At 43.1% G+C, this 128,594-nt stretch overlaps 3 protein-coding genes and 1 pseudogene across 6 annotated transcripts in view; 2 read left to right on the top strand and 2 right to left on the bottom strand.

Moving 5' to 3' along the window:
* Positions 1 to 15,148: 15,148 nt before the first annotated feature.
* On the bottom strand, positions 15,149 to 34,325 carry LOC139392028 (mediator complex subunit 10). The gene is made up of 4 exons (XM_071139673.1): positions 34,047 to 34,325; positions 32,878 to 32,961; positions 16,378 to 16,480; positions 15,149 to 15,894 (listed from the first exon to the last, which is right to left on the bottom strand). The coding sequence occupies exons 1-4, from the start codon at positions 34,166 to 34,168 to the stop codon at positions 15,799 to 15,801; spliced, it is 405 nt and encodes a 134-aa protein (XP_070995774.1). The 5' UTR covers positions 34,169 to 34,325; the 3' UTR covers positions 15,149 to 15,798.
* A 3,584-nt stretch (positions 34,326 to 37,909) lies between these two features.
* Positions 37,910 to 53,704, top strand: LOC139392308 (ubiquitin-conjugating enzyme E2Q-like protein 1). Its single transcript, XM_071140206.1, has 3 exons — positions 37,910 to 38,261; positions 38,575 to 39,495; positions 50,760 to 53,704. The coding sequence occupies exons 2-3, from the start codon at positions 38,761 to 38,763 to the stop codon at positions 50,889 to 50,891; spliced, it is 867 nt and encodes a 288-aa protein (XP_070996307.1). The 5' UTR covers positions 37,910 to 38,261; positions 38,575 to 38,760; the 3' UTR covers positions 50,892 to 53,704.
* A 28,672-nt stretch (positions 53,705 to 82,376) lies between these two features.
* On the bottom strand, positions 82,377 to 95,451 carry LOC139391914 (RNA cytosine C(5)-methyltransferase NSUN2-like; annotated as a pseudogene).
* A 29,614-nt stretch (positions 95,452 to 125,065) lies between these two features.
* The window catches only part of LOC139392084 (terminal nucleotidyltransferase 4A-like), a 16,186-nt gene continuing 12,657 nt past the window's right edge, over positions 125,066 to 128,594 (top strand). For all 4 annotated transcript variants that reach the window (XR_011629640.1, XR_011629639.1, XM_071139803.1 and 1 more), the window contains exons 1-5: positions 125,066 to 126,103; positions 127,622 to 127,745; positions 127,858 to 127,904; positions 128,027 to 128,147; positions 128,387 to 128,494. Coding sequence is in view for 2 of the 4 variants with exons in the window: in XM_071139803.1 (XP_070995904.1) it covers positions 125,298 to 126,103; positions 127,622 to 127,745; positions 127,858 to 127,904; positions 128,027 to 128,147; positions 128,387 to 128,494 (1,206 nt within the window). In the remaining 2 variants the exon portion in view is untranslated. The remainder of the gene's footprint in view (positions 126,104 to 127,621; positions 127,746 to 127,857; positions 127,905 to 128,026; positions 128,148 to 128,386; positions 128,495 to 128,594) is intronic.

The following is a 128,594-nucleotide window of genomic DNA, read 5'->3' as shown; positions in this document are numbered from 1 at the left end:
TATGTTCCCCAACGGCAAATCACTTCTCAACTGTATTTCCATCCTATGTTCCCCAACGGCAAATCACTTCTCAACTGTATTTCCATCCTATGTTCCCCAACGGCAAATCACTTCTCAACTGTATTTCCATCCTATGTTCCCCAACGGCAAATCACTTCTCAACTGTATTTCCATCCTATGTTCCCCAACGGCAAATCACTTCTCAACTGTATTTCCATCCTATGTTCCCCAACGGCAAATCACTTCTCAACTGTATTTCCATCCTATGTTCCCCAACGGCAAATCACTTCTCAACTGTATTTCCATCCTATGTTCCCCAACGGCAAATCACTTCTCAACTGTATTTCCATCCTATGTTCCCCAACGGCAAATCACTTCTCAACTGTATTTCCATCCTATGTTCCCCAACGGCAAATCACTTCTCAACTGTATTTCCATCCTATGTTCCCCAACGGCAAATCACTTCTCAACTGTATTTCCATCCTATGTTCCCCAACGGCAAATCACTTCTCAACTGTATTTCCATCCTATGTTCCCCAACGGCAAATCACTTCTCAACTGTATTTCCATCCTATGTTCCCCAACGGCAAATCACTTCTCAACTGTATTTCCATCCTATGTTCCCCAACGGCAAATCACTTCTCAACTGTATTTCCATCCTATGTTCCCCAACGGCAAATCACTTCAACTGTATTTCCATCCTATGTTCCCCAACGGCAAATCACTTCAACTGTATTTCCATCCTATGTTCCCCAACGGCAAATCACTTCTCAACTGTATTTCCATCCTATGTTCCCCAACGGCAAATCACTTCTCAACTGTATTTCCATCCTATGTTCCCCAACGGCAAATCACTTCTCAACTGTATTTCCATCCTATGTTCCCCAACGGCAAATCACTTCAACTGTATTTCCATCCTATGTTCCCCAACGGCAAATCACTTCAACTGTATTTCCATCCTATGTTCCCCAACGGCAAATCACTTCTCAACTGTATTTCCATCCTATGTTCCCCAACGGCAAATCACTTCTCAACTGTATTTCCATCCTATGTTCCCCAACGGCAAATCACTTCAACTGTATTTCCATCCTATGTTCCCCAACGGCAAATCACTTCAACTGTATTTCCATCCTATGTTCCCCAACGGCAAATCACTTCTCAACTGTATTTCCATCCTATGTTCCCCAACGGCAAATCACTTCAACTGTATTTCCATCCTATGTTCCCCAACGGCAAATCACTTCTCAACTGTATTTCCATCCTATGTTCCCCAACGGCAAATCACTTCTCAACTGTATTTCCATCCTATGTTCCCCAACGGCAAATCACTTCTCAACTGTATTTCCATCCTATGTTCCCCAACGGCAAATCACTTCTCAACTGTATTTCCATCCTATGTTCCCCAACGGCAAATCACTTCTCAACTGTATTTCCATCCTATGTTCCCCAACGGCAAATCACTTCTCAACTGTATTTCCATCCTATGTTCCCCAACGGCAAATCACTTCTCAACTGTATTTCCATCCTATGTTCCCCAACGGCAAATCACTTCTCAACTGTATTTCCATCCTATGTTCCCCAACGGCAAATCACTTCTCAACTGTATTTCCATCCTATGTTCCCCAACGGCAAATCACTTCTCAACTGTATTTCCATCCTATGTTCCCCAACGGCAAATCACTTCTCAACTGTATTTCCATCCTATGTTCCCCAACGGCAAATCACTTCTCAACTGTATTTCCATCCTATGTTCCCCAACGGCAAATCACTTCTCAACTGTATTTCCATCCTATGTTCCCCAACGGCAAATCACTTCTCAACTGTATTTCCATCCTATGTTCCCCAACGGCAAATCACTTCAACTGTATTTCCATCCTATGTTCCCCAACGGCAAATCACTTCAACTGTATTTCCATCCTATGTTCCCCAACGGCAAATCACTTCTCAACTGTATTTCCATCCTATGTTCCCCAACGGCAAATCACTTCTCAACTGTATTTCCATCCTATGTTCCCCAACGGCAAATCACTTCAACTGTATTTCCATCCTATGTTCCCCAACGGCAAATCACTTCAACTGTATTTCCATCCTATGTTCCCCAACGGCAAATCACTTCTCAACTGTATTTCCATCCTATGTTCCCCAACGGCAAATCACTTCAACTGTATTTCCATCCTATGTTCCCCAACGGCAAATCACTTCTCAACTGTATTTCCATCCTATGTTCCCCAACGGCAAATCACTTCTCAACTGTATTTCCATCCTATGTTCTACCACGAGAAGAAAACTAAACAAATCCTGCTCCCAAAAGGCAAATCATTTCTCAACTTTTTTCCTCATGTGTTTTGACATTTTCTGAGCACCAGTGCACAATTGTTGATGTGCGTTTTGCCTTTTGTCAAGTGTCCCCATGTCTGCCACACATGTAGGCCTTTATGAAGGCTTGGTGGTGTAAACTAGCACAGATACGTGTGCTATTAGTGCCTGAAGGCGTGGCGGTGACCCCTGCTTAGTGAATGGCTACTGCAGAGATAATGACTGGGGGAGGAGGTGGGAGAGGAGGAGAGAGGAGGAGAGCCTCAGACTAGAAATGATCCTCCTGTGCCTTTTATGAGTGTGTGTGTGCGTGTCTTTAATAAGGGTGGGCTCACAACGGCCCCATAGCTATGATTTAAATTAGACTGCTGTTCCCTGTTACACCCCTTCAGTCCCTAGGGGCACAGGGACAGATCTCTCTCACACACACACACTGCAATAACCAAAACCTGCTTACAAAGATACAACTGGAACCACACATGGACACCCACAGATAACCACACACAGTAGACAGTGATTAATGATGTTGTGTGTACCACCACATCTGCTGCCAGGGCCAGAGCACAGCATGAGCCCGAAACAATATGGCCATCACAGCCCCATTACACCAGGGGGTAAACCGCCCCTCACACACACACACCCCACATGGCCCAACCCCCACCATCCCTGGTCTCTAACAGCCGATGGCGAGGTGTGTGACATCCCTGAACACTTGCATGACCCTCGACCTACCTCGCACTCTTAGTGGCCTACATCCAACCCCAACCTTACTGCTAGCACACACCCCAGACAGCAGTGGGCTCTCTCAATTTGTCTCTCTCTCTCTCTCTCTGTCCTGTCTGCCGTTCTCCTGGCCTGGGGAAAAGTTTGGCTCTCGGCGAAATGTGCATGCATGTGCCTATGTGTTTCCGTCTCCCTTGTGTGTGTGTGATGTCCCTACCAAGGGCCACATATGAGCACAGCAGCAGGGGCCACATGGCCAGACAAAGCCTGGGCGTGGTGGGCAGTTTTGTGAGGTGGCGCGCTGTGTGTATGTGTGTCTGTGTGTTTATGTTTTCTCTGAGGACAATAGTAGACGGGGCTAACAGCTGACTATAGAGGAATTACTACTGAGACAATGTAACATTTTATTCAACCATTTGGGACGCCCCTCTATTCACCCCTTCTGTTCATGGGGAGGTCACCTACAGAGCAAAGCAGAGGCCTTTTTTCCCAAAAGGACCCACACATAGGCATCAGTGGAGGCTGATGAGGGAAGGACAGCTCATAATAAGAGATGAATGGAGTCAATCGAATGGTATCAAACAACTCAATGATGGGGTTTTCCATGTGGTTGATACCATTCCCTTGACTCCATTCCAGCCATTATTATGAGCCGTCATCCCCTCAGCAGCTTCCACCGCTAGGCATAAAGTCATAAGAATCTCAAATCAAATGTTATTTGTCACATGCACCGAATACAAACGGTGTAGACCTTGCAGTGAAATGCTTACTTACAAGCCCTTAACCAACAACGCAGTTTTAAGAAAATATATTTTTTTAAGTAAGAGATAAGAATAACAAATAATTAAAGAGCAGCAGCAAATAACAATAGCGGGGCTATATACAGGGGGTACCGAAACAGAGTCAATGTGCAGGGGCACTGGTGTCGAGGTAATTGAGGGAATATGTAAATGTAGGTAGGGTTGTTAAAGTGTCTATGCATAGATAGTAACAGAGTAGCAGCAGCGTGGGGAGGGGGGTTGGCAATGCAAATGGTCTGGGTAGCCATGTAATTAGCTGTTCAGGAGTCTTATGACTTGGGGGTAGAAGCTGTTTAGAAGCCTCTAGGACCTAGACTTGGCACACTTGGCACTTTGACAATTTGAATCTTCCTCTGACACCCCCTGGTACAGAGGTCCTGGATGGCAGGAAGCTTGGCCCCAGTGATGTACTGGGCTGTACTACCCTCTGTGGTGCCTTGCGATCGGAGGCCGAGAAGTTGCTGTACCAGGCAGTAATGCAACCCGTCAGGATGCTCTCGATGGTGCAGCTGTAAAACCTTTTGAGGATCTGAGGACCCATGCCAAATCTTTTCAATCTCCTGGGGGGAATACGTTTTGTTGTGCCCTCTTCACAACTGTCTTGGTGTGCTTGGACCATGTTAGTTTGTTGGTGATGTGGACGCCAAGGAACCTGAAGCTCCCAACCTGCTCCACTGCAGCCCTGTTGATGAGAATGGGGGCGGGGCGTGCTCGGTCCTCCTTTTCCTGTAGTCCACAATCATCTCCTTTGTCTTGATCACGTTTAGGGAGAGGTTGTTGTCCTGGTACCACACGGTCAGATCTCTGACCTCCTCCCTATAGGCTGTCTTGTCATTGTCGGTGATCAGGCCACCGCTGCTGTGTCATCAGCAAACTTAACGATGGTGTTGGAGTCGTGCCTGGCCGTGCAGTCATGAGTGAACAGGGAGTACAGGAGTGGACTGAGCACGCACCCCTGAGGGGTCCCCATGTTGAGGATCAGCGTGGCGCATGTGTTGTTACCTACCCTTACCACCTGGGGGCGGCCCGTCAGGAAGTCCAGGTTCTAGTTGCAGAGGGAGGTGTTTAGTCCCAGGGTCCTTAGCTTAGTGATAAGCTTTGATGGCACTATGGTGCTGAACGCTGAGCTGTAGTCAATGAACAGCATTCTCACATAGGTGTTAATTTTGTCCAGGTGTGGAAGGGCAGTGTGGAGTGCAATTGAGACTGCATCATCTGTGGATCTGTTGGTGCGGTATGCAAATTGGAGTGGGTCTAGGGTTTCTGGGATAATGATGTTGATGTGAGCCATGACCAGCCTTTCAAAGCATTTCATGGCTACAGGCGTGATGTGGTTTTGTGGAATGGAAGGAGTATGGTGCCCATCTGACAACCAATGTTCCTTTATTTGGTGCACTGAGCAAATTGTAGGTCTTGTGTGTGGAAACTTGAACATTGTGAGAATTTTGTGCAAATTTTTGTGAGAATTTTGTGAACACTGAGGCTGTATCCTTACAGTTTTAGACAGTAGCCAATAGGCTATTGTGGCTATTTGAGCATAATGTAGGTCTACCAACAAAACCATTGGAGCAAATCCCATAACATTTTCACTTGGAAATAGCTTTTGATTTCTATGATATAGCCTACAGTAACCTATATGTGGTGTTCAATGCAAGCCTACTTTGCATGAGACTTTAAAAACGTTTTTACATTATGAAAGTCTTGACATTAACTATGTTTTACTTGGTCTGTAACACCATGGGAAAATAGGTGACAATAAATTGCCTTGTTTTGTGTTGTATGATGCAAGAAACCACTACAAAATCAAATGTATTATTATTTCTAAGACAATATAGCCTACCCCTCTGCCTATTAGCTTATACTCAAGCCTGTCTCAAAATACAACTCTGCCCCGTTAATTGAGCTTTTTGACTGGCTTTTCAAAGACAACTTGAAATGTAGGCTACACGTTTTCTGCTCTTGTATGAAGTAGTAACTCCTTCCCCATTGCTGACATATACTCAGAACATGGTCTAGTAACTCCCTGACTCACAAATAATATCAACAAATGTGCACACGCGCGGCTCTACCCTCTGATCTGAAAACCGCGCGTGGGCTACCCTGCCAATATAATTGTACTCCGTTGCGGTCTGGTTCTGCCTACAACAAAATCACTGACTCAATTTTGCAAATTAAGATTGGTGTATTAAGATTGGTGTTGGTTCTTTGCATTGAAAAGGAACTGATACAATGTTGATTCGATAACAGATAAAACGTTGATCTATGTCGTGCAAACTAATGGGACGAACTCAGTGAAGTTCAATATCTTGCGTCTCTGCGCAATCTGGCATTTCTTCTGCGCTGGAAGGAACATTTCTGTCAATTTACTTCGATGTATATAGCGGTCATAAAAAGGACACCATAAAAGTAGAGAGGCTACAGTACTTATTTGATTAACATCACGCAAAACACATGTTCAAACAAAGAGTATTCCACACACACACACACACACACACACACAGGCAAAAACAGCCTGAGCCAGAAAGTCAGAGACAAAATAACAAGTAGAATTTGAGAATCATTGTTGGTATCATTCACAGCCATTGTTTAAGTTCATGGAACCAACCTAGAGTTGTTTTATGCATACCTACCACGTTTCCCCAGACATTATTACAGATAGATGATTACATATACATCATCAAAATGATGGTAATAGCATATTCTGGAGCAGCATGAAAGTGATCTATCCTCTCCATTCATCCAGTAGTGTGTGTATGGTGGGATTGCAATGATAGGTTCTGTAAACGCAGACCATTCAGTATTATTAACTCACACTTAATGCTAAGACGGGGAGCAGCGCTCTAACACCACACCCACAAACAAACACGCTTACACACACACACACACTTAATAGGGAGAGAGCAGAGCTGTCTACAAAAGTAGATAATTAAACCAGAGGGAAATTAAAGGATTCTTTTATACATTCTCTTTCTCTCTCCCCCGCATCTCTCTCCCATCATACAACCTCTCCCTCTGTGTCCGTCTGTCTGTCTGTCTGTGTGTCACTCCCCTCCTCCCTCTCTCCTCTGGTTCACCCTGCACCAACTGCTCCTCAGCAAATCTGTCTGATTGTAGATTAAACGGGGACCCTTGGGCAGGGTGGAGAGAGGGAGGCGTGAGGGATGGGGATGAGAGAGAGGAGAAGAGTGGAGGAGAGAAAAATACAATTGTTAGAAATAATGAAAGCAGGCACAATCCTGAAATAAAAATCTAATTATTCCATGTATTAATCCCATTTATAACAGTAAAGGTGCAGTCAGTCACTTTCTCCTACACAGTATTGCTTAGTTTGAAAGTAATGTGGGTTATCAGTGGAGTCTGGGTGTGCAAACGACAGCTAACTGGTAATTTACAGGTTTAATTTAGCATTTAGTGACCCATCCTCCTCACTGGACAATGCTACACCCCTGGGTATAGTAGCTCTCTCCCCCTTTCTCTCTGTCTCTCTCTCTCAATCCCCCTCGCTTTCCCTCTTCCATCTCCCCCTCTCTTAAACCCCCTCTCTTTCCCTCTTCCATATCCCCCTCTCTTAAACCCACTCTCTTTCCTTCCAATCTCCTTTCTCTCTCAACCCCCCTCTCTTTCCCATCTCTCTCATCTCCTTTCTCTCAATCCCCCCCCGGGTAGTAATGTCCTTTTCCTTGGTGATTAATGTTAACAACCTGTGTGTAAATGGACCTACAGAGGCAATAGGTAACTGTCATCCTATCTGTCTCTAATACAGTTTACTGAACAGGTAAAGAGATCCTAGAGATCCTCACTGCCTCTCAGGTGACCTGACAAAGTTCTGTTTTAAGGCTGGGGGAATTAGTAGCAGTGTGTGTGTTTGTCGGTCTCATCCAAGCTGATTATATTGGCTGCCTCCATTGTCCTCTAGGGCTCTAATATGAATAACAAGTACACACCACAGCTGGGCAACAGACACCTACTGCCTTCTCCCTGAATATGCATTAACACACACACACAGCACGGGCTATTGTCTCTCCATCTAGCCAAGGAACGGAGAGGGGGAGGGGTGTTACCATAGTAACAGGAGTGACAGAAGGAAGAGGTGGCCTGGCTTGTGACTGCCTTCTGGCCCTTATTGAGGAGGTGATGGCTGTCACTTGTGTGTGTGTGTGTGAGGGGAGGGGGCATTGTATTAACACACACACAGTATACTAATAACAACAAGATAACTAATGTAAAACATACTGTGTCCGTAAAACGTATAGAGGGTAAAACGTAGAGGGTAAAACGTATAGAGGGTAAAACGTATAGAGGGTAAAACGTATAGAGGGTAAAACGTATAGAGGGTAAAACGTATAGAGGGTAAATTGTAGAGGGTAAAACGTATAGAGGGTAAAACGTATAGAGGGTAAAACGTATAGAGGGTAAAACGTATAGAGGGTAAAACGTAGAGGGTAAAACGTAGAGGGTAAAACGTATAGAGGGTAAAACGTAGAGGGTAAAACGTATAGAGGGTAAAACGTATAGAGGGTAAAACGTATAGAGGGTAAAACGTATAGAGGGTAAAACGTATAGAGGGTAAAACGTATAGAGGGTAAAACGTATAGAGGGTAAAACGTAGAGGGTAAAACGTAGAGGGTAAAACGTATAGAGGGTAAAACGTATAGAGGGTAAAACGTGTAGAGGGTAAAACGTATAGAGGGTAAAACGTATAGAGGGTAAAACGTATAGAGGGTAAAACGTAGAGGGTAAAACGTAGAGGGTAAAACGTATAGAGGGTAAAACGTATAGAGGGTAAAACGTATAGAGGGTAAAACGTAGAGGGTAAAACGTATAGAGGGTAAAACGTATAGAGGGTAAAACGTATAGAGGGTCAAACGTATAGAGGGTCAAACGTATAGAGGGTAAAACGTATAGAGGGTAAAACGTATAGAGGGTAAAACGTATAGAGGGTAAAACGTAGAGGGTAAAACGTAGAGGGTAAAACGTATAGAGGGTAAAACGTATAGAGGGTAAAACGTATAGAGGGTAAAACGTATAGAGGGTAAAACGTAGAGGGTAAAACGTATAGAGGGTAAAACGTATAGAGGGTAAAACGTATAGAGGTTCAGAACTTTTGTGAAAGAGCACAGTTTGAAAGATATGGCAAATAGAAATCAAACCAAATGGATATCAGAAATAGATGGGAGAGGTTGAGGGTAGAGGAAGGACAGGAGTGAAAACAAGCTAAATAAAATTATTGTAAAATAGACTGTGTCCATAAAATGTATATAGTATGTATAAGCTGGAAATGCAGGCCTAAGTGTTGTTGTTCACTAGTTTGCTCCAATTGGGGAGGGGTGGTAGGGTTGGAGGGAAATAAAGGAAATATATATATATATAAAATATGTATAAATATGCATGTATGTGTGTATGTATATTGTGTATATATATGCCCCAAAATATATGGGCGATTGCAAGTGATGCAAACAATTACCTTGATGGAAGCTACAATCTATCTGCACTATTAAGGCTGATCTACCCACTAAAATAAAAAAATAAAAATGGTAATTCTCTCAACCAGCTGGAATGCATTTCACTTAACAGGTGTGCCTTCTTAAATGTTAATTTGTGGAATTTCTTTCCTTCGGGATTCGTTTGAGCCAATCAGTTGTGTCCAGGTTGGAGTGATATACAGAAGATAGCCTTATTTGGTAAAAGACCAAGTCCATATTATGGCAAGAACAGCTCAAATAAGAAAAGAGAAATTAGAGTCCATCAGTACTTTCAGACATGAAGGTCAGTCAATCCGGAAAATGGCAAGAACTTTGAATGTTTCTTCAAGTGCAGTCACAAAACCATCAAGCACTATGATGAAACTGGCTCTCATGAGGACCGACACAAGAAAGGAAGACTCTTCTGCTGAAGAGGATAAGTTCATTAGAGTAACCAGAAATTGCAGCCCAAATAAATGCTTCACCGAGTTCAAGTAACAGACACATCTCAAACTGTTCAGAGGAGACTGTGTAAATCAGGCCATCATGGTCCAATTGCTGCAAAGAAACCACTACTAAAGGACACCAATAAGAAGAAGAGACTTGCATGGACAAAGAAACATGAGCAATGGACATTAGACCGGTGGAAATCTGTCCTTTGGTCTGATGAGTCCAAATTTGAGATTGTTGGTTACAACCACCATGTCTTTGTGAGACGCAGAGTAGGTGAACGGATGATCTCTGCATGTGTGGTTCCCACCCTGAAGCATGGAGGAGGTGTCATGGTGTGGGGGTGCTTTGCTGGTGACACTGTATGATTTATTTAGAATTCAAGGCACACTTAACCAGCATGGCTACCACAGCATTCTGCAGCGTACACCATACTATCTGGTTTGCGCTTAGCTGGACTATCATTTGTTTTTCAACAGGGCAATGACCCAACACACTTCCAGGCTGTGTAAGGGCTATTTGACCAAGAAGTAGAATGATAGAGTGCTGCATCAGATCACCCGACCTCAACACAATTGAGATGGTTTAGGATGAGTTGGACCGCAAACTCAAAGAAAAGCAGCCAACAAGTGCTCAGCATATGTGGGAATTCCTTCAAGACTGTTGGAAAGTATTCCAGGTGAAGCTGGTTGAGAGAATGCCAAGAATGTGCAAAGCTGTCACCAGGGTGGCAGGGTAGCCTAGTGGTTAGAGTTGGACTAGTAACCAAAAGGTTGCAAGTTCAAATCCCTGAGCTGACAAGGTACAAATCTGTCGTTCTGCTTCTGAACAGGCAGTTAACCTACTGTTCCTAGGCCATCATTGAAAATAAGAACTTGTTTTTAACTGACTTGCCTAGTTAAATAAAGATAAAATAAAAAAAGACAAAGGGTGGCTACTTTGAAGAACCTAAAATACATTTTTGATTTGTTTAACACTTTTTGGGTACATGATTCCATATGTCCATTATGTTGATGTCTTCACTATTATTCTACAATGTAGAAAATAATAAAAAATAAACAAAAACCCTTGAATGTGTCCAAACTTCTGACTGGTACTGTACACACACACACATATATATATATATATATATAAATACATTTTAAAAAACTCTGCATCCCAGCCTGGCAAGAACAGCCAAGCGCAGAGAGGATATTCTTCGCTGCTTGCCTCTCCAGGCACCATGGCATATGCCTGAAGCCACAGACTTTGGCCAAACTGATGTTTCTGAAAATGAATTCAAAGCTACTGTAGACTGAGTCTAAGGCAATTTGTATTTAATTCTAAGTAAGTCACATCCTATATGTGCAGTTGATAGAATATAATGATTTAATACAATGAAATGTTGTTTCAATGCTGGGCGCTTAATGTCCCTGACTCCCTACCATCCTAGTGTGCCGCACTAGCAAATGCGTCACAATGTATTTCTTTGTAGGATTTAGCCTTGAAATAATTGAAATAATATAGCCTAAATAATTCATTTCCGTTCCTTCTTAGGCTCCCTGTCTGGCTCCTGACCTATTTAGAGTGTTTAGATGCTGTTTAATATGACATGTAGCCTATTTGAAATTGTGAGTGGTTCTTACATTCACCTTTTCATGTTTTTTCAAATACTTGTCATTCAAATCATATGGTTTGGTTTCAATACTTCAAAACCAAATAGTAGGTCCAGGTAGTCACAACCATAGATGGGTTTTGGTTCAATTGTGAATGGAGTGAATTTGGAGCAGCAGTTTTTTCCCCTGTGAGTGCAGAGCGGTTAGAAAGGACATGGAGCACCAAATACACAGCTCCATGAGTAATGAGCTGGATTTCCTACAGCTCAACTCCACTCACATACTCTGCACAGCTGTAATCGCTGCCAAAGGTGCTTCTACTAAATATTGACTCAGGGATGTACTTATGTAATACTTATGTAAATGTGTGTATTTCATTAGCAAGATTTTCTAAAAACATATTTTTACTTTCATTATGTGGTATTATGTGTACATGGGTGAGAACAAAAAACTATTCAACCCATTTTGAGTTCAGGCTGTAACAAAAACAGAAAGAGGAGAGAAGATTTTGAATTAGGTTGCTTTAATTACTTAACACTACTTCCTACATTTGCCATCTATAGTTTACAATAGGAACAGTTTATACTTTATCTAATAAATGGAACTGTTAGGAACAACCATTATTATTTCCAGTACTCTCATTGAACTAGATAGCATTCAGTGTTATAAAAGCTACTCAAGGCCAGGAACAGCAAATAACAAAGAGCAAGGGGATCCACCTCTAGCAGAAAGACTATTTCAATCAAGAAACCTCACATTCCCGCTCTCTTTCTGTCTCACTCCTAGGGGAATGCTGAAGACAGAGAGAAAAAGAAAAATGAATGTGGCCATCATAAAAGAGAGGAGGTAGGTAACCTAGGTAACGGTCGAGAATGTGTGATTCGGGGGTGACTAGCCTGCGTGCACACGAGGAGTGAAACAGAGGAAGAAAAACTGTTACCTCAAACAAGTAATTCACACACGCACAAAGCCAGCACCAACCACCCAGTACATCACTGGGGCCAAGTTCCTGCCATCCAGGACCTCTATACCAGGCGGTGTCAGCACAAGGCCCTAAAAATTGTCAAAGACTCCAGCCACCCTAGTCATAGACTCTTCTCTCTGCTACCACACGGCAAGCAGTACCGGAAGGCCAAGTCTAGGTCCAAGAGGCTCCTAAACAGCTTCTACCCCCAAGCCAAAAGACTCCTGAACTTCTAATCAAATGGCTACCCAGACTATTTGCTTTGCCCCCCCATCCCCCTTTTACACTGCTGCTCCTCTGTTATCATCTATGCATAGTCCCTTTAACAACTCTACCTACATGTACATATTACCTCGACTAACCGGTGCCCCCGCACACTGACTCTGTACTTGTACCCCTTGTATATAGTCTCAATATTGTTATTTTACTGCTGCTCTTTAATTATTATACTTTGATTTCTTATTCTTTGTAGGTATTTTTTTTCTTTTCAAACTGCATTGTTGGTTAATAAGGGCTTGTAAGTAAGCATTTCACTGTAAGGTACCTGTTGTATTCGGCGCATGTGACAAATAACATTTGATTTGATTTTATTCAGCAATGTCACGGCAATTTTCAACTATGTACTCAAATGGAATAAGAAGTGAACATGAATAAACTGAAGAAAAACATACAAGGACATTTAGATTAAAATCCCTCCGCTCTGCCTTGCCCTGTGCTGCTGGGGACTGAAAAGTGTACGCTTGACCTATGATGTGTCATTGCAGGTGATTAAAAAAAAACACAGAAATGCTGACGGCATATAACAAGTATAGGACAAAGCGAGGTAGGGGAGGAAGATAAGGAGAAAGATAAGAGGAAGATAATGAAACAAAGATGCCCCCGCACATATGACACCACCTGTTCCCCTAAGGACAGATTGCATTGTCATGTCTGTGCGTCGCTGAAGAGAGCACTGAGGTCTCTGTCACTAACGTGCCAATTACTAAGCAACCAGGCATCTACACTGAACAAAAATAAAAATGCAACATGTAAAGTGTTGGGCCCGTGTGTATGTCATGAGCTGAAATACAAGATCCCAGTCACTTTCCATACACCCAAAAGTGTCTCAAATTTTGTCCACAAATGTGTTTATATCCTTGTTAGTGAGCATTTATCTTTTGCCAAGATAATCCATCCGTTGATTAAATAGCATGAGGGGGACAATAAAAGGCAACTCTAAAATGTGTAGTTCTGTCACACAACAATGCCACAGATGTCTCAAGTTGAGGGAGCATGCAATTGGCATTCTGACTGCAGGAATGTCCGACAGAGCTGTTGCCAGAGAATTCAATGCTAATTTCTCTACCATAAGCCACTTCGGTTTAAGAGAATTTGGCAGTGTCTCCAACCGACCTCACAACCACAGACCATGTGTAAAGCATTGTGTGGGCAAGCGGTTTGCTGATGGTGGCAGTGGGGTTATGGTATGGGTGGGCATAAGCTACAGATAAGGAACACAATTCCATTTTATTGAAGGCAATTTGAATGCACAAAGATACCGTGGCGAGATCCTGAGGCCCATTGTTGTGCAATTCATCCCCCGCCACCACCTCATGTTTCAGCATGATAATGCTGTCGCAAGGCACACAATTGTTGGCAGTGCACAATTCCTAGAAGCTGAAAACATCCGTTTTTTCCATGGCCTGCATACTCACCAGACATGTCAACCATTGAGCATGTTTGGGATGCTCTGGATCGACATGTGAGATAGCGTGTTCCAGTTCCTGCCAATAATCAGCAACTTTGCACAGCCATTGAAGAGGAGTGGGACAACTCTTTGTGAAGGAGATGTGTCGTGTTACTTGAGGCAAATGGTGGACACACCAGACACTGACTGGTTTTCTGATCCACGCCCCTACCATTTTTTTCAAGGTACTGTATCTGTGAGCAACAGATGCATATCTGTATTCTCAGTCATGCTTTATCCATAGATTAGGGCCTAATGAAAGTATTTCAATTGACTGATTTCCTTATATTTACTGTAACTCAGTCAAATCTGACATTGTTGCATTTATATTTTTGCTCAGTGTCCAACTGGGGTAAGGTGTTTAAGGTCAAACATATTACGTCCTTTTTTGGTGCAAAGTATTTCAAAATAATGTATGCTTTGCTTTGTTTAATCGGATGCAAACATCTTGAAGCTACAGCATGCATGTTCAATCTTTCCTATTGTTTGCAGTGTTTTGTCTTAAGGTCTTGTAGTCAACAATAAAGTCTCCATTCTATCCCGTTGTCTTCTTATTTATAATCTCGTGACCAGGCTGCTTCACTGTACATAATAATAGGGAACATCCTGCTCCCCCCCACCCCAGGTAGTTGGTCTTCAGGCTCAGGGGGAGTGTCCCTGTCTCTCTTCCCCAGCAGGAGGCGGCATGCTGGGCCACGACCTACTCGGATGACGGCTCCCTGGTCCTGAAGGCTCCACGCTTCTGGAGCATTTGTCTCAGAACAACCCCACAGAAAGTATGCGCTCGCGTGCTCCCTTCACCATGGTGATGGCCTGATCTGGCCACATACTGTAGGGAGAGAATGTTTCCAAATGGAAAAGAGAAATTGAAAAGCATTTCCATTTGACAAATTCTGTTGGTTAAAAATAAAAAAATATCCCTTTTCCTTCTCTAATGCCCACTGAACACAACCTCTGACAATGTAATGTCCTTGGTGATTTGACCCTTGGATGAAAGAATATAATGTGACATTGAGGCCTTTACTTCCTATACATTGAACTTGAATTGTAAGTCTCTGTTCGTGAATTGTGATCTACAAGGCGCTAGCATGGCAGTAAATACCAGACTAATCTTTCAATCACAAGCCCATTTATTTGCAAAACAAACAAAAACAAAAACTAACAAGATAAAACCAAAACAAATTGAAGGGTTGCAAACCTCTGGGCTAGTTTCTTGCCCATGAATAAGACCCCTTTTGATACTGGAGCTTGATACAAAACGGAGTCACAGTCCAGGTCTGCAGTGTTGTACAATGATGTTTAAGTCTTTACAAAAAAGGTTCTGTATGAGTATAAACATGATGTACATCTTGTAGGTGGGATCTCAACACAGCATGAGGAAACAGTTTGCCAGATATCAGATTGAGAAAATGTCATATTTCCAATACAACTAAAAGAAACTCGAAAAAGGCTATATGTTCCTGGCTGACAGTTCTTCCTATCAAATCCTGAGCTCTAGCTCCTTTTATGATTTTTTTGAACCCATTCATAAAAGCATCCTTGCCACATTACTCTTCCCACATCAGAAACAAAGAATTGCTCCTCCAACTACCTCTACCACGCTCTCAATCTATTTCTCAAAGTCAACAACCCACTTTTTTCATGAATATTCCCTGAATATTAATACATGTCATCAGGTTGACTCATTGATCCTGCTGGGTGAGACCCCACTGTGGCTTTAAGCAGGGGGTTAAGGGTCAGGGGGATTAAAGGTCAAGGGTCACTATGAGGGGGGGTCATCTCCGTGGATAGCCTTGTACTTGGTCATCTCCTCTGGAAACACCTTCCCCAGCTCAGAGATCAGCAGGCTCTTGAATTTCTGCAACCAAAGACAGAACAGAGGGGTCAGAGATTGAAGCTGTAGATGATTTACTGTTATTTAATCTGGATCTTTATGGTTCTGATGGTAATAAGACAGTATAATGGGGTTATACTGTATATGCTTAGGACATATCTTAGAATGCATTATTTAAAAAATATGTTTTATTTTATTTAACTAGACAAGCCAGTTAAGAACAAATTGGTATTTACAATGACGGCCTACCGGGGAACAGTGGGTTAACTGCCATGTTCAGGGGCAGAACAACAGATTTTTACCTTGTCAGCTATTTATTCCAGCAACCTTTTGGTTACTGGCCAAACACTCTAACCACTAGGCTACCTTACAATCACACCCTAATGCATTGTACCAGAAGGCTTTGACTAAAAGTGTAACCAAGACTATTTGTCATCAAGTAATTTCCTCAAAGTACTGATCTTCAATTTCTAGGCCGTTATTAGGCTTGAATCTACTGCCACTTACCGTCATGGTGTCAATCTTTCCTTTGACCTGCTCGTTCTTGGCCAGGGCCCTTTCCAGACACTCCTTAGTGTACAGCTGGGGGTTACGCCCCTGGTCTATGTATCTGACAACACAAGACAAAACATTACATCAGTTGAGTTAGACTGAGGGTCTGTGACCAAGTGGAGATCTGAGGGAGAGAAAGTGCTGGTACATGGGTGACTGTCCTTCCGTTATGCTCACCATAGTCTAGCATGGCCATCCTCCGAAAACTAATCTTGTTGACTTGACTATTAGAAGTCTGTAGAACTTAACTATTGGATTTTGCATTTGAATGAGAGCTAGAGAAGGGCATTTGAAATGGACTTCACTATTAAAATAATATATTTTTTGGACTATCCGGATAGTCAAAATGCATGCCTTTCCCTAATGTCAATAAGCCTGGTCTATTGCTGTTTTGGTTAGTAATTGTTGTCTTATTTCACTGTAGAGCCTCCAGCCCTGCTCAATATGCTTTAGCTAGCCCTGTTGTTCCACCCCTCACACTAGAGGCTACCGATTAAATCGGCAAGGCCAATTAATTAGGTCCAATTTCAAGTTCTCATAATCTGTATTTTTGGACGCCGATTATGGCCGATTACATTGCAATCCAAGAGGAGACTGCGTGGCAGGCTGACCACCTGTTACGCGAGTGCAGCAAGGAGCCAAGGTAAGTTGCTAGCTAGCATTCAACTTATCTTGTAAAAATTATCAAATCTTAACATTTTCACTAGTTAACTGCACATGGTTGATGATATAGTTAATAGTTTAACTAGCTTGTCCTGCGTTGCACATAATCAATGTGGTGCCTGTGAATTTATCATCGAATCACAGAATACATAGCCAAACGGGTGATGATTTAACAAAAGCGCATTTGCAAAAAAAACACATTCGTAGCATCAATGTCACAAGTTCTAACCATAACTTGGTTATAACTGCCTTTCTTAAAATCAATACACAAGTATATATTTTTTTAAACCTGCATAATTAGTTTTAAAAAAGTAATGTTAACAGGCAATATTAACTAGGGAATTTGTGTCACTTTGCTTGCGTTCATGGTAAGCAGAGTCAGGGTATATGCAGCATTTTGGGCCGACTGGCTCAATGCGAACTGTGTGAACCATTTCTTCCTAACAAAGGCCGTAATTAATTTGCCAGAATTGTACATAATTATGACATAACATTGAAGGTTGTGCAATGTCAGAGCAATATTTAGACTTAGGGATGCCACCCGTTCAATAAAATACGGAATGGTTCCGTATGACTGAAAGAATAAAGGTTCTGTTATTCAAAATGATAGTTTCCGGATTTTACCATATGAATGACCTAAGGCTCGTATTTCTAAGGGTTCATTATATTAGAATGAAGTCTATGATTTGATATTTGATAGAGAAGAGTGGTGGTAGGCAGCAGCAAGCTCGTAAGAGTAGCGTGGTTCGTTCTGCGTTGTGTACTTTTAATTAGGACGCTGCCGCAACTGGAGGTCTGTTGGTTGAATTATTTTTATTTGCTCTTGGCGCGGTCCTAGCTCTCAGGCACCTTGCTAGCCAAAAGGTCAGGCAAAAGAGAGCTTCAAAAGGAAATAACAGGTGCTGGGTGCACACATTGTGCACAACAGCACACTACACAAGTAAAATGATATAGAACATAATTTGGACAAAATAAAAGACATACCTACACGAGAAAGAAACAACACAGAATATTTTAGCCCAGCTCTCAGGCACCTGCACAAGCACATGGACACTCACTCAAACACGGTCCCAAGTACTAACAAGGTACCCTAGCTATCGAGCTCTGTGAAACTTGTTACCACAAATCTTTATATTGTCCACATTGTAACAAACTTATGGTTGCATAACAGCACATTGTGTAACATTACAACGGTTTTATATTGAACAATTTCAGAGCCAAAGACAACATACCAAAGGTCAGGCAAAAAAATAACAATAAGGGGGTACGGAAATACAGATAACCCGCAATGGGCCAAACCAAAATATAGAAAACTTTTACAATCACGTGTATGTACAATATTGATATGAAAAAGTGTTTGTACACCAAAATATAACATTAGCTATGCAGCTGTAATTACATTAAAAAAAAACACACTGAATTATCATCATCCCCTCTTGACCTGGCCTATTTGAATTGGTCCTTGTGTGCAACTTGGTGCATAATCTAGAGGAACAAAATCACAGTGCTACATAAGCATTCATTCAAACAGCACTTTCCTGCATTTGCCAGAAGCTCTTCGCAATGCTTGAAGCACAGCTCTGTTTATCTTCAAGCCTATCAACTCCCGAGATTAGGCTGGCAATACTATAGTGCCTATAAGAACATCCAACAGTCAAAGGTACATGAAATAGAAATGGTTTAGAGAGAAATAGTCCTATAATAACTACAACCTAAAACTTCTTAACTGGGAATATTGAAGAGTCATGTTAAAAGGAACCACCAGCTTTCATATGTTCTCATGTTCTGAGCAAGGAATTTAACCTTTTTTACATGGCACATATTGCACTTTTACTTTCTTCTCCAACACTGTTTTGCATTATTTAAACCAAATTGAACATGTTTCATTGTTTATTTGAGACTAAATATCGGTTATTTTTGTCCCTCCAATAATCTGTATCGGTGTTTTAAAAAAAATCATAATCGGTCGACCTCTACCCCACCTGGCCTAAAATGGTGCCTCTAGAGACAAAACCCCTCTCATCACTCAATGCCTAAGATTACTTACTCACATCCTACCATTCCCTTGTCTGTACATTATGCCTTGAATCTATTCTACTGCGCCCAGAAAGCTGCTCCTTTAACTCTGTTCCGAACTAACTAGACAACCAGTTATTTTAGGCTTTAGCCGTACGTACCCTTATCCTACTCCTCCTCTGTTCCTCTGGTGATGTAGAGGTGAACCCAGGCCCTGCAGCCCCCAACAGCACTCCCATTCCCCAGGCACTCTCATTTGTTGACTTCTGTAACCGTAAAAGCATTGGTTTCATGCATGTTAACATTAGAAGCCTCCTCCCTAAGTTTGTTTTATTCACCACTTTAGCACACTCCGCCAACCTAGATGTCCTAGCCGTGTTTGAATCCTGGCTTAGAAAGGCCTTCAAAAATCCTGAAATCTCCATCCCTAACTATAACATTTTCCGACAAGATAGAACTGCCAAAGGGGGCGGAGTTGCAATCTACTGCAGAGATCGTCTGCAGAATTCTGTCATACTATCCAGGTGTGTGCCCAAACAAATCGAGCTTAAACTTTTAAAAATCCACCTTTCTGGAAACAAGTCTCTCACCAATTCCGCTTGTTATAGACCCCCTTCATCCCCGAGCTGTGCACAGGGCACCATATGTGAATTCATCGCCCTGCATCTATCTTCAGAGTTCGTACTGCTAGGTGACCTAAACTGGGACATGCTTAACACCCTGGCCATACTACAATCTAAGCTAGATGCCCTCAATCTCACACAAAGTATCAAGGTACCTACCAGGTACAACCCCAAATCCGTAACCATGGGCCCACTCTTAGATATCATCCTGACCAACTTTCCCTCTAAATACACATCCGCTGTCTTCAACCAGGATCTCAGCGATCACTGCCTCGTTGCCTGCGTAAGTAATGGATCCGCGGTCAAACGACCACCCCTCATCACTGTCAAACGCTCCATAAAACACTTCGGCGAGCAGGCCTTTCTAATTGACCTGGCCTGGGTATCCTGGAAGGATATTGACCTCATCCCGTCAGTAGAGGATGCCTGGTTGCTCTACAAAAGTGCTTTCCTCGCCATCTTAAATAAGCATGCCCCGTTCAAATAATTTAGAACGAAGAACAGATATAGCCCTTGGTTCACCCCAGACTTGACTGCACTTGACCATCACAAAAACATCCTGAGGCTTTCTGCATTAACATCGAAAAGCCCCCGCGATATGCAACTTTTCAGGGGAAGTCAGGAACCAATATACTCAGTCAGTTAGGAAAGCTAAGGCTAGATTTTTCAAACAGAAATTTGCTTACTGTAGCACTAATTCCAAAATGTTTTGGGACACTGTAAAGTCCATGGAGAATAAGAGCACCTCCTCCCAGGTGCCCACTGCACTGAGGATAGGAAACATTGTCACCACCGATAAATCTACGATAATTTCAATAAGCATTTTACCAAGGCTGGCCATGTTTTCCATCTGGCTGCCCCTACCCCAGCCATCCTGCCCTGCCTTGCTAAAATCTTCGAAAGCCAAGTAAATAAACCGATCACAGACCACCGTACCTTCTCCACTATGCAATCTGGTTTCCGAGCTGGTCATGGGTGCACCTCAGCCACGCTCAAGGTCCTAAACGATATAACGGCCATCGATAAAAGACATACTGTGCAGCAGTCTTCATCGACCTGGCCAAGGCTCTCGACTCTGTCAATCACCGCATTCTTATCGGCAGACTCAATAGCCTTGGCTTCTCAAATGACTGCCTCGCCTGGTTCATCAACTACTTCTCAGAGTGAGTTCAGTGTGTCAAATCGGAGGGCCTGTTGTCCGGACTTCTGGCAGTCTCTATGGGGGTGCCACAGGGTTCAATTCTCGGGCCGACTCTTTTCTCTGTATATATCAATGATGTCGCTCTTGCGGCTGGTGATTCTCTGATCCAATTCTACGCAGACGACACCATTCTGTATACATCTGGCCCTTTTTTGGACTGTGCTAACAAACCTCCAAACGAGCTTCAACGCCATACAACACTCCTTCCATGGCCTCCAACTGCTTCTAAATGCTAGTAAAACTAAGTGCATGCTCTTCAACCGATTGCTGCCCGCACCCTCCCGCCCAACTAGCATCACTACTCTGGACGGTTCTGACCTAGAATATGTGGACAACTACAAATACCTAGGTGTCTGGTTAGACTGTAAACTCTCCTTCCAGACTCACATTATGCATCTCCAACCCAAAATTAAATCTAGAATCGGCTTCCTATTTCACAACAATGCCTCCTTCACTCATGCTGCCAAACATACCCTCGTAAAACTGACTATCCTACCGAACCTGGACTTCGGCAATGTCATTTTACAAAAGACTCTACTCAGCAAACTGGATGCAGTCTATCACAGTGCCATCCATTTTATCACCAAAGCTCCATATTCAACCCACCACTGCGACCTGTATGTTCTCGTTGGCTGGCTCTCACTACATATCCGTCGCCAAAAGCACTGGCTCCAGGTCATCTATAAGTCCTTGCTAGGTAAAGCCCCACCTTATCTCAGCTCACTGGTCACCATAGCAACACCACCCTGTAGCACGCGCTCCAGCAGGTATATTGCACTGGTCATCCCCAAAGCCAACACTTCCTTTGGTCACCTTTCCTTACAGTTCTCTGCTGCCAATGACTGGAACGAAATGCAAAAATCTCTGAAACTGGAGTCCTATATCTCCCTCCCTAACTTTAATAATCAGCTGTCAGAGCAGCTTACCGATCACTGTACCTGTACACAGCCCATCTGTAAATAGCGCACCCGACTACCTCATCCCCATATATTTACTTGCCCTCTTGCGCTTTTGCACCCCAGTATCTCTACTTGCACATCATCATCTGCACATCTATCACTGTTAATGCTAAATTGTAATTATTTTCATCTCTATGGCCTATTTATTGCCCTACCTCTCTACATTTGTACACACTGTACATTTATTTTTCTATTGTGTTATTGACTGTACGTTTGTTTATGTGTAACTCTGTTGTTGTTTTTGTCACACTTCTTTGCGTTATCTTGGCCAGGTTGCAGTTGTAAATGAGAACTTGTTCTCAACTGACCTACCTGGTTAAAACTTCAATGGAGATTTGCTTCCGACGCTCTGCTTGTTTCAGCTGGAAGGTGGGGGAGGGACAACGCATGTCAAAAATGAAATTAAAATGCAAATCAATTTATAACATTTTTGATATGCGTTTTTTTGTGTTTTTTGTTGTTGTTATTCTGTCTCGCACTGTTCAAATAAACCTACCATTAAAATTATAGACTGATCATTTCTTTGTCAGTGGGCAAACGTACAAAATCCACTGGGGATCAAATACATTTTTCCCTCACTGTATATTAGCTTAACTTTTAAAAACGAATATTATACAGTGCCTTAGGAAAGTATTCAGACCCCTCTTCCCACATTGTTACTTTATAGCCTTGTTCTAACATAAGAGTTACATTTTTTTAATATATCTACACACCATACTCATTTAATAGCACCCGCAAAACACCAATCTCAATGTCAACAGTGAAGAGGTGACTCCGGGATGCTGGCCTTCTAAGCGAAACTAATGCGCGATAATGAGAAGGACAGATGTCGTGTGGGAAAACTGCTATTTTTCACTCGATCTGTCCAACTTATTGCCTCTAAAATGCTAAAGTGATCTTAGTAGTAAACAGCGGCTTTGAGAATGATGATCCCATGCAGTGATGACGCAAAAAATGATTAACCCCGTCACTGTCCATTTCTTGTTTTTAAAGGACGAGAGAAGTGCTACATCTGGTGGAGAGAGATTGTAAGACAGAAAAAATTGCTCTATGTGTGCTGTACGTTACACTACATGATGTAACGGAGGGTCAGTTTTTTCTTCTCCAATACTATAGAGCCATTACCATGTCGATCAACGCTTGAATAGAAACGTAGTTCACACCCCAGATTATGAAGTCAACACAGTCGCTACAGTCCCATTAGTTTTCTTTGCTGCCTCGTTTGAATGTCACGTTGCGCACATTTGTACGGAATGGGGTGAGTTTACGTTACACACAATAGCCCATAATGACAAAGCAAAAACAGATAAAAAAAATAAATAAAAAAAACACACAGAAATACCTAATTTACTTAATTAAGTATTCAGCCCCTTTGCTATGACTTGGAATTAAGCTCAGGTTCATCCTGGTTCAATTGAAAATCTTTGAGATGTTTCTACAACTGGATTGGAGTCCACCTGTGGAAAATTAAATTGATTGGACATGCTTTGGAAAAGCCCATAACTGTCTACACAGCCAAAAGTTTAAGAACACCTACTCATTTAAGTTTTTTTTTTCTTTTTACTATTTTCTACATTGTAGAATAATAGTGAAGGCACCAAAACTATGAAATAACACATATGGGATCATGTAGTAACCAAAAAAGGTGTTAAACAAATCTAAATATATTTGAGATTCTTCAAATATCCACCCTTTGCCTTGATGACAGCTTTGCACACTCTTGGAATTCTCTCAACCAGCTTCACCTGGAATGCCTTTCCAACAGTCTTGGAGTTCCCACATATGCTGAGCACTTGTTGGCTGCTTTTCCTTCAGTCTGCAGTCCGACTCAACCCAAACCATCTTAATTTGGTTGAGGTCGGGGGATTGTGGAGGCTAGGCCATCTGATGCAGCACTCCATCACTCTCCTTCTTGGTCAAATAGCCCTTACACAGCCTGGAGGGGTGTTGGGTCATTGTCCTGTTGAAAAACAAATGATAGTCCCACTAAGCCCAAACCAGCTGTGATGGCGTATCGCTGCGGTAGTTATGCTGGTTAAGTGTGCCTTGAACTCTAAAAAAAATCCCAGACAGTGTCATCAGTAAAGCACCCGACACCATCACACCTCCTCTTCCATGCTTCACGGTGGGAACTACACATGAGGAGATCATCCGTTCACCCACACTACATCTCACAAAGGTGGTTGGAACCCGAAAATCTAAAATTTAGACTCCAGACCATGTCCATTGCTCATGTTTCTTGGCCAAAGCAAGTATCTTCTTCTTTTTGGTGTCCTTTAGTAGTGGTTTCAATTGGATAATTGGACCATGAAGGTCTGATTTATGCAGTCTCCTCTGAACAGTTGATGTTGAGATGTGTCTGTTACTTGAACTCAGTGAAGAATTTATTTGGGCTGCAATTTCTGAGGCTGGTAAACTCTAATGAACGTATCCTCTGCAGCAGAGGTAACTCTGGGTCTTCCATTCCTCCTCGTGAGAGCCAGTTTCATCATAGCGCTTGATGGTTTTTGCGACTGCACTTGAAGAAACTTTCAAAGTTCTTGACATTTTCTGTGTTGACATTCTCTGTATGTCTTAAAGTAATGATGGACTGTTGTTTCTCTTTGCTTATTTGAGCTTTTCTTTACAAAATATGGACTTGGTATTTTACAAAATAGGCTACCTTGTCACAACACAACTGATTGGCTCAAACACCTGATGAAGGAAAGAAATTCCACAAATTAACTTGTTTAACACTTGTTTAACTACATGATTCCATATGTATTATTTCATAGTTTAGATGTCTTCACTATTATTCTACAATGTAGAAAATAGTACAAATAAAAACAGTTGACAGTGCATGTCAGAGCAAAAACCAAGCCATGAGGTTCGAAGGAATTGTCTGTAAAGCTCCGAGACAAGACTGTGTCGAGGCACAGATCTGGGGAAGGGTACCAAAACATTTCTGCGTACCAAAACATTTCTGAAGATCCCCAAGAACACAGTGACCTCAATCATTCTTAAATCAAAGAAGTTTGGAACCTCCAAGACTCATCCTAGAGCTGGCCTCCAGGCCAAACTGAACAATCACGTGACAAGGGCTTTGGTAAGGGAGGTGACCAAGAACCTGATGGTCACTATGACAGAGCTCTAGAGTTCCACTGTGGAGATGGAAGAAACATTTAGAAGGACAACCTTCTCTGCAGCACTGCACCAATCAGGCCTTTATGGTAGTGCGGCCAGAAGGTAGCCACTTCTCAGTAAAAGGCACATGGCAGCCCGCTTGGAGTTTACCTAAAGACTCTCAGATCATGAGAAACAAGATCATCTGGGCTGATGAAAACCAGATTTCAGCCCAAAGACTTAAGGCCAAGCGCCATGTCTGGAGGAAACCTGGCAACGTCCCTACGGTGAAGCATGGTGGTGGCAGCATCATGCTATAGGGATGTTTTTCAGCAGCAGGGCCTGGGAGACTAGTCAGGTTCTAGGGAAAGATGAATGGAACAAAGTACAGATCATTGATGAAAACCTGCTCCAGAGAGCTCAGCACCTCAGACTGGGGCGAAGGTTCACCTTCCATCAGGACAACGACCCTAAGCACACAGCCAAGACAACGCAGGAGTGGCTTCGGGACAAGTCTCTAAATTTCCTTGAGTGGCCCAGCCAGAGCCCAGACTTGAACCCCATCAAACTTCTCTGAAGAGAACTGAAAATAGCTGTGCAGCAACACTCCCCATCCAGCCAAGCTTGAAGCATCATACCCAAGAAGACTTGATGCTGCTTCAACAAAGTACTGGGTCTGAATTAGAGGTTGACCGATTATGATTTTTCAACGCCGATACCGATTATTGGAGGACCATAAAAGCCGATACCGATTAAATCAGACGATTTTTTTAAATTGATTTATTTGTAATAATGACAATTACAACAATACTGAATGAACACTTATTTTAACTTAATATATTACATCAATAAAATCATTTAGCCTCAAATAAATAATGAAACATGTTAAATTTGGTTTAAATAATGCAAAAACAAAATGTTGGAGAAGAAAGTAAAAGTGCAATATGTTCCATGTAAAATATGTGCCATGTAAGAAAGCTAACGTTCCTTGCTCAGAACATGAGAACATATGAAAGCTGGTGGTTCCTTTTAACATGAGTCTTCAATATTCCCAGGTAAGAAGTTTTAGATTGTAGTTATTGTAGAAATTATATGACTATTTCCCTCTATACCATTTGTATTTCATTAACCTTAGACTATTGGATGTTCTTATAGGCACTTTAGTATTGCCAGTGTAACAGTATAGCTTCCGTCCCTCTCCTCGCTCCTCCCTGGGCTCAAACCAGGAACACATCGACAATTAGCGCGCGCTAACTAGCTAGCCATTTCACTGCGGTTACACGAGCCTCATCTCGGGAGTTGATAGGCTTGAAGTCATAAACAGCGCAATGCTTGACGCACAACAAAGAGCTGCTGGCAAAACGCACAAAAGTGCTGTTTGAATGAATGTTTATGCGCCTGCTTCTGCCTACCACCACTCAGTCAGATACTTGTATGCTCAGTCAGATTATATGCAATTTAGGACACGCTAGATAATATCTAGTAATATCATCAACCATGTGTAGTTAACTAGTGATTATGATTGATTGTTTTTTATAAGATAAGTTTAATGTTAGCTAGCAACTTACCTTGGCTTACTGCATTCGCATAACAGGCAGCCTCCTTGTGGAGTGCAACGAGAAAGAGGCAGGTCGTTATTGCGTTGGACTAGTTAAGGTTGCAAGATTGGATCCCCCGAGCTGACAAGGTGAAAATCTGTCGTTCTGCCCCTAAACAAGGCAGTTAACCCACTGTTCCTAAGCCTTCATTGAAAATAAGAATGTGTTCTTAACTGACTTGCCTAGTTAAATAAAGATTAAATAAAAGGCGTAAAAAAATAAATTTAAAAAATAATAATAAATAAAAATATGAAGTCGGCAAATCGGCGCCCCAAAATACCGTTCCGATTAATCGGTCGACCTCTAGTCTGAATACCTGGGTAAATGTAATTGCATTTGAGATATAGCTATATTAGCAAAACAAATCTAAAAAAACAGTTTTTGCTTCGTCATTATGGGGTAGTGTGTGTACATGTATGAGGGAAAAAATGATTTAATCAATTTTAGAATGAGGCTGTAATGTAACAAAATTCAAGAGGTCTGAATACTTAAAAGGCAATGCAGGATACGCTAAAAATATTCTGTCAAACCTTGAAAGACTTTTGTTTTTACAAATGTAGGTTATTTTCATACTTATTTTGTTTAGGCTATTTAACAGCTTTCAGAAAGTATTCATACCCCTTGACTTTTTCCACATTCAAAATTGATTACAATTGAGATTTTGTGTCACTGGCCTACACACAATACCCCATAATGTCAAAGTGGAATTGTGTTTTTGGAAACGTTTACAAACTAATAACAAATCAAAAGCTGAAATGTATTGAGTCAAGTATTCAACCCCTTTGTTATGGCAAGCCTAATGAGTTCAGGAGTAAACATTTGCTTAACAAGCCACATAATAAATTGCATGGACTCACTCTGTGTGCAATAATAGTGTTTAACAGGGTTTTTTGAATGACTTCCTCATCTCTGTACCCCTCACTTACAATGATGTGTAAGGCATCTCAATTGAGCACTGAATTTCAAACACTGATCCAACCACAAAGACCAGGGAGGTTTTCCAATGACTCGCAAAGGGCACCTATTGATAGATAGATAAGCATCTTAAAAAGCAGATATTGAATATATCTGAGCATGGTGAAGTTACTAGATGACAATTTTAATGGTCTATAAATACACTCAGTTACTACAAAGATACAGGCGTCCTTCCTAACTTAGTTGTGTCATGAAGTTGGCCTGAGTGGGGGAGGTTTATGACCCCCCCATAAATACCTTTCCCCTTTTTCCTCTCTCTACTCTACCGATGTGACTATTGAAAATCCCTTGGTTAACATTGAGAGAGTCTGGTGACATCAAAAGATGGGAATGGAACCATATTTCGGTAATCCAACCAGCTGAAAATATGCGTTGGTACTAATGAATTTGATGCCTGATCAGTTGGCGTCTGAAACATTATTACTGATGATAGGACGACAAACTGTATCTTGGAAAATCTACACATTCGAGTTGTCAGATTCACATGGAATTGTTGTGCAATTTAAATGTTTAAATATGAAACTATTTGTGAAAAGATTAAATAAAACATTTTTGTTGTTGTTTTTTTCCCCTTTATTTAACCAGGTAGGCTAGTTGAGAACAAGTTCTCATTTACAACTGCGACCTGGCCAAGATAAAGCATAGCAGTGTGAACAGACAACACAGAGTTACACATGGAGTAAACAATTAACAAGTCAATAACACAGTAGGAAAAAGGCATGAGGAGGTAGGCGAATAATTACAATTTTGCAGATTAACATTGGAGTGATAAATGATCAGATGGTCATGTACAGGTAGAGATACTGGTGTGCAAAAGAGCAGAAAAGTAAATAAATATAAACCGTATGGGGATGAGGTAGGTAAATTGGGTGGGCTATTTACCGATAGACTATGTACAGCTGCAGCGATCGGTTAGCTGCTCAGATAGCAGATGTTTGAAGTTTGTTTGGTGAGGGAGATAAAAGTCTCCAACTTCAGCGATTTTTGCAATTCGTTCCAGTCACAGGCAGCAGAGAACTGCAACAAAAGGCAGCCAAATGAGGTGTTGGCTTTAGGGATGATCAGTGAGATACACCTGCTGGAGCGCGTGCTACGGGTGGGTGTTGCCATCGTGACCAGTGAACTGAGATAAGGCGGAGCTTTACCTAGCATGGACTTGTAGATGACCTGGAGCCAGTGGGTCTGGCGACGAATATGTAGCGAGTTCATGAGTGAACTATGTATGCTCAACTCAGTGGCCCTGCCCATGTGAACAGACATTGGTTATAAACTATGAAACACGCCCTTCTCTCCCCTCCTATATATAAAGCCCTTGACGAAAATGTAACTTTCTGTTGCGAGGACGTTAGGGCGACAGTCCTACGTTAAAAGGGCTCAGATAATAAGATGTTCCAAGGACGTGTGGACTTGAGGTCCCCACGTTGAAAGGACAAAGACCACCTACAGAACTAAGCCAACCTTTCGAAATTAGCATTGAATTTCAATGTGAAGGTGACGACCTACATACCGGAAGGATGAATTTCGACTATACCAGCCAGAATATAGCATGAGCATATAGAATGGCAACTTGGTATGAACTTTGAACTCTTATTCATAATTAAACCAAATGTTGTATAGTTGATTCAATTTGTTAGCCAGGGTTTTTGAACCAAGAATTTACAACTTTCAGATGAGACTAAATAAGGTGAGGATTAAATATTGACTGCTACTGGCGTAAAAGATGACTAGGTCTTTAAGAGTTTATTCGGTAGATAACAGCTCTATAAACATTATTTAGTGGTGCCCCGACTTTCTAGTTAATTGTCTACCTGATTAGCTTAATCAGGTAATATTAATTACAGAGAAATTATTTTATAGAATAGCATGTCATATCACTTAATCCGGCATAGCCAAAGATACGACAGTTGCCAGAGAGGAAGGAAACCGCTTAAGGATTTCACCGTGAGGCCAATGGTGACTTTATAAAAGTTAAAAATATTATGGGTGTGATAGGAGAATCCTCAGTTTCCTAAGTTTCCTCAGTTAACTGTAGTTAGTCCACAATACTAAGAATGACAAGGAAGCCTGTACATAATACAATTATTCAAAACATGCATCCCGTTAAAGTAAAACTGCAAAAAATGTGGCAAAGAAATTAACTTTATGTCCTGAATACAAAGCGTTATGTTTGGGGGCAAATCCAACTCATCACTGAGTATCACGTGCATTTTCAAGCATGATCGTCGGCTACGTCATGTTATGGATATGCTTGTCATCGGCAAGAACTAGGGAGTTTAAGATAAAAAGAAACTGAATAGATCTAAGCAAAGGGAAAACCCTAGAGGAAAACCTGGTTCAGTCGATTTTCCAACACACTGTGAGAAATTCATCTTTCAGCAGGACAATAACCTAAAACACAAGGCCAAATATACACTGGAGTTGCTTACCAAGACGACATTGAATGTTCCTGAGTGGCCTAGTTACAGTTTTGACTTACAATTGGCTTGAAACTATAAGGCAAGACGTGAAAATCGCTGTCTAACAACGATCAACTTGACAGAGCTTGAAATATTGTTTAATGAAAATGTGCAAATATAGCACAATGCAGGTGTGCAAAGCTCTTAGAGACTTAGAGACCCAGAAAGACTCAATGAAGTAGATTCTAACATGTACTGACACAGGGGTGTGAATACTTATGTAAATTAGATATTTAATTTTCAATACATTAAAAAATAAATCATCTAAAAACATGTTCACTGTCATTATGGGGTATTGTGTGTAGATGAAAAAAAGGTGTATATTTAGGATTTGTACAGTTTGATAGGGAAAAAGGTATAGCCTAAAGATAATAGGCTTACTCATTTTTAGCCTAAGCCAATGTTCATTCAAGTGCTAGAAAGAAAACCAGCCATGTTGCGGACACTGACGTCTTGCTTCCGGACAAGCTAAACACCTTTTTCGCCCGCTTTGAGGATAACACAATGCCACCGACGCGGCCAGCTACCAAGGCCTGTGGGCTCTCCTTCTCCGTGACCGACGTGAGTAAGACATTTAACACGATGCAATCGCCATCGCACTGCCCTATCCCATCTGGACAAGAGGAATACCAATGTAAGAATGCTGCTCCTTGACTACAGCTCTGCATTCAACACCATAGTACCCTTCAATCTCATTAAACTCAAGGCCCTGAGTCCTGGACTTGAAAATTACCCTCAGGTGGTGAGGGTAGGAAACAACACCTCCACTTCGCTGATCCTCAACACTGGGCCCCACAAGGGTGCATGCTCAGCCCCCTTCTGTATTCCCTGTTCACCCATGACTGTGGCAACGAACGCCTCTAACTCGATCATCAAGTTTGCAGATGACACAACAGTAGTAGGTTTGATTACCAACAATGACGAAACAGCCTACAGGGAAGAGGTGAGGGCTCAGAGTGTGGTGCCAGGGAAATAACCTCTCACTCAACATCAACAAAACAATGGAGATGATTGTAGACTTCAGGAAACAGCTGAGGGAGCAACCCCCTAATCCAAATTGACGGGACCGCAGTGGAGAAGGTGGAAAGCTCCAAGCTCCTCTGCGTACACATCACTGGCAAACTGAAATTGTCCATCCACACAGACAGTGTGGTGAGAAGGTGCAACAGCGCCTCTTCAACCTCAGGAGGCTAAAGAAATTTGTCTTGGCACCTAAAACCCCTTACAAACTTTTACAAATGCATAATTGAGAGCATCCTGCCGGGCTGTATCATCGCCTGGTACAGCAACTGCACCGCTCACAACCGCAGGGCTCTCTAGAGGGTGGTGAGGTCTGCCCAACGCATCCCTGGGGGCAAACTACCCACCCTCCAGGACATCTAAAGCAACAGGAAGGGGAAAAAAATCATCAAGGACATTAACCACCCGAGCCACTGCCCGTTCACCCCACTATCATCCAGAAGGCGGGGGTCAGTACAGGTGCATCAAAACTGGGACTGGAAGACTGAAAAACTGCTTCCCTCTCAAGGCCATCAGACTGTTAAATAGCCAACAGTAACACATTAGAGGCTGCTGCCTATATACATAGACTTGAAATCACTGGCCACTTTAATAAATAGAACACTTGTCACTTTAATAATGTTGACATATTTTACATTACTCATCTCATACTGTTTTCTATTCTAATGTATCTTAGTCTATGCCGCTCTGACATTGCTCGACCATATATTTATAGATTCTTAATTCCATTCCTTTACTTAGATGTGTGTATTGTTGTGAAATTGTTAGATATTACTGCACTGTTGGAGCTAAAGACACAAGCACTTCGCTACACCCGCAATAACATCTGCTAAACATGTGTGTGACTAATAAAATGTGATTTTGTGCTAAATAATCATTTATTTATCTTTTACATGAAGGCACAATTCAAATGTTATTGAAAATAATGTTTGAGACAACTCAGACACCGACTCATCATTAATTCATTTTTTGGTTGCGCTTTTTGACAGTGCTGCTGCGGGAGCATATGACCGATTATTGCCTGTTGTGCGGGACATTAATAAACACTGACAATATTACAAATATTAGTTCAGCATTTTAACTTGTCAAAGTAACATTTACTGCAACTTATTGACAGTAGCCTGTGTGTTGGCATATATTATTGGCTGTTTGGTTTGCAAGAAGGGATTTTCTGAAGGAAATATTTACTTTGCCAACACTTTTGTCAAGTAACGCAGAAGCGTACCATGTGTGTTTATACTTCCTATTCGATTAGTCTATCTTGCAATTATTTGTTCTCTCTCTCATAACTATACTATGTTTTTATTTAGGCTATTTTCAAACAACTGTCTGAGTTGGAACTCTGTTAGGCCTATAGATTAATTTGATGGTTGATCATGAAAGAGTAGGTTATGCCTAGGCCAACAAGTCATATTCAAATCGAATGGGGATTGGGGAGAAAAAGGGAAATTTCGATTTTAAAACAATAAGCCAGACGACTGGGTGTCCACTGTAAAAGGCCCATGATCATCAGACATTGGAGAGGGGAAAAACCACAGTAGGCACGGTCTGACAATTTGCACTGCTTTGGATCTCTCCTCTCTTTGTACAATCTACATTGTCCTCTTGCCTTATGCTACTATTCTAACTACCTTATATGTATTGAACATTTAGGCTATGGGGAAAAGGGAATAGGCCAATTGGCATGTCGCCCTGCTGTGTGCTCGGTGGTAAAATCATCCAACCCTAGTGGCAATGTGTCACTAGTTTCCATCATCTTCCTGAGAACTTCCCCAGGCTTTCAAAAGTAAACTAGAGATCTAGACATGGAAAGTGTATGTTTAAGTTGGAACATCTACTCACTCAAAAGCCTCGAGAGGAACGTTAATCTCATGTAGCTGCTGGCGACATTTCTCAATGTCCTGCAGTCCCGTGATCATGTAGTTTCTGAAATGCACAGGAGTAGAGACGTTTCAACAACTAGCAGGCAAAAATCAAACGCAACTACCATACAACTAACTTACTACCTCAACATGACTGTCAGCGTTTAACCTGGTCTGTAAACTGGTCATCTCTGTATGCAAGGAGATACCTACTGCAGCCCTCATCCTCCACCTGTTCTGACAGCCACATTCTGTTAAAGGTCCCCAAAGCACACACATATCTCTGGGTCGCTCCGCTTTTCAGTTGACTGCAGCTAGTGACTGGAACCTGCTGCAACAAACACTCAAACTGGACAGTTTTCGCTCTTCATTCAAAGACTCGATCATGGACACTCTTACTGACAGTTGTGGCTGCTTTGCGTTATGTATTGTTGTTTCTACCTTCTTGCCCTTTGTGCTGTTGTCTGTGACCGATAATGTTTGTACCATGTTTTCTGCTGCTGTCATGTTATGTTGCTGCTACTATGTTGTCGTCATGTGTTGCTATCACGCTGTTGTCTTAGGTCTCTCTTTATGTAGTGTTGTGGTGTCTCTCGTGATGAGTTTTTAATCCCAGTCCCTGTCCCTACAGGAGACCTTTTGCCTTTTGGTAGGCAGTCATTGTAAATAATAATTTGTTCTTAACTGACTTGTCTAGTTAAATAAACGTAAAAGAAAAGAATATGTGCAGTCTTTTATACCCTTTTGTGTGTCTATGACCGCGATGTGCAACTTTAGTCCTCGGGGGCCTGTTGTCACTTTTTCCCCAGTCCCAACTAACACGCCTGACTCCATTTAAATCAACTAATTATGATCTTCCGCTTTTTTATAAAGTGTGACACCACTCCGGCCCCCGAGGACTGGAGTTGCCCATCCCTGGTCTATGACATTGACTGTACTAACTAGCTATCAACGTAGCTAACTAACTTAACTATGTGGAGGCTAGTTAGCATTGGTTAACCATAATTTTACTTTTGTAAACAACTCGTGTATTGATAACTTGGGGAGTTAATAGTAACATATTTAAGTGGCTAGCTATGATGGCTAGTAATACTAGAAACACCTAGCTAGCTAACTGGCATCACTTACAGTTTGTTTGGCATCACTTACAGTTTTTGGTTGAGTCCTGTTTGACTGCTAGGTTGAAAGTCGCTAACGATAATTCCCATCTGTCGAATATTTTCAACGAACTTCTCGAGATGCTCCTCGAGGTTATCAAATTTCTCAGCCATGTCACCAACAAAACGTTATGTGTTCATTTCTCATAAACATAAAATATTTGTGAAAATATAAAACCTCAGACAAAGCCTTTTGTCAATTCATCACAATGCTAATCACTTCCCAGACCCCCATGGGGTCGTCACTAGTTACCACAGCCACAAGGGGATCATTAAGGCTAAACCCCGCCTATTTCTAAAATGTATCTTCTTAAAATCTGATTTTAAAACAAACCTTAACCCCAACATTACCCACACTGATAACCTCACGTCTAACCTTAAATTAATAGCAAAAAGCACATTTTTGTTTTCATACATTTTTACGATAACAACCATTTTTACTTTGTGGCTGTGGTAACTAGTGACAAACACTCCCATGGCATACTGCTTTCCGGAAGGGTGAGAGCCAATCATTGGCGAATGTGTAGTTGCCGTAGCGACAGACTGCCGTCTGCAGCTCAAGATTACCGCAAAGCGTCGTGTTCTGAAATGTCGAAACATTGTTGCAAATAACATTGATTTTAAAATGTATCATCCTCACCATGCATGTGTAATGCAGTGAATTTGCCTGCATATATGTATAGTTTAATGGACAATGTTATGTACATGTTTTCAATTAATAAAAGCAGTGCAGTGAAACATTAAAATATACAAAATATAAAATAGAGTAAAATACTTTGTAGGCTACTTAAGACAGCCTGTTTGAAGCCACTTTGTAATATAATAGCCTTAACATTAGGTTATAGGCTACACTAAATATATCCCCACCTCTCTTGTCCTGTTAGGATAGAACATAAACATGAATAAGCTACAAAATAATTTAGAGGACCAGTTATTTCAGTTTTGGAATTGGAATTTGGTTTAGGGTGAAGTATGCATGAGTGGGACACTTTTTGGTAGATAGCTATGAAGACAATCAAAATCAGTTTACCCCTACTCTAGTGATGCTAATTTCAATTAAGGTCTTATCTAAATGTTTATGATCAAACAACTTGAAAATGTATTATTCAGTGGATGCTACAACCACTAAAAGAACATCAGACCTATACGTTTGCTAAAGCATGGCTTTCAGTTAGTGGGACACTTTAGTAAATGAACTGGGACACTATTTTTCTCATTGGAAATACATTAGTGTTCCACTGGACCTCACACTTGTCATGAACTCATCAATAAGACTTTGTAGAAGCTTGTAGATAACACACTCTGTTTTTACAATTTTGTGACAATAACCGTTTAAAACAAACCTCTCCATGCCATTAGAAAATGTATTTGAAGACATTCCAAGATCTTGGTGAAAATCTAACTAAGGGAGTCTGTACAGCTTTTACTTGATCCTGAAACACCTCTACTATTTACTATATAGCATCTAAAATCGATTCAGAGATGTTATGAACAACTAAAACAACATATTTCAGTGTTTTTATAGAATATCTAATGAAGGGAAATACATTTACATTTATTAAAGGTTTGTTTTGTAGCTGAAAAGGTCCCACTATTCACACACAATTCAGGGGAAGTGGAACAGCACTAAAAATCTAATTTCATGAAATCTAATAACTTTTTACATGAATGGTTATTATATACTGAGCAAAAATATAAACACAACATGCAACAATTTCAACAATTTTACTAAGTTACAGTTCATAAGGAAATTCGGCCCTAATCTATGGATTTCACATGACTGGGCATAGGTCCACCCACTTGGGAACCAAGGCCTAGCCACTGGGGAGCCAGGCCCAAACAATCGGAAAAAGTTTTTTTTATTATTCATCCCTCTTGGTGTTTTTCCAATTTTGCATTACAACCTGTAATTTAAATTGATTTTATGTAATGGACATACACAAAATAGTCCAAAATGGTGGAGTAAAGTGAAAAAAATAACATGTTTTAAAAAATAATAAAAAATAAAAAAAGTGGTGCGTGCATATGTATTCACCCCATTTGCTATGAAGCCCTTAAATAAGTTCTGGTGCAACCAATTACCTTCAGAAGTCGCATAATTAGTTAAATAAAGTCCACCTGTGTGCTATCTAAGCGTCACATGATCTGTCACATGAGTTCAGTATATATACTCCTGTTCTGAAAGGCCCCAGAGTCTGCAACACCACTAAGCAAGCGGCACCACCAAGCAAGCGGCACCATGAAGACCAAGAAGCTATCCAAACAGGTCAGGGACAAAGTTGTGGAGTAGTACAGGGTTGGGTTAAAAAGATAAATATCAGAAACATCGAACATCCCACGGAGCACCATTAAATCCATTATAATTTTTTTTTAAAGAATATGGCACCACAACAAACCTGCCATGAGAGGGCAGCCCACCAAAACTCATGGACCAGGCAAGGAGGGCATTAATCAGAGAAGCAACAAGGAGACCAAAGATAACCCTGAAGGAGCTGCAAAGCTCCAAAGCGGAGATTGGAGTATCTGTCCATAGGACCACTTCAAGCCATACACACCACAGAGCTGGGCTTTATGGAAGAGTGGCCAGAAAAAAAGCCATTGCTTAAAGAAAAAAATAAGCAAACACGTTTGGTTTTCGCCAAAGGGCATGTGGGAGACATGTACTCTGGTCACATGAGACTAAAATGTAGCTTTTTGGCCATCAAAGAAAACACTATGTCTGGAGCAAACCCAACACCTCTCATCATCACCCCGAGAACACCATCCCAGCATGGTGGTGGCAGTATCATGCTGTGGGGATGTTTTTCATCTGCAGGGACTGGGAAACTGGTCACAGTTGAAGGAATGATGGAGGGCGCAAATACAGGGAAATTCTTGAGGGAAAGTCTTCCAGAGATTTGAGACTAGGGCGGAGGTTCACCTTCCAGCAGGACAATGACCCTAAGCATACTGCTAAAGCAACCCTTAAGTGGTTTAAGGGGAAACATTTAAATGTCTTGCAATGGCCTAGTCAAAGCCCAGACCTCAATCCAATTGAGAATATGTGGTATAACTTAAAGATTGCTGTACACCAGCAGGACCCATCCAACTTGAAGGAGCTGGAGCAGTTTTGCCTTGAAGAATGGGCAAAAATCCCAGTGGCTAGACGTGCCAAGTTTACAGAGACATACCCCAAGAAACTTGCAGCTGAAATTGCTGCAAAAGGTGGCTCTACAAAGTATTGACTTTGGGGGAGTGAATAGTTATGCACGCTCAAGTTTTTGTTTTTTTGGTCTTATTTCTTGTTTGTTTCACAATAAAAAAAATATTGTGCATCTTCAAAGTGATAGGCATGTTGTGTAAATCAAATGATACAACCCCCCCCCCCCCCAAAATCAATTTTAATTCCAGGTTGTAAGGCAAAAAAATAGGAAAAATGCCAAGCAGGGTGAATACTTTCGCAAGCCACTGGCGGGTGTTTCATGAGTTTTAATGGGTCACCCCATCTAGGAAACCTGACCACACACACTACAATGACGTCACACTAACCCACAGCTATTTGTTCATACACAGAACACATTCAGGAGAAACCAAATAACTTTTGTTGTGCATGGGTTGCAAAATTACCATAGTTCAGTACAATCTATCGAAAATGTACCACTACACCTGATGTCCCACTAATGCTGACATCACCCTGCTTTCTGAATTGACTGGAATTTAAATGGCATTGGCCCCAGTCCTGAGGCATATAGGCCTATATTACGGGAGTGGGAAAAGCTCTTACGTATCGGCTATGATAGGATGACATTGGCTGAAAAGCCCAGCCCACTTTCACTTTCTCCTCTTTCGTCCACATCTAGCCAGCCCCCTCTCTCCACATCATTAACCATTCAAACCAGGTAGAGCAGCGGAAGCCAACCCACGTCTGACCGGTCGTCCCTTTCCGCTGCTATTTGTGTGTGTGTGAGCGCGGCGAGCTAACGAGGATTGTGTGAGTCCTCGCCAAGGATTAGCGGGGTTGGTTCGTCCTCAGTAACATTAGAGACAGTGTCGCGGCAGCTGCAGTTAAATCAAAGGCTTTAGCTCGCTTTGTTGGATGGTAACCGTTTAATATCCCTCTCTCTCCACTGTAATAGCTGCTGTCAATGCAGCTGAAGACTCGCCTTTTCGTCGCATAGGTTACACGAGGACATTGGGGGTTTAATTTTTCCGAACGGAATTATAAATGGTAAATCGATGTGTATATTAAAATAGAGGTGGTGTGCTATGTGTGAATTATAACCGTTTATAAGAGTAATAACAGTGTAAATGCATATTTCAAAGCAGCTATCTATTCTGTACCCTATGTAGTTTATTGGATAATAGCAGCGATATTCAGCAGCCATTGATCGCCACTAGGAATGCAGTCATTTGCCACAACACAGTCAGTCCACTACGCTACTATTGAATAGGATTATTTTATCTTCAGTGGCAGATTCATTAAACTGCAAAACGAATAGACAGCAGTTCATCGGTTTATTAATGGTGTGTGTGTTTTTCAGTCGGACCTCGTCAGAATGATGCACTGAAGAAGGAATAGGCTACGTGCAAGCGTCTGTCCAGAGGCTGCAGTATAGCTGAGGGATTGCGGTGCAGAGGTTTTTTTACGGTTTCACCGTCTAACATCAGTGGTTGGCTATAAAGGGAGAATCGTGAATCTCGATCGCCCTGCGCTCGGCGGAGACATAATGGCCACTCTACTGCGTAAAATCGGTCTGATTCGTCTTCACGACCGGGACACAGAGGACCCCAAGCATCACCAGGGCTCGCTAAAGGGGACCAAGGGGAACACCAAGAACAACGCCAAGCAGCACTCTCAGACCACCAACGAGACCAACAACCTCCTCAGCACCCCCGAGATAAAAGCGAAGAAGCTGGATCAGCACAGCAGCAAGGACAAACCGTCCGTAAAGGATAAGCAACAGGCCAAGGACACCAAGGAGAAACAGCAGATGGGAGGCGGAGGAGGAGGAGGTGGGATCGGGGTTGGGAAATCAGCGACCAGTGCCTCGATACCACCACTAGCCCCTCACCGGCAGCACTGCACCCAAGTCCGGACGAGAAGACTCATGAAGGAACTCCAGGAGATCCGGCGGTTGGGAGACAACTTTATAACGGTCGAGCTGGTCGACGACAACCTATTTGACTGGAACGTCAAGCTCCACCAGGTAGACAAAGACTCGGCGCTGTGGCAGGACATGAAAGAAACGAACACCGAGTTCATACTGCTGAATGTCTCTTTCCCCGACAATTTCCCCTTCTCTCCGCCTTTCATGCGGGTTCTCACCCCCCGGTTGGAAAACGGGTACGTGCTGGATGGCGGAGCGATATGTATGGAGCTGTTAACCCCCCGCGGATGGTCCAGCGCCTACACAGTGGAAGCCGTGATGAGGCAATTTGCCGCAAGTCTCGTAAAAGGACAGGTGAGGATCTATTTGTTTTATTAATGCATGGGTCTCTATCCCCCAGTCCCTTGTGCGTGTTGTTTTGAAAAACGAGACGCAGTGGACGGTAAAGTCTTGGTGTTGAATGTTGACACTCATGCGTCATGCGCAATGTTTAGTGTAACCGTACTGCGTAAAAGCTGTCAATGTAGTAGCTTACCCGTGTTCATATCTGCCAAACTGTGTTGAATCGGAATGTTGTTTTATTGTGATACAGATTTCATATTGGGAGACCTATTTCTCTCCCACGTCTCAGAGGGAGAGAGAGAGAGAGAGCGAAGGAGAGAGAAGCAGAAATCAATCTACACATTTTAGACGTGATTAGTCTTTAGCTGTGACATTACAGCCGCCATTTCGCAGCTGTGCTCTGAATGTTCTCTACTCTGTGTGAGATGTATATTCATCCTCCTACCTCCTCATCGGAATGCATCATCCTTTATCACCTCCAGAAATCCTCACCGTTAGTGGGGAAAATAAATGTCTAACATAGAATGACAAGGTCACCCCATATCATTTGATAAATGGCGAGATATGGAATAGGTGAGCATGGGAGTTTAATTTCGTAATTTATCTTGTTTGGTAATATAATGTATTATTTTTTGTGGTTCATTTTAGTCACAACACTTCTCAATTGACAGTAGGTCAACCAATCAGCTGAGCAGCCTGACTTGTTAGCCACCTTTTTGCATCATTTCTTTGAACCATACAATTATTTAATTCATCATCGATCCAGGGAGCTCTAACAGTTCTCACGGGTAGTTTCTTAACAGGTGCATTTGTGCATGACAAGAGGAACTTATGTAAAAATATCAAGGACCCCCCCCCTCCCCTCCAGCGACATAAGAGGGGTTTATTTTTTACTTTTACTGTTACATGAAGCAACTCAAACCCGATTAAAATTGCATGCAGCAGTCAATCAAATTGAAGCTACTTGTTTGAGAATTCTAAACTCACACCATGTCATCTGCTGCATTACATTGTGGTTTCACAAAGTATTTGTTTATCCAACCGTTTGGTTATTGTAACAGCAAGCATATAAAATAACTGCAGCCTGTATAATTTAGCTAGGTAGCCAAAATGACATTGCAAACACATCACAGCTCGCTAGCTTGCAATGAGCTAACCAGGCAAGCAATGAAATAAACTAGCTATCATAGTTAATGGTGGACAATTTCAGTGGAAACTGGTCAGTTGAAATTGATTCACTTAGCAATTACATTTATTGACTGCTAAACCATGTACAATAATGTTTATACATCTCCTGTATAAAAGTGTCTTGATCTGTCAATCATGATCATGGGTTGTGCTGCTCAGCACTGACAGCTGTGTTGACATGACAACCGGGTCGGAATCCTGAACCTTCAAATGGATCATGTGACAAAAGTGTTGTTGCTTTTTATTTTTGTAGTAATTTTGACCCCTTTTTTGCCCCAATTTCACGATATCCAATTGGTAATTATAATATTGTCTTATCACTGTAACTCCCCAACGGGCTCGGGAGAGGCGAAGGTCAAGTCATGCATCCGATATCGGGATGCAAAGAGACACCTAATCATGATGTCAATATAAATTACTGCATTGAGACCGCACTTGCTAGAAAGTAACAAAAAGCTAAACCAACAACCACACAAACTGAAATTGGAGGAAAATGAGGGAAAAAACAGCAACTTTTGTTTGATTTAGTGACTTTCTTGTTGGTGTGTGTGCCTGCTCGGCTGAGCTCAGCTGTGCCGCTTGCGGCTCTGCCTTAGCCGGCTGCTGCGTGTGTGTGCACCCATCACTTGTGCCCCTTCCCCCGCCTCTCAGTCCTCTCCAGCCTCTCGGTCTTCAGCAGCAAGTGAAGTGAATGTATTAATTCGGTTCCTTGTTGTTCTCCTTCAAATATTATATTTTACTTTGGATAATTTATCATTGCATGAGCTCGGGCTCCCGAGTGGCGTAGCCGTCTAAGGCACTGCATCTCAGTGCTAGAGGCATCACTACAGACCCTGGTGCAATTCCAGGCTGTATCACAACCGGCCATGATTGGGAGTCCCATAGGGCGGCGCACAATTGGCCCAGCGTCGTCCAGGTTAGTGACTGGCCGCGGTAGGCCGTCATTGTAAAAAATAATTTGTACTTAACTTACTTACCTAATTAAATAAAATAAATTGTCACGGGTGTGTGTACTGGTAGCGAAGTCAGGTGCAGGAGAGCAGAGAGTTGTGAACAGGTGCACACTTTATTATTGCAGGAGCAAACAGCAGACGGACGCAACTGCGTCAAAAGCTCCAGCAAAAATGGCAAAAGTGCAAAGTGCGAAAACAGTCACAAAAGCTGTAGTTTACCAAATAAACATACTTCGTGAAAATAAACACAGAACATGGAAAACCAGCCTGGCGCGCCACATAAAACACGTAACACAAAACAAACACGGCCTCAGGGACGACCCGTAGGGCGAGGTGCAGGGCGATTTGCCGGAGACGGTGGAACTCCCACAGCAGTTCGGTGTCCAACACGTCCGCCACCGGAACCCAGCACCTCTCCTCCGGACCGTACCCCTCCCACTCCACGAGGTACTGTAGGCCCCTCTCCCGACACCTCGAATCCAGGATGGAACACACAGAGTACGCCAGGGCCCCCTCGATGTCCAGAGGGGGCGGAGGAACCTCCCGCACCTCAGACTTCTGGATCGGACCAGCCACCACCGGCCTGAGGAGAGACACATGGAACGAGGGGTTAATACGGTAATCGGGGGGAAGCTGTAACCTGTAACATACCTCGTTCAGTCTCCTCAGGACTTAGAATTGACCCACAAACCGCGGGCCCAGCTTCCGGCAGGGCAGGCGGAGGGGCAGGTTTCGGGTCGAGAGCCGGACCCGGTCGCACCGGGGCCTCACTGCGGTGACGGTCTGTGCCCACTTTCTGGCGCAGCACGGCGCGCTGAATGTGGACATGAGCAGCGTCCCATGTCTCCTCCGCGCGCCGGAACCAGTCGTCCACCGCATGAGCCTCGATCTGACTCTGATGCCAAGGAGCCAGAACCAGCTGATACCCCAATACACACTGGAAGGGGGTGAGGTTAGTGGAGGAGTGGCGGAGTGAGTTCTGGGCCATCTCCGCCCAGGGCACAAACGCTGTCCTCTCCCCCAGCCGGTCCTGGCAATAGGACCTCAGAAACCTACCCACATCCTGGTTTACTCTCTCCACCTGCCCGTTACTCTCGGGGTGAAAACCTGAGCTAAGGCTGACCGAGACCCCCAGACGTTCCATGAACGCCTTCCAGACCCTCAACGTGAACTGGGGACCCCGATCAGACACTATATCCTCAGGCACCCGTAGTGCCGTTAAGACTTGTGTCAACAAGGCCTCCGCAGTCTGTAGGGACGTAGGGAGACCGGGCAAAGGGAGGAGATGACAGGACTTAGAAAAACAATACCACACAATGACATGGGGGGAACAGAGGAATATATATACACAATTTGATTAGGGAATGTAAACCAGGTGTGCGGGGAACAAGACAAAACAAATGAAAAATGGAGCGGCGATGGATAGAAGGCCGGTGACGCCGACCGCCGAACGCCGCCCAAACAAGGAGAGGAGCCGACTTCGGTGGAAGTCGTGACATAAATAGAAAACATGAGAGACACAGGGACAGCATAAATTGGTGTCAACTGGCGACAAATTCAGCAACCAACAACTACTTTCCTTGGAAAATTGTTGGCAACACTGGCAGCATCTTCTGACAACGAAACGTGATGCACATTAATTGCTCTGGTCCTTCAATAATGTTGCAGTCATGTCACATGTGGTGCTATGCTGTCAAATCGTCCTACATGTTTCTAGTTTAACCAGCTGTTTTCAGACACTGATACTGTTGAATTTGGTTGTTATATTGGCAGATTTGCTAGCATCAAACTATTTCACTTTAGCTAGCTTCTACTTTAGCTAGCTTCTACTTTAGCTAGCTTCTGCTAAGTGTTTCATTTGCAATGCGATATCCTCGACTACTGTAATGAACAGTGTCCTGACGAGGTAGCAAATGTTCAAAACCAGGCATTGTTATGGTCAGATGTATCCAAATAGATGTTGCTACAAAACAGATGTTGCTAAACAAACGTGAATGCTGCTACTTTGCTGTTATTCTGGCTCAGGTTGACATTACTGTGTTAGCGGAGTTGGCTAGTTAGGAAGCAACCGTTGGCTGGCAACGGAACATAAAAAACAAACGATGTACATAGAGAAATAACAAAAATAATTAACAACTGGTGATAGAACAAAGTGGAAAGAGGAGGATGTATGAATTCATTATCAAAATGAAAATATACCCAAAAACATGTTATTTTTACAGTATATGTGCGCTTTAGTATTGTTTTCTTTGGCAACTGTGGTATAAGCGGGATAAACGCCTCCGTTCTGTACATTACCTTGGAAAATGAACTCTGCGTTGTCTATTATTTACAAGGTAATTTTCAGAACATCGGCGTTTATCCCATCGGTGTGTACAAAACCTTAAGAACACCTTCCTAATATTGAGTTGCACCCCCTTTGCCCTCAGAACAGCCTCAATTCGTCAGGGCATGTATTCTACAAGGTGTCGAAAGCGTTCCACAGGGATGCTGGCCCATGTTGACTCCAATGCTTCCCACAGTTGTGTCAAGTTGGCTGGATGTCCTTGAGCGTGAAAAACCCAGCAGCATTGCAGTTCTTGACAAACTTAAAACATTGCACCTGACACCTACTACCACCCTCAGAATGGCACACATACACAATCCATGTCTCATCAACAAACAAACAAATCTTTAACCCCCCCTTAATCTACACTGATTGAAGTGGATTTACAAGTGACATCAAGAAGGGATCATAGCTTTCACCTGGATTCACCTGGTCAGTCTATGTCATGGAAAGAGCCAGTGTTCTTATTGTTTTGTACACTCAGTGTAGTATCATTTCAAATGATATAGTTACATTGACACATATGATGTGGTCACAACCGTAAATGCATGGGCAATGTAAAGAAGAACACCCAAAGAGATCCATAGCAAAGACATCAATAATCTAGATTGGTGTTGGTCACATCATCTCAAATATTTAATTTTACTTAATATATTTGTCCCTAATGATGCATTGTGAGCAGCAGGCCCACCGCCTGAGGCCTTAGGCCTGTGAAGGAGACTCAACTATCATGGCTGCTACAGGAAATGCTCTCCTGGGGAATTGGTGATCATTATTCTGCTTCAAGGGGGACTTTTTTGCCTTCAGAATGCAGTTAAATGCTGCTCAATCAATCACATGCACAAACACAGTAGCCTACACACACACATACACACACACACACACACACACGCATCTTGATTAGCAGTTCGTTTTTTCCATCTTATCTGTGATTACACTCTGATGGGGTGATATTAAAAGGGAGACAGAGCGTGTGAGAGAGAGAAAGAGAGAGAGTGAGAGCAGCTCTGCAGTCAGTGTACACTAATTACATCCCAGTGCCTTCCTCCTCCAGTTTGCTAATGAAAACAATATTGATTAATTATGCAAGTGTGAGCGTGCACATGCGTCTTTGCTTGTGCGTTTGAATGTGTATCCTGATTTCCCATGTGATTGGTTTGCCACATACCAAACGTGAAACTAACACAGTAATTCCTACTTGAATGCTACTAGTAATGCTACTCTGTGGTTCCCTGTGGTGGATCTGCTTGAGAGAGAAATAATCACATCCAATAATAACTATATAACTATATAACTAACTATAATATCTCCTGCATGGGAGGATGATATAATTACTGAATAGAAAGACAATAGATTCCTATGGTTTCCCCATTGCTGTGTACTAGACTAGATTGAAGTTGAATGAAAAAAGTGCTGGTTCTTTAATTTTACAGTACCAGAGTTAATATCCAAGTGATTATTCTATAAGCGGTACTCAAGCAGTAGAAAATGTGAGGTGCACCACTCCAATTCAAGTACTGCATGGTCTTTAGGAGCGGTTTGGCCTTGTCTGATTATCAGTGTTATCATACATGTTATCACAGCTATTTGGGTCAGTGGTCATGACCATGAACATAACCACATCCAGAGAGGACCATTATTGAATTAAGACCAAATTTACTCTGAAATGTTTTACCTTTCTACAATTAGTAAAAGTCTATAAACAGTTTATAAACCCATACCCTCTATACATTTATTTGTATGTTGCACAACTACAGAAAAGGAACTATAATAGGTGTAAACTACTTATAAACCTATTACAAACCCTTTATAAATACAGTACCAGTCAAACCTACTCATTCAAGGATTTTTCTTTATTTTTACTATTTTCTACATTGTAGAATAAAGTGAATACATCAACATTATGAAATAACAAATATGGAATCATGTAGTAACCATAAAAGTGTTAAATACATCAAAATAGATGTAATAGCAACCCTTTGTCCTTCATGGCAGCTTTGTACACTCTTGGCATTCTCTCAACCAGCTTCACCTGGAATGGTTTTCCAACAGTCTTGAAGGAGTTCCCACATATGCTGAGCACTTGTTGGCTGCTTTTCCTTCACTCTGCGTTCCAACTCATCCTAAAGCATCTCAATTGGGTTGAGGTTGGGTGATTGTGGAGGCCAGATCATCTGATGCAGCACTCCATCACTCTCCTGAAGGTGTGTTGGGTTGAAAAAAAATGATAGTTCACTAAGCACAAACCAGATGGGATGGCGTATCGATGCAGAATGCTGTGGTAGCCATGCTGGTTAAGTGTGTCTTGAATTCTAAATAAATCACTGACAGTGTCACCAGCAAAGCACCCCCACATCATCACACCTCCTCCTCCATGTTTCACGGTGGAAACCACACATGCGGAGATCATCCATTCACCTACTCTGCGTCTCACAAAGACACGGTGGTTGGAACAAAAAATCTCAAATTTGGACTCATCAGATCAAAGGACAGATTTCCACCGGTCTAATGTCTCTTCTTATTGGTGTCCTTTAGTAGTGGTTTCTTTGCAGCAATTCGACCATGTAGGTCTGATTCACACATTATTCTCTGAACAGTTGATGTTGAGATGTGTTTGTTACTTGAACTCTGTGAAGCATTTATTTGGGCCTCAATTTCTGAGGAAGGTAACTCTAATAAACTCTGGGTCTTCCTTTCATGTGTCGGTCCTCATGAGAGCCATTTTCATCATTGCGCTTGATGGTTTTTGCGACTGCACTTGAAGAAACTTTAAAAGTTCTTGAAATGTTCCACATTGACTGACCTTCTGTCACGGCTTTCTTCTGTTGAAGGAAAGGCGGACCAAAACGCTGCGTGGTTATTTTGATACATCTTTAATAAAGATGACAATAGAACAATATACAAAAACAAGAACCGTGAAAAAATGAAAACAGCCCTATCTGGTGTAACAAACACAAAGACAGGAACAATCACCCACAAAACCCAACACAAAACAGGCTACCTAAATATGGCTCCCAATCAGAGAGAATGACTAACACCTGCCTCTGATTGAGAACCATATCAGGCCCAAACACAGAAACAGACAAACAAGACATCCAACATAGAATGCCCACTCAGATCACACCCTGACCAAACAAAACATAGAACATGCAAAGCAAACTATGGTCAGGGTGTGACACCTTCTTGTCTTAAAGTAACGATGGACTGTCGTTTCTCTTTGCTTATTTGAGCTGTTCTTGCCATAATATGAACTTAGTCTTTTACCAAATAGGGCTATCTTCTGTATTCCACCCCTAATTTGTCAAAACACAACTGATTGACTCAAACGCGTTAAGAAGGAAAGAAATTCTACAAATTAACTTTTAACAATTGTTAATTGAAATGCATTCCTGGTGACTACCTCATGAAGCTGGTTGAGAGAATGCCAAGACTGCAAAGCTGTCGTCAAGGCAAAGGGTGACTACATTGAGAAATCGCAAATAAAAAATACATTTTGATTTATTTAACACTTTCTTGGTTACTACATGATTCCATATGTGTTATTTCATAGTTGTGATGTTTTCACTATTATTATACAATTTAGAAAATAGTAAAAATAAAGAAAGACCCTTGAATGAGTAGGTGTGCAAACTTTTCACTGGTACTGTATATTTGCATGTTGCACAAGCTACACACAATCAGACATGATGTGTTGACATCACATCACGTCATATTGCAATTCCAGTATATCTGTTTGCATATTGCACATTAATCTCCACAGTCAACAACAAGTCTTCAGTGATATGTTGTTGTGTTGATAATATGTACACCTCTCCAGTCCCATAGCATGTTTATTCATCTTGATCCTGTTCTCTGGCACATGTAGCCAGGTGTTATGCAATCATCCCAGGTTCAAATCCTCTTCCCAAGATGCACTGGGGCACTGAGCGGATCGCCGCCTGGCCCATTGACTGATCTCCATTCACAAGATTACCCATCAACCACTTCACTTCACACAACGGACAAGTGTGTGTCCCACTGGACGTGAGCAAGCGAGGGAGGGAAGGCTTAAGTGAACTAGATAAACAATGACAGACTACTGCAGTGTACAGCTTCAACACACTCTGGATGCAAATACAACCTCACCAAGACATCCGTACGCACACACACAAACACACACACACACACACCTGTCCTCTCTCTGACTCCCTCCCTCCTAACATTAGAGAGTTAATTAAAGCTCAATTTCCTCTTTTTAATTCTCAAATCAAAGAGCTTTTAGAAAGGCTGCCCATTTACCTCACTGAGCTCATGAGTGCTCTCTTTTGACCTCTCTGTCTCTCTCTCTCTCTCTCTCTCTCTCTCTCTCTCTCCATCTCTTTCCTGCTCTCTCTCTCTCTCTCTCTCTCTCTCTCTCTCTCTCTCTCTCTCTCTCACACACTCTCATTCTCTCACTCTCTCTCTCTCTCTCTCTGTTTTTTCTCTCTCTCTCTCTCTCTCTCTCTCTCTCTCCATCTCTTTCCTGCTCCCTCTCTCTCTCTCTCTCTCTCTCTCTCTCTCTCTCTCTCTCTCTCTCTCTCTCCATCTCTTTCCTGCTCCCCTCTCTCTCTATCTCTCTCGCTGTTATTTCTGTCTCGTTAAGCGTCTGCCTGGACATGCCCTAAGGCAGGAATGAGTTATTTCAGTCCCTAGTCTGTCCCCGCACACCACCACTGCAGCCTGTCCCCTGGCAAACATAGGCACCCTGGCAAGGGGGAAGTTAATACCCAGTGCACAGGTCAGACAGGGGACGGAAATAATCGTCACACAGCTAAGGGGAAGGAAATAACCGCTGTGGTGGCTAGAGGGACGGAAATAATCGTTGCCCGTTAATGGAGTGTGCTGACCGATGGAGTGATATTGTTGATTGATGCAATGTAAACCACATGGTAGTCAGTCTCTACATTGCTCTCTTCCAGGCAAGGTGGATTAGGGGAAATAAGTCCTAGCTCTTAAATGGCTGTGATATCCAGTTTAATTCAATCAGTGCAAGACAATTCAGGAAATTGGTTCAAATTTAATTGGTTAATTGGTCATAATTTATTAGATTTTAGAGTTTCTGCTGTGCATACGTGCGTGTATGTGTGTGTGTATTGTAATTGGTCTAATAATGGGTGTGTGTTAATCCACTGGCCAGTCTCTCTGTCAGTCATCTATGTATATAGAAATCCGTGGTTTTAACAGCGGCAACTGGCACATAATATAATATTATTCAGACATCGACAGGATTATACCAAGCTAACGAATGGGTAGGCAAGCAGTTGACCTTTCACCTCTCAGGAAGGGGTCCTAGGTTTCAGGAACTCGATGATTTATTCATAAGAAGGTTGTGTCTGTCTCGACGACTGAAGTCTTTTCTGGATTCCTCTGCCTGGTAAAATAACAAACATTTCTTTCACTTTTCCAGTCATTCTAGTCGTTTTGAGAGAAAAGGTGGCCATTACTGCTGACTCAGTGTCTTGAGTGAGCATATCAATAGTCTATGGGAGACTCTCAATTGCATACTCATTGCGTCCTCTCTCCTCTCAAAAAAAAACATTGGATGAGAAAGTCAGAGGTCCCTCCCCTCTGACCTTCTCCTTCAATGGGTTTTGAGAAAGAGGCGAAGAGAGAGGAGAGAGAGGACGCGAGGAGCATGCAATTGAGATACTGCCTATAGTGGGCCTACCACTCTAACTTTTGAGACACAGCCTTAGTCCTGAGCTGATGATCCTCCTGTTCTTATTATGTTCCTGTTCTAATCTGTCTGAGTCACTTAGTCTCATTAACCAGCTCAGTCAGACATGGAAACTGTGTTGCTAATCACCTGACCACTCAGCATTATGATCTCATCCTACTCACCCCCAGCATCCGCAAGACACAAAATGGCCGACCAGACACACAAGCCCTTCATTTGACACAAAAATGGCTGTATCTGAAACAATCTCAAGTTCTACATGAAGTGCAACACTTCTGACCAGAAATGACATCCTTAGGTAATGAACAATATAAGGAATAGGGTGCCATTTCAGATGCAGACAGAGTCAGCATCGTGCACTACTTTTCACCAGAGCCATAAAGAGATTTCTTGATCCCTATGACCCAAAATGACGTCTAGACACAGGAGCCGCTCGTTTAATACATTACTTTTTAATGTGGTTTAAGTGTGTCCAATGGAAACTGATTTACCATTGTGGTGGCAAGGAGCCATTCTGGCCTGTGTTTTCTCAGCACTTCTCTCTCTCTCTCTCTTTTTCTCCATGCGTGTGTGTACGTGGGTGTGTGAGTTGACTCTCCGACACGTTATGCTCCAGAGGTGAATCATAAATTAGATGATGTAATTTAAAACAATACACGATGCCTCCAAAGGCAGAATCAGCCGTGCATCTTATATTAGCTTTAGTATGCCCCTTATTGTGCCACTGAGGCTAAATATTCACATTTTTAAGATAAAGTCAGGGACTTTATGTTGTGTTATTTTGTTCTCCCACCCACACAATGCTCTTTAGAGAAGACTGAGCCACCGTTGCTAAGAGATCGATGAGCTTTAGTGTCACATGCACCGCCTACACTCTCTCTTTGCTTTTTCTTCTCTCCCACATATATTATTAGCCTTTGTGTGCGAGGAAAATACAGTTGTTGCTCTTTTATTACCCAGATGGAAGATGGTGGTTGGGTGAAAATACTTGAGGTGTTGAATGCAGATGTAATGTACTCATTATCTATCTCTCTGTCTCTATAGTATCAGTGATTGGTTGAGGCAATGAATTATGTAAATACTGTACTAATCATGTCTCTCCCTCTCTCCGTAGGGGCGTATCTGCAGGAAAGCAGGGAAGTCCAAGAAGGCTTTTAGCCGCAAAGAGGCAGAGGCCACCTTTAAGAGTCTGGTGAAGACCCACGAGAAGTACGGCTGGGTCTCCCCCCCTGTGTCTGACGGCTGAGGAAAGAGGTTGGCCATGACGCTAGCTAGCCATGCTAACCACGACACACCACGCTAATTCAACTCCTCCTCCTTCTTGACACTACAGCTCCGCCGCTCCAGTTGTTTTGTTTTTAGTTTTTGTTGTTTCAATCACCTCACTGAAACTCTTCAGAAAAATGAACAAACGAACGCTCGTCATCGAGGTCTACTTCTTCACTTTGCCGATCATTGCCATCATCAAGTGGTCATTTCTCCACATTCCTCCAGCGCTGCACTCCTCTGTGGCCTCGTTCCCTCCCTCCTTCACTTTCTCTTTCTCTCCCTTCGGCTGAATAGAGGGTTCAGAGTGAGGTGTGTCTGTCAGTGGAGGGTGTGTCACAGCGGGCCATGGATTGGGTTTCCGACACACACACACCCACACACACTGAGGGACATTCAGACAGACTGTGTGTGGATCTACGGGTAAAGACTGTGAAAGACTACTGCGAAGAGGGCGATGTATTCTCCTCTCCAACCTTTACCCCACCTTCCCTGCTCACCTTCCCTCCTCTCCTCTTCTCCTCTCATCCTTCTCTCCAAGCTGGCACCACACTGCACTGAACTGAAGTCAAACTTTCCATCCCCTCTGCCTGCTTGATCCTTTACCTACAAACCAGCCTGTTGATGTTTAATAGACTGGCAGTGCAGGACGGCAGCTCACGCATTCACCCCTTCCTTTTCTCTTCTTTTTCTCTCTGTTCCTTTCTTTTCCTTTTGACTGTGCTGTTTTTCACAGTTCAATGCAACATGAAGATTGTAATGTATGTAGAGCTGTGCTCTCTATCTCTCTATCGTTTGTTCTCCTCTCTCTCATTCTCTCCCTCTTTGTGGCTAAATTTAGACCTCACTGTGTTGCATACATGGTTATTGATTTCTAATGGAGAAAAAACATCACTTGTTTTATACCCAGAGACTCTGTACGATGAAGAGAATGGCAGTCAACTACAGCGCTCTCTCTCTCTCTCCCCTCTCTCTCTCTACTCTTTCTAGCTCTCTCTTAATCTCTCTCACCTCTCACTCTCTCTCTCTCTCTCTCTCTCTCGTCATATTATCATGTGTAGGAGAAGACCAGCAGCTATAATTCCCATGATTTAGATACCAGATGGTCTAGCTAATAACCAGGCACATGAAGGGTGTGTGTGCTTTCATGCATGTGTGTGTCTCAACATGGTTTTTCATTGTGTTCCTATGTGATGGTAACTGTACTGTGCTGATCTTTTTACCGTCAGTATGCCAGTAATGGTATTAGTACATTATTACTGTATGGAGATGTTTTTACAGGGGTAATGATGATGATGTCCTGACCAGAGGAAATTATCATCGCTACTAGTTCCCCATGGGATTGTACACCACACACTTCAGAGTGGCTATTTTGCATTGGCACATCACACACACACTCCTCAACATTTAGCGCTGATATTCATACACACACACACACACACGATACCCCTAAATGAGGATGGACAAAGCAGAGCCCTGGTGAGGATGGAGTGGTGGAATAATAAACGAGTGTCCTCTGAGAGATGAGCGTGTCTCAGTGAGCTCCTGATTGATGTCTGGATTAGAGGGAGGAAGAGAGGGAACACGGGAGGAAGAGGAAGAGAGAAGGGTGCGTGGCAAGCTTTGATGTCTCCCGACGGCTTCTCAAAATGTCAGCTGGAATCCAAAATGGCTGAAGAGAAGCGTGTGTGTGTGTGTGTGTGTTTCATAACAATTACACACACACACACACACACTCTCTCTAGACTCCAAGTCCCTCCTATGCCGTGCATTATATGTGTGGCTGTGAATGAGCACTACAGAGAGATAGCTGCTTATTCCAGTGAAATTTGAACAGAGAGACAGAGTTGTCAGATGAATAACTAGTGAGAGTGATGCCATCATATGTCCTGCTCTGCTCTGCTCACTCACTCACTCACTCACTCACACACACACACACACACACACACACATCCAACTCTGCTCTGACATTCTGTCACTCTCACTTCCGCACATCTAATTTTTTGCTTTACATTGTGTGTAAGGCAATGTTCATACAGCATGTTCTTATACAGTATGTTCCTCATTGGGGGGGATGACATGTGTGTGAGAGGGGTTGCTGTGTCTGTGATGCTCCCTTGGAGAAAGTTAAAGAAATCACCATCTGGTATCTAATCATGGGAAAGGGTAGGTTTCAAAATGGTACCCTACTGTAATACCCATCTAGTGCACTACTTTTGACTAGAGCCCTATGTAGGGAATAGGGTGCCATTTGGGATGAGGCATAAGTCAATGCTGATGATGGTCTTCTCTCTTCTTTTGTGGGCAGTGAAGTCAGGGTTGGCTGTGGGTGTTTCACTGGGCGTTACGATGAGAGGAGAAATCTACTGTAAAGTGAACAATTAATAGAAGATGAAATATCTCCAAAATGGGTGTTTGCTGGTTTAAAAAGTATCATTTTGTGATATAGTTTAGATCGGTAGTTTGCAGACACTAACTGAGTGAATCGATTCTGTATTATATCTGCATGTGGTAAGTGATTGGTAGCTAGCTATCTTTTTTTCAAGAAAAGCAACGAAAAAAACGAAGTCGGGGTAAAAAACGAACAGTAAAATGCTTCTCTTCTCTTGTTCTCTTGATTTCTGTTTTCTGTATGTATATTTTTCTTTCCGACTACCCTAAAAAATACTGTCACGTTGTGTTCTCTGAATGTTTGTGTTTTAATTTATTTGTGGTTTGCCAAAATGAAGATTTTGAAGCATGTCGCAGGTATTGTCACAGAAAAAGAGAAAAATAAATCCGAACTAAGAATGATGATGTGTATCTGTGTCAGAAGGGTGTTCAGATGTATATTTTGTGGGAGACTTTCAAGGAACCAGATTAAGAAGGACTAGATAATGATGTCATAAAGCCCCAACATTCTCCAGGAAGTAATCTGTCACAAGGAGCAGAATTCTATGGAGCTCAATGGAACTGAAGGATCAGTCAACTCTTGGCTCTCACATGTATTTCCTACTCTCCTCTGTGATATCACCAATGTCCATCCTTCTTTCTCTGGTTCCGGACTGCGTTACTGCTTGGGTAGAAGTTGGCCTTAGGCACAGATCTAGGATCAGCTTACCCTGCCTAAACCCTAACCATTAGAGTGGAATGTGCAAATATGTTCCTAGATCAGTTTCTATGAGCAACTTCACCCTACTCCCGACTGAAGTGTCTAGTCCAGACCGAGGTCAATGGTTAAAAAGGTGAAAGGTCGTTGCAAGACCAAACAGGAATGTGCAATAAAAGTTACGGCTTATTGAAACTGACGAATGGACCTGGTTTTGTTTGCATTCCCTCACATGATACACAAACATTTATCTATTTATCTCTTCTCTATCCAAGATCTTTGCTGTTTTTCATGTCATCATGACCAAACTAGAGTTGTGAGACATCTATCTGTTCAATGTCCAAGATCTTAGTTTTTTCTTCCCCTAACCACAGAGTTAGAGGTATTCCGGAGTAGTTTGAGTACATTGTTAACCGAGGCACAGCAAACTGTTTCCAATGTTAGGGTCTCTTTACCGAGCAATACTACGCATTTATTAAGCATTGACTTACTATTTTGAAATGTTTTCACCTGTTTTTCAGAGTGAAAGGTTCTTCCTTAAGAAGTCAACTGTTACTTAGTGCTACATACATTTTCTGTGTTATCTCTTGGCTTCTGTTGTGCTCCAGTTTCATATGAAAACACAGTATCTTTCTCCATTGTCTCAGATTCCATTAGCTAGCTCCAGTCTGAAGTGTTATCGGGTCTGGTTCAAGTGATATCAGAAGAGAACAGAACGTTCTTTATGATCTCTACTTGTCCTCTACTTGAGTGGGCACATTATTCTGTTCACGTTACTGTCTGCCCTTGCTTTCATCCTCTGTATGTGTGTGTGTGTGTGTGTGTGTGTGTGTGTGTGTGTGTGTGTGTGTGTGTGTGTGTGTGTGTGTGTGTGTGTGTATGCGTGCGAGTGTGTGTACGCATACGAGTGTGTGTGTGCATGCACATGCTATGTCTCTACAGTCACTCAAACACTGTAGCCATTAATACCACTTCATCATCCCACTATTGAGGGGGAAATAGATGTGACAGAGTGGTGTTTATATCCCCACCGATTCACCACCCTCTACAACACAGCACATAGAAGTACTGTCAATTACCTGGACCCAGAAAAGACAAGAAGGAACCACTAATTAGGGGTAAAACATTTAGTAAAAAGACAAAAGGCTATCAAGGAAATATTGCAGTTTTTCAATGGTTCTCTATCTATGGCCCTTGGGCATGCCTTGTAAGGTAAACTTCAGAATACATACACAACCAGTGAAGTGGCTCAGGTCTATAGCTGACCCAGTGGACTGAGAGGGTGTTGAGTTAGGGAGGTTGAGAACAGGAGGGAGAGGAGAACGAGGTGCAGCACAGGGAGATCGTTTGGACAGAGTGGATGAGTAATAGCTTCGTACTGCACTAATACATCATTTTTATGGATGACTATCTGGAATGGATGACTATATCTTAAGTACTGCTGGTGTTGGACTGCCTTTATGTGTGTGTGAGACTCATTTGTGGGTTACGCAGAGTTCAGCACGTCAAGGTCTAACTGATATAGTGTTAATTGATCCCTGAGCACACTTGTTTTTGTCTTTCTATCACCACTTAATTATATACAGTACCAGTCAATAGTTTGGACACAACTACTTAAGGGGGTTTCTTTATTTTTGCTATTTTCTACATTGTAGAATAATAGTGAAGACATCAAAACTATGAAATAACACATATGGAATCATGTAGTAACCAAAAAAGTTTTAACCAAATTCAAATATATTTTATATTTGAGATTCTTCAAAGTAGCCACCCTTTGCCTTGATGACAGTTTTGCACCCTCTAGGCATTCTCTCAACCAGCTTCACCTGGAATGATTTTCCAACAGTCTTGAAAGAGTTCCCACTTACAGTATGCTGAGCACTTGTTGGCTGCTTTTCCTACACTCTGCGGTCCAACTCATCCCAAACCATCTCAATTGGGTTGAGGTCAGGGGATTGTGGAGGCAAGGTCATCTGATGCAGCACTCCATCACTCTCCTTCTTGGTCAAATAGCCCTTACACAGCCTGGAGGTGTGTTGGGTCATTGTCCTGTTGAAAATCAAATTATAGTCCCACTAAGCCCAAACCAGAAGGGATGTCAAATCGCTGCAGAATGCTGTGGTAGCCATGCTGGTTAAGTGTGCCTTGAATTCCAAAGAAACCCCAGACAGTGTCACCAGCAGAGCACCCCCACACCATCACACGTCCTCCTCCATGGTTCGCCTACTCTGTGTCTCACAAAGACTTGGCGGTTGGAACCAAACATCTCAATTTGGACTCATCAGACTGAAGGACAGATATCCACAGGTCTAATGTTCATTGCTTGTGTTTCTTCAAGCAAGTATTTTCTTATTATTGGTGTCCTTTAGTAGTGTTTTTTGTTGTTGCAGCAATTCGACCATGAAGGCCTGATTCACGCAGTCTCCTCTGAACAGTTGATGTTGAGATGTGTCTGTTACTTGAACTCTATGAAGCGTTTATTTAGGCTACAATTTCTGAGGCTGGTAACTGTAATGAACTTATCCTCTGCAGCAGAGGTAACACTGGTTCTTCCTTTCCTGTGGCGGTCCTCACGAGAGCCAGTTTCATCATAGCGCTTGATGGTTTTTGCGACTGCACTTGAAGAAACTTTGAGAGTTCTTGACATTTTCTGTATTGACATTTTCTGTATGTGTTAAAGTAATGATGGACTGTCGTCTTTGCTTATTTGAGCTTTTCTTTACATAACATGGACTTGGTCTTCTACCAAATAGGGCTACCTTCTGTATACCACCCTACCTTGTCACAACCCAACTGATTGGCTCAAACTCATTAAGAAGGAAAGAAATTCCACAAATTAACTTTTAAACAAGGCACACCTATTCATTGAAATGCATTCCTGGTGACTACCTCATGAAGCTGGTTGAGAGAATGCCAAGCATGTGCAAAGCTCTCATCAAGGCAAAAGGTGGCTACTTTGAAGAATCTCAAATATATTTTGATTTGTTTAAAGACTTCTTTGGTGACTACATGATTCCATATGTGTTATTTCATAGTTGTGATGTCTTCACTATTATTCTACAATGTAGAAAATAGCAAATATAAAGAAAAAACCTTGAATGAGAATGTGTGTCCAAACTTTTGACTGGTACTATATATATATACATACATATATCTTCTATGACTTATCTCTCTGTATGACAACATACTGTGCTCACCAAAGAGGACACAACAATGCAAACAAAGCAAGACTTTAATGATTGTGATATTATTATATTATTCTACCCTACTGTCTGCCATGCTCTCACTCTCTTTTTGGGCTGTGGCTCTCTCACAATAGGAGAAAATACACACACACACCATGACACACACCGAGGCACTCAAATGTCATTGACAAGGAACAAGCCCCACAAGAAACACATAGAAAGCAACTATAGAAACAGAGAGAGAGAGAGAAAGAGAGAAACAACGATTGAGAGAAAATTAGTGCGAGATAGAGACACACAGAGACAGAGAGAGGCATCCCGTACTCCATCAGAATAGCATTATCTATGTATATTAGATGTGAGTAGCTGAGTGACTTTGCTGTTTCCTGGAGACTGCTGATGAGTCCTTTACAGCCAGCTGTGCCGGGTTGGATTGGCTCAGCTAAGGGGAGGTAGTCGATTGATTGTATTTATTTAATGTGTTCAATTAAAGGTACACATAAAGTCAAGCCACTTGGGCAAGTCACCTATCACATGTCCTTTGAATAGAATATTTCAGTGCTCTGGAATTGCATCGGTTCCTTTGTGAAGAACATCTCTCTCTCGCTCTCAGTACATCTCATGTAGACTTCACACTATATGACTATAGCTAAAATACACAGAGAATTCAATTCATTCTGGAAGTACTGTACACATTTCATGAATTATAAATTAATAAAATGGATGAATGACATGAAACATGATAAAAAGATACATGGATACCAGTAAATGATTGTTTAGATCAACCACTTACAGTGGGTATAGAAAGTCACCCCCCCTTTCAAAACATGAATCTTTTGTTGCCTTACAGCCTGAAATGAAAACACAAATGTAGACTTTTTTCGAATTTATTTACACACAGTAACCCACAATACTGAAGTGGGAAAAAAATCTAAAGAATTCTGACAATTCATTAAAAGTAAAACAGTAACAGTAGAATTGCAATTGCAAGCTTGCTAGGGTATAACCAACCACCTTCCAGATCAATCTTGGCTTCAATCTGTGATCAATTGTAGTGTCTTACATTAGTTCAGAATAAAAGCAGTTGTTGATAGAAGACTCCACTGCTTAGTAGTGCAATTGAAAGCAAAGAATCCACTATGGGCGGAAAGGTACTTTCACAAGATCTACGAGATAAAGTTGTGGAAAGGCACAAGTCAGGGGATGGAAATAAAAACATTTCAAATGCTTTGTCCCTCGGAGCACAGTTAAGACCATTATTAAGAAGTGGAAGCGTATGGCACCACCCAGACCCTGTACAGATCAGACTGTCCCTCCAAACTGGATGACCAGGCAAGGAGGAAACTGATCAGAGAGGCTACCAACAAGCCAACGGCGAGTTTGAAGGTTTGCCTTTATGGCAAAGACTGGTCAATGTGTGCATGTGACTACAATATCACAAGTGCTCCACAAATCTGCCCTCTATGGGAGGGTGGTAAAAAAAAAAACACTCCTCAAAAGAAGCCAATTCAAGTCTCATTTGAGCTTTGCCAAAAAGCACATTGTAGATTCCAAGGCCAAGTGGCAAAAGGTGCTGTGGTCAGATAAGACCAAAATTGAACATTTTGGCCTGATTGCAAAACGATATGTCAAAAACCCAATACATCTTTCCACCAAAAGAACACCATGTCTACTGTAAAGAACACCATGCCTACTGTAAAGAACACCATGCCTACAGTAAAGAACACCATGCTTAAAGTAAAGAACACCATGTCTACAGTAAAGAACACCATGCCTACAGTAAAGAACACCATGTCTACAGTAAAGAACACCATGCTTAGAGTAAAGAACACCATGCCTACAGTAAAGAACACCATGTCTACTGTAAAGAACACCATGCCTACAGTAAAGAACACCATGTCTACTGTAAAGAACACCATGCCTACAGTAAAGAACACCATGTCTACAGTAAAGAACACCATGTCTACTGTAAAGAACACCATGTCTACAGTAAAGAACACCATGTCTACAGTAAAGAACACCATGTCTACTGTAAAGAACACCATGCCTACAGTAAAGAACATCATGTCTACAGTAAAGAACACCATGCCTACAGTAAAGAACACCATGTCTACAGTAAAGCACACCATGTCTACTGTAAAGAACACCATGCCTACAGTAAAGAACGCCATGCCTACAGTAAGGAACACCATGCCTACAGTAAAGAACGCCATGCCTACAGTAAAGAACACCATGTCTACAGTAAAGAACACCATGTCTACAGTAAAGAACACCATGCTTACAGTAAAGAACGCCATGCCTACAGTAAAGAACACCATGTCTACAGTAAAGAACACCATGCCTACAGTAAAGAACACCATGCATACAGTAAAACACACCATGACTACAGTAAAGAACACCATGCTTACAGTAAAGAACACCATGCCTACAGTAAAGAACACCATGCCTGCAGTAAAGCACACCATGTCTACAGTAAAGCACACCATGCCTACAGTAAAGAACACCATGCATACAGTAAAACACACCATGACTACAGTAAAGAACACCATGCTTACAGTAAAGAACACCATGCCTACAGTAAAGAACACCATGCTTACAGTAAAGAACGCCATGCCTACAGTAAAGAACACCATGCCTACAGTAAGGAACACCATGTCTACAGTAAAGCGCACCATGACTACAGTAAAGCACACCATGTTTACTGTAAAGACCACCATGTCTACAGTAAAGAACACCATGTCTACAGTAAAGAACGCCATGTCTACAGTAAAGAACACCATGCTTACAGTAAAGAACACCATGTCTACAGTAAAGAACACCATGCCTACAGTAAAGAACACCATGCTTACAGTAAAGAACGCCATGCCTACAGTAAAGAACACCATGCCTACAGTAAGGAACACCATGTCTACAGTAAAGCACACCATGACTACAGTAAAGAACGCCATGACTACAGTAAAGAACACCATGCCTACAGTAAAGAACACCATGACTACAGTAAAGAACACCATGTCTACAGTAAAGAACGCCATGCCTACAGTAAAGAACACCATGTCTACAGTAAAGAACACCATGCCTACAGTAAAGAACACCATGCATACAGTAAAACACACCATGACTACAGTAAAGAACACCATGCTTACAGTAAAGAACACCATGCCTACAGTAAAGAACACCATGCCTGCAGTAAAGCACACCATGTCTACAGTAAAGCACACCATGCCTACAGTAAAGAACACCATGCATACAGTAAAACACACCATGACTACAGTAAAGAACACCATGCTTACAGTAAAGAACACCATGCCTACAGTAAAGAACACCATGCTTACAGTAAAGAACGCCATGCCTACAGTAAAGAACACCATGCCTACAGTAAGGAACACCATGTCTACAGTAAAGCACACCATGACTACAGTAAAGCACACCATGTCTACTGTAAAGACCACCATGTCTACAGTAAAGAACACCATGTCTACAGTAAAGAACGCCATGTCTACAGTAAAGAACACCATGATTACAGTAAATAACACCATGTCTACAGTAAAGAACACCATGCCTACAGTAAAGAACACCATGCTTACAGTAAAGAACGCCATGCCTACAGTAAAGAACACCATGCCTACAGTAAGGAACACCATGTCTACAGTAAAGCACACCATGACTACAGTAAAGAACGCCATGACTACAGTAAAGAACACCATGCCTACAGTAAAGAACACCATGACTACAGTAAAGAACACCATGTCTACAGTAAAGAACGCCATGCCTGCAGTAAAGAACACCATGTCTACAGTAAAGAACACCATGCCTACAGTAAAGAACACCATGCATACAGTAAAACACACCATGACTACAGTAAAGAACACCATGCTTACAGTAAAGAACACTATGCCTACAGTAAAGAACACCATGCCTGCAGTAAAGCACACCATGTCTACAGTAAAGCACACCATGCCTACAGTAAAGAACACCATGCATACAGTAAAACACACCATGACTACAGTAAAGAACACCATGCTTACAGTAAAGAACACCATGCCTACAGTAAAGAACACCATGCTTACAGTAAAGAACGCCATGCCTACAGTAAAGAACACCATGCCTACAGTAAGGAACACCATGTCTACAGTAAAGCACACCATGACTACTGTAAAGCACACCATGTCTACTGTAAAGACCACCATGTCTACAGTAAAGAACACCATGTCTACAGTAAAGAACGCCATGTCTACAGTAAAGAACACCATGATTACAGTAAAGAACACCATGTCTACAGTAAAGAACACCATGCCTACAGTAAAGAACACCATGCTTACAGTAAAGAACGCCATGCCTACAGTAAAGAACACCATGCCTACATTAAGGAACACCATGTCTACAGTAAAGCACACCATGACTACAGTAAAGAACACCATGACTACAGTAAAGAACACCATGCCTACAGTAAAGAACACCATGTCTACAGTAAAGAACACCATGCTTACAGTAAAGAACGCCATGCCTACAGTAAAGCATGGGGGTGGCAGCATCCTGTTGTGGGGGTGTTTCTCTTCAGCAGGGACTGGAGCACTTGTCAGGATAGAAGGGAAAATGGACAGTGCAAAATACCGACAGATTCTTGAGGAGAATCTGCAGCCCTCTGCCAGGAAGTTGAAAATGGGAAGATGGTTCACGTTTCAACATAACAATGATCCAAAGCACACCGCCAAAGCAACCGTACAGTGGCTGAAGGACAAGAAGGTGAATGTCCTTGAGAGGCCTAGTAAGAGCCCCAACCTAAATCCCACCGAGAATATGTGGAATGACTTGAAGACTGCAGTCCATGAGCGGTCACCATGCAATTTGACTGAGTTTGAGCAATTCTGCAAGGAAGAAATGGGCCACTATTGCACAGTCTAGGTGGGCAAAGTCAGTAGAGACGTATTCAAAGAGACTCGTGGTTGTAATTCAAGCTAAAAGTGGTTCCACCAAGTATTAACCTATGGGGGGAGGGGGGGGGGGGGGGGGGGGGGGGGTTCACTTATCCAGAAAGGGTATTTTACGGTTTCATTTTAATACATTTGAGTTTTTTAGAATTTTATGTTCACTTGGATATTGTGTGTAAATAAATCTGGAAATAGTCTGATTTGATGTGTTTTCATTTCAGGATGTAAGGCAACAAAAGGTGAACATTTTGAAAGGGAGTGGTGACTTTCTGCACCCACTACACATAAAAAAATGTGCCTGTGTTCTTTTGTGAGCGAGAAATTGGCGTAGGCCGTTAAAAATGAATGGAATGTACAGTACATTCATGTGAGTAAGATAGGACTACTAAACCATTGAAGAGAGATAGGATGTGTTGTTAAGACTGGTCCAGGATAGCCGAGGTGGCCCAAGGCCCCATCCATAATCTATAACACCACAGCGCTCTACATGTTCACAGACCTGTTCAATAAATCATGCTTCTTCCTCTATATACTAAATATATATTCCATTAATAATGCACATTATACATGTACACAATGCAATACACATAATAGGGACTTAATTGTAACCCATAACCTCACCCCTGAGCTTAAAATGTTGTTGTTTTATCCTCGTGGGGATGTGGGAAATGGAGAATTTCTAAGTTTTACTAGAAGAAGAAGAGCCAACCACACACACACACACACACACACCTCTCCAAGTCTTGCTGCATTAATACCAGAGCTAAAGGACTGGGAGTCACTATAAATATTTTATATGGCACAGTGCATGTGGGAAAAATGTATTTTTAGACACTTTTTTGAAAGCTCTCAGAAGCTTGGATCGCTGTGTGTGTGGATAGGGGGTGCAAGGGTGTAATGGGTGTGTGTGTTTGTTCCATTGTGTGAATGCAGACTGTGCTCTGGGGATCCTCTCAAGGTGATCCTCTTATCTCTCTCTAGATTCCTTTTCCCTGAAGAATGGATTGATTTATAATACCCTGTTTGCCTGAGGTGGGACTCTTCTGTGCATGTGAGTGTGCATGTGAATGGGACACATTGAGGGCAGACTCGGCACGAACTGGTTGAATCAACGTTGTTTAAATGGAATTTGTCAATGTATTGTGACGTGGAATCTATGTGGAAAATGCACTGAATTTGAAATAAGTCAAACTGTTTTTAGGGTGAAATTTCAACAGGACTATGCCATCACGGGAACCAAATTTCAACAGACAAACCTTGTAAAATATGTTGCATTTGTACCTTTAAAACTGTCATATCTTCAAAGTTATATACACTGTCAGAAAACCATAGACAGGGCAGCAACTCCTACTGATAAATGAATCTATCTATAGCAGCCCTTTGGTCTCACATCCAGGGTATTAATCAAGCCCAAACCTGCTTAGCTTGCTAGGATATTTGTCACTGACTTTTACCAACGTGCTATCGTGAGAAGGATTGTTGAGAAATATACATAGATTCACTGTGTCTATCAAAGTCATTCCTAAGGGTATGTTTAACATAGCAAACTAAATGTAACCATACTCTATCACTCATACGGTATCATCAATCAGGGAAAGTTAAAGAATAGGAGTAAATTAAATCAAACTTTAGTTAAAGTGCATTTAAAGTTGGATTCTTTGATTTTGGTTATTGGTTGAGATGGAGATGTGAATCCAACATATGAATCAAACATTTGGAGACAAACTGAAATGAAAGCCAGACTAAGTCAGTGGCACAGATGGACGTGTCCAAGCAGAACATAAATCTACTTAAATGTTGATATTTGGTTGCGTTGTTAACCAAACTATTCAATATTAATTTTGTAATACAGTAAATAGCCTAAAATGAAGGCTCTTACAAACAAATTAAAAAGGGTTAGGGTTAAGGTTAGCCCTAACCCTAACACATCCATGACCACATTTTGTTGTTACTGTAACCATACATTTCTTCTTATGTAATCATATAAAGCGTGCATGTTCAAGATAGCATGCGTAGATAGCATGCGTAGATAGCATGCGTAGGTCGTCGCAGGTCTGTGGAGAGCTTCACAATTGCTGTAATAATCTGTGCAGAATCTTAAACAGCAGTGATCACTTGCACCATGTATTTTTTGTGTAATCTCAAGTTCTGCTATTAGATGGAACAAAGTGATAACACATTAACTCTGTTGTATAACTAAACACAATATTAGACATTTTATTTCCATTTCAACTTGCTGTGCTTTTAAATGATTTAAAGCATAGTGATAACACATTAGAAATTCAATTGACTTTTGTCTGTCTTTTTGAGTGGGTTTTTGTTATGTATTGTTATCTCATTGATTACAACCACAAGGTTTTAATTCTGACTTGAGACTGAGAGCTGGTAGTTGAAATGACGCGGTGTGCTCATCTGATCCCTCTCTCTCGCCCTCTCTGTCCTTACTCTCGCCCTCTCTGTCCTTACTCTCGCCCTCTCTGTCCTTACTCTCGCCCTCTCTGTCCTTACTCTCGCCCTCTCTGTCCTTACTCTCGCCCTCTCTGTCCTTACTCTCGCCCTCTCTGTCCTTACTCTCGCCCTCTCTGTCCTTACTCTCGCCCTCTCTGTCCTTACTCTCGCCCTCTCTGTCCTTACTCTCGCCCTCTCTGTCCTTACTCTCGCCCTCTCTCTTTCTATTTCTTTTATTGGCATGGTTAACTTATGTTTGCATTGCCAAAGCAAGTGAAATAGACAGGAAATAAACTAAGATGAACAGTAAGCATTACACTCAAACATTTTTAAATATAGACATTTCAAATGTTATATTATTAGCTATGTACAGTGTTGTAACAATGTTCAAATAGCTGAAGTATGAAAGGGAAAATAAATAAATAAATATAAATATGGGTTGTATTTACAATGGTGTTTGTGCTCCACTGGTTGACCTTTTCCTGTGGCAACAGGTCACAAATCTTGCTGCTGTGGTGGCACACTGTGGTATTTCACCAAATAGATATGGGCGTTTATCAAGATTGGGTTTGTTTTCAAATTCTTTGTGGGTCTGTGTAATCTGAGGGAAATATGTGTCTCTAATATGGTCATACAATCTATCTCTTTTTCTCTCGCTCTCTCTCTGAATAAATGAATTTGTTCAACTATTGTCTCTCTCTCTGAATCAACTACTCATCACATTTTATGCACCCCAGTGTTAGCTAGCTGTAGTTTATGCTTCCAGTACTATATAAATTCTCTGATCCTTTGACTGGGTGGATAACATCTCGGTTCATGCTGCAAGAGCTCTGATAAGTTGGAGGATAGTTTTTTAAATGAATTTACCTGTGGAGGATGGTCCTCCCCTTCCTCCGTATGAGGAGCCTCCACTGGTTTGGTAGTGGTAGTCGAGCGAGCGTTGTAGTAGTTTTCCGTTGTTTGTAGCTAATGCAGTAATATCCACAAGGACGGGGTTACAACTCATTTGTGGACCAAAAAAGAGAAGCTAGCTATGAAGTGGGACCGGTTTGTCCAGTTGAAGCGATCGGATTGGAGTAAGGGAACTGTGCACATGTCGACTGTAAAAAAAGTTTTGAGAATGACACAAATATTAATTTCCACAAAGTTTGCTGCTTCAGTGTCTTTAGATATTTTGTCAGATTACTATGGAATACTGAAGTATAATTACAAGCATTTCTTAAGTGTCAAAGGCTTTTATTGACAATTACATGAAGTTGATGCAAAGAGTCAATATTTGCAGTGTTCTTTTTCAAGACCTCTGCAATCCGCCCTGACATGCTGTCAATTAACTTCTGGGCCACATCCTGACTGATGGCAGCCCATTCTTGCATAATCAATGCTTGGAGTTTGTCAAAATGTGTGTGTTTTTGTTTGTCCACCTGCCTCTTGAGGATTGACCACAAGTTCTCAATGGGATTAAGGTCTGGGGGGTTTCCTGGCCATGGACCCAAAATATTGATGCTTTGTTCCCCGAGCCACTCAGTTATCACTTTTGCCTTATGGCAAGGTGCTCCATCATGCTGGAAAAGGCATTGTTTGTCACCAAACTTTTCCTGGATGTTTGGGAGAAGTTGCCCTCAGAGGATGTGTTGGTACCATTCTTTATTCATGGCTGTGTTCTTAGGCAAAATTGTGAGTGAGCCCACTTCCTTGGCTGAGAAGCAACCCCACACATGAATGGTCTCAGGATGCTTTACTGTTGGCATGACACAGGACTGATGGTAGCACTCACCTTGTCTTCTCCGGACAATCTTTTTTCCGGATGCCCCAAACAATCGGAAAGGGGATTCATCAGACAAAATGACTACCCCAGTTCTCAGCAGTCCAATCCCTGTACCTTTTGCATAATATCAGTCTGTCCCTAAAGTTTTTCCTGGAGAGAAGTGGCTTCATTACTGCCCTTCTTGACACCAAGCCATCCTCCAAAAGTTTTTGTCTCACTGTGCGTGCAGATGCACTCACACCTGCCTGCTGCCATTCCTGAGCAAGCTCTGTACTGGTGGTGCCCCGATCCCGCAGCTGAATCAACTTTAGGATACGGTCCTGGCACTTGCTGGACTTTCTTGGGCGCACTGAAGTCTTCTTCACAACAATTGAACCGCTCTCCTTGAAGTTTTTGATGATCCAATAAATGGTTGATTTAGGTGCAATCTTACTGGCAGCAATATCCTTGCCTGTGAGGCCCTTTTTGTGCAAAGCAATGATGACGGCACGTGTTTCCTTGCAGGTAACCATGGTTGACAGAGGAAGAACAATGATTCCAAGCACCACCCTCCTTTTGAAGCTTCCAGTCATTCGAACTCATTCAGCATGACATGTTATTCAAACTCAATCAGCATGACAGAGTGATCTCCAGCCTTGACCTCGTCAACACTCACATCTATGTTAACGAGAGAATCACTGACATGATGTCAGCTGGTCCTTTTGTGGCAAGGCTGAAATGCAGTGGAACTGTTTTTGTGGGGATTCAGTTCATTTGCTTGGCAAAGAGAGTGACTTTGCAAATAATTGCAATTCATCTGATCACTCTTCATAACATTCTGGATTATATGCAAATTGCCATCATACAAACTGAGGCAGCAGACTTTGTGAAAATTAATATTTGTGTCATTCTCAAAACTTTTGTCCACGACTGTATGCGATGCTTATTTCACCCCAGAGGATCATTTCACCCCGAAGGACTTCGATGGCTTAAATAACCTCTTAAGGATCCGCCCCTTTTTTTAAATGTTCACCTAAAATGACGTACCCAAATCTAACTGCTCGGGCCCTGAAGCAAGGATATGCATATTATTGGTACCATTTGAAAGGAAACACTTTGAAGTTTGTGGAAGTGTGAAATCAATGTAGGAGAATATAACACAATAGATCTGGTAAAATATAATACAAAGAATAAAGCAACTGTTCTTTTGTATTTTTTTTGTACCATCATCTTTGAAATGCAAGAGAAAGGCCATAATGTATTATTCCAGCCCAGGTGCAATTTAGATGCTGACCAATAGATGGCAGCAGTATATGTGCAAAGATTTAGACTGATCCAATGAACCATTGTATTTCTGTTCAAAATGTTGTATTAAGACTGCCCAAATGTGCCAAATTTGTTTATTAATAACTTTTCATTTTCAAAATTGTGCACTCTCCTCAAACAATAGCATGGTATTTGTTCACAGCAATAGCTACTGTAAATTGGACAGTGCAGTTAGATTAACAAAAAATTAAACTTTCTGCCAATATCAGATATGTCTACGTCCTGGGAAAATGTCTTGTTACTTACAACATCATGCTAATGGCATTAGCATACGTTAGCTCAACCGTCCCGTGGATGGGACACCAAAGTTAATATAACCAGTGGAAGGCAGGATTACAATTATACTTTATTTCCTACCGACCTACCAGTACATCACAAGTTTCAGTAGTGATGGAGATAAACTATTTAGCTATGTTGTCTGTGGTAGTTGGCTAGCTAGCTGGCTGGCTAAAATAACTAACTTTACTTGCTGGCTTAGATAACTGCATATACTGGTAACATTATTTTATAACTGGTTAAGTAGCGTTTATGTATTTCCAAAACTTTAGTTTACTTAAATGTAGTTGTGAGGTAGGTGTTGATAGCAACTGTCTGCCTCATGCAGTGCTAACTTAACTTAACAAAGAAAACTAATGGGACTGTAGCGACTGTGTTGACTTCAAAATCTGGGGTGTGAACATCATTTCTAATCAAGCGTTGATCGACATGGCAATGGATCTATAGTATTGGAGAAAAGTTGAAAAAACGGACCCTCCATTACATCATGTAGTGCAACGTACAGCAAGCATAAAGCAACTATTTCCGTCATACAATCTCTCTCCACCAGGTGTAGCACTTCTCTCATCCTTTAAAAACAAGAAATGGACAGTGACGGGGGTAAAGGGGGATATCTAGTAATTTTTTTGCATCATCACCGCATGTGATCATCATTCTCAAAGCCAATGTTTACTTCTAAGATCACTTTAGCACCTCCCTAAAAACCCGATTCAAATTCGACACAAACCTTCAAATAGGTATGTAATGACACATTATATAAACTCTTTATAGTGTTTTATTTACATTTTAGAGGCAATAAGGTGATAAGTTGGACAGATCGAGTGAAAAAAAGCAATTTTCCCAAACAACATCTCTCCTTCTCACTATCACGCATTAGTTTAGCTTCCCCACCCGCCATTTTTAAAAGGACCCGACGGGGCTCATTGCCTGCTTGAATCATGCAGAAAGGGGCAGCGTGGGGGTCATGTAATTGATTCTGTTGGAAAGGGGAGAAATTGTGCTTTACAATGGTATTGACATTACAGTTGATCTGGAAGTATTACGTTTTGGGGCTCTAAAATAAGGTCAATAGTATGGACCAAGGCGATGTACAAAAGTGAGTGAGTTTACATTACTGTATAGGGAATAGTCTGGCTTGCCGGGTCATCCATATTACATCACATCCCGGAAAAACATTTCCAGACATGACTTTGGCATTCTGATCGGTTCTATGTAATAACACAAAAAACAGAAAAGTGAGGTAACTTTTTATTGGGAATTTTATGTTTCTATTGCGTAGTGAGCAGATACGCATCAAGCATGTGGGCAGTATTTCTCAAAAGGAGTGATAATTGGTAACAGTTATATTGGGCTCAATTTTGTGAGTTGAAAGACAACTTTGGTAGTATTATAAAACATTGAAACGACTGGAATCTAATAGGCTACAGAATTAGAGAAGTGCTGTTTCTCTGAACCTCAGGCAGAAGGCTCAAGCAAGCCTGTTTCTCTACCCAGTCAGAGGCAACCTGCCTGTCTCAGAATCTAGCCAGCAGCAGAAACCTATCCTCATTTATGTTTAGAAAACAAATTTGAGGCCTCCCAAGTAGTGCAGCGGTCTAAGGCACTGCATCGCAGATCCGGGTTCGATCCCGGACTGTGTCATGGGACCCATGAGGCGGCACACAATTGGCCTAGCGTCGCCCGGGTTAGGGAAGGGTTTGGGACGTCCTTGTCCCGTCCCGCTCCTGTGGCAGCCGGGGTCATGCACACTGACAGGGTAGCCAGTTGGACGGTGTTTCCTCCAAGTCATTGGTGCAGCTGGCTTCCGGGTTCAGCGAGCAGTGTGTCAAGAAGCAGTGCGGCTTGGCAGGGTCGTGGTTCGGAGGACGCATGGCTCTCGACCTTCGCCTCTCCAGAGAGCGATGGGACAAGACTAACAACAAATTGGGGAGAATAAGGGGTAAAAAACAAATCGAAAATAAAATAAACAATTAAAATAAAACACATTTGAAGGCCAAAACTGTGGGGGGAAAGCACTCACCATGTTCCTGCAACCAAATAAATCACCCAAAGAATACTTTGAACCAAATGAGAAAATGTAGAAATTGGCCCACCCTAGTCTTCATTGATAGGGAAGCGTGGTCACATACACTTGATTAGCGGATGTTATTGCGGGTGTAGCGAAACGCTTGTAGTTCTAGCTCCAACAGTGCAGTAATATCTAACAAGTAATATCTAACAAATTACACAACATATACCCAATACACACAAATCTAAGTAGGAATGAATTAAGACTACATACATATATGGACGAGCGATGTCAGAGCGGAACTGACTAAGATACAGTAGAAGTATAGAACAGTATATACAGTATATATAAGATGAGTAATGCCAGATGTAAACATCATTAAAGTGACTAGTGTTCCAACCCTTAAAGTTGCCAGTGATTTCTAGTCTATGCCTAAAGACAGCAGCCTCTAATGTGCTAGTGATGGCTGTTTAACAGTCTAATGGCCTTGAGATAGAATCTGTTTTGGTGTGGTTGGACCATGTTAGTTTGTTGGTGATGTGGACACCAAGGAACTTGAAGCTCTCAACCTGCTCCACTGCTGCCCCGTCGATGAGAATGGGGGCATGCTCGGTCCTCTTTTTCATGTAGTCCATAATCATGTCTTGATCACGTTGAGGGAGAGATTGTTGTCCTGGTACCACACGGCCAGGTCTCTGACCTCCTCCCTAAGGCTGTCTCATCGTTGTCGGTGATCAGGCCTACCACTGTTGTGTCATTGGCAAATTTAATGATGCTGTTGGAGTCATGCCTGGCCGTGCAGTCATGAGTGAACAGGGAGGGAGTACAGGAGGGGACTGAGCATACACCACTGAGTGGCCCCTGTGTTTAGTCCCAGGGTCCTTAACTTATTGATGAGCTTTGAGGACACTATGGTGTTGACCGCTGAGCTGTAGTCAATGAATAGCATTCTCACATAGGTGTTCCGTTTTTCCAAGTGGGAAAGGGCAGTGTGGAGTGCAATAGAGATTGCATCATCGGTGGATCTGTTGGGGCGGTGTGTAAATTGGAGTGGGTCTAGGGTTTCAGGGATGATGGTGGTGATGTGAGCCGTGTTGTTGTGAGCCATGACTAGCCTTTCAGTTGTGGTTGGGATATATTGACCATGTTTTGGATGTACACTGAACAAAAAATATAAATGCAGCATGTAAAGAGTTGGTCCCATTTTCATAAGCTGAAATAAAAGATTGCAGAAAATGCCCATACACACAAGAAATGTATTTCTCTCAAACTGTGCACAAATTTGCTTACATCCCTGTTAGTGAGCATTACTCTTTTCCAAGACAATCCATCCACCTGACAGGTGTGGCATATTAAGGTGATTAAATAGCATGATCATTATACAGGTGCACCTTGTACTGGGCACTATAAAAGTCCACTATAAAATACACAACACAATGCCACAGATGTCTCAAGTTGAGGGAGCGTGCAATTGGCATGCTGACTGCAGCAATGTCCACCAGACCTGTTGCCAGAGAATTGATTGTTCATTTTTCTACCATAAGCCTAGTTTTAGAACATTTGGCAGTACATCCAACTGGCCTCAACCACAGAGCTCGTTTAACCATGTAGCCCAGGACCTCCACATCCGGCTTCTTCACCTGTGGGATCGTCTGAGACCAGCCATGCGTAGGAGTTGATAAAACTGTGGGTTTGCACAACCTAAGAATTTCTGCACAAACTGTCAGAAACCATCTCAGGGAAGCTCATCTGCATGCTCATCTTCCTCACCAGGGTCTTGACCTGACTGCAGTATGGCATCGTAACCAACATCAGGGGCAAATGCTCAGCTTTGATGGCTACTGGCATGCTGGAGAAGTGTGCTCTTGAGGGATGAATGCCGGTTTCAACTGTACCGGGCACATAACAGACAGTGTGTATTGCATTGTGTGGGTGAGTGGTTTGCTGATGTCAACGTTGTGAACAGAGTGCCCCATGGTGGCGGTGAGGTTATGGTATGGGCTACTGGCTACTGCAGACAAACACAATTGTATTTTATCAATGGCAATTTGAATACTCAGAGATAACTTGATGAGATCCTGAGGCCCATTATTGTGCCATTCATCCGCCACCCCCACCTCATGTTTCAGCATGATAATGCACAGCCCCAAGGAATTATACACAAATCCTGGAAGTCCCAGTTCTTCCATGGCCTGCATACTCACCAGTCATGTCCTCCATTGAGCATGTTTTGGATGCTCTGGATCAACGTGTACACCGTGTTCCAGTTCCCGCCAATATCCAGCAACTTAGCATTGCCATTGAAGAGGAGTGGGACAACATTCCACAGGGGGCCTCCCGAGTGGCGCAGCGGTGTAAGACACTTAAAATGTGCCTTTAGAGGCCATGCAATTCAGTACTCATCTCTAAAACAAAAGCAATTTAGATCAAAAGAGTACATATTGGCCTCCTGAGTGGTGCAGCAGTCTAAGACACTACACTGCAGTGCTTGAGGCGTCACTACAGACCCGGGTTTGATCCCAGCCAGTGACCGGGAGACCCATGAGGCGGCGCACAATTGGCCCAGCGTCGTCCAGGTTAAGGGAGTGTTTGGCCGGACGGGATGTCATTGTCCCATCACGTTCTAGCAACTCCTGTGGCGGGCCGGGCACATTCAAGCTGACACGGTCGCTGGTTGGACGGTGTTTCCTCCAGTGCATTGGCTTCCGGGTTAAGTGAGAAGTGTGTCAAGAAGCAGTGCGGGTTGGCAAGGTTGTGTTTCGGGGGACGCATGGCTCTTGAACGTTGCCTCTCCTGAGTCCGTACAGGAGGTGCAGCGATGGGACAAGACTGTAACTACCAATTGGATATCACGGAAATAACATTCCACGGGCCACAATCAATAGCCTGATCAACTCTATGTGAAGGAGATGTGTCGTGCTGCATGAGGCAAATGGTGGTCACACCAGATACTGACTGGTTTTCAGATCCAAGCCCCTACTTAAAAACAAAAAAAGTTATTTGTGACCAGTAGATGCATATCTGTATTCCCAGTCATGTGAAATCCATAGATCAGGGCCTAATGAATTAATTTATTTTGACCGATTTTCTTACATACACTGTAACGCAGTGAAATCTTTGAAATTGTGGCATTTATATATTTTTGTTCAGTGTATTTTCCTTTCAAAAATCACAAAAATCTCAATTTCACAGCTATTTCTTAAAATAAAAAATATCTCCCGGGGGGAGAATTGGGGTAGGGGGCCAGCCCCTGAACTTCCCTAGAAGGGTGTTGACCCTGGAACCCCCCAATATGCAACACAGTTATTCACTTTGTATTTGTAGTCAACTTCGTTGTTGTCAGCTGTCACAGAGACAGATCACAATCTTTATTCTAGGTCTAGCAGAGATCTGTATATAAAGTGACACGGCAGGGCAAAGAAGCATCAAACGAAGCACTTAGACCACTCATACTGTAGAACAGCTGAGGCAGGCATTATTAACATCGCACTTAAGCGCTCGTAATCTACGGTTTTTGGAAACAGCTTGGAGGATTAACGATGCTCATACGAAGATTCTAACGATGAACTTAGCCTTAAGATGCTTTTGGAAAATTGGGCCCCGATAACTGCAGCCCTTATCACTGCTACTGAAAAACAGCAGTCCCAGAGTCATCGCTGTGTGTGCGTGCTGGCCTGTGTGACACATATAGTGCCTTGCAAACGTATTCATCCCCCTTGGCATTTTTCCTATTTGGTTGTATTACAACCTGTAATTTAAATAGATTTTTATTTGGATTTCATGTAATACACAAAATAATCAAAATTGGTGAAGTGAATTTTTTTTTTAATTACTTGTTTCAAAAAATGATATAAAAAAAACAGAAAAGTGCATATGTATTCACCCCCTTTGCTATGAAGCCCATAAATAAGATCTGGTGCAACCAATTACCTTCAGAAGTCACATAATTAGTTAAATAAAGTCCACCTGTGTGCAATCTAAGCATCACATGATCTGTCACATGATCTCAGTATATATACACCTGTTCTGAAAGGCCCCAGAGTCTGCAACACCACTAAGCTGAGGGCATCACCAAGCAAGTGGCACCATGAAGACCAAGGAGCTCTCCAAACAGGCCAGGTGCAAAGTTGTGGAGAAGTACAAATCAGAGTTGGGTAATAAAAAAATATCAGAAACTTTGAACATCCCACGGAGCACTATTAAATCCATTATTAAAAAGTGGAAAGAATATGGCATCACAACAAACCTGCCATGAGAGGGCAGCCCACCAAAGCTCAGACCAGGCAAGGAGGGCATTAATCAGAGAGGCAACAAAGAGACCAAAGATAACCCTGAAGGAGCTGCAAAGCTCCACAGTGGAGATTGGAGTATCTGTCCCTAGGACCACTTTAAGCCGTACACTCCACAGAGCTGGGCTTCACGGAAGAGTGGCCAGAAAAATGTGGAAGACTCCCCAAACATATAGAAGAAGGTACTCTGGTCAGATAAGACTGAAATTGAGCTTTTTGGCCATCAAGGAAAATGCTATGTCTGGCGCAAACCCCAACATCATTGCCCCGAGAACACCATCCCTACAGTGAAGCATGGTGGTGGTAGCATCATGCTGTGGTGATGTTTTTCCATCGGCAGGGACTGGGAAACTGGTCAGAATTGAAGGAATGATGGATGTCGCTAAATACAGGGAAATTCTTGAGGGAAACCTGTTTCAGTCTTCCAGAGATTTGAGACTGGGACGGAAGTTCACCTTCCAGCAGGACAATGACCTTAAGCATACTGCTAAAGCAACACTCGGGTGGTTTAAGGGGAAACATGTAAATGTCTTGGAATGACCTAGTCAAAGCCCAGACCTCAATCCAATTGAGAAACTGTGGTGTGACTTAAAGATTGCTGTACACAAGCGGAACCCATCCAACTTGAAGGACCTTGAGCAATTTTGCCTTGAAGAATGCCAAGCTTATAGAGACATTCCCAAGAGACTTGCAGCTGTAATTGTTGCAAAGTACTACAAAGTACTGACTTTGGTGGTGGTGGGGGGGGGGGGGGTGAATAGTTATAGACGCTTAAGTTGTCCGTTTTTTTGTCTTATTTCTTGTTTGTTTCACAATAAAAAATATTTTGCATCTTCAAAGTGGTAGGCATGTTGTGTAAATCAAATAACTCATATCCCTGCAAAATATATTTTAATTCCAGGTTATAAGGCAACAAAATAGAAAAAATGCCAAGGGGGTGAATACTTTTACAGGCCACTGTAAGGGTTAGTTAGGCAAGGGTGAAAGAAACAGCAGAAACAGAGAGCGAGAGAGTGAGAGGATGGGAAAAACTGAGAATGAGCTGAAAGAAAGAGAAAAGCAACATGCACACTGTCTCTCTTGCTCCGTTCTGTTTAGTCTGTTACTAGGCAACACCTGCAGGCATGGGCTAAATAAAGCCTTGCACCAGCCACTCACCCCCTTTTTCACCCCCCTTTTCTATCTACATCCTTCATGCCTTTCTCCCTTACTCTACCCATCTCTCACCGCCATACTCTCTAACCTCATCTTATTCTCCCTCACCCCATTCCCTTCCATTCCTCTCCCTCTGCATCCTTTTCTTGCCCCAGCTCAGCTTCATATCCACCCTGAGCCAAAAGCAGAGGAGATATCCACAGCACAGGCCTTGAACCTGCAGAGCTACCTTGACTGTGTGTGATGTTCTACCATGAACCCAGAACACATTTCACACTGACAGTCTGCTCCCTTTCTTTCTGGTGGTGATTTATGAAAAATGACTATGAGAGAGGGAGTAAGATCAAATAAGATCGAGGTAAACCCTGTGGAATCACTACAGGAAATAAACCCTATCACCATGGAGACTACTTAGCAACAGGCACCAGAGATTCTAAACAATTACTTCCCACTGGGCACAGATGTCAATTCAATGTTGGTTCACTGTAATTTCATTGAAATGACGTGGAAACATTGATTCAACCAGTATGTGCCCAGTGGGCTGTGATTATCCTAATGACATTACAGAGACCTGTTTTATAGCATTTAGTTCAGAGTTATGGTCTCTGCAGAGCAGACAAATGCAGAGAATTTGTATTTTAGGGGTTAAAACCAAATTCTGTCTTTTCTAGGACAGTTGGAAAACTAAAGCTGTCAAACGAAAGACAGGCAAATCCATGAAATCTGTACCCTCACACTGCAGGAGCAAGAGGTCCTAGTATAGGTGAATGTAAGTAAGCGTGTGGACTAAAAGCATTTTGCTTTTCTAAATGTCTGAGTTAGCCTGTAGACACACGTGTGTGTGTGCACGTTGAAGGCTGAGTGAGATTTGGTTTAATTCAAACATGAAACAAACTCTATCCACAAATGCCAACACCCAATGTGAATCTGTATGTGTGTGTTGTGTAAGGGCTTTAATTATATAATCCCAGAGATAGACACATTTCCGCGAGCCGAGGCTTGCATTCAGAGAGCATGAAGCAGGTAACAGCAGTGGATTTGAGAGGAGGAGGAGGAGAGAGGAGGAAGAAGAGGAAAGGAGTGGAGAGGATGAGGAGAAGAGTAAAAGCAAGAGGGTGGAAGGAGGTTGGTTAATCAAAGAGGGGTGAGATGAGGAGACGGTCCACTTGATTGATAGGTTCTAGATTGATGGTTCAGTCTAAAGAAAACAAGTGATGGATCAAACAATGTAATGAAGTGCACTAGATAGGGATTAGGGTTTCAAGACAGTCATTGAAAATTGTAAGATGAAGTACACTGGTCTCGAGTATTTACAGTAACTGAGGTTTTAGAGTTTCAAATAGCAAACACATGGAATGTCTAGGTCCTGAGAGACCGTTTGATTAAAGTGACCGTCTGGAACATTTAAAGTCCAGAGCTTGAAGAGGAGGCCTACTCTAAAAGTCCAGTTGACAGAGAGCTAGAGAGAAATGGATAAACAAAGGTGTGAGGAGAAAGAACAGCAAAGGTAACAGGATAAATAGAGAGGAGGTAGAGAAAGCAGGAATGAAGGCACTGTAGACAGAGTGAGAAAGGTACAAGGAGGAGTAGAGTGAATGATGTGTTCCTACCAGGGAGCATGTCATTATGGTATTAGTGAGTTGGCACAGAGAGCTGCAGCTGAAAGGCACTGGGCATCACTCACTCTGACAGAGCAGAGCAGAGCAGGGGGTACACACACACGGTTACAGCCTAAGCTTTCTCTCTCATCTGTTTAATACTCTGAAACTGCACACATCAACGACAACTGGTCGGCATACAGTACGACACCCTATTTCCTGGTGCACTACCTTTGAACCTAATTGGTAATATGGTGTCATATTACCAATGTAAGGTCTACACAACAGGTGTAGTTGACCTTACAGTGAAATGCTTACTTACAAGCATTTAACAAATAATTGAGGAGCAACAATAAAATAACAGTAGCAAGGCTACACAGGGGGTTCCGGTACAGAGTCAATGTGCGGAGACACCGGTTAGTCGAGGTAGTTGAGGTAATATGTAAATTGACTATGCATGGATAATAAACAGAGTAGCAGCAGGGGGGGATGGTGACAATGCAAATAGTCCAGGTAGCCATTTGATTAACTGTTCAAGAGTCTTATGGCTTTGGAGTAGAAGCTGTTAAGAAGCCTTTTTGTCCTAGACTTGGCTCTCTGGTACTACTTGCCATGCGGTAGCAGAAAGAACAGTCTATGACTGGGGTGGCTGGAGTCCTTGGCAATTTTTGGTATAGAGGTCCTGGATGGCAGGAATCTTGGCCCCAGTGATGTACTGGGCCCTACACACTACCCTCTGTAGTGCCTTGCGGTCGGAGGCCGTGCAGTTGCCATACCAGGCGGTGATGCAACCAGTCAGAATGCTCCCGATGGTGCAGCTGTAGAACGTTTTGAGGATCTGAGGACCCATGCCACATCTTTCCGTTCTCCTGAGGGGAAATGGATGTTGTCATGCCCTCTTCACGACTGTCTTGGTGTGTTTGGACCATGATAGTTAATTGGTGATATGGACACCAAGGAACTTGAAGCTCTCAACCTGCTCCACTACAGCCCCGTCGATAAGAATGGGGGCGTGCTCAGTCCTCCTTTTTATGTTGTCCACAATCATCTCCTTTGTCTTGATCACGGTGAGGGAGAGGTTGTTGTCCTGGCACAACATGGCCAGGTCTCTGACCTCCTCCCTATAGGCTGCCTCATCATTGCCGGTGATCAGGCCTACCACTGTTGTGTCATCTGCAAACTTAATGATGGTGTTGGAGTCTTGCTTGGCCATGCAGTCATGGGTGAACAGGGAATATAGGAGGGGATTGAGCAGGGTCCCCTGTGTTGATGATCAACATGGCAGATGTGTTGTTACCTACCCTTACCACCAGGGGGCAGCCCATCAAGATGTCCAGGATCCATTTGCAGAGGGAGGTGTTTCGTCCCAGGGTCCTTAGTTTAGTAATGAGCTTTGAGGGCACTATGGAGTTGAATACTGAGCTGTAGTCAATGAATAGCATTCTCACGTAGGTGTTCCTTTTGTCCAGGTGGGAAAGGGCAGTGCAATAGAGATTGCATCATCTGTGGAACTGTTGAGGCAGTATGCAAATTAGAGTGGGTCTAGGGTTTCTGGGATAATGGTGTTGATGTGAGCCATGACCAGCCTTTCAAAGCACTTCTTGGCTAGAGACGTGAGTGCTACGGGTCAGTAGTCATTTAGGCAGGTTACCTTAGTGTTCATGGGCACAGGGACTACGGTGGTCTGCTTGAAAGCATGTTGGCATTACAGACTCGGTCAGGGACAGGTTGAAAATGTCAGTGACGACACTTGCCAGTTGGTCAGCACATGCTCAGAGTACACGTCATGGTAATCCGTCTGGCCCCGCAGCTTTGTGAATGTTGACCTGTTTAAAGGTCTTGCTCACATTGGCTACAGAGAGCGTGATCACACAGTCATCCGGAACAGCTGGTTCTCTCATGCATGCTTCAGTGTTGCTTGCCTCGAAGCGAGGATAGAAGTTATTTAGCTCATCTGGTAGGCTTGTGTCACTGGGCAGCTCGCGGCTGTGCTTCCCTTTGTAATCCGTAATGGTTTTCTAGCCCTGCCACATCCGACGAGCGTCGGAGCCAGTGTAGTACGATTCAATCTTAGTCCTGTATTGATGCTTTGCTTGTATGATGGTTCGTCGGAGGGCATAGCAGGATTTCTTATAAGCTTCCGGGTTAGAGTTAGAGTTTCTCCCATATTTCTCAGCAGATCCTCTCAAGCTCTATCAGGTTGGATGGGAAGTGTCGCTGCACAGCTATCTTCAGGTCTCTCCAGAGATCGGGTTCAAGTCCGTGCTCTGGCTGGGCCACTCAAGCACATTCAGAAACTTGTCCCGAAGCCACTCCTGCATGATCTTGGCTGTGTGCTTAGGATCGTTGTCCTGTTGGAAGGTAAAAATTCAACCCAGTCTGAGGTCCTACGTGCTCTGGGGTAGGTTTTCATCAAGATCTCTGTACATTGCTCTGTTCATCTTTGCCTCGATCCTGACTAGTCTCCCAGTCCCTGCAGCTAAAAAAAACACCCCCACAGCATGATGCTGCCACCACCATACTTCACCGTGGGGATGGTGCCAGGTTTCCTCCAGATGTGACGCTTAGCATTCAGGCAAAAGAGTTCAATCTTTGTTTCATCAGACCAGAGAATCTTGTTTCTCGTGGTCTGAGTCAATTATGTGCCTTTTGGCAAACTCCAAGCGGGCTGTCATGTACCTTTTACTGCCACTACCATAAAGGCCTGATTGGTAGAGTCCTGCAGAGATGGTTGTTCTTCTGGAAGGTTCTCCAAGCTCAAATCAGAGTGACCTTGGTCTCCTCCCTGACCAAGGCCATTCTATCCCAATTGCTCGGTTTAGCCAGCCAGCCAGCTCTAGGAAGTGTCTTGGTGATTCCATACGTCTTCCATTTTAGAATGATGGAGGGCTCTGCGTTCTTGGGGACCTTCAATACTGCAGACATTTTTTGGTACCCTTCCAAAGATCTGTGACTCGACGCAATCCTGTCTCGGAGCTCTGCTGACAATTCCTTTGACCTCATGGCTTGGTTTTTGTTAATATGCACTGTCAACTGCGGGACCTTATATAGACAAGTGTGTGGCGATGGACTCCAATCAAGTTGCAGAAAACATTGAGGATCAATGTAAATAGGATGCACCTGAGCTCAATTTTGAGTTTCATAGCAAATTAGGTATCAGTATTTTTATACATACAGTGCCTTGCGAAAGTATTCGGCCCCCTTGAACTTTGTAACCTTTTGCCACATTTCAGGCTTCAAACATAAAGATATAAAACTGTATTTTTTTGTGAAGAATCAACAACAAGTGGGACACAATCATGAAGTGGAACAACATTTATTGGATATTTCAAACTGTTTTAACAAATCAAAAACTGAAAAATTGGGCGTGCAAAATTATTCAGCCCCCTTAAGTTAATACTTTGTAGCGCCACCTTTTGCTGCGATTACAGCTGTAAGTCGCTTGGGGTATGTCTATCAGTTTTGCACATCGAGAGACTGACATTTTTTCCCATTCCTCCTTGCAAAACAGCTCGAGCTCAGTGAGGTTGGATGGAGAGCATTTGTGAACAGCAGTTTTCAGTTCTTTCCACAGATTCTCGATTGGATTCAGGTCTGGACTTTGACTTGGCCATTCTAACACCTGGATATGTTTATTTTTGAACCATTCCATTGTAGATTTTGCTTTATGTTTTGGATCATTGTCTTGTTGGAAGACAAATCTCCGTCCCAGTCTCAGGTCTTTTGCAGACTCCATCAGGTTGTCTTCCAGAATGGTCCTGTATTTGGCTCCATCCATCTTCCCATCAATTTTAACCATCTTCCCTGTCCCTGCTGAAGAAAAGCAGGCCCAAACCATGATGCTGCCACCACCATGTTTGACAGTGTGGATGGTGTGTTCAAGGTGATGAGCTGTGTTGCTTTTACGCCAAACATAACGTTTTGCATTGTTGCCAAAAAGTTCAATTTTGGTTTCATCTGACCAGAGCACCTTCTTCCACATGTTTGGTGTGTCTCCCAGGTGGCTTGTGGCAAACTTTAAACAACACTTTTTATGGATATCTTTAAGAAATGGCTTTCTTCTTGCCACTCTTCCATAAAGGCCAGATTTGTGCAATATACGACTGATTGTTGTCCTATGGACAGAGTCTCCCACCTCAGCTGTAGATCTCTGTAGTTCATCCAGAGTGATCATGGGCCTCTTGGCTGCATCTCTGATCAGTCTTCTCCTTGTATGAGCTGAAAGTTTAGAGGGACGGCCAGGTCTTGGTAGATTTGCAGTGGTCTGATACTCCTTCCATTTCAATATTATCGCTTGCACAGTGCTCCTTGGGATGTTTAAAGCTTGGGAAATCTTTTTGTATCCAAATCCGGCTTTAAACTTCTTCACAACAGTATCTCGGACCTGCCTGGTGTGTTCCTTGTTCTTCATGATGCTCTCTGCGCTTTTGACAGACCTCTGAGACTATCACAGTGCAGGTGCATTTATACGGAGACTTGATTACACACAGGTGGATTGTATTTATCATCATTAGTCATTTAGGTCAACATTAGATCATTCAGAGATCCTCACTGAACTTCTGGAGAGAGTTTGCTGCACTGAAAGTAAAGGGGCTGAATAATTTTGCACGCCCAATTTTTCAGTTTTTGATTTATTAAAAAAGTTTGAAATATCAAATAAATGTCGTTCCACTTCATGATTGTGTCCCACTTGTTGTTGATTCTTCACAAAAAAATACAGTTTTATATCTTTATGTTTGAAGCCTGAAATGTGGCAAAAGGTCGCAAAGTTCAAGGGGGCCGAATACTTTCGCAAGGCACTGTATGCAAACATTTCTAAAAACCTGTTTTCACTTTGTCAATGTGTATTGTGTAGGTTGAAGATTTCATTATGTTAAATCCATTTTTGAATAAGGCTGTAATGTAACAAAATGTTTTCCCTTTTCAATCTCCCTCTATATAGCCTATCTAGCCCCTCTCTTTTGCTCTATGGGTGGCCTTTGCTCCCTCTTCCTTATGCCTACATTAGTTTGAGACAGGATGAGAGAAGAGGGGAAGGATGGAAGGGTGGCTAAGGAGAAGAAACATTTTCTCTGTTCTCCCTCTTCCAGTGGGAGAAAGGGGTGGAATGAGAAAGGAGTATACTCTCTTTACTGAGGTGGCTGCATGGTCGTCATGGCAGCAGAGATTGGTAATAAACAGGAGAGATGTGGCTGATGGGGGGGTTGTGTATGTTTGTGTGATATGATGCAGTTTAAGTCGCCATGGCAACCACATAAAGGCAGTTACTTTGAGAGATTGTGCATGTTTGTGTGTGTGTGCGTGGGAAGCAGAGTTGGGGTTAGATTCAATTTCAATGCTCTTCAGAGACTGTATATGAATTTAATATCTTTAATCAATTCTATCTTCCTTACAATGATAGAAAATGAAATAGCCGTTGATAAACATGCACAATAATAATAATTTTAAAAAGTTGTTTGCCAGTGGAGTTCCCTGTTAAAACAAATCAGCAGTAGAAACTAAAATAAGTTACTAAAGCGTAGACCCTGGAGTGTACCAAGTCTGGGGGAGCATGGAAGACCAGTTGCTCGGTCAAGGGATGGCCTTTCTGCTATGGCAGTGGATTAGAAGTTCTACTGAGCTACCCAACACATCTCTTCTCCCTCACATTTGGTCTAGCCCTAGTCTGGCCAGCATAGCTCCAGCTCATACAGCACCTCCTCCTCCCTTTCCCTTACTCCCTGTGTCGCAATAGTCTAAAGAGGTTCAACGCCTCACCTACATCTCCACTGATATAAAAACAGAAGGGTGAAAGCAATATGGTGGAGACAAAGATAGGGAAACTTGTTAAGACTATGAGATACAAATGTATTTCTACTCCTTCCCTCAGGTGCTGGTAAATATCTCCCCTCCCCTGTCAGGTGCTCGTCACCTCTACTTTCAACTCCTCTTTTATGCTGCCATTTTTGTTCCCGTTCTCCGTCTCCACCTCCTCCTCTTCTCCCTGGGTCCCGGTCCCTGTTTGTTCCGGAATACCTCGACCCCCAGCATGCGGAGGTAGTGGAACCTCTCGTTGCGGGGTACAAAAGCTCTGATCGAGGTCTTGGCTCTCTAGCCACACAGCTCTATAGGATACTGTGGACAATCAGGGTTACTGAGGAGAGGGTTGGAGAGAGAAAGAGGGTGAATTCTCTGATAACAGTAAATAATACACGGACAGAGACAAAATGGATACTTACCTACTATCAGGCCGATACTTTAGAACAATGCTGCCCATTTCTGTAGAAACAGAAACACTGCATGAACACACACAAAGCCACCACCCTACAGCCACACAGTACAGAACATAGACGGCTTTGAAGGAAAAACAAAAAGCACAACTGTACCAATCTTCTTGGCCTGTTGGTGAGCATCATCCTCCAATTTGTTGAGGTACGGGTTCTCCTGAGTCAGTAGAATCTTGATGTCCTCAACACTGATTATGATCATCCTGGAGCGGATGTAGGGGAACAGAGTATAGATACCCTGGAGGAGAGAGGGATGAGGAGGGAGAGATGAATGAGTGCGTGTACTCATGTGTACTGCCGTATGTTCGCGTGTGCATTTTCCATGTTATCTGAAAGTCTAGAATATTAATACACGTGTACCTACCTCCTGGGCAAGTCTGAAGACACAGCCAAACTCATCCTTGTCGCTGTTGAGAGACCACACATACACCTCTGTGTTGATCACCTGCAAAACACACAAAATAATGAAATTACAGTGCTTGAGAATAACATCCGTTTCAGCAACATATTTACCGGTTGCTTCTGATTTCAATGTTTTGAATAATAGTTTGGATTTCAAATAAGCCATTGCTTCTTACAATATTTTGTCACACATCATTAAGCCAGAACCGTGCTGAGTATTCTGCATGCATGTAAAAACTGAACAAAATGTTTTATTTGTGCATACCTTCCTGATATTCAGTTGCACCCCCTTTTCCCCTCAACAGCCTCAATTTGTCTGGACATTGACTCTACAAGTTGTCGAAAGCATTCCACTGGGATGCTGGCCCATGTTGATTCCAATGCTTCCCACAGTTGTGTCAAGTTGGCTGGATGTCCCTTGGGTGGTGGACTATTCTTGATACACAAAGGAAATCCAGCAGCGTTGCAGTTCTTGACACACTGAAACCGGTGTGCTTTGCACCTGCTACCATAACCTGTTCAAAGGCAATCAAATCTTATGTCTTGCCGCTCTGAATGGCACACATACACAATCCATGTCTCAATTGTCTCAAGGCTTAAAAATCATTATTTAAACCATCTCCCCTTCATCTACACTGATTGAAGTGGATAACAGATGTCATCAATAAGAGATCATAGCTTTCACTTGGATTCACCTGGTCAGTCTGTGTCATGGAAAGAGCAGGTGTTCTTAATGTTTTGTACAATCAGTGTATATGCATGTACATACATACAGTACCAATCAAAAGTTTGGACATCTACTTATTCAAGTGTTCTTTATTTTTTTTACTATTTTCTACATTGAAGAACAATAGTGAAGACATCAAAACTATGACATAACATATGGAATCATGTAATAATACTTTTATTTTTTTTAAGTGTTAAACAAATTAAAATACATTAGCGTTCAAAAGTTTGGGGTTACTTAGAAATGTCCTCGTTTTTGAAAGAAAAGCACATTTTTTGTCCATTGATCAAAAATATAGTGTAGACATTGTTAATGTAATAGCCTTCCTTTCTCAGAACAAGAACATGGCGCCGACAGAGATGGCCGCCTCGCTTCGTGTTCCTAGGAAACTATGCAGTTTTTAGTTTTTTTACGTGTTATTTCTTACATTAGTACCCCAGGTCATCTTAGGTTTCATTACATACAGTCGAGAAGAACTACTGAATATAAGATCAGCGTCAACTCACCATCAGTACCACCAAGAATATGATTTTCGCGAAGCGGATTCTGTGTTCTGCCTTTCAACCAGGACAACGGAATGGATCCCAGCCGGCGACCCCAAAAAACGACTCCGTAAAAGAGGGAAACGAGGCGGTCTTCTGGTCAGACTCCGGAGACGGGCACATTGTGCACCACTCCCTAGCATTCTTCTCGCCAATGTCCAGTCTCTTGACAACAAGGTTGATGAAATCCGAGCAAGGGTAGCATTCCAGAGGGACATCAGAGACTGTAACGCTCTTTGCTTCACGGAAACATGGCTCACTGGAGAGACGCTATCGGAGGCGGTGCAGCCAGCGGGTTTCTCCACGCATCGCGCCGACAGAAACAAACATCTTTCTGGAAAGAAGAGGGGCGGGGGCGTATGCCTTATGGCTAACGAGACGTGGTGTGATCACAGAAACATACAGGAACTCAAATCCTTCTGTTCACCTGATTTAGAATTCCTCACAATCAAATGTCGACCGCATTATCTACCAAGAGAATTATCTTCGATTATAATCACAGCCGTATATATTCCCCCCCAAGCAGACACATCGATGGCTCTGAACGAACTTTATTTGACTCTTTGCAAACTGGAATCCATACATCCTGAGGCTACATTCATTATAGCTGGGGATTTTAACAAGGCTAGTCTGAAAACAAGACTCCCTAAATTGTATCAGCATATCGATTGCGCAACCAGGGCTGGAAAAACCTTGGATCATTGTTATTCTAACTTCCGCGACGCATATAAGGCCCTGCCCCGCCCTCCTTTCGGAAAAGCTGACCATGACTCCATTTTGCTGATCCCTGCCTACAGACAGAAACTAAAACAAGAAGCTCCCACGCTGAGGTCTGTCCAACGCTGGTCCGACCAAGCTGATTCCACACTCCAAGACTGCTTCCATCACGTGGACTGGGATATGTTTCGTATTGCGTCAGATAACAACATTGACGAATACGCTGATTCGGTGTGCGAGTTCATTAGAACGTGCGTTGAAGATGTCGTTCCCATAGCAACGATTAAAACATTCCCTAACCAGAAACCGTGGATTGATGGCAGCATTCGCTTGAAACTGAAAGCGCGAACCACTGCTTTTAATCAGGGCAAGGTGACTGGTAACATGACCGAATACAAACAGTGCAGCTATTCCCTCCGCAAGGCTATCAAACAAGCTAAGCGTCAGTATAGAGACAAAGTAGAATCTCAATTCAACGGCTCAGACACAAGAGGTATGTGGCAGGGTCTACAGTCAATCACGGACTACAAGAAGAAAACCAGCCCAGTCACGGACCAGGATGTCTTGCTCCCAGGCAGACTAAATAACTTTTTTGCCCGCTTTGAGGACAATACAGTGCCACTGACACGGCCTGCAACGAAAACATGCGGACTCTCCTTCACTGCAGCCGAGGTGAGTAAAACATTTAAACCCTCCAAGCTCGTCATCAAGCTCGAGACCCTGGGTCTCGACCCCGCCCTGTGCAACTGGGTACTGGACTTCCTGACGGGCCGCCCCCAGGTGGTGAGGGTAGGCAACAACATCTCCACCCCGCTGATCCTCAACACTGGGGCCCCACAAGGGTGCGTTCTGAGCCCTCTCCTGTACTCCCTGTTCACCCACGACTGCGTGGCCATGCACGCCTCCAACTCAATCATCAAGTTTGCGGACGACACAACAGTGGTAGGCTTGATTACCAACAACGACGAGATGGCCTACAGGGAGGAGGTGAGGGTGTGGTGTCAGGAAAATAACCTCACACTCAACGTCAACAAAACTAAGGAGATGATTGTGGACTTCAGGAAACAGCAGAGGGAACACCCCCCTATCCACATCGATGGAACAGTAGTGGAGAGGGTAGTAAGTTTTAAGTTCCTCGGCATACACATCACAGACAAACTGAATTGGTCCACTCACACAGACAGCATCGTAAAGAAGGCGCAGCAGCGCCTCTTCAATCTCAGGAGGCTGAAGAAATTCGGCTTGTCACCAAAAGCACTCACAAACTTCTACAGATGCACAATCGAGAGCATCCTGGCGGGCTGTATCACCGCCTGGTACGGCAACTGCTCCGCCCTCAACCGTAAGGCTCTCCAGAGGGTAGTGGGGTCTGCACAACGCATCACCGGGGGCAAACTACCTGCCCTCCAGGACACCTACACCACCCGATGTTACAGGAAGGCCATAAAGATCATCAAGGACAACAACCACCCGAGCCACTGCCTGTTCACCCCGCTATCATCCAGAAGGCGAGGTTAGTACAGGTGCATCAAAGCTGGGACCGAGAGACTGAAAAACAGCTTCTATCTCAAGGCCATCAGACTGTTAAACAGCCATCACTAACATTGAATGGCTGCTGCCAACACACTGACTCAACTCCAGCCACTTTAATAATGGGAATTGATGGGAAATGATGTAAAATATATCACTAGCCACTTTAAACAATGCTACCTAATATAATGTTTACATACCCTACATTATTCATCTCATATGTATACGTATATACTGTACTCTATATCATCTACTGCATCCTTATGTAATACATGTATCACTAGCCACTTTAACTATGCCACTTTGTTTACATACTCATCTCATATGTATATACTGTACTCGATACCATCTACTGTATCTTGCCTATGCTGCTCTGTACCATCACTCATCCATATATCTTGATGTACATATTCTTTATCCCCTTACACTGTGTATAAGACAGTAGTTTTGGAATTGTTAGTTAGTTTACTTGTTGGTTATTACTGCATTGTCGGAACTAGAAGCACAAGCATTTCGCTACACTCGCATTAACATCTGCTATCCATGTGTATGTGACAAATAAAATTTGATTTTATTTGTTTTTATTTGATTTGATTTGAATAGACTGACGAGTTTCAGAAGAAAGTTCTTTGTTTCTGGCCATTTTTGAGCCTGTTTTCAAACCCATAAATACCGATGCTCCAGATACTCAACTAGTCTAAAGGCCAGTTTTATTGCTTCTTTAAATCAGCACAACAGTTTTCAGCTGTGCTAACATAATTGCAAAATGGTTTTCTAATGATCAATTAGCCTTTTAAAATTATAAACTTGGATTAGCTAACACAACGTTCCATTGGAACACAGGAGTGATGGTTGCTGATAATGGGCCTCTGTATGCCTATGTAGATATTCCATCAAAAAAATCTGCCGTTTCCAGCTACAATAGTCATTTACAACATTAACAATGTCTACACTGTATTTCTGATCAATTTGATGTTATTTTAATGGACCAAAAAAAAGTTTTTTTTCTTTCAAATACAAGGACATTTCTAAGTGACCCCAAACTTTTAAACGGTAGTGTCTACATTGTATTCTTCAAAGTAGCCACCCTTTGCCTTGATGACAGCTTTGCACACTCTTGGCATTCCCTCAACCAGGTTCACCTGGAATGCTTTTCCAACAGTCTTGAAGGAGTTCCCACATATGCTGAGCACGTGTTGGATGCTTTTACTTCACACATCCCAAACCAGAGCAAAGGACAGATTTCCAGCGGTCTAATGTCCATTGCTTGTGTTTCTTGGTCCAAGGAAGTATCTTCTTCTTATTGGTGCAATTCAACCATGAAGGCCTGATTCACACAGTCTCATCTGAACACTTCTTGTGTTACTACATGATTCCGTGTGTTATTTCATAGTTTATGTTTTGACTATTATTCTACAATGTAGAAAATAGTCAAAATAACAAAAAACTGGAATGAGTAGGTGTGTCCAATCTTACAAAAAGGGAGTGGTTATCTGACTGCTTGGAGGCACACACACACATCCACCTGCGCAGATGCTGAGTGTACTAGGGGGATTTGGGATGAGAAGGGTTTTAGGGAAGTCTGGAGACAGGTCGAAGGACCAGCAACACACACATTATGGAATAGATTAAGTTATCAAATCAAAACCTGTACACTGAACAAAAATATAAAACGCAACATGTAAAGTGTTGGTCCCATGTTTCATGAGTTGAAATAAAAGACCCCAGACATTTTCCACACGCAAAAAGCTTATTTCGCTCAAATTTTGTGCACAAATTTGTTTATATCCTTGTTAGTGAGCATCTCTTTTGCCAAGAAAATCTATCCCCTGGCAGGTGTGATATATGAAGAAGCTGATTAAACAGCATGATCATTTTTAAAATTAGATTTCATCAGGTAGGCCAGTTGAGAACAAGTTCTCATTTACAACTGCAACCTGGCCAAGATAAAGCAAAGCAGTGTGACAAAAACAACACAGAGTTACACATGGGATAAACAAACGCACAGTCAATAACACAATAGAAAAGTATATGTACAGTGTGTACAATTGCAGTAAGATTAGGTAGGTAAGGAAATAAATAAGTCATAGAGGCGAAATAATTACAATTCAGCATTAACACTGGAGTGATATATGTGCAGAGGATGATATGCATGATCATTACACAGGTGTGCCTTGTGTTGGGGATAATAAAAGGCCACTAAAATGTGCAATTTTGTCACAACGCCACAAGATGTCTCAAGTATTGTGGGAGCGTGCAATTGGCATGCTGACTGTAGGAATGTCCACCAGAGCGGTTGCCAGAGAATGGAATGTTAATTTCTCTACCAATGTCATTTTAGAGAATTTGGCAGTATGTCCAACCGACCTCACAACCGCAGACCACGTGTAACCACGCCAGCCCAGGAACTCCACATCCTGCTTCTTCACCTGTGGGATCGTCTGAAACCAGCCACCCAGACAGCTAATGAAACTGTGGGTCTGCGCCAATAAAGAATTTCTGCACAAACTTTCAGAAACCGTCTCAGGGAAGTTAATTAGTGTGCTCGTCTTCTTCACCAGGGTCTTGACCTGACTGCAGTACGGCATCGTAACCGATGGCATGCTGGAGAAGTGTGCTCTTCACGGATGAATCCCGGTTTCAACTGTACCGGGCAGATGGAAGACGTGGCGTCGTGTGGGCGAGTGGTTTGCTGATGTCAATGTTGTGAACAGTGCCCCATGGTGGTGGTGGGGTTATGGTATGTGTAGGCATAAGCTGCAGACAACAAACACAATTGTATTTTATTGATGGCAATTTGAATGCACAGAGATACTGTGACGAGATCCTGTGACGAGATCCTGAGGCCCATTGCCATTCATCTGCCGCCATCACCTCATGTTTCAGCATGATCCCATTTCACAAGGATCTGTACACAATGCCTGGAAGCTGAAAAATGTCCCAGTTCTTCCATGGCCTGCATACCAAACAGGTCACCCATTGAGCATGTTTGGGATGTTCTGGATCGACGTGTACGACAGTGTGTTCTAGGTCCCGCCAATATCCAGCAACTTCGCACAGCCATTGAAGAAGAGTAGGACAACATTCCACAGGCCACAATCAACAGCCTGATCAACTCGATGCGAAGGAGATGTGTCACTGCATGAGGCAAAATGGTCACACCAGATACGGACTGGTTGTCTGATAACTTAAATTGTAAAAATAAAAGTAGGGGTGTGTATCTGTGACCAACAGATTCATATCTGTATTGCCCGTCATGTGAAACCATAGATTAGGGCCTAATAAATGTATTTAAATTGACTGATTTCCCTATATGAACTGTAAAACTCTGAAAAACCTTATAAATGTATATATTTTTGTTCAGTGTACATTACCTTGTAAAGGTAATACTATCTATGCTTGGTCAAAACAGTTTCCCCTCCATACAGGTAACGCTGATATCAAGCAGCTGCTTACATAGGTTGCAATCCGTCAGAGACCAAATACTCACTCTATAGGTGGGAAGACAGGGTAGTCTTCAGTTAGGAAGACAAAGGGGTCTTCTTTAAAATCATGCTGAAGTCTTCATTTTTTTATTGGGAGGCCTGGAGCAGGGAGCAGAGTCAGAAGATACACACTGTTGGAAATTAACACCCGCCAAATGTGGGTAGATTGTCATTGGTAGGTAAGAATGTCTATTTCACCAGCCATGTTGGCGGATGGTCACACAGAGCATTAAAAAAAATCCAAAGCCCACATGTAGAAGTTTGTCGAATTGACAAGAAAGGCTTCTAAAGTGTGACTTTCTCCCTCGTGTTTCTTTGCCAGTTACATCATTTTGTTCACATACTAGGTTGTTTTTCAATATTAGTTTGAGTTTGCTGCAACTGCCTTCTGTTAAGAAGACATTGCAGTCAGATTTTCCTTCACAGGGGAGTGTCCAAATTACCACGGTAACGCCCTGTCCCTTAAAGGGGAAGCTGAACATTTGTATCACGTAATGATTGTGCTTGATTGAGTATGTATCACTCCTCAGAACTTTAACTCATGAACTTTTTGTCATTTCTTGTCATTAAAACACTCAAACATTGTAATTGTTCTCCTAGATGTATTTGTGTGCTTCTACTTAGGAACATATGTACTCTTTGTAAAACATCATAAATAAGCTGTATCACTCAGCATTTGTGGCAGGGCAGGCACTTTGTTGATACTGATATTCAGCTGTAGAACTGCTTCTGTTCTTACTACAGTATTTAAATTATTTATTTTAAGATCCATTGGTTAAGACGCAGGTCAAAACAATGACATAAAACGAAGCAATATACCCCATTACTTCTTACTAGTAATACTTTTGTTTTAGAAACATTAGAATGCATGCTCATTAGTTTTGGTGATTTTTGGAGTGATTATGGCGGGAAAAGTAGTTTGGCTGGTAAGAAATCTGTGGTTGGTACATTTTCTTATCTACCTGCCAGTGGCTGGTGGACCAAAACGTTCATTTCCCACCCTCTCCCTCCCTCATCTCACCCACACGCGTTGGGTTCCTTGGTCTTATCGACTAGCTCTTTGGGCGAGTCCTCTCCTGCCTCCTCTCCTCCGTCTCCATCCTCCAGGGGTCTCTCAAGGAGGGGGGTGTCCACTGGAGAGTCCTCTGGCTGGGGCACTGAGCTGGATGTCTGCTCCTTCCTCAACTGGAGAAAATAATCAAAGTTCACTTTTGTGGGAACTTCTCTCTCGTGTATGAGGTACCAGACAGTGTTGCGTTCTTTCTGAGATGTGCCTGTGTTAACAAGAAAACAAAGGTGTGTGAAGTGTGCATGTCCATGTGTGTGAGGAGCGTGCATGTCCATATGTGTGTGTGAAGTGTGCGTGTCCATGTGTGTGAGGAGCGTGCATGTCCATATGTGTGTGTGAAGTGTGCGTGTCCATGTGTGTGAGGAGCGTGCATGTCCATATGTGTGAGGAGCGTGCATGTCCATATGTGTGTGTGAAGTGTGCGTGTCCATGTGTGTGAGGAGCGTGCATGTCCATATGTGTGTGTGAAGTGTGCGTGTCCATGTGTGTGTGAAGTGTGCGTGTCCATGTGTGTGAGGAGCCTGCGTGTCCATATGTGTGCGTGTCCATGTGTGTGTGAAGTGTGCGTGTCCATGTGTGGACTGTGAGCATTTTTGTGTATCTTCCCGTGCAAGTATGTGGGTGTGTACCTTGGGGATTGTTCTGCTCCAGGGCATGGGGGCTTTCTTGACCAGGACAGCTACAAAGAAGCCTCCAGTGTTCTGGTGATGGGGCAGGATCCTCATACTGAATACACATAGATACTGTGTGTGTGTGTGTGTGTGTGTGTATGTATATATTAAGAGATAAATATGGGCCAAGAGTACCCTCTGCTGGTAGAAATCAAAACACAAACCAGCAACCCTTCACAGGGATTTGATAGTCTGCCTAGATTTAATTATTTATCTCATATTACGATCAGATATGTATGCAGCTGTGTGGAAAGGTGAATGTGCATAGGTGTAGCAAATACAATGTACATGATTGTCATTAAAGTTGACATCTTAGGCATATTCTAACCAAATAAAGTGGAGCCGGTGGGTGTGTACGAGTTCGCAGGTTTATTTATTTTACCTTTATTTAACCAGGCAAGTCAGTTAAGAACAAATTCTTATTTTCAATGACGGCCTAGGAATAGTGGGTCAACTGCCTGTTCAGGGGCAGAACGACAGATTTGTACCTTGTCAGCTCGGGGATTTGAACTTGCAACCTAGTCCAACGCTCTAACCACTAGGCTACCCTGCCGCCCCTCCTCCAGGGGGGAGGGAACATGGTGGGTCTGATCTGTGTGTGGTGGTCGGCTGGCACCTCTGACCAGTCCTTATACCACTGACCCTCCTTAGTCATCAACTAGGAAAGAAAGAGAATGAAGAGAGAATAAGTATGTGTGAGAGGTAGTTGTAGATGGGGAGGAGGAGATGGGAGAAAGCGCAATCTAAAACTGTCTCAATCTGTCATCAATAAACTGACAAGTTTGTGGAATATCATGAATATTGTAGTGGCTAGACTCTCATGCCTATCAAGTACCTCTAGTAGCTGCTAGCAGTGACTGTTAGGCATGAGGTGGAGCTCATGTGGCCCAACAGTTATATACCTTCCATTTGGTGACTCCAGACATCCATTTTAACCCTGGGAGATCAGCGGACGCATCTGCCAACTCTAACGCACCTGGAGAGAGACAAAGGAGATGAGGCAGTTATCACCGGTGTGGGTGTGTCTGAGACACTGGATTTGTGCATGCATGCGTGTGTGTGTGTGTGTTACTCTTCTCCAGTACTGTTGCTATGACAGCTTCGTCCTCTACAGTGTTGAGTGAACAGGTAGAGTAGACCATCCTCCCTCCTACAGCTAGCTGCTCCACACCATGCACTGCTATACGGATTTGGAGACACACACAATCCAAAATCAGATCTAAAATCGGCTTTCTATTTCGCAACAAAGCCTCCATTTCTCGCCTGCCGAACTTACCCTAGTAAAAACGGACTATCCTACCGATCCTCAACTTCGGCGACGTCATCTACAAAATAGCTTCCAATACTCTACTCAGCAAACTGGATGCAGTCTATCACAGTGCCATCCGTTTTGTTACCAAAGCCCCTTATAACCCCCACCACTGCGACCTGTATGCTCTAGTCGGCTGGCCCTCGCTACATATTCGTCGCCAGACCCACTGGCTCCAGGTCATCTATAAGTCTATGCTAGGTAAAGCTCTGCCTTATCTCAGCTCTCTGGTCACGATAACAACACCCACCCTTTACTTGCATCCATTAACTATTTTAAGTGTGTATTGTTAAAAAAAGAAAATATTTTTATGGATTCTTATTCTTTTATAATGAGTGTCAAATGAAGTCGCTCATTGACATAATACAGTCACGTGCTCCAGTAGGTATATCTCACTTATCATCCCCAAAGCCAACACCTCTTTGGCCGCCTTTCCTTCATGTTCTCTGCTACCAGTGACTGGAACGAATTGCAAAAATCGCTGAAGCTGGAGTTATAATTCCCTCAAAAAACTTTCAACATCAGCTATCTGAGCAGCAAACCGATCGCTGCAGCTGTACATAGTCCATCTGTAAATAGCCCATCCAACTACCTCATCCCCATACTGTTATTTATTTTGCTCCTTTGTACCCCAGTATCTTTACTTGCACATTCATCTTCTGCACATCTATCACTCCAGTGTTAATATGCTAAATTGTGAATAACTTTGCTACTATGGCCTATTTATTGCCTTACCTCCTCACGTCATTTGCACACATTGTATATAGACTTTATTTTTTTTCTATTGTATTATTGACTGTACTTTTGTTTATTCCATATGTAACTCTATGTTGTTGTTTGTGTCGCACTGCTTTGCTTTATCTTGGCCAGGTCGCAGTTGTAAATGAGAACTTGTTCTCAACTAGCCTACCTGGTTAAATAAAGGTGAAAAAATAAAGGTTAAGACACACACACAAGCTATCTCCTCACCCATGGAGATGCAGGCTGTTGCTGGTGGTCTATTTCTTCCACACATCAATGTTCTTCCTCGTGGTGCCCTCGCCACTGGAGATACACATACTACTTGACTTTAGGGAAAGAAGAAAATAGGAACACACTTAAAAATGATGTTTGGACAGAGACAAACCCAGTAGAGATGCACAATCCAGGAAAGCAAACCCCCAACGACACATCTTGATCCAAGATGGCGTAGCAGTCAGACGTCCTTGTCCTGTCGTGTCCCTTGTATATATCGTTTTACATATTTTTCGTCGCATATCCTTTAAAATATTTTGCTAAACCTCATCTAAATACTCTCCTGCAACCCGCCTCACCCAATGTGGTGTGGATCTGCTTTTTTTACCCTAAAGTATTTATATTTACTTTGGATCTGGAATCCCTAAACTGAAGCTAGCCAGCTAACTACCAGGTATCAGTCAGCTAACCTTCAGCTCGGAAAGCTCTCGCCAGTTTGAACAACGTGACTCTAACCAGAGCATAACGGACCTGTTATTTGTATCCCCGGATTCCTACCGCAAACTGAACATTTTCATCTGGATCTTCACAACTAACTAACCGCAATCCCGGATGACCACTCCTGGCAAGCGTTTCCATCCCAGAGCAAGCACCAATTTAGCTTGAAGCTAGCCCGGCCAGGGCTCCTGTGCTACCACCGAAAGCATACTCTTGGGCTACAATATCAGCCTGCTAGCTACCTAGAGCTACTTGGAACCCTACTAATTCCACGACTGGTCTATCGACGTCACCGCACGAAGAGGCAAAAACAGACTTACCCCCATCGCGACGTCCCATATCCCCCAAAGGCTAACTTTCTAGCCCCTGCTATCTGCTTGCTTTCTGTTTACCTCCAATGTACTCACATCCTACCTTACCTTTGTCTGTACACTATGCCTTGAATCTATGCTATCGTGCCGACACCTGCTCCTTTTACTCTCTGTTCTGAACGTGCTAGACGGCCAGTTCGTATAGTCTTTAGCCATACCCTTATTCTACTTCTCCTCTGTTCCTCTGGTGATGTGGAGGTTAATCCAGGTCCTGCAGTGCCTAGCTCCACTCCCACCCGCCAGGTGCTCTCATTTGTTGACTTCTGTAAACGTAAAAGCCTTGGTTTCATGCATGTTAACATTAGAAGCCTATTCCCTAAGTTTGTTTTACTCACTGCTTTAGCACACTCTGCCAACCCAGATGTCTTAGCCGTGTCTGAATCCTGGCTTAGGAAAACCACCAAAAACCCTGAAATCTCCATTGCTAACTATAATGTTTTCTGCCAAGATAGAACTGCCAAAGGGGGTGGTGTTGCAATCTACTGCAAAGATAGAAAGTAATACAGAACTCTGCAGGCTAAGTCTGTACCCAAACAATTTGAGCTTCTACTTCTAAAAATTCACCTTTCCAGAAACAAGTCTCTCACTGTTGCCGCTTGCTATAGACCTTCCTCTGCCCCAGCTGTGCCCTCGATACTATATGTGAACTGATTGCCCCCCATTATCTTCTGAGCTCGTGCTACTAGGTGACCTAAACTGGGACATGCCTAACACCCCGGCCATCCTACAAACTAAGCTTGATGCCCTTAATCTCACACAAATTATCAATGAACCTACCTGGTACAACCCCAAATCAGTAAACACGGGCACCCTCATAGATGTCATCCTAACTAATTCGCCCTCCAAATACACCTCTGCTGTTTTCAATCAAGATCTCAGCGATCACTGCCTCATTGCCTGCATCCGTAATGGGTCTGCGACCAAACGACCACCCCTCATCACTGTCAAACGCTCCCTGAAACACTTCTTTCTGCGAGCAGGCCTTTCTAATCGACCTGGCCGGGGTATCCTGGAATGACATTGACCTCATTCCGTCAGTAGATGATGCCTGGCTATTCTTTAAAAGTGCCTTCCTCACCATCTTAAAGAAGCATGCCCCTCTCAAAAAATGTAGAACTAGGAATAGATATGGTTCACGCCAGACCTGTCTGCCCTTGACCAGCACAAAAACATCCTGTGGCGTTCTGCATTAGCATCGAATATCCCCGTGATATGCAACTTTTCAGGGAAGTTAGGAACAAATATACACAGGCAGTTAGAAAAGCTGAGGCAAGCTTTTTCAAACAGAAATTTGCATCCTGTAGTACTAACTCAAAAAGTTCTGGGACACTGTAAAGTCCATGGAGAATAAGAGCACCCCCTCCCAGCTGCCCACAGCTCTGAGGCTAGGAAACATTGTCACCACCGATAAATTCACTATAGTTGAGAATTTCAATAAGCATTTCTCTACGGCTGGCCATGCTTTCCACATGGCTACCCCTACCCCGGTCAACTGCCCGGCACCCTACACAGCAACCTGCCAAAGCCCCCACCATTTCTCCTTTACCCAAATCCAGATAGCCGATGTTCTGAAAGTGCTGCAAAATCTGGACCCCTACAAATCAACCGGGCTAGACAATCTGGACCCTCTCTTTCTATAATTACCTCCCGAAATTGTTGCAACCCCTATTACTAGCCTGTTCAACCTCTCTTTCGTATCGTCTGAGATTCCCAAAGATTGGAAAGCTGCCGCGGTCATCCTCCTCTTCAAAGGAGGTGACACTCTAGACCCAAACTGCTACAGACCTATATCTATCCTACCATGTCTTTCTAAGGTCTTCGAAAGCCAAGTTAACAAACAGATTACTGACAATTTCGAATCCCACCATACCTTCTCCGCTACTCAATCTGGTTTCAGAGCTGGTCATGGGTGCACCTCAGCCACCCTCAAGGTTGTAAACGACATCATAACCGCCATCGATAAGATACATTACTGGGCTGCCGTATTCATCGACCTGGCCAAGGCGTTCGACTCTGTCAATCACAACATTCTTATTGGCAGACTCGACACCCTTGGTTTCTCAAATGATTGCCTCGCCTGGTTTACCAACTACTTCTCTGATAGAGTTCAGTGTGTCAAATCGGAGGACCTGTTGTCTGGACCTCTGGCAGTCTCTATGGGTGTGCCACAGGGTTCAATTCTCGGGCCGACTCTCTTTTCTATATACATCAATGATGTTGCTCTTGCTGCTGGTGATTCTCTGATCCACCTCTACGCAGACGACACCATTCTGTATACTACTGGCCCCTCCTTGGACACTGTGTTAACTAACCTCCAGACAAGCTTCAATGCCATACAACTCTCCTTCCGTGGCCTCCAACTGCTCTTGGACAACTACAAATACCTGGGTGTCTGGTTAGACTGTAAACTCTCCTTCCAGACTCATATTAAGCATCTCCAATCCAAAATTAAATCTAGAATCGGCTTCCTATATCGCAACAAAGCATCCTTCACTCATGCTGCCAAACAAACCCTCGTAAAACTGACCATCCTACCGATCCTCGACTTCGGTGATGTCATCTATAAAATAGCCTCCAACACTCTACTCAACAAACTGGATGCAGTCTATCACAGTGCCATCCGTTTTGTCACCAAAGCCAAATACACTATCCACCATTGCGACCTGTACGCTCTCGTTGGTTGGCCCTCGCTTCATACTCGTCGCCAAACCCACTGGCCACAGGTGATCTACAAGTCTCTGTTAGGTAAAGTCCCGCCTTATCTAAGCTCACTGGTCACCATAGCAGCACCCACTCGTAGCACGCGCTCCAGCAGGTATATCTCACTGGTCACCCCCAAAGCCAATTCCTCCTTTGGTCGTCTTTCCTTCCAGTTCTCTGCTGCCCATGACTGGAACGAATTGCAAAAATCTCTGAAGCTGGAGACTCACATCTCCCTCACTAGCTTTAAGCACCAGCTGTTAGAGCAGTTTACAGATCACTGCACCTGTACTTGGGCTGTTTACAGATAGGCTATCTACCTACCTCATCCCCATACTGGTATTTATTTATTTTGCTCCTTTGCACCCCAGTATCTCTACCTGCACATTCATCTTCTGCCGATCTACCATTCCAGTGTTTAATTGCTATATTGTAATTACTTCGCCACCATGGCCTATTTATTTCCTTAACTTACCTCATTTGCACTCACTGTATATAGACTTTTTATTTTCTTTTGTTCTACTGTATTATTGACTGTATGTTTTGTTTACTCCATGTGTAACTCTGTGTTGTTGTATGTGTCGAATTGCTATGCTTTATCTTGGCCAGGTCGCAGTTGCAAATGAGAACTTGTTCTCAACTAGCCTACCTGGTTAAATAAAGGTGAAATCAAATAAAATCAGCCTTCCCACACAGAAACTCCAACAGCGTGGTTTCAGACTGCTTAGCCGCCCCCCTCTTATGTCTCTACTCATCCCTCTCCATTAAAATCACCGTTTTTTTAATTGTACCTTTATTTAACTAGGCAAGTCAGTTAAGAACAAATTCTTATTTACAATGATGGCCTACCCCGGCCAAACCCAGACAACGCTGGGCCAATCGTGCACCGCCCTATAGGACCCAACCACGGCCAGATGTGATACAGCCTGGATTCCAACCAGGAACTGTAATGACGCCTCTTGCACTGAGATGCAGTGCCTTAGATCGCTGCACCACTCTGGAGTCCCAAATGTAAACCTATTAAACATGGTCTATTTCACTTGCTTTGGCAATGTAGACTAACAAAAGTTAGAAGAAACAAAAAGTATTAGAAATTAACAGTAAATATGTGTGAGTGATTGTCATGAACAATAACAGATCCTGGAACAAGCTAAAGAAAGAGTGGGTGATGTATTAACTATCATTTTCAAACATCTACCTCTATCAATTTTGTTCTCATTACACAGGCTGAGAAAGATCACTTATTAGTGCACTGTAGCAAAACAGAAAACGTTTGGCAAAGAATCAAGTGTTTCTATTGGACAAATTTAGATATGTTCCTCACAGTTTGATACCATTTTCTTCATAGTGAATACACCCATGATCTGATGGCAGAGGCCTAGATTCCCTTCCATACCTCTTGTATCCAGTGATGCAGATGGTGGTTCTCCCTTTTATTTATTTTTTAACTAGGCAAGTCAGTTAAGAACAAATTATTATTTACAATGACGGGCTACCGGGGAACAGTGGGTGAACTGCCTTGTTCAGGGGCAGAACGACAGATGTTTACCTTGTCAGCGATTCAATCCAGCAACCTTTTGGTTACTGGCCCAAAGCTCTAACCACTAGGCTACCTGCCGCCGCATAGCCGCCATTAACTTCTCAAACTCCCCCTCGGGCACAAGACCCAGCTCCTGGTAAGTGTTCAAACAGCGTGTTCTCCTTGGAGGGAAGAGAAGAGGCGAGTGTTCTGAATTGCAGCCTCAGGTGGATAGATCTTGAATAGAGCTCACCATCATAGTACAATAGCTATAACCTGGGCCCAAATCTGCTTGTACCGTATAGCCAGCTCATTGACATGCCAATGAATGGTCATAGGAGTCGGCAAGACAGCACAAAGACATCTGGGACCAAAATACAATAGCTAAATTAGTTTAGCATGTCAACAAGGTATGATAAGCAATGAGATGTGCGATAGTAATCCAATTAAAGTTGCTGGCTCGCTAGGGAGAAATTAAATATATCTTTGAGTTGGCATAACGTTAGTAATTTGAAGCTAAGTTAGTTAGGTAGGTACAGTAACGTTCCGCTAAAGTTAGTCGGCTATCTATGATTAGCTATCAAACCTTACATAATTGTCCCTACTATCCCTTCCACCAGGCTTGCTATTGTGATGCTGCTTATTTCTCTGTCGACTTCTCTTCCCCGTGTCTGAAACACAAAACCACTCTGGATATTAACCTACAAAGCAGAAAATTGGTGTAGTCAAAACGTATTTTACTAACAGCGTGATTGACCTGCGAATGGTGTTGCACTCACGTACTGCCTCTGACGAACACACATTGCTCGGTCGTCACTAGTTAACCCAGCCATAAACCCCACCTATTTATACAATTTATCTTATTAAAATCGGATTTTAAACCTAACCTTAAGCACAATATTATCCTTATACCTAACCGTAAATTATGAACAAAAATCACATTTCTGTTTTCACGAAAACATTTTTGTGGCTGTGTTATTTAGCGGAAACCACACTACTCGCGGACCCATTTGAGACAGGACCCCAGTTTGTCAGCCAGCAGTTTATGGGTGACCATGTATTCGCCAGAGAGAAAAAAATGTCAGTGCAGCATTTCAGCCAACTGGAGACAGACAGGCAGTGACATATTATATGTGAAAATTGCTTGATGTCCATGCCCCCAACAATTTGTTTTTTTTTGTGTGCACTGACACCCCTTTCTCCAAAGAATGTCCGATAGTGGCGTATTCTTCGCCAGTATAGGAAACGATCATGTCTGAACAAGAGATACGAATTTAGAACAAAAACTCCAGCTTTTGCCAACATGTGTCATTGAATTAATCTAAAAGTACTGAAATGTCACAGTTTAACCACAATTTAATGGTTTCTATTGAACACACCCCAAAGTCAGGTCTATAGAATGTGGGGATTCGATTAATATCGCCCGGGCGCCCATGTAGGCATATTTGAAAGGGTGAAAGTTGATTGCATTCGTTTTGGGACGGGCTGCCTCGGGTGCGTAAACCAGGTGCCCGGTTCAAAGCCCACGGCGAAATCGTCTCAAAACAAACAAAAGTGACATAAGGAGTAATGAGTAGGTGATTGCTTTGATAAAAACGCGTTATCTGCCTTCAGCATGAAAACTACTATGAAAATTAAAACATATGGAAAATAAACGTTTTATATTTCTGCATGGTACACGATGCTTCCTTGTTGGCAACATGACCGAGCAGCGCAGAATACTGTTCAATCCGAGAAGGGCGCTCCTCCCTCACCGTTTTTACACAGCACGTCACAGGCCAGGGTCCGGTGCCCCATGGCGCTGAATAATCTAATCCGCCCAATGAGTTATATACAGTATGCACTATTGGGTTTTTAGTTGAATAACATTGTTCAATCTTATATCTAATGATTTATTTGGATCCAGGCTCTTTTAATTAAGTTCAATTGAAGGGGCTTTATTGGCATGGGAAACGCACGTTTACATGTTGTTGTTTTGTCCCACTGCTATGCTTTATTTTGGCCAGGTCCCAGTTGTAAATGAGAACTTGTTCTCAACTGGCCTACCTGGTTAAATAAAGGTTAAATATTATATTTTTAATTAAATAAAAAAAATAGTTAAAGTAACCTAGAGGGCAACCAGTGAGTCTGTTTCCTCTATACCATGTTTCTTGTAGGATGAGAATGTCTGTATTTCCAGTTTCTTTGATGAAGTCTGGGCTCCTGCTCTTTAGGCCAAAGGCGGATGACCTCAGACCCTGTATATTCCAGGATGAGATAGAAAAAGCTTTGTGTTCCATAGTGTCTAGTGTTGTTTTTGTGTGGTTTAGGCCACAACCATTACAGTAGGTGTGAGCAGAGCATGTTGAGCATCTGATACATACCTATTAGGTTGCAGGATGGGGACTGGGTGGGTGTATTTGTGGGGGTTGGGCCTGTTGCTCTGCTCATGGCCTGGGCATATGTGTGGCTGTCATGTTGAGGTCCTTGCTGCAGGGGCTGGGAACATGGGGGAGGGTGGAGGGGGGGCGTAGGTCTGATCTGGGGGGTGGTCAGGGTTTGTTTGGGGTGGTCTCAGCTGGTTGGGGTGTGGCTAGTGAAGCTGTGGTCTGGGTGTAGGTCCTCTTGGTGTGGGTTCTCTCGGTGCAGGTCCTTCGGGAGGGGTCTTGCAGGTCTGGGAGGGTGTCTCACTGGTCTGGACAGGGTGTCCGTTGCTCTGTTGCTCCTGTGTGAGGTGCTGGGGCTGTGGTTGAGGGTGACGTCCTTCAGGGTCCTGGCAAAAGTTGGGATTGCTGCCTTGTACAGGTGGACCTGTTCTTAAAGGCTGTTCAAGTCCAGGTTGGAGTAGTGGGCCAGGTAGACATTAGGTTTTGAGGCACATTCCCGGGAAATGCTTGCATTCACCCGCTGTATGGTGACAAGGTGAATGTCTTTTCGTGGTAGCAGGGTGGAGATAAGCACTTGTGTGTTGGGGAAAGTGGAAGAAGCTTTTTCAATCACGCCCTTGTGCTGTGGCCATCCTTTCCTGTTGGGCCCTCAGGTAGTTTGTGCCTACGTGAATTATAATGTGGCTGGGGGACCCTAGTCTGTCCTCTGACAACAGCTCCAGGGCATGCCTAGTGTTTGGGACAAAAGTTAGTTCTCTTGAATGTATTTGCCATTTGAGTCAATGAGGAACACCATTTCTGGCTTTTGTGTGTCCTCAGTGAATGTGTGGGGGTTGTCAGGGGGGCTATCGGGGGAGCTGACAGGGGGGCCGTTAGGAGTCGGTAGGGTCTGTTGGGTTGGTGGGTCCTGTGTTGTCTGTCCCATTGTGGTGTTGAGGTTGTCGTCAGGGTTTGAAGTGGGCTGTTCTGTTGGCTCCTCTGGGGGAGTGTCCTGCTCTCTGTCACACCTCCTCCTTCACTGCTGTGAGCTGTGCCATGTGTGTCTCTCTCTCCTCCTTCACTGCTGTGAGCTGTGCCATGTGTGTCTCTCTCTCCTCTTTCACTGCTGTTAGCTGTGCCATGTGTGTCTCTCTCTCCTCCTTCACTGCTGTGAGCTGTGCCATGTGTGTCTCTCTCTCCTCCTTCACTGCTGTGAGCTGTGCCATGTGTGTCTCTCTCTCCTCCTTCACTGCTGTGAGCTGTGCCATGTGTCTCTCTCTCCTCCTTCACTGCTGTGAGCTGTGCCATGTGTGTCTCTCCCTCCTCCTTCACCGCTGTGAGCTGTGCCATGTGTTCCCCTCTCTCCTCCTTCACTGCTGTGAGCTGTCCCATGTGTTCATCTCTCTCCTCCTTCACTGCTCTGAGCTGTGCCATGTGTTCCTCTCTCTCCTCTTTAAGTTGTCTCACCTCAGTCCGGAGTGCAGCCAGCTCTTTCAGACAACTGTCCATCTCCACCTTCAGCACTCCAGGTCTTGTTGGGAGGGTGTTGTTGTGCTGGTCTGTTTCATGGGTCTGTTCTGTCTATATTGTGTGGACTAGCTCTCTGAGCTCCATCATGTCTCTCTCCAGCTCTGTGAATTTTATCCCTCTCCATGATGGAGGAGCAGTCAGTTGTGGGACCTTTGTGTGTTCAGTGCTCTGGGGGGGGGGGGGGGGGATCCTCGTCTGCAGGACAGTTTGACGAGGTGTGATCAGACTGACTCAGGATGGGGGAGTCGTCACAGAGAGAGAACTTTTCCTGCTGTGCTCTCTCTTTGATCCTGTATGAGTCCTACTGGAACTGCATGATAATGCCCTGCACCATTACTGTCCCAGACGTTGACAGAGGTTGTTTCCAATACCCTCTCTCTTGACATAGGGGAAGTGAGCTCTTATAGCACTGTGCCATGCCAAGGGATGGTCTTTGTAAAAGTCAGCAAATAGTGCCTCTGGATTGTCCTTGAGGAGCTTATTTTTGTACTCAAGAGTTTTCACACATCTCACTTCACACATCAGTGCTAATTGAAGTTGCAGCCAAGTCTGTTCTGTCCTAGAAGCTTGGTACTTAGTAGCCTTATTTGCTAAGCTTTATATAACAAAATTACCTACAGATTGTCTTTTACTTTTTGGCTTCAGAAGTAGGTTCAGGCTGAACATTGCTCACTCAGTTTTGTGTTGGATGTTATTTCAAGGTTCCGCTATGTTTCTTCTTTAGGTTTTTGTTTGTTAGAACCATCCTTTATCCTTCTTTATGATTGGACGATGGAGCTGGGCAGACCAGTTATTTGATCACATGTTCGCATGTTTCTCAAGTGATGTATGTGTTAGTTATTGCGTTAGATCAATTCCAGTTTTTTTTTTTCAGGAGCTACCTGCTCTTCTGGTGCTACTGTGCCTTATGCTGCAAAAACCACTTATCTTCCCAATCAGTTACTGCTGTTTGGTTATTTTGCTCTGCCCAGAATACCTGCTCATACGCATTGCACCAGTAAGTAAGCCATGTCTGATGAGTCTTCCCAAGTGTCCCCAGTGGATAGGCCAAGTACCTGGTTGAGAACCACTGTTCTAGGTGAGAGTGTTCAGTTCAGTCGGCAATTTGATGGCTGAAATCTCAATTGTGATTTAAAATGAAATCGGTAATAATAATGCATGTCATTGCCTAAGTGATGTGTCAACATTGTAACTTGTTTGTTGGCGATTTTCTACATTTATCAGTGTCCATCAGGTAGCCTGATTTCAGATGTGTCCATGTAAACAGGATTATTAAGGAAATCGTTCTTGCAAAGCATTTAAACATTTTCATCAAACTATTATATGAATCTGACTCTCCACAAAAACCACATTATTGTGTGCATGTAACCGTACTCATTTGTTAAATCCACTTCAATCAGTGTAGATGAAGGGGAGGAGACCAGTTAAATAAGGATTTTTAAGCCTCGAGACACTTGTGCCATTCAGAGGGTGAATGGGCAAGACAAGATTTAAGTGCCTTTGAACGGCTGTGGTAGTAGGAACGAGGTGCACCATTTTGACTGTGTCAAGAACTGCAACGTTGCTGGGTTTTTCACGCTCAACAGTTTCCTGTGTGTATATCAAGAATGGTCCACCACCCAAAGGACACAACTGTGGGAAGCATTGGTGTCAACATGGGCCAGCATCCCTGTGGAATGTTTTCGGTACCTTGTGGAGTCCATGCCCTGACTAATTGAGGTGGATCTGAGGGCAAAAGGGGGTGCAGCTCAATATTAGGAAGGTGTTCCTAATGTTTGTGCATCTACTCTATGTAATCGTATACAAATGTAAGCAAGGTTTGAAATTATATTTTAGTCAAATATTATATCTGTTTGGGCTTCTTGCGGTCAATTTGCAGTCTACAAATGATCTGTAATTATGTTCTGGCCCCCTGACCATCCGTTCAAGAAAAAAAATCATAAACCACAAATTACACAGTTGTCTGTCAATATGTTCTGTGAATTTCTTCATGTATTGTCCCTGATCGTTCTAGAGTTATTCCACGACACGCTATCCATAAACACGTCACATCTCCAAATGTTCACCTCATTGGTGTCTTATACACACACAAAAAGACGCATTCTTGTGTTCTAACTACCTGCTATTCAATGCGCTCTGAACAAATTAAGGGAATCGTTCACAAACATTGGCACATTCTAATATTCGATGATAGTCTCCGGAGTGTGTTTTCGGACCTTCCCTTGGTCGTATTCTCGCTATTCTCGCGGGGCAGAAACCTCAGAGACCAATTGGTACACTCTGATTTACCACCCCAAGATATTCCTGAACGTCTATTTGCACCCCTACTGGATGAAAATTACACGTGTAATGGCTGTGCTCAATGCAATGGCACTTATAACTGTAGATCCTTCAAACACCCACAAACACGGAAATTGATCCCAATCAAAGGTGTGGCGCAGTGGTTAAGGGCGCTATACTACTGCGCCAGCTGTGCCACCAGAGACCCTGGGTTCGCACCCCCAGGCTCTGTCGTAACCGGCCGCGATCGGGAGGTCCGTGGGGCGACGCACATTAAAAAAGCGCACAAAGCGCAAATTAAAAGTCCATCGGTGCAAAAACTTGACTTGCGGACCACTTTTTGGAGGCAGGCCACTCGATTTCGTCTCTGCGTTATATTGGCATCGAACATGTCACCCTCCCTAGGAGAGGGGGTGACCTTGATAATTTATTGTTAAAACGAGAGGCTGCTTGGATCTTTAACTTAAAGACCCTTGCTCCCTTCGGTCTCAATTGTAGACTTTGATCTGAAGCCATTCTTGTGATTATTGTGACTTTGCCATTGTAATTGTTTGTAAGTTTGTGTAGTCTAAAATTAATCTATGATCGTATGCTATCCATTTGTTTTTTTGTATGCTGTTCTTTGTATGCCATTTTTATATTTGAGAATTAACCAATGATATTAGTCCACTCTTGGCCATGATTACAGACACCTGTGTGTCTTTTGACACTATATAAACGAGTCTTCCCGCGGTGTGTGTGATTATACCCTGATGAAGACAGCTTGACTGGATATTACATTTTTGCATCTGAGCTCCTAGAGTGTGCGGCCTTTATTTTCACGTCTTATACACACTGTCATTATAAATCAGCTTCCCCACTGGCTGATTTTCAGGCTCTGTGCTGGGGTTGGTTGGTGAACGTTCACTCTGACCACATCCTAAGGAACCTACGGAAGCCTGGAGAGAGGGGCTACAAGATACTGTACCAAAAGATAAGATTCATGCTACCTGCAGGTTCGCTCTGGTCAATCAAAACCACTGCCTGGAAGTTTTCTAGTAAAGCAGTGATCATGAATCTACATGTAGTTGAGAATCACTGCTTGTTCCTTTTCAGCACGTGTTAAATTCACACAAAGGGCCGAGTGTCGGCAGGTTTTCGCTCTTCCCTTGAACATAATTAATGAATTAAGGTCACTCATTAGTAAGAAACTCCCCTCACCTGGTTGTCTAAGTCTTAATTGAAATTGAAAATGAAAGTCCAGCAGACTCTACGCCCTCCATGGACTGAGTTTGACACCCTTGCTTTACAGTTACAGATACCCATTGACTTATACCACATGTTGTTGTTGTCACACCCTGATTTGTTTCACCTGTCTTGTGCTTGTCTCCACCCCCCACCAGGTGTTTCCTATTTTCCCCATTATCCCCTGTGTATTAATACCTGCGTTTTTCTGTTTGTCTGTTGCCAGTTTGTCTTGTCAGGTCTTACCAGCGCTCAAGTTTGTTTTTTGTGTCTTGGATCTGACCTGTCTGACCTGTCTGACCTGTCTGTCCTGTCTGTCTGCCTGCCTGCCTGCCTGCCTGTCTGTCTGTCTGCCTGCCTGTCTGTCTGCCTGCCTGTCTGCCTGTCCTCAACCTGCCCTTTGCCTGCCCCGTTGTATAATAAATATTTTGACTATTGAACTATCTGCCCCCTGTGTCTGCATCTGGGTCATATCCCGAGTCATGATAGTACGAACTGGCCATGACTGATCCAGCAGACTCGGACCAGCTCCGCGACGCTGTTTCTTCCCAAGGAGCCACCAGGAGTTCCTTGAAAGGCTTATGGAAAGACTCCAGACCTTGACGGAACACCATGACCATGCTTTCAATGCATTACTGGAACTATTCCACAGGTTTTCTAACAGGCAGCAAGCCACAACTGTAACCTCCCAGACTCTCAGCAACCCTGCTACCAGCAGTGTTTCTCCCCAGCCTACACCGACTTCCCGTTAACCCTGCTTACCACTTCCGGAGAGCTACACTGGGGTTCCTGGAACCTGCCGGGCTTTTCTCTCCCTCATTTTCGATCTGCAGCCCTCTTTGTTTCTGTTGAACCGTTCTAAGTTGGTGTATCTTATAATGCTGTCTGGGAGGGCACTCGTCTGGGCTACGGCGGTGTGGGAGCAACAATTCACCATTTGCCTTAGGCTGGAGGATTTTGTGGCGGAAGTAAGGAAGGTGTTTGACTCACCGTTGTCTGGGAGAGAAGTGGCTCAGAAGTAACTTCAACTGTCTCAAGACTCCCGTAGTGTGACAGACTATGTGGTAGACTTTCGCACTTTAGCCGCCAAGAGTGCCTGGAACCCGGAATCCTTGTTCGGCACGTTCCTTCATGGATAATCGGAGGGAATTAAAGACGAGCTCGCAGCCCGGGAGCTGCCCTAGTACCTTGACTATCTCATAGCCTTGACCATAAGGATCGATTGGCGGGAACGCAGTAGGGAGAGGTCTGTTCCTGGGCACACACCTGTCCATGGTTTTCCTCTTGCCTCCGAAGAACCCCAGAAATCCCAGACACCTGCATTCCTGTGAGAATCCGATGTCACACGAGTTCCTTTAGAAATCATTGAGGACTGTTGACTCTCCTCTTCCAGCGCCCAAGCAACTGGGCAGGGCTAGATTGTCCCCTGAAGAACATTTCCGCAGACTGACCTCCTAAAAGCTGTCTGTATTGTGGAACTTCGGGACATTACATATCCACCTGTCCAGTAGAAAGCCCAGGTTCATCAGGGGTACGCTGGTGGGCCATACAGGGAGTCTCCCAGCTCCCATTACTCATACTCCTCTCCATGCTGTCCTGTTGAGGGGTGACCTGTCTAAATCTCTCCGGTTGCTCGTGGACTCTGGGGCCGACGAGCGCTTTATGGACACTATCCTGGTGTTGGAGATGTGTATCTTCACACAACTCCTCTCCGTTCTCATGGATGCCAGAGCATTGGACGGACGCTCTATTGGTAGGGTCACTCACAGTACGATTCCTATTAACCTGCGAGTGTCATAGAATCACAGTGAGTCCATGTGGTTCCTGCTCATTGAATCTCCTCATGCACCCCTGATCAACTGGGCTACGGGTTCTATCCTGGGTTGGAGCTTGTTCTGCCACGCGCATTGGCTCAAGGAGGCACAACCCCCCCGCCATTCCCGCGGAGTATCAGGACCTCCGGGAGGTTTTTCAACAAGGCCCATGCCACATCTCTTCCTCTGTATTGACCCTATGGCTGCGCCATGGACCTCCTCCCTAGCACTACACCGCCACAGGGGCGACTTATTCCCTGTCTGATCCTGAGACCAAGACCATGGAAGGGTACATTGAGGACTCTCTTGGGACAGGGTTCATTCATCCTCCTTCCCCTGCTGGCGCAGGTTTCTTCTTTGGGGAGAAGGACAAAACCTTGCGCCCGTGTATCGACTACCGGGGCCTTAAAGACATCACGGTAAAGAACCGTTAGCGACTACCACTCCTCTCCTCGGCTTTCGAGCCTCTCCAGGGGGAAATTGTATTCTCGAAGTTGGACCTCCAGAATGCCTACCATCTGGTTTGGATATACGGGAAAGAGATGAATGGAAGACAGCCTTTAACACAGCTAGCGGGTACTATGAGTATCTGGATATGCCATTCGGACTGACCAAAGTTCCGCAGTGTTCCAGGCTCTGGTCAGTGATGTGCTCCGTGACATGTTGAACCGGTTTGTGTTTGTCTACCTTGACGACATCCTTGTCTTTTCCCGTTCAGTTTAGGAGGATGTTCTCCAGCGCCTCCTGGAGAACCAGCTGTTTGTTAAAGCAGAGAAATGTGAGTTCCAATAATCCACTATCTCCTTTCTGGGAAGTATTACAGCACCCTGGCTTCCCCCGTCTCTGCACTCATCTCACCGAAGGATCCGTTCACGTGGTCCCCAGCTGCTGACTGGTAGTTTTCGGATCAAGCATCGGTTCACTACAGCCCCCATCCTAATCCATCCGGGCCCGTCCCGTCAGTTCGTGGTGGAGGTCGACGCCTTGGACGTTGTAGTGGGGGGGCAGTCCTGTCCCAGCATTCTGCACAGGATCAAAATATGCATCCCATCACTTTCTTTTCCCATAGTCTTAATCCCGCAGAGAAGAACTATGATGTTGGTAACCAGGAACTTCTTGTGGTCAAGATGGGGCTGAAGGAATGGAGACACTGGCTAGAAAGGGCGGAATATCCATTCCTCGTGTAGACCGACCATAAGAATCTGGGATATCTCCGCACCGCCATGCGTCTCAACTCAAGGCAGGCTCGTTGGGCTCTGTTGTTCAATCATTTAAATTTCACCATCTCCTACCGCACTGCGTCCAAGAATGTGAATCTTGACGCCCTCTCTCGCTTGCATAGCTCCGCTGCTAATCCGTCTGACCCAGAGACCATCCTCTCTACTTCCTGTCTAGCAGCAACACTTGTTTGGGGTATTGAGGGTATTCAAGGCGCAGTGTTCCCAGCCCGGGGGGGTCCGGCTAACCAGTTGTTTGTCCCGGATTCTGCCTATCCCCGGTCCGGGAATGGGCTCATTCCTCCAATCTAACCTACCATCCCAGCTCCCGCCGGACCCTGGCCTTCCTCCAACAACATTTTTGGTGGCCCACTATGGTTGCTAACGTCTCCGCATTTGTCGCCGCATGCACGGTGGGTGCTCAGAATAAGACTGGCGTGAGGCGGTAAGGGAATAAATAGGCCATAGTAGCGAAGTTATTCACAATTCAGCATATTAACACTGGAGTGATAAATGAGCAGATGATGATGTGCAAGTAGAAATACTAGTGTGCAAAAGAGCAGAAAAGTAAGCTCCAGCCGGCCTCTTTCAACCACTCCCTGTTCCTCATCGCCCCTGGTCCCATGTATCCCTGGACTTTGTCACTGGTCCCCCTCTGTCTAATGGCAACACCACCATCCTTTCCAAAGCCGCCCATTTCATCCCCCTTCCAAAATTACCCTCAGCCAAGGAGACTGCCCAACTCATGGTACAGCATGTATTCCGAATCCATGGACCTTCGTTTTGAAATAGTCTCCGATCATGGTCCTCGGTTCGATTTCCGGAAAGTGTTCTGCACCCTCTTTGGGTCATCGGCCAACCTGTCCTCCGGTTTTCATCCTCACTCTAATGACCAGTCTGAGCGTTCCAATCAGGACCTGGAGATGACTCTTTGGTGCCTTGACTCGGCTAACCCCACCACCTGGAGCCAGCAACTCGTGTGGGTGGAGTATGCCCGGAACACCCTTCCCTGTTCGGCCACTGGTCTCTCGCCCTTTAGTGCTCCTGGGTTATCAGACCCACTCTTCCCTGAGGAAAGGGTCAACATACCATCGGCCCAGATGTTTGTCCTCCTCTGTCGGCGTACCTGGAATAGAGCCCGGTCTGGTCTTCTTAAGATCACCTCCAGGTATTGTCGACAAGTGGCCCCGACTCCCCGCTATCGTCTCAGGCAGAGGGTATGGCTCTCCACTCGGGATCTTCCCCCACCCGGGTGGAGTCCCGTAAACTTTCCCCGGATTCATCGGCCCTTTCCCCATCTCTAAAGTCCTTTACCCCACTGCTGTTCGTCTTCTGTTTCTCAGCACCGTCTGTATACATCCCACTTTCCATGTGTCCAGGACTAAACCTCTGTCTCACAGCACTTTGTCTCCTGTTTCCACTCTGACAGAACTACAGAGTTCCCTGGCTGAGATGCAAAAGAGCAGAAAAGTTAATAAAAACAGTATGGGGATGAGGTAGGTAGATTGGGTGGGCTATTTACAGATGGACTATGTACAGCTGCAGCGGTCGGTTAGCTGCTCAGATAGCTGATGTTTAAAGTTAGTGAGGGAAATATGTCTCCAGCTTCAGCGATTTTTGCAATTCGTTCCAGTCACTGGCAGCAGAGAACTGGAAGGAAAGGTGGCCAAATGAGGTTTGGGGATGACCAGTGAGATATACCTACTGGAGCGCGTGCTACGGATGGGTATTATTGTGACCAGTGAGCTGAGATAAGGCAGAGCTTTATAGATGACCTGGAGCCAGTGGGTCTGGCGACAAATATGTAGAGGGCCAGCCGACTAGAGCATACAGGTCGCAGTAGTGGGTGGTATAAGGTGCTTTGGTAACAAAACAGATGGCACTGTGATAGACTGCATCCAGTTTGCTGAGTAGAGTATTGGAAGCTATTTTGATGACATCGCTGAAGTCGAGGATCAGAAGGCTAGTCAGTTTTACTAGGGTAAGTTTGACGGCGTGAGTGAAGAGGAGGCTTTGTTGCGAAATAGAAAGCTGACTCTAGATTTGATTTTGGATTGGAGATGTTTAATATGAGTCTGGAAGGAGAGTTTACAGTCTAGCCAGACACCTAGGTATCTGTAGTTGTCCACATATTCTAGGTCAGAACCGTCCAGGGTAGTGATGTTAGTCAGCCGGGCGGGTTTGGGCAGCGAACGGTTGAAAAGCATGCAATTGGTTTTACTAGCGTTTAAGAGCAGTTGGAGGCCACGGAAGGCGTGTTGTATGGCATTGAAGCTCATTTGGAGGTTAGTTAACACAGTGTCCAAGGAAGAGCCAGATGTATACAGAATGGTGTCGTCTGCGTAGGGGTGGATCAGAGAATCACCAGCAGCAAAAGCGACATCATTGATATATACAGAGAAAAGAGTCGGCCCGAGAATTGAACCTTGTGGTACTTCCATAGAGACTGCCAGAGGTCCGGACAACAGGCCCTCCGATTTGACACACTGAACTCTATCTGTGAAGTAGTTGGTGAACCAGAGAGGCAGTCATTTGAGAAACCAAGGCTATTGAGTCTGCCGATAAGAATACGGTGTCTGACAGTCGAAAGCCTTGGCCAGGTCGATGAAGACAGCTGCACAGCATTGTGTAATATTCAATGTCAGATATATTTGCATTTGATATTTTCCTGTACCTGTGGACAAGCCACACCTAATGAAATATGTTTACATCTTAGTCATTTAGCAGACATTTTTATCCAAAGCAACTTACAGGAGCAATTGGGGTTAAGTGCCTTGCTCAAGGACACATTGACAGATTTGGCTAGTTGGCTCAGGGATTCAAACCAGTGACTTTGCGGTTAATGGACCAACGCTCTTAACCACTAGGCTACCTGCTGCCCTGCAGAAACTGCAGGCACTCCTGGAATCCAGAAACATTCTCATTTTAGAAGAGGTTGAGGTGGAGGCTGTGGCTGCACAGTCTGTGTTCAAGCAGGGAGGGAGCACAGCCGCCATCTATGGTCTTTAGTGCGGTGTTTATGAATGTTATTTTTTTATGCTGCCATATTTATCCATCTATGACATCAACACTCAAAATTGAGGTTAACCTTCAGTGACTTAGAAGTGATTTGAAACCAGAGAGACTGTAAGAAAGGATCTGAATTACAATGCTACGTTTTCACCAGAAACTGACATGAGAGAGACCTGAAGAAATTGAAATGGGTAGATACAAACACTACTCAAGTAAAACAATTTTCTTTCTTTTGTAATAATGGCTTTATTGAAATGTTCTACTCAACTGAGGTTTATACAATGATATTAGGGATGATCTCGTTCTCTAACTGTCCAGCCACAATGAGTCAGTAATGGTTTTGATGAAAATAATCCTGTCAAGTTTTATCAGATAAGAACAATGTAAATGCCTGATCCAAATCTGGCCATTTTATCGTCCAACATCGATGATAAGATTAGCATTCCAACATCATTTTGTTGAAATGTAATTTGCTGAGAAATTAAACTAATTGATTGCACCCAAATTGTCAATTTTAAATTATAGGGTTCATGTAATATTCAATAAATATAGCACATCTGATTTGGTCCCCAAAAATGTATAACAATAACCAGGTGAAAGTACATGTCGGATAAATGTAATGACAGGCCTGATGGAAACAGAACATTTTACAGTAAACTGTCCAAATCTCGACAAAACAAAATACACTAGACAAGGTGAGATCTTTTTGTATGTAAAATTGTGAGAAATGCTTTTATGCACAAATATTTGTATAATAACCATCATATCGAAGTAAACTTGGAGTCACACTATGACATGTTGTGTGGTCCTCCCACTACGACTAGTCGGAAAAGCATGCAGTTTATACTGAGATAAAGACCGTTTTCAGGTTGGATATTTTACGGATATTCGCCTGTAGTTTTCCTTAGTCCACCAACAGCAGTTAGGGACCGTCAACATAGTGACAAATCAAATGTTTCAAATTTCAATAGCTCTTTAACCATTACTCCTAAAACTGTCAACTGGTTCTAGCTAACCTGATGGCATAGACACATTGCGCACACTTTTCTGTTTGACGATTTACTCGCACTACTTAATTATTTCTTTACATTTTGGAATTTCAATAGCTCTTTGGTCATGTGACCTACTGACTTCAAACAAGGTTCAGAATGTCCACTGACTACCCTTCTATATTGCACACCGTTTAGTTTGTCCATTTTCATCTCACACGTTTTGAGATTTATTTTATTTTACATTTGTCAAATCTTATTTAAGGGGTGTGCAATGTGTAGTCCCACATTCTGGACATTCTGAACCATGTTTGAAGTATATTCACTCACCAATATAATGCATTTTTTTGTGAGAACAACAATCCCACTCCAATGAGTATATATACACTGAACAAAAATATAAACGCAACATGTAAAGTGCTGGTCCCATGTTTCATCAGCTGAAATAAAAGATCCCAGAAATTGTCTATGGGCACAAAAAGCTTATTTTTCTCAAATGTTGTGCTCAAATTTTTTTACATCCCTGTTGGTGAGCATTTCTCCTTTGCCAAGATAATCCATACACTTTACAGGGGTGGCATATCAAGAATCAGCATGACCAATACATTGGTGCACCTTGTGCTGAGGACAATAAACACAACACAATGCCACAGAGGTCTCAAGTTTTGAGGGAGCGTGCAATTGGCATGCTGACTGCAGGAATGTCCACCAGAGATATTACCAGAGAATTTAATGTTAATTTCTCTACCTTAAACTGCCTCCAACATCATTTTCGAGAATGAGTTTGCACAAGTGACACATTTCTGCACAAACGGTTAGAAACCGTCTAAGGTTCATCAGGGTCTTGACCTAACGGCGTCGTAACCGACTTCAGTGGGCAAATGCTCATCTTCGATGGCCCCTAGCATGCTGGAGAAGAATGCTCTTCACGAATTAATCCAAACATGGGACCAACACTTTACGTGTTGCGTTATTTTCGTTCAATGTCATTTGTATTACCAATTGCTGTTTTATTGTGGAGTGACACTAATACTGTATTTATATATTTTTTGTGATGGGCACTGACATGGAAAACCTATATTGATATGAGTTGCATTTTTCCCAAAAATGATATCATATCGGTTTGAATGAATAACATTGCAACTGTGTGGACTTCTCTTCCACAGTTTTGTGAAGTTCAGACAACTTCTTCCTGATTGCCCACTGGGCCAGGTGTGAATGTTCTGCAGGCCTAACCTACCCAACCAGTTTGAATACAATGGAAAGCCTGTTGATGGCCCATCAACAGACAAGTAAGTATGCTAATAGAGAACCTGTGAGAATGTTTTGTGACTGCAGGAACAGGCATGAATGGACCTCTTTTTACATAATAGTGTTAACAGCAAGGATAAACAGATATCATGATATGCCTTGCTCATATCAAATTAATTATTGATATTGGTGGCCACCACTACATTTTTAACTAACAATAAATAAACACTTTCAACTCTGTGCTGGCTCCCATGAATGCCTAGACCTTGGATGAGTTGAACATTGACTCCCACAGGTGACACACGTGACACCGGCTCGAAACCTGGTTAGTCCAGTGGAGGCTCCTCAGAGGAGGAACGGAAGGACCATCCTCAGTAAATTTCTTAAAATGAAAAATTGTAAAACTTTGAAAAACTAGACAAAATATTCACGTCACCAAATAATTGATTAAAACACACGGTTTTGCAGTGAAGGTCTACAGTAGCCTCAACAGCACTCTGTAGAGTAGCACCATGGTGTAGGCGAAGGACAGCTACCTTCTGTCCTCCTCTTGGTACATTGACTTCAATACAAACTCTAGGAGGCTCTTGGTTCTCACCCCCTTCCATAGACTTACACAGGAATTATGACAACTTCCAGAGGATGTCCTCCAACCTATCAGAACACTTGCAGCATGAACTGAGATGTTGTTAACCCAATCAAAGAATCATAGAATGAATCTATTACTGAAAGCATAAGCTACAGCCAGCGAGCACTGCAGTGCATAAAATGTGGTGCGTAGTTCACTTAAAGAGAGAAAGACCATAGTTTAACAGTTTTCAACAAATTAATTTCTTCAAAAATGAAGGAGAAGCAAGAGAGGGAGAGATTGTAATTTTTTTTCAGTTTCACTTACTTAGCTAGCAAATGCAGCTGGCTAATTTAGTAACTCAGACACCCGGCTCAAACAGAGGGATTATATGTTAGCTATCTGGTTATGACTATCCAACACAACACTGGAACTCTTCCAAGTCAAGGTAAGCTTTTAGTTTTATTAAACTATTGCCACCGGGGCCTGATGGTGTAACTGCTTACTGACTATACACTGTAACGTTACTGCATGATTGTAGTGGGTTTACTAAAACATTAGTTCTATTAGCTATGTTGACTATGACGTTACTTTAGCTAATATGGGGACAACAATGTAGGCTGTGTGTAGTGGTTATGATATGGGTTGGCTTGGAAAGGTTTTTTCCCTTGGTCACATACAGCTGATGTGTTGTTCATTGAAGTTCACAAACAAAGAGAAAAGGTGAGAGGAGGCGAGTGCATAGAGGTTTAAATGAATACAACGTGGCTGCTATGATCAGGGTGTTTTCAGTTTGCCAATTCAAATCAAATCAAATGTATTTATATAGCCCTTCGTACATCAGCTGATATCTCAAAGTGCTGTACAGAAACCCAGCCTAAAACCCCAAACAGCAAGCAATGCAGGTGTAGAAGCACGGTGGCTAGGAAAAACTCCCTAGAAAGGCCAAAACCTAGGAAGAAACCTAGAGAGGAACCAGGCTATGTGGGGTGGCCAGTCCTCTTCTGGCTGTGCCGGGTGGAGATTATAACAGAACATGGCCAAATGTTAGTCACATTTGTCCATGACTGTTGCTGTAATCACAATGCAACAAGTTCTACCCTGTCTTATGTTCTCTCCTGTAGGTGGGCTGTTTGCTCTGTGTGCTCCGGGCACATACTCAAAGTTCTTTGGCGAGATAAGAGTGGGTGAGGTTTGCCCTGGCGGCTCATTCTGTCCACAGCGCATCCTTCCCCACCTTTACTCGTATTGTTCTTGCCAGCAGAGCCTTCGCTCACTTCAGGTAGGAAACACCAGGGGTGCCACTTTGGTTTTAGAAGTGTGTTGGGGGGGGCATAATTACATATATATATATATATATATTTTTTTTTTCAGTGGGATAAACACTCCAAACAGCCTAACCGACCGCTCTGAAGCGTCCGCACGGTTTCTTCGTTGTGTATCACATTCCAATGATAAAACTGGGGGAGGGGGATGACAAACATGCAATTTCAGAATTGTGAAAAGTTGCGCCCTTGGGAAACACACACACATTCCGGCAGGCACACATGCATGAAGACACTGAGCATACACACACACGGTTTGGGGTGAACAGTGAATTAATTGAATTCTGTCTTTCTCTCCAGGTGGTACCTTCAGAAATTTGAAGACTACCCCAAGTGTAGGAAGAAGCTGGGGTCTGTTTAGGTTAGTTATTGCTTGTTTGTTTGTGTTTACGTCAAGCGAAGACGTACAAGGATGAACACTGAGTACTTACAATCACTGGGAAAATATGAAGAGCTCTAGAATCCACAACACCACTGACAAGATTTCATTTAAACTACCCTGAAGGCTACAATGCCAAAAAGAGGCCATTTACTTTAATCAACGTTTATGTCAATTTGATGGAAACACATCACTGGTGGGAAAATGTACTAACATGTTACTGTATGAGGCTTTTTGTTGCTTTTTGGTGATGGGAAAACATTTGATTTTATTAGGATCCCCATTAGCTGATGCCATAATGTAGCTAATCTTCCTGGGGTCCAACACAGAACTAAAAAGACACTAGAAAAATTACAATTTTAAGACCGTACAAACATTTAACAAGTAGACATTACGGACAATTAAAATACCTGACAGGTATTACATTTAACATTTAGTAGATGCTGCTAATGGTGATGAGTGAATGAGTATGCTTCATTAAAGGTCCAATGCAGCCATTTTGATCTCAATATCAAATTATTTATGGGTACTATAAAGTACCATTCTGTGATAGTTTTCATTAAAATTGTCAAAAAGAAACAAAAATAGCTTATTAGCAAAGGGATATTTCTCAAGCATTAATGAGTGGGGAGGGGGGAAATGGAAGGAAGTAGATGGGATGGGGTGAAGGAGTTTAGAGTCCTGATGGCTGAGGATGTTGTCAGCTGAGGGCCATTTGTGATTCAAAACGACATTATTCCAACCTCATAGTGTGGAAATATTCCATATATTCCATATATATATATATATATATATATATATATATATATATATATATATATATATATATATATATATATATATAAAGCACAGGAAATTAAGTTTTTGACGTCACTGCGCCTTTAATAATGAATTGGGATTTTTTTTATAGCAGTTTTCTTGCAATAACCGGTATTGGAGTAGTTAAATTACATGTAATTTAACCACATTTTGCAGTAGCTTGGTGGTAGTTGAACTAAATTCAAATATTGATAGTGTTTACAGTAGTTAATTACTTATTTGGTGTGTAGCTAAGAACTGGAACTAGTCACAGGGCTTGCAAACTATCACGGATTACAAAGAGAAACCCACACGCAAGCTGCCAAGTGACACAAACCTACCAGACAAGCTAAATGCCTTCTATACTCACTTTAAGGCAAGCAACTCTGAACCACGCATGAGAGCACCAGCGGTTCCGGACGTCTATGTGATCACACTCTCCTTAGCTGATGTGAGTAAGACCTTTAAACAGGTTAACATTCACAAGGCCGCATGGACAGATGGATTTTCAGGAAGCGTACTCTATGCATACGCTGACCAGTTGGCAAGTGTCTTCACTTACATTTCAACCTCTCCCTGACCCAGTCGGTAAAACCTACATGTTTCAAGCAAACCACCATAGTTCCTGTGCCCAAGAACACCAAGGTAACCTGTCTAAAGGACTATCACCCTGTAGCACTCACACCTGTAGCCATTAAATGCTATCCACATTGACGAGACCGCAGTGGAGATGGTGAAAAGCTTCAAGTTTCTCGGCGTACACATCACCAATGATCTGAAATGGTCCACCCACACAGACAGTGTGGTGAAGAAGGCGCAAGAAGCGTCTCTTCAACCTCTGAAGAAATTAGGCTTGGCCCCTAAGACCCTCACAAACTTTTACAGATTAACAATTGAGAGCATCCTGTCGGGCTGTATCACCGCCTGGTACGGCAACTGTACTGCCCGCAACCGCATGGCTCTCCAGAGGGTGGTGCGGTCTGCCCATCAGACTGTTAAATAGCCAATAGTCGGCTACCACCTGGTTACTCAACCCTGCAACTTAGAGGCTGCTGTTCTATATACAAATCACTGGTCACTTTAATAATGGAACACTAGTCACTTTAATAATGTTTACACACTGCTTTACTCATTCCAAATGTGTATACGGTATTATATTCTACTGTATTTTAGTCAATGCCATTCCAACATTGCTCATCCTAATATTCATATATTTCTTAACTCCATTCTTTTACTTTAGATTTGTGTGTATTGTTGTGAATTGTTAGATATTACTGCACTGTTGGAGCAAGGAACACAAGCATTTCATTACACCTGCAATAAAATATGTATTTTTTTATTTCACTTTTTATTTCACAGGTAGGCTGGTTGAGAACATGTTCTCATTTACAACTGCGACCTGGCCAAGATAAAGCAAAGCAGTGTGACACAAACAACAACCCAGAGTTACACATGGAATAAACAAACATACAGTCAATAATACAATTGAAAAGTCTATATGCAGTGTGCAAATGAGGTAGGATAAGGGAGGTAAGGCAATAAATAGGCCACAGTTGTGAAATAATTACAATATAGCAATTAAACACTGGAGTGATCGATGTGCAGAAGATGAATGTGCAAGTAGAGATACTGGGGTGCAAAGGAACAAAATAAATAAATAACAGTATGGGGATGCGGTAGTTGGATGGGCTATTTACAGATGGGCTATGTACAGGTGCAGTGATCTGTGAGCTGCTCTGACAGCTGGTGCTTAAAGTTAGTGAGGGAGATATGAGTCTCCAGCTTCAGTGAATTTTGCAATTCGTTGTAGTCATTGTCACCAGAGAACAGGAAGGAAAGGCGGCCAAATGAGGAATTGGTTTTGGGGGTGACCAGTGAAATATACCTGCTGGAGTGTGTGCTACAGGTGGGTGCTGCTATGGTGACCAGTGAGCTGAGATAAGGCGGGGCTTTACCTAGCAAGGACTTCTAGATTACCTAGAGCCAGTGGGTTTGGCGATGAATAAGAAGCAAGGGCCAGCCAACGAGAGCATACAGGTCGCAGTGGTGGGTAGTATATGGGCCGTTGGTGACAAAATGGATGGAACTGTGATAGACTGCATCGAATTTGCTGAGTAGAGTGTTGGAGGCTATTTTGTAAATGACATCGCCGAAGTCAAGGATCGGTAGGATTGTCAGTTTTACAAGGGTATGTTTGGCAGCATGAGTGAAGGATGCCTTGTTGCGAAATAGGAAGCCAATTCTAGATTTAATTTTGGATTGGAGAAGCTTAATGTGAGTCTGGAAGGAGAGTTTACAGTCTAACCAGACACCTAGGTATTTGTAGTTGTCCACATATTCTAAGTCAGAACCGTCCAGAGTAATGATGCTGGACAGGCGGGCAGGTGTGGGCAGCGATCGGTTGAAGAGCATGCATTTAGTTTTGTTGGTGAACCAGGCAAGGCAGTCATTTGAGAAACCAAGGATGTTGAGTCTGCCGATAAGAATGTGGTGATTGACAGAGTCGAAAGCCTTGGCCAGGTCAATGAATACAGCTGCACAGTATTGCCTCTTATCGATGGTGGTTATGATATCATTTAGGACCTTGAGCGTGGCTGAGGTGCACCTATGACCAGCTCGGAAACCAGATTGCATAGTGGGGAAGGTACGTTGGGATTCTAAATGGTCAGTGATCTGTTTGTTAACTTGGCTTTCAAAGACCTTATAAAGGCAGGGTAGGATAAATATAGGTCTATAGCAGTTTGGGTCTAGAGTGTCTCCCCCTTTGAAAGAGGGATGACCGCGGCAGCTTTCCAATCTTTGGGGATCTCAGACGATACGAAAGAGAGGTTGAACAGGCTAGTAATATCACCCAACGATTTTGGGTGATAATTTTAGAAAGAGAGGGTCCAGATTGTCTATCTCGGCTGATTTGCAGGGGTCCAGATTTTGCAGCTCTTTCATAACATCAGCTATCTGGATTTGGGTGAAGGAGAAATGGAGGCGGCTTGTGCAAGTTGCTGTCGGGGGTGCAGGGCTGTTGACCGGGGTAGGGGCAGCCTGGTGGAAAGCATGCCCAGCCGTAGAGAAAATGCTTATTGAAATTCTCAATTTTGTGGATTTATCGATGGATGTGACCGATAAAATATGTGTAAATATATGTGTATGTGACCAATAGAATTTGACTTGATTTGATGGGCTGGTCATGGCTCACATCAACGCCTTCGTCCCAGACATCCTGGACCTACTCCAATTCGCATTCCACCCTAACAGATCCACAGATGACACAATCTCTATTGCACTCCACACTGCCCTCTACCACCTGGCCAAGAAGAATACATACACTACATGACCAAAAGTATGTGTACACCTGCTTGTCATCTCATTCCAAAGAGTTGGAGTTGGTCCCACCTTTGCGGCTATCAAAGCCTCAACTCTTTTGGGAAGGCTTTCCACTAGATGTTGGAACACTGCTGCGGGGACTTGCTTCCATTCAGCCACAATTGCATAAGTGAGGTCGGGCACTGATGTTGGTCAATTAGACCTGGCTCACAGTCGCCATTCCAATTCATCCCAAAGGTGTTCGATGGGATTGAGGTCAGGGCTTTGTGCCGGTCAGTCTTCCACACCGATCTCGACAAACCATTTCTGTATGGACCTTACTTTGTGCACGGGGATATTGTCATGCTGAAACAGGAAAGGGCTTTCCCCAAACTGTTGCCACAAAGTTGGAAGCACAGAATCGTCCAGAATGTCAACGTATGCTGTAACGTTAAGATTTCCCTTCACTGGAACTAAGGGGCCTAGCCAGAACCATGAAAAACAGCCCCAGACCATTATTCCTCCTCCACCAAACTTTACAGTTGGTACTATGCATTGGGGCAGGTAGCGTTCTCCTGACATCCGCCAAAACCAGATTCGTCTGTCGGACTGCCAAATGGTGAAGCGTGATTCATCACTCGAGAATGCGTTTCCACTGCTACAGAGTCCAATGGTGGCTAGCTTTACACCACTCCAGCCGACGCTTGGTATTGCGCATCATGATCTTAGGCCTGTGTGTGACTGCTCGGCCATGGAAACCCATTCTATGAAGCTCCCGATGAACAGTTATTGTGCTGACGTTGCTTCCAGAGGCAGTTTGGAACTCGGTAGAAAGTGTTGCAACTGAGGACAGATGATTTTTACTCGCTACGTGCTTCAGCACTCTGCGGTCCCGTTCTGTGAGCTTGTGTGACCTATTACTTTGTGGCTGAGCCGTTGTTGCTCCTAGATGTTCCACTTCACAATAACAGCACTTACAGTTGACTCGGACAACTCTAGTAGGGCAGAAATTTGACGAACTGACTTGTTGGAATGGTGGCATCCTATGACGGTGCCACGTTGAAAGTTACTGAGCTCTTCAGTAAGGCCATTCTACTACCAATGTTTGTCTATGGAGATTGCATGGCTGTGTGCTTGATTTTATACACCTGTCAGCAATGAGTGTGGCTGAAATAGAGGAATCCACTGATTGGAATGGGTGTTCACATGCGTTTGCCCATGTAGTATATGTGAGAACGCTGTTCATTGCCTACAGCTCAGCGTTCAACACCATAGTGCCCTCCAAGCGCATCACGAAGCTAAGGACCCTAAGACTGAACACCTCCCTCTGCAACTGGATCCTGGACTTCCTGACGGGCCACCCCCAGGGGATGAGGGTAGGCAACAACACATCTGACACTATGACTCTTAACACGGGGGCCCCTCAGGGGTGCATGCTCAGTACTCTCCTTGTACTCCCTGTTCACCCAAGACTGCCTGGCTGCACACGACTCCAACACCATCATTAAGTGTGCTGACGACACGACGGTGGTAGGCCTGATCACCGATGGCGATGAGACAGTCTATAGGGAGGAGGTCAGAGACCTGGCAGTACGGTGTCAAAACAACAACCTTTACCTCAACATCAACAAGACAAAGGAGCTGATCACGGACTACAGGAAACGGAGGGCCGAGCACACCCCCATTCACATCAATGGGGCTATGGTGGAGAGGATCGAGAGCTTCAAGTTCCTTGTTGTCCACATCACTAAGGATCTATCATGGCCCACACACATCAATAAGGTGAATTTGTCTCCCAGTACCTGTTGGAAAGTAGATTGAACCAGGTTTTCCGATAAGATTTTGCCTATGCATTGCTTTACTGCCGATGCAAGCATACCCATAACAGGATGCAGCCACCACCATGCTTGAAAATATGAGGAGTGGTACTCAGTGACGTGTTGGATTTGCCACAAACATAACACTTTGTATTCAGTACACCATTCTCAGTTTTCTCCTATCACATCAATTAAACTGTTTTTTTAAAACCTTTTATTTAACTAGGCAAGTCAATTAAGAACAAATTCTTATTTACAATGACGGCCTAAAGTCACACATGGCTTCATGGTGAAATACACTTTAGTGGTCTCCTTCCTGTATCTTTGGAGTGACACACCATCCAAAGGGGTGTGATTACTCCCTGAAGGCCCTGTACATATTTACCTCAATTACATTAAGCAGACACTCTTATCCAGAACGATTTACAGTCGTGAGTGAATACAATTTCATACTGGTTGGACTCCGGCGAGATTTTACGGAATCGCAGAAAGATCTGACGAGAACATCAAAGCAAACGTGAAGGACATTTGCAGGGCAATAGTCCCGGAAGACGAGCGAAATGTTGTTGCAGGTTCTCTGGATGTAGTGCACCGCCTGGGTAGGCTGAGAGATGGGGAGAACAACCAGCCACCGCGACCAGTGATCATGAGATTCATCCCCATGACAGCGAGGGATCTGACATGGAAAAGTGCAAAGAAAATGGCTATTTAAAGAACAACAACCTGAGGTTCAAGGAGGACCTGACAACATTTGATAAAGAAGCTCGGAATCGTATGTGGCCAACGATTGCGAGAGCAAGGAAGGAGGGGGAAAGTGCATACTTTGCGGGAGCCAAGGCTTTTGTTAATGGAAAGGGAATTCAAAATCACTTATTTAAATCAAATCACGTTTTATTTGTCAAATACTTCGTAAACAACAGGTGTAGACAAACAGTGAAATACTTACTTACTTTTAAAAACGTACTTGTATTTCTCGTCACAACAATTCAAATAGAAAGAAAACAGAAATAATAGAAAATTAAAACCACAAAAAATAAAAGTAATAATAAATACACAACGAGTAAAGACAACTTCGCTATATAACTGGGGTACCAGTACCAAGTCTGGGTGCTGGTCCCGTGTAGCTCAGTTGGTAAGGTATTACGCTTGTAACGCCAGGATTGTGGGTTCAATTCTCGATCTCCAACACATTGCCAGGGCTTTAAAATATTTATAATGTAATGTTTATTACTATTTCTGATTATTTTCTTCAAATTAACTTTAGCTTATCTGTCTCCTGTTATGATAATATCTTATGTTATTTTTTTATTCATAATACATATGTTGCTATATAAACATGATCAAATATGATTCAAATATTTACTTTGAACAGCATTGGTTGGTTTGTAATTAGTTAAATATTGTGGCAGCTGAGAGCGAGGTGTAGGGAGGAATGGGCGGTGGATGTGGGTGTGTTCAAGTCGATAGTTTAAAATCCTACAGAAATGCGCACGGCGCTTTGGTTTGAAGAGAATACGCCATATTGATTCACCGTAGACTTCTGCTAACCGTTTTCAGTTAGCGGCTTGAAAAGGACCTGGACTACTCTTCTCAATGGTCCTCGTTCGGTTTGGCGTTAGCACTTCTCTGTCTTTGTAACCCGGTTTACTAGCTCATTTATTTTGTCGGAGCAGTCGTACATTTTAACGGTCTCATTGACTTGCTTGAAGTGGGTTCAGAAAAAAGAAGTTGAATGGATCCGAGGGTGGCTTGGATTCAGCCCGAGCAGAAAGGACCTGCAAACGCATTTTGGATGCAAGTCTGGGAGACTTCTCAGGTACGAGCAAACTCCGGCCAGCATCTTCATAATAATCAGAACTACAACCTGCATTTGAATTCTCCAGCGTTGGACGTTTATAAACATGTTGCGGCAAAGGGCAATAGCATGTGCACCAACACCACCACTGGTCTGAGCAGCAGCAGCCATCACGGTATTTCAAAAGGCACTACTTCTAACCACGGCACTGCGTTCTCCTCCTTCGGGGTAACGTTACCGAACGGACCCGTACAGAACTCATTGACCCCGTCCAACGCTTACGGGGTAACGACAGATTTGGGAGACAGTAAAATGCCCCAAAAGACGGGATCTCTATCGTCCTTGTCTTCAGTGGAATCCATAACGGACAGCACATCTTCAAACCGCTCTTTGGGAAGGATTAGTGGTGGCAATGTAACTGGAAATATGAATAAAAATGCTGGCGGTGTCAATCTGTTATTTAACTTCAGTGAAAGCATGCATAATAATGTCAACCAATACCACCATCAAAGGCACCATCAGCATCACCCTCAGTACAATTTCCAACAGAATTGTGTGAAGCGTCACCCGACTCACCCGCCTGCATCCCTAAATAACCACACTCACCATCCAGGCCGAAGGAAAAGTGACAACAAGGCGAGCACCTATGGGATGAATTACCTTCTTTCTAACTATGGCAACTATGTTAGTTCGGGGACTGGGACGCCTTGGAAGACGAGGAAATACAGCCCCGGTGTTGATGGGTGAGATGTTATTTTTGATAGGGCCATTGCCCCTCTGGAATTGTTTGACGCTAACGTTAGCTTGCTAACGCTAACCGCGATAACGTTACCTATCATGGTTTCCTACTAGCTAGACACGTTTATATTATTATAAATGTCATGCCTAAAGTCAATCCGTGTTTTGGTGTTTGCATGTTGAGGTTTATCTTTTTCAAATTGATTTACTGCACGGGTGATTAGTAATCGGAATGTTAACGTTAGCTTAAATAGCTAACTACTTAGCTAACTAGAGCGCTAATTTGACTGCGCGCTGCACTGACTAGCCAGATTTAACTTGTTAAGAAGCTATAACTAGCTAGCTAGATAACGATTTGGTAAGGTTAGCTAACAATTAGTAAGCTATTTGACAGATCTAAAGGGTTGGGTAACTTCTGGAATGTAGGGTTAATGCCGCATTCATGTCATGTCGGAAATCGGACATTTTCCGGCACGTTTACTCAGTAGAAAGATACTACGTAAGTAGGAAACTCGGGTATCAGAATCAAGCAATAGGAAGATATAAGCAAATAATTTACGTACATTTTAACTCCGAGGTCCCGAGTTTTTGATATGACGTGAAGGCGGCATGTAACGCAAAATTATGAAAGCGGTCATGGTTAGCTAACGTTGCTCTTCTTTATACACCCACTCAGGGGATTATTAACGTCTGACTCATTATTCAGTTATTAATAAAACTATAGCAGGACTTGCTAGTTTATTACATAACCTAATATTGTTGATTAGACTTACGTTATGCATGTTAACATTGTCAGCAACAAAAAACTGCCAGGTGACTTTGTTTAAGATTCTCTCTGGTCTCCATGGACAGTTGAAAGATCTATAGGTTTCATTTGAATGTAACTGTGTAATACAATGATTGGCCTCTAGTTGCACCCTTGTGGCATTGGAAGAGCATGCAGTGCCCAGACCTGAAGGCCTTAGTGTTTAAGTAGAATATTTAACAATTTCAATGGGCCATCACTGTGTCGTGGATGAAAATGTAGGCTAATGTACATACTGCAATATCTGATTGTGCTAAATTTCAGTGTATGGCTGCACTCAATCATTTTGGTGTGAAAAATGTTAAAATCCGTACATATAATTTTTGAATAGTCTGTGATCAGTATGGGAATTGAAACCTCAACCTTGGAGTTGCTAATCCCATGCTTTTACAGGACTATGTAATGATTTTGAATGTTGTGAGGGATGCTGAGCTTACTGGGAAGCCTGTATCAATGTAGGATATATATATATATATATATATATATATATATATATATATATATATATATATATATATATATATATATATATATATATATATATGCTTCCATAATGGTCTTGCTTTCTTTGAAAAGACCTACCATGTAGGTGAACTGATGACATTTAAATGAATGAAATCCTGAAACAGAAAATGTAAATCGACCAATTATTTGACTGGTTTAGTTTTGGGTGAGCAACTGTGTGTGTGTGTGTTAACCCTCTCCCTGTCCCCCCCAGTCTCCATGAGGAGGTGGTGGACTTCTACAACTTCATGTCTCCCCGACCGGAGGAGGCTGCTATGAGGAAGGAGGTGGTCGACAGGATCGAGACGGTCATCAAGGAGCTGTGGCCTACTGCCGATGTGAGCACACACACCAGAGCTGGGGGTTGAACTGGGACATCAGACTTTTTTCCCTAAAATTATTTGTACAGTATAGGTTTTTTCAAACTCTTTCATTCCCCTGCTCTCTCAGGTGCAGATATTTGGCAGCTTCAGCACTGGACTCTACCTACCTACAAGGTAAGAGGGCAGTCTTGTTGTGATGTTTTGGCTCAGTCTTGTTCTCTGAATTTGCCACAAGTGTTTGGCCACCAGTTTACTTAATACCATCTCTCTCTCTCTCTCTCTCTCTGTTGCCATAGTGACATAGACCTGGTGGTGTTTGGGAAGTGGGAATGTCCCCCGTTGCAGCAGTTGGAACAGGCCCTCCGGAAACACAACGTGGCGGAACCTTTCTCCATCAAAGTGCTGGACAAAGCTACAGTGAGTCGCTCTTAATAAAAATACATGCCTATAATCTGTTGGAATAACTCCAATGTTGTCCGAACTGATAAACAAGCAGATGGTTTGCTTTAATAATGTAGGACACGTCTGCACCAGCTAATGATTGGACCTAATTAGTGACTGCTTTTGGAATTGAGATAGGGAACGAAAGCGAAATGGACGTTTAAATAAACTTTTTCAGAAATTAAGTCACAATGTTTCTCTATTCTCTCTCATAGGTGCCAATCATCAAGCTGACTGACCAGGAGACTGAAGTCAAAGTGGACATCAGCTTCAACGTGGAGACTGGAGTCAAAGCTGCTTTCTTTATCAAGGACTACACTCGGGTGAGGACACTAGCATTTATAGTTCCTTTATTTTTATTGGAGACCTGAATGGCTATAATGATCAGAGCAACAATTTAAAACGTGTTCCCAGTTGCAGTGG

This window comes from Oncorhynchus clarkii, chromosome 32, assembly GCF_045791955.1.
Source record: "Oncorhynchus clarkii lewisi isolate Uvic-CL-2024 chromosome 32, UVic_Ocla_1.0, whole genome shotgun sequence".
NCBI lineage: Eukaryota > Metazoa > Chordata > Actinopteri > Salmoniformes > Salmonidae > Oncorhynchus > Oncorhynchus clarkii.
Note: the sequence above shows the minus strand (reverse complement) of the source record. Positions and strands in the feature narration are given on the sequence as shown.

What these genes read in the sequence shown, in the direction of transcription:
- LOC139392028 (XM_071139673.1), bottom strand. Translation starts at nt 34,168, where the DNA reads ATGGCTGAGAAATTTGATAACCTCGAGGAGCATCTCGAGAAGTTCGTT. An exon ending in ACAGGACTCAACCAAAAACT is followed by an intron (nt 32,962 to 34,046) that starts GTAAGTGATGCC and finishes TGTGCATTTCAG; the next exon opens with AAACTACATGATCACGGGAC. An exon ending in GAAAGATTGACACCATGACG is followed by an intron (nt 15,895 to 16,377) that starts GTAAGTGGCAGT and finishes CTTTGGTTGCAG; the next exon opens with AAATTCAAGAGCCTGCTGAT.
- LOC139392308 (XM_071140206.1), top strand. Translation starts at nt 38,761, where the DNA reads ATGGCCACTCTACTGCGTAAAATCGGTCTGATTCGTCTTCACGACCGG. An exon ending in CAAGTCTCGTAAAAGGACAG is followed by an intron (nt 39,496 to 50,759) that starts GTGAGGATCTAT and finishes CTCTCTCCGTAG; the next exon opens with GGGCGTATCTGCAGGAAAGC.